Source organism: Haemorhous mexicanus, chromosome Z (assembly GCF_027477595.1).
Source record: "Haemorhous mexicanus isolate bHaeMex1 chromosome Z, bHaeMex1.pri, whole genome shotgun sequence".
In the NCBI taxonomy this organism is placed as follows: Eukaryota; Metazoa; Chordata; class Aves; order Passeriformes; family Fringillidae; genus Haemorhous; species Haemorhous mexicanus.
In genome coordinates this window covers 30,852,422-30,996,600 of record NC_082381.1, presented here as the reverse complement: position 1 = coordinate 30,996,600, position 144,179 = coordinate 30,852,422, and the positions used below count along the sequence as shown (strand labels likewise).

General features: G+C 38.2%; 1 protein-coding gene across 2 annotated transcripts; it reads right to left on the bottom strand.

The window, feature by feature from the left end:
• Positions 1-36,103: 36,103 nt before the first annotated feature.
• On the bottom strand, positions 36,104-142,844 carry COMMD10 (COMM domain containing 10). 2 transcript variants are annotated; one of them, XM_059874043.1, is made up of 7 exons: positions 142,755-142,844; positions 142,520-142,610; positions 139,621-139,731; positions 137,726-137,881; positions 119,311-119,421; positions 37,298-37,357; positions 36,104-36,669 (listed from the first exon to the last, which is right to left on the bottom strand). In XM_059874043.1, the coding sequence occupies exons 1-7, from the start codon at positions 142,784-142,786 to the stop codon at positions 36,631-36,633; spliced, it is 600 nt and encodes a 199-aa protein (XP_059730026.1). In that variant the 5' UTR covers positions 142,787-142,844; the 3' UTR covers positions 36,104-36,630. The 2 variants fall into 2 exon arrangements, with proteins under 2 accessions (XP_059730026.1, XP_059730027.1); XM_059874044.1 differs by lacking the exons at positions 36,104-36,669; positions 37,298-37,357 and adding an exon at positions 112,196-112,214.
• Positions 142,845-144,179: the final 1,335 nt, after the last annotated feature.

Sequence of the window (144,179 nt, the reverse complement as noted above, 5' to 3'; positions counted from 1 at the left end):
GAACCACAATCCTGCAAAGGTGTTCCTCAGCAGCAGAAATGTGCCTGCTTTTGCTTTGCTGCCTGCCTGCTAATACATCCTCCCACTTCATAAAATATGGAACTGTGACTGCATTGGCGTCTGCCAAGATTATGTGATTACACTAACTACCTAATAAATGTATTTCTTTACATAACAGCTAAGCAGATGCTTCACACCCCAGCAAACATTCAGCAGAGAAGAGGATCTTAACATCAGCACAGATTAAAACCAGAGTACCATGGAAAAACCTCTCACAATTTGTGCAACTCAGTCAGTTTCAAGAGAAATTATCTCTGGCCCATAAGATAGAGAGAATTTGTGAAATTATTAGCAGAGACAAGGGAGAGGAGGCACAAAAAGAGAAAGAGGAACAAACAACAGTGCTGACTAAACTGGGCAGGAGAGCTGAGACACAGCACAGATGTGTTTTCAAGGGTGCTGAGTGTGCTCCAGCAGCAGTCCTTGCCTTTTCCCACAACGAGCTGCTATCTGCAGGGAAAAACATAACACAACAAAGCAGGCACAAGTGTACAGCTCCTATTCAGTGCCAAAGCTGGTTATCAGCAAGGAGGCCCCATATCCCACTGAGCACTTGTAAATTTACTGTCGGCTTTTTGTGATGTGCAGATAGGTTCATTGTGTGTTTATCTCTGTGGTAAGGACTGCCAGGGATTTGGGGGCTTTATGGTATTGGCTAAGGCCATGAAAATAAAATAAAAATAAGGGCTTGGGACTGAAAATATTAACTCTTTGTTAACCAGGGGGACCACTTTGTCTTTCTGAGTAGGTTCCAGTGCAGGAGAAAAACAACATGATCCGTTAAGAGGAATTAATTTGAGTAATGCAGACAAAGGCCTGAGCCTGGGACACGATGGGGACCTGGATGCTTCCCAGCCTGGATGGTGAGATGTGTTACCACATGCCATTGGCAGTGGCTGTGCAATGGACAGGATCAGGGCCACAGTGATCCAAACCTGCGGCAGATGCGGCTTCCTCGCTGTCCAAGCACGCCAGTCCCTTAGTCTGAAAGCACCAGAGGTAATAAACAAGAGACAGAGGCATCAAATGCTGCAAAACTCATCCTAAAGACCCGATGGCTCATAAGAGACCCACCACCTCCTCTGCTCCTTCCCTCATCCAGGAGCACTGAGGGAGCCAGCAGTGAGGTGAAGCTCCAAAACTCCTATACCATGCCAGGACTGGGCAGTCCCTGAGCCCCTGAGCCAGCCTGCCTTCTCCAGGGTGCCCAGCCACCCTGGGAGCTGCTTCTATCTCCACCTCACAGCACTGGGAAATGCTAAAATAGGACCGTGGGGAATTACTGGAAGAGATGATAGGCAGGCAGGGACACCCCAGTACAATCTTCAAAATGGAAAATGGACTTTGCTTAGCTTCAGAAGGAGTGTTTGCATAAAATTTAGCAGGAAAGAGGAGAAAGCATTGAAATATATTCTTCCAACAAGCAAACCCCAGGCGATCAACTGCCTCTGGAAAATTAAAACATCCACAGTTATTCCCCTCAGAGTAATAATTTTAATTAAATAGATCACATCCTAATAAAAATATGTATGTTAAAATACAATGGAGAATATCATGTGATGTGGACATCTGCAAATGGTATGATCCCACAGGCCTCTTAAAGAGGATATGCACCAAAGTTGAGGGAGGGTTCTAAAATCAGGCTCTTTGTACAAACATTCCTTTATCTCCATACTCTTTCCTAGGAAAAGAAGTACCATTCAAAAGAGGAAAGCTCGAAGAAATCTACCTCAGCTAATAAGAAAGTTTTCTTTAATGTCTAGATTTGCATTTCATTTCAGCATTTTTGTAGTACCAGCATAAGCTCTTTGATAATACAATTTGGTGTTAGAGGAATGACAGCTCTCTCTGAAAACACCTCCCTGAGAAGCATCTGGACACTGGAAAAAAAAAAAAAAAAGTGTTACAAAAAAGGCAGGGAAAAAAGTGATTTTCCTATTGATCTGAAGTTAATGATCTGCCACAGGGGGTTGCAACTTTTCAGGTGCCTGCAGTCACATACAGCAGCTCTACCTTTGTAAGTCTGGATACTTAATCAATTGGGAAAATGTTATCTGCCAGCCACAGAAAATGAATGTAAAACTACAAAGCATGTATAAAATCTAGCTGCTAAACAAAATAAAAATGCCTAGCAGAAGAAACTGAAAATTTGGGTGAGTTGGAAGACTGACATCTCAGAATTACAAAGCACTGTACAGGGAATGTGGGGTGAGGGCTCCCATGTGCTTTAGCATGTGGGAGGGAGCAGGATTGTTTGGGCAGTGGGGCAGGGACATCCACAGCTTGGTAAGAGGCTGTGGGGGGCACCTAATGCAACTCTGACCATGCCAAGCCCTCCAGTCTTCAAACAGGGAATGAACACTTCCAGCTCTCACCAGGAAAATTTGATGCAGATAATCCCTTTGGGAACTGTCTCCTTGAAAGCAAAAAACTATCAGTCCTGCCACTCCAGTGGAAGGCTTGCAGCCCATTTACAAACCTTTTCTGCTCTAAGGAAGGAAAACAGCACATAAAGGCTGACTTGCTAAAACAGTCCTTATCAGTGGTGCAGAAAGTGATAAATACAGGCAAGTGGAACCTAACCACTCATAACGGAGGATAGCAAGACATTTTCCTATTCTCTTTTCAAATTTCCCAAGAAGAGACACTAGCCAGCAGGCCCCAGCTCCCTGCAAGTCAGCCTGCAGGAAAATGGATCAGCCACATCTTCCTCGGCAGTGCCAGAATCAGCGCAGGTCCCCTGGGATCACTCTCCAGCCTGTTTGCAGTTTGATCCCACTTAACTCAAGCAAAAATCAGAATATTTTGCTGCTAAACAGAAGACTGAAGGCTGTTATGCAAATCATTCTTATCCTAATGCACAGGCAAATGACTGAATTAGAGCAATAGGATTACATGCTAAATTGTCAATACAACAGCTCAACTTAGAATATAGTAAAATAAAAAAAAAGCTGACAGTGGAGTTTTTGGTCTACCAGTCAAACATTTCAAGGAGTGACATCTTCTCTTTCTGTGAAAAATTGCCTAATTAAGGCAATTAAGGGTGAAGGCATCAGGAGCTTCTCTACAAATCACAGGAAAGAAGTCGCCAAGGCACCCAGCCTGTGCTTCCCCGAGCCCACGTTGCCTGCAGCGTGAGGGGAGCCACACTCAGACCTCCTCTGCCTGCTGGGTCCCATCTTCCCCCAGCTGGGTGGATGGAGCTGTCACCTCCTGTCTTGCAAGGAGATGGCCAGCCCCAGGCTCCATGCCGTGCCAGAGCGGCGCCAGTGCAGGAGGCATCTGGGGCACTTGGGACTGCAGGTCCAGTGAGGAGCCCTCTCTCACTCTTCTAGCCCTACAGAGGAAAGGAAAACATTTTTCTGTGGTATTACAAGCTCAGGACCATAAAACCTGTTCTTCTCCCCAGCTCATCATGCAGTCCTTTCTTTCACTTTCTGTTCCCCCTGGCTGCAGAGCAAGCCCAGCCCGCCTGTTTCACCTTCAAGCAAAGGAAGATCAGGGGAACTGCCTGATTGTTAAAGTACAGTACAAGTAGCACTAAGCTCTGATATGGCAATTTCTGTCTGAGACAATTTAGCTTTTGATCTCTGGAAGCAGTTAATTGCTAGCTATGCAGACATTTGTGGAGGAAAAAACAATCACAAGCAATTTCAGAAGCGAGATTCTTGATGCTTAATCTTGCACCTGTCCTAAGAACTGAAATGAGCTTTTCTTAGTCTGGATCATGCTGCACAGAGCTGCAGATCAGCCAAAGGCAGAACACTTCAAATGTCAAATAGATGCAAATCTACTGCTCTCCCACATGATAAAATGAGAAAGTCACCATAATAAAAACAATAAGGTCTTCCATTCAATATATTCACATTAACAGCATTCTTTGTGTCTTGAAAATAAAGCAATAAATCATATACAGAATAATTGGGAAAAACAGCTACATTCATTGTTCATTTTGGTCTTTATTTTTTCTTCTTGTGGGCAATTCTAGGGCAGCAGAGAGCCAAGTCTTACTTCTCCAGGGGAAAAAAAACAGTGTTACTTTCAGACAGGGAAGGGAGTAAGATAAAACAGGACAACTTTGAGTATACCTAATCAAGGGTCAAATACCAGCACATAAAACAAGTCCTGGCAAAAAAAGAAATCTCTGACTAGTAGCTGGCTAGGCATGTCTCAACTGTAACAGCCCAGCTACAAATGTAAGCTGTGACAGGCATCCTGCTACCCACCACCACCTTGCTTCTGTTCTCCTGGGTGTAATAACTCATCTCAAACCCTTGAGAGCCTCAAACTTGGGATTGCCTTCAGAAATGCTGCACCAAAGTCCCATTTAGCCCAAAAAGCAGAGACATCCAAGGCTTGCAGCGTGGGTTTCAGAGGGGCTGTGTGAAACAGGGCAAGTGCCTCTGCCTTACTCCTGTGCTGCTGCCAGTCTGGGACTCCAGAAGGTGCAGCCATGCTGCCCAGTTTCACTTGCTCCCCACAGTCTTCTTCCTTCAGATTACCCACTCCCCCACACCCCACTGGTACTCTGGCATCCCCAGTATGCAGAAGCAAAAGTGCAATTCTGCACCACAGGAAAAAGCACTTCCCTGCCTCCGCTCCAAATCCAACAGCCAGCTTGCCCACTGAGAAGTGCTTGGATGCTTTTAGCAAACATTCCACAATGACTCAAGCTGTCTTTCACTTTTTCCTGAGCTAAGAGATCATGATTTTACATAAGTAGTCACTTTTCTCCCAACACAGTATTTTGTTTTAGTGCAGTGTATAATTTCAGAGGTTTTTCAGAGTCAAGACTACCTTTGGTTATCCTGAATAATATCTCATCAGTTGTAAACACTGTCACAATTTGCTTGCACCACCTTCTCCAGGCCTCTTAGGAAGATGCTGAACACCAGATCCAGGTTTTGGGTCTATTTGACCTCCTCTTGATGCATGAGGTGCCTGTTTCTTCCAATCCTCCCTTTTCTGGGAGCTGGTCCATAAGTAACTTCTCCTGCTCCATAGCAAGTGTCATTTGCTACGAGCCATTGCTTCCCAAAGGTTCTGTTGAAATCCACAGAGCCTGAACAAACAAAATACATATGCTCATGGTATCCTTCTGAGAGTTCTTGTGGCTTTCAAGCCTGACCTTCCTCTCCACACCCATGTTCTTCTCAAACCTCCAACCAAATCTGACCACCACAAGTGAAATCTTTGACTGACCATTACTCCCCAGGATCACTCCTGAAGCCCTGCTGAAAACTTGGCATCATGTTCCCACTTGCATCCCTCTAAACCCAGAGCTGATAGTAGTGCCAGATCACACATAGTTAGCAATTCAGAAAATTCTTATTTGTGGTGTGTGTTTTTTCAGGACTCCTGTGTAAACACCATCTGGTGCTGAGAATTTGTTAATGTTTAGTTTATCAATTTGTCCTAACATGCTTTTTCCCACCACCTCCATTTGAGGTGGTTCCTCTGACTCCCTCCCCATTCACGGCGTCACCATCACAGTGAATGCCAATGCATGCAAAAATTTGTTCAGCTTTTTGACAATGCTATTGCTGTCTGCCAGTGGATCTTTTTACACAGGGGTCATTTATTGGTCCCAGTAGTTCCTCATCATCTCCATGAATCATGGACAAGTCCTGCACAGACAAACTGATCACATTAATATTTATAAATCAGATAAACTTTAAATGCATCTATATTTCAAATACATGCTGCTAAGTTTACTATGAAAATTTCAGATAGAAAACACCAAATGTGATCTTGGTACACATCCAAATATAAATGTGAATTCTTTTGAGTATTTCCCAAACAGGAGCAATTTTTATCTTAGGGATCTTCCAAAACTAACTGCTGCACAAGCACACTGTGTAGCCTCCAGTCATGTCAAACATTTGTTATCAACAGAGATGAATGAAGCCTGGAACAACACCTTTCTTTGTGTTAAATGTTCCATTGAATCCCTGAAAGTACTCTTCTGGAGGGAGAGAAACCAAATACAAGATGACCCTTGTGCCTGGCCAGCACAGTGCTTTTGAAGCCTCTCTTCATGTGGAGAGTAGTTAACAAGGTTTATGTGAAGTTGCTCATGAAAATTCATAACTAGTGTTTCAGCAGTGGAAGGTAAAATATTTATTAAAAGCAGTGGATTTAAGAGAAAAGCCTTGCAATCAGTTTACCATACATAAAATAAGCAATAAAGGTGACTGTTTAACATTTACTTAACAATCCCAGCTGAAGCCCTTAGAAAAAGTGAAGCTGGCAATAAGGGGTAGCAGCTTCTACAGCACTGAAAGGCAAGAGAGCACCTTCAGTGCAAGTGAGAGGGAGATGAGGAGAATGATTTATAAGGGCAATGATTAATCTTTCACTTTATGTGGGAACAGACTTGGGCATTTGATTAAATATTCACAGTAGAAGAGCAACATCTAATAACACAAAACCTTGTTTTGCAACAGCTTCCAAGGTCTCACTTTTCCTTCTGTGAAGGTGGATTGAATTTCAGATTATTGAGGCTTTGATTTTGGGTTGGGTTTTAGTTTGTTGGTTATTTTTATTTTTCCCGAATTAAAGATGACATAAATACATTTGAGCATAGAGGTGCAGAAAGGACAGAAAGAGTTTTATTTGGTTACTAGCACAGTTTTTTCATCTCCTGCTCTTCACCTTATCCAGGAGGTAAGGAAAGCAATCAAAACAATGAGGAAACGTTCTTGGTCCCACAGCAAATTTGCCTCTTGTAGCAGGCAAATTAATTGGGTGCTGTTTAGAGCTGAAATATATCACTGTGTATTTCATCAGCGCTGGGCATGGCAACACATAAAGAACATTACTCACATAGACACAGTACGGATAATAAACCAGCAACACATGTCTGGGAACAAAAAAGCAACACTTTCAAGCTCATCTGTCAGACTTCTCATGTACTTGAGGTGAGGAGATGGGGGAAGGAAACCAGGGGAACCTGAAATAGCATAGTGTCATGTGGGAAGGTAATATCATCACAGAGCTCTGAGCAACGGAGACAGATATTTAAAATTCTTTTTCATTAAAGAACATTTTTAGATGCTTGGCTATTGCCCTCCTTCTTTCTGTTTTCCGGGTATCATTTTAATGAATATGTATATTCCTGAATATTTTATTTATATATGTTCTCTCCTTCTTCATCATAATTCTACCTTGTTACTAAGTGACAAGGCTGTGCTGTTGCTATGTTTTTTCCCTCAATAATCCTGCTCGTTTGATGCTGCCATTCTTCTCCCTGTACAAGCAGGCCTCAGCCAACAATGGGGAGAAACTGCTGGCTTTGTTTCAAGGTCCCAGATTTTACTGCTGTTGGCAATGGCACAAGTTATGCTGAGTTCACAGATGAGTGGCCCTCTGAAAATTTCTTACTATTGCTACAGCACAAGCTGCAGCCTCCTGGAGTTCCACTCTGCCAAGGGCAACCAAACTGAACAAGCCAAACCAAAGAGATGAGTGACCTGCTAGATTGCTAGGAGAGCTCACCTGCAAGTACATCCATGGGCAGGCACTCAGCAGCACGAGTCACGAGACCCTGCCTGAATTCAGACATCCCACCCGAGCCCTCCTGAGGTCTCACGCAGGGAATTTAAATGAACCAAGAGATTACTCATCCACAAACAAGCCAGCCACAGATATCTATTGTGCTGGAAAAACAAGTGCATTTCGATAGGGGCATTTGGCCCAGGTGCAGTAATGCAGTAATGCACAGCAGGGGCTGTAATGCCAGCTGGGCAGCACTCCACACTGATCCCGCCTCACTGCCCAGCCCAGTGCATGCTCAGGGAAAGACAATATCAGTGACATGGACCTCCTGAGGGGCACATCCAGCCCCTTTGGTGATGCAGGGATGCTGGGGCCACGGGGCTCTCTGCAAGAGAAGGCAAACTTCAGAGAATGTGCATTTAAAGGCCAGAGAGACCATCATTAAATACAGTGTGATCTTCCAAACACCCCGGGAATATTGCTTTACCCACCAATTCCTGCTCCAAATCTACTTGGATGTTTTCAAATTATGTTGACCTTGATACCATATTCCAATCTGGCTACCACATCAAAATATAGCTCCGCATTTATAAAAGCTACACTGTAGTATTAATCAGTTTATTTTTTACTAAATACATTCACACTTCTTTCTCACACATCTCAAATTTTAGTTAACAACAACCAATGGTTTAATTTAAAATATAAAAGATATCCTGTGTTATGCAACCACAACTAGGGAAATATGAAAAAAAACCAAAAAACAACTAACAGAAAATAGGACCACTTGTTTGCCCTCCTGCTGCGATTTGAAAAGCAGATGATCTGGGTTTTATTTACAATTGCTTTAAGACCATAGCTTTGTCAGCCAGGCTCCTGATCTGAGCCAATTTTTCCAGTTGATTTGCAGACCCCTTGAAAAGGGTGTTTCTAATCCTGTTGTAAACACAGACATGACAGATACCATCCTGGCAGATACCTCTCGAGCTACAACGTCCATCGCAGCTGCGAGAAACGTGCTGGGGCAAGGCTCCTCTCCCTCATCCCACTGCATAATCCCAGGTTTTCACACAGTAAACTTTTGTATCCGAGCCCAACAGTCTGTTCACTAAAAGACCAGACCTCATTTTCCCAAGCTCTCTTGCATTCCTGTTATTTTTCTACCCCTGATGAAGGCTGGTTTGCCGCTAGTTACCCTTCCCTCCCCTGTCCCTCTCCCCAGTTCCCTCACCAAGAACCACTGTGTCAGAGCTTTCAGGCCTAATTGCTCTATTTTAGCATGGTTAGCAATTAATTTAAGTAGGAAAAACAGGGAGCCAAAATTCACTGATGCAGAGAGAGATTTCCAGTGTGGAAACAACAAACTCGCCTTGTTTCCCCTTGAAGTCTGATTCTTGGCGTGCTTAATTTTAAACGAATATATGTCATGCTGAGTGGATAGTCGGCTTGAATCTGAACTGGTGTCAAGAGGCTCAATGGCAATAAGAGGTGGCACATTTTCCTCAGCTTCCTTCAAAAAAGTAATTCTTTTTGGTCTGAGAAGTTTAGACTTAATTTGGCTGCTCATCCAATGAGACCTCACTCATGCAAAGGTTTGTTTCTGCTTGAAAACCACATTGAATATAGATACTTATGAATGAAGAAGCAGTGGAGCATGGTCAATATAGTACTGAGCATGGTCAGTATAGTAAATTATGCAGCCTTTCACTTTTCTATCAAGCTGAAGAATGATTCAAGTTTTTAAGTTTTCCTCTCAAAAACACCCTATACTCTATTTCTTCACAAAGTGATCCCATACTGGGTTCAGCTAGCACTGTTTTTAAGAAGAATACCAACTATTGTCCAGGACAAAGCAACAGCAAAGGAGAAGTTTAATTAGCTAATTCTCAGATTCAGTCTGGACAATACGTACGTGACCCGTTTGTGCCATATTTGCCAGGCTTTCTCACCAGGCTCATTATCAAGGTACAACAGCATCTGGCAGTCCCAGGCACACCTACAGGGTGGGTGGAGAAGTAATTGAGAGCAGTCCCGCAGACAAGGACTTGGGGTTGCCAGTGGATGAGGGCCTGGGGGGAAGCCCAGAGAGCTGGAAAGCCAGACGTGTCCTGGGCTGCACCAAGAGCAGCGTGGTCAGCAGGGTGAGAGAGGGGATTCTGCCCTTCTGCTCTGCTCTGCTCTGGTGAGACCCCACTGCAGTGCTGTGTCCAGATCTGGTGTCCCCAGTGTAAGGAGGACATGGAACTGTAGGAGCAAGTCCAGAGGAGGGACATGAAGTTGACAAAGGGACTGGAGCACGTCCCCTACAACGCCAGGCTGAGACAGCTGGGGCTGTTCAGCCTGGAGAAGGGAAGCTTGTGTGGAGACCTCCTGGCAACCTTGCAGGATCTGAAGGGGCCTGCAGGGAAGCTGGAGAGGGACCCTTCATCAGGAACTGCAGTGGCATGACAAGGAGTAATGGGTACAAACTAAAAGGGGGTAAATTTAGGTTAGATGTTAAGATGGAATTCTTTACTGTGAGGGTGGTAGGGCACTGGCACAGGTCACCCAGGGAAGCTGTGGATGCCCCATCCCTGGCAGTGTTCAAGGCTGGGCTGGAAGGGGCTGTGAGCAACCTGGTCTACTGGGAGGTTGGAACATGGCAGAGGGGTTGGAACAAAGTGATCTTTAAGGTCCCTTCCAACCATCTCATGATTCTATGAAGAATGATAAGAACAAATATAAAGACTGGTCAATTCAGATGCAATATTCAGCACTATAGAGATGCCTTAAATAAACTACAAGCAAAATAACAATTAAGTTTTGACAGAAGCATTTGCATAGAATAGTTAATAAAAAATCACTTACTAAACCTTAACTTTTTTAATGATGACAAAATGACAATTAAGAATGATCTAATATGAATATTTAATTAGGCCTAATAAAATGTAAAGTCAAGAATAATTCCAATAACTAATTCCAAGGACTAACTTATTTTTTGACCACTTTACTTGATTGTCAGGGGGAAAACCCCTACAACCGTTTTACAATCCATTGCTGAAAATAAATTGGAGCTAACTGCTTCTTTTCAGGAAAGCCACGGTGCCAGATTAGCATACAAAACATATTTTTAAGGAATATTACTTTTTTTTTTCCTGAGGAATAGTCAAATAACTTGGATGAATATAATTACTATCCAAGAGGCAGCACTTTGAGCTACACATACAGGCACAAAAGAACAGGGTTGGTTTTTTTCCAGTTGTCATTGCCAGCAGCCCTACCCAATCCAGCTTTGAAGTCTGATTTGGAAATTTTTCCCAGGGCACCAGCCTATGATTTCTTTTTTCCTGGAGCATCCCATGGCTCTATGGAAACAGTGATACATTTGTGCTCCCCAGGGATCACCACTGCTGCAGAATGGATGTGAGCAGGGGAAATGACACCTCAGTTGTGAGAAGGAGGGAGCCCACATTGCTGAAGTCCCCGAGGACTAAACAGGGTGTTGGCAGATCAGAGCGTGAGCCCAGTGCTGGTGTCACATCTCCACCTCTGCCTGTAGGTCTCGTGTGTTTTGGAGGCAGAGTGACCCCTGAAAAGCAGAGGTTGCCATTAAATGTATTGCTGTCTTTTGTTTCAACTTCTGATTCAGGCTTATTACAGCTGCTCTCACCCAAGACTGACCCTGCCCACTCTTTCTGGCTGTCCCAAATTCATAAAGACTATCTTGGGGTTTCCCTCTTTGAAAACTGAGTAATTCCATAATGCAAGCAAATTCCTATTTGAGACAAAACATGCAAGGAAGATGGAGGGCCTTCTTACTGATCAGGGGCATGCAGGGATGGGTCACAATGGGGAAGAGGTTGCACTGTTCTGGTGGCATCTCACTTACAGCTTTCAGGGAATGCTCCTACCAGAGACAGCGTCTGGCCAGCCAAGTCTGGGGACTGAGTTCCAGTTTGGGAGGGTTAGCCAGCAGTAATGGTCCTTACTTAAAAAACACCAGAGACCAGCAGTCAGGTCCTTGGCAGTTACCTCCCTGTGTCTGGGCAGCTGTTACTCCTGGAGAAGAAAATTAATGTCTTTCTTCCAAATCGCCATGTGTTCTCACTCTCATGTGAGTGAGAAATCATGGTGAAATTCCACATTGAAAACTGACTGCAAATGCAGCACCTTCTCACATAACCAACCTGCTCACTCTGTGAATTCTCACTTTTGCTGATCTCAGGTGACTGAAATAGATTTTTACTACCTTTTGCTTTCTAGCTGCATAAAACTGACACCATTGAGAACAAGAGAAAGAGAAAAAGGTTTTCTCTGTTTCATCAGCTTTCAAATTTCCTTTACCAGCGACAGTGCAGAACGATGCAGAAGACATGGCTTCATGTACGGATCCCAACCAGTTATGAAAAAACAATAAATACAGACCTCTATACCACACTTTTTCCTGGGTTATTTTTCAGGGCAGAGCCACTCTAATGCTCTATAAAATTACTTCCTGAAGACTGCATTTCTGCAGCAGCACAGCTATTTTTAGCCACCAAAACAGACTCTGGAACCACCAACTTACAAAACAAGCTGTGAGGTACATCAATACCAGCTCACCTGACATCCTCAGCTCTGACTCTGCCCCTCTGCTACCAAAGGGTCTTTTAGTATATCTGATCTGTCAGAGAATATCCCAAACAATGAATTTCTAGTGGAATGGTTCCTCCAACACCATTCAGCAGTCTTGGCACTGAGCTAACATAGAAGGGCAGAGCTACTTAGTGAATACAAACCACCAGAGCCGACAGGTTTTCAGTAAGAGGTGAAGGAATGAAGTCTGGGGAAGGAAGGTCTGACAATGTCTTTGTCATCATGCAGCCATGTCATGTCACTGACTTGGCCCAAGCAGATGCTCCAGGCTCTGTGCATATGCCCTGGCAGCAGAAATGGAACTGGTTCTCTTTGCTTATTTTTAGTGCAGAGTTTTTTGCATGGCATCGACAGATCTTCAGGTATAACAAGGGAAGGAGCAAGCAGAGAACAGATGACAATTTTGTGCTGTGCAGGAAACACGGTGAACAAAGACCAGTGAGCACATAAATCCCCACCTGGTAAATTATGAAGTTGCTCCTTTATCTATCATTGTTACCCAGAGTAGGGAAATGCCTAGATCTCGGTCAGTTTTGCTGCAGCACCAGCTGAAAGACATGCCAATGGCTCTAATTGCTGAGAACCTTGTTGTGGTAATGAAATTGATGCTTTATCTTGTTGTGGTGATGAAACTGATGCTTTATCTTCACTCTCAGTAACAGCCAGGGATACTGACTTGAAGCCAGAGTCTTTCCTCATGGAGACACATACCCCTGCAGTAACTGGCTTAATCTGCCCTCTGATATACATGGCCACAGATCAAGTCCCCTCTAACTCTTTACAAACCCAACACTCAAAATGCAAATGTCTGTCATTTGAAGGCCTAAAAAAATTTTTTTGCAAGATTCCTCATCTGGGGGAAATTATTTCCAAATCCCTAAACTAGGAACCAGAAGAGCTGCTGCTGGCACCAGTGTTAGTATTTCAAGCCATGGCCACTGCTCTCAGCCTTGTGCCAAACTGCAGCAGCTGCGCCTGAGAGCAGTGGTGCCAGTCCATCCATGCCCTCCCCAGCATACTTGGAGAGGTGGTGAGGGAGAAAGAGAAAGAAATAATTTCCTCTTACTTCTTGTCTTCCCCTCAAAATGGGGTGAGGCCCCCCCCTAGACACCTGAAGGAGCTGCTCCTCTTCTCAGCGGGTTCAAAGGGAGCTTCAAGAAGTTCATGGAGAGGGAGAGGGATCTTGCTACCCATTTTGGGCTAGGAAGACATATTCAGCTTCCAAAGCTGATGGATGTCCTCTGTGGTGTCGGGTGGAACAGCTGACACCTCCACAGTGCAGCCTGGCCTCGCCACCAGCAGGACAATGTGCCTCCTGCACAAATCCCAGGTCAAAGCACCCTGGACATCACTTCCCAGGAGCACTTCCCAAACACAACCAGTAACAAGCTATGTTTCTGCAGCAGCAAACTCCTGGTTTGGATATTGTGGGATGGACTGCAAAGCCATGAGCAGCCAAGCTGACACCTGCTTTTCAGGATTTGAACAAGAGCTGTCTCCATACCGTTTCTTCTGATCAACACCTTGTGGGTTGAATTTTTACTGGGAAGATTGACTCTTACCAAATACTCTATGATGTTTGTGAACTAATTTGGGATAAGGAAGGCCATATTCCAAGGACAGTATTTAGTCCACTTTCCTTTCATCCAGGTACAGAGACAGGAGGGATAGGTAAGGTGCAGATCTTAAAGAAAGGGGTAATAGGTGGCAGTGGAGAAATAATTAGCAGTGATGTCACAAATGAGTACTTTAGGGTCACTCAAGCAATCACCACCAAAGGTATTGGCAAAAATAGATTTAATTTCTCTTTATAAAAATGTGCATTAACAAACTGAGTGGCAAGGTTCTCTATTACCTACCACATGGATGAAACATACAAAGGTAAGTCAAGTCAGAATCCATTTAGAGTGACAGAGACCAAAGATCCAACAGGGTAGGAGGGGTTCTCCCCTTGAGTCATGAGGCTCAGAGTGAACCCCCTTGCTTTCTAAACTCATGATGAAGCCTAGCTGCACCTAGGGCCAATCTTAGTCTCAGACTTGGACAACTGTTTGTATCAAAGCAATCAATTTGTTCACAAAAGAATCAATTACATGATTTCATTAGTATTAATTTAGCATGCTGTCAGCCAGTTCCAGAGGATTTGTTGCAAAGAATGTATCTCTCTGCCTTAGGTAAGGAAGGATGTCTTGATCTCAGGTAAAGAATCTCAAACTTCGAGAGGCATTCCAGCTCCAGTGGAGATCACACTTAGGCAGCCACACTGCCTAGCAGGGAGAGCTCAATTAGGCTGTCATATTTACGGCATAAAGCAGCAGGCTCACAGTTCAAGTGCATACAGCGAGAAAGGTAAGCATGAGACTCCTCATACCCAGCACACGAGCAAAACCGCCTGCTCTCCTTGCATTAACAGCTCGCTTGGTGTTCCAAGCCCACGTGCACCTATGCTCCCTGGGTCACTGCCCCTTTGTGGCTTCCCTGGGGAGATTTTGCCTTGCCTATGCCCAGGCCTTTACCTTCTTTGGAGTTTGTACCAGACTGCTGCTAGTTTGGTTGAGGAGGTTGAGTGCATCCATCACAGGTGAATGCTCTGTCAGTCAATTTCTCAAATCTGTCTAGTTTGTCAATTTGTGCAAATCAACATCAGTGAAAGTGAGTAAGCTTCATCCCCTGGGGAGCTGACCCTTTACTGCAGACATTTCTTGGTTCTCAGCTGCCAGGAGGATGAAACAGCAGGCTGGCTCTATACCCATCTGAGTGACTGCATTCAAATATTTCCAAATATTTTTAATGTTCCTTTCTTGCTTGTCAGGGTTACATATCCTTGGATAGGGTTTCTATAACAGGTTTCTAACATCCTTTCACATACCCTTAAAATTGCCTATAATATTAGAGAGGGCTCTAATTTTGCATAGTTTAAACCAGTCCTAACTGCAGAGCTGTTATATCCTGTGCATCTTGCCTCAAGGCACAATGTAAATGAAAGTGAAGCTAAGAATAGGGCCTTGTGTCTCAGCTGAGGAGAGAAGCATGTGCCTGCCTACATAAGGAGAAGTAGGTTATGTTTCTAATAACAAGCACCTTTTTTCTTTTTCTTTTTTCAGGAAAAAAAAAAGTCAAAAGTATCAACAAATTTGAGCTGATCTATTCTCCTTTCCTCATTCCTAAGCAGATAAACTATATATATAAGAAAAACAGACAGACAGAAAATTCCCAAAGGAGAATCTTGTCTTGTTTAAAATATAATGAATTCAGTCTTCAGAGACCATGAAGTCTGAGAGTTTTTAAGCTCTGTAATGTCAGTCGAATAATTATCTCACAAAATGCATTTGCGTAGGGGAAGTCCCTCTGGCTTAGTTGTTTTCCTGCTATGAAATGGAAAGCTGCTAGCCCCTTGGAAAAAGAAAAAAAAAGCACAGGGAAACCAAAGAACATCAATTTTTTGTAAACACTTCTTTCCACTTGTATTCTTCATCTAAGTTTTGGTGATGAAACACCTTAGAAATAAGGCTTCTCTGTGACACAGAGTTCTCTCCCAGTTGCATGTGCAGACAACCAGAGTGAAACATTAAAATAAGGAAAATTAAACCTCTTGCCAAACAATTGAGTGTTAAACATGTCATTAACTGAAAACCTTGGACTAGGATGAAATACAGACATTTCAGAAAAACACCCTTATCAAACACTTTTTTTTTTTTCATTAAGTTCATTTAAAAAAGAGTATTACTTGAATTGCAAAGTGACTGTGACATTAACTTGATTAGTTTTTTTCAGAGGTAGAATATTTTACATTTAGGAGATAAAATCTGGCAGCGTGGCCCAATGGATATGGAACTGGATTAAGGATTAAACTGTTAATTGGCCAGGCAATTGGGCAAAGTACATAATCCCTCTGCATGATTCATATTTCTTCATCTTTAATACAGTTTTCATGCACTTCAGCTTTCCCAAAGTGTTTTGATTTACACAGATAAAAGGCTTATATTAATTACTATAGATGAATACTGAAATGCCATAAAAGCATTGCTTAATGAAATATTGATTTAAAAAATATCAAGTAGGACTAAGCCCTTGCTTCAGATGTTGAGGAAATGCCTGTGAAATGGGGGTCTCAGATCAGTCTCCTCAGAGATGATTCCTGGCTCTGAAGAGAGGAGCAGACAGGATACTGAGAAGTCCTGAGTTGTTCAGTGGAAAAGCCAAGCCCTGGGTCTCCTAAATGACCATCGGGGATTGCCATTGACAGTCCAACCACAGGCACCTAAGATGCCACCACTGCTCACAGCAAGATCCCTGGTGACACCAGTGTCTTCAGGCTGTTTTGTTTCTTAAGTGGAAATGAAACCTATGGGAGTTGAGGGTATAATTTCATCTCTTGCAAAAAGCTTCAAATTGTATGCTCTCTGTCTTTTAGTGGAGAGTGGCCTGGACCTGGAGGGGTGGGGGGAGCATTTAAAGGTTAGTAACTAATGAGGCAGTGTGGAATCAGAGAGACCAGAGACAGGGGGAGGAGAAGGCAGTGGTTTCTGAATTGGGGAATCAAAAGAGAGCTATTTTCACCTACATCTGCAGAGACATTTACAGTAACCCACAAACACCTACAGTTTTTAATGCACTGTGAGTATTTTAGGTGACAGTGGTATGCTGAAACATTTCAATAATACAGTCAGAAAGTTTAAATATGAAGGCAATTTGACAACAGCCTTGTAATTGATGTTTTATCATTAGAAGTGTTTGAAAAGAGGTTGAAAAGCAATTTGAAGCATCTGAGAGGTGGAAAATCATGTGAGGAGTATGCAATGGGTTAAACTAAATAATTTCACCTTTTATCCTCACAGTGATGAACTGTGACATCTTTATTTTTATGTTCCTATACTACTATTACAGTCCTTCTCTGAATTCTGCCCTTTTTTGTGTTACTACCTTTTCCTCTTATGATTCCACATTTTTGTCCTTTCCTTATGCTATTTCATGTACTGGATGGCACTGAGATAAAACTGACTACAACCATGTTTCCTGAAGCTACGATGAATGCTGCCTAAAAGTTTATCAATCTAGCTAGCTTTTCTTCCCTGCCAGAAAATCACTGGGAAGAGTGGCAAGGGACAGGCATGGCTAACTCAGATCTGAAGCCCTGAGGCTGCATCTGCCAGCACATCACAGGCCACAGAGCCAGCAACTCTGGCAGTGCTGCTCATTCACCAGAAAAAGAGGAGAGACACGTGCAAAGCAGTGCTCTCTCCTCTGCCTACTTCCCAGCCTAGACCTGTGGTTTCTGAAATGAAATTTGGCTGCTGGGGAGGCCAATGGCACAGCATGGCTGTTAGCATTTGCACCACACTGGGGCTGCAGATGTGCCCCTGGAAAGCACCCAGGGCTTTGGGCTGCAGAAAGGCAGGTGCAGCTCTGAGAAACCCTTTACTAGACTTCAGTGCATCCAGGTATTTTATCAGAGGTATAATTATAATTGTATCCATAATCCCACTGAAGTCTGTATGGCTATTCACATCTCTGCATTTAGGCACTTTCTGTAAGTACTTTGCTGAATCTGTCCCTGGAAACTTAGAGATTTTTTTTTTTTTTTTAAACCATGTGTAGACCTCTTACCCCACAGAATAGTTTGACAAGTTTAATTAACAACCTGAGAGCCACTTAAGTGACCCAGAAGCACAGTTTAAAGCACAGACCGAAGTCAAGACAGATCAAGTAAAGGAAGATAAAAACTCCAATAGAGTGAAACTCTAACCTTGTATCCCAGTGCCTATGCCACAAGTATCCCACCCAGCTTCCTAGAGACCCTTGCAGGGGTGAGGTGACATTCAGCAGGAGCCTAAGGTACTGAGGTTGGGCACATAATAGCAGAGAGAGCAGACTGAGACATGAGCAGAAAAGGAAGAAAACAATAAACATGCAGTGAATGGTCAGCCTGCAGAGGCCACCCACAATGTGTTTGAGGGAAGCCTGTGGAAGCTTGTAGCCCCCTGCTCAGGGCATGTGAGCCCTCAGCCCTCTGCAGTTCTGTGCATGGAACATTAAGAGGAGCCATTCAATACCACAGAAATGATAGAAACCAACAGTAAAACCCTCACTGCATTTCCTGGCTTATGGTGTGGGGAGTGGGGAAATCTCTCATTCATCTCATCTGCAGCAAGGCATTTCTGGGATTTTGTTGGTGTCAGTGAGAGAGCGGCAGGCACAGAGACTCAAGGCACACTAACTCATGTATTCTCTCAGGATCATCTCTGCCATGTACAAGAGGCACTGATAAAAAGAAATCAAACCCAACAGAGAGCAGCTTAGGGTTCAGTTTTGCCTTTTCTGCTGGTATCCAGAATACAGTCCTCCATCTCTGTCACTGTCCTGTTCCAGCTATTTCCTTGAGTTAGCCTGGTCTGTGATCCTACAACTGAGGACAATACAGAAGCATAAATAAAAAATATCTGCACAGAAATAATTTAAAGGGATGATCTAGAAATAGACTGAGATCTCACCCAGGGTTTCAGTTTTGGTAGTGATGGTGGCTTTGATGTGCCTTATTCAGACTCCATGCTAAATTCATACATCCATCTCATTTTAAAGAGTGGGAGAATTAGTCTTGATTTTAGCTCTGTCACTTCAGGGAATGAAGAAGGAAACAGCCCACTAAAATAGATCTGAACTCAACTCATGAGGTGAAAGTCTAACTCTTTATGAGTATCCATTTAGTATCTAGTAAAAGTACAGAATATTCTAGACTGTATCCATATGATTTTATAGTTCTCTGAACAATGGAGACAAATCTGAAAAGTGGATCTATTAAACTCTTCACATAAAAAACAAAAGCTTGTAATCAGAAAAAAAAGAAAGCGTGAAAAGTTTCACTTAAATTCCTTTTTTTCCTCCACTGTAACTTCTCTCCCACTATCACTTCAGTGATTCAAATTCTACTCCACCATCTGTTCTGAGAAGAAACAAATGGAATCTGTCTAATTTCTGGAAATTCTGAAACAATCTGCGTAATCTCATTCCAACAAAGAATCCGAGTACGAGTCAGCTTTCTGATCTTTATATTTTACAAGAAAATGCAGCTGAGACTGATCAAAAGAACGCTTATAGAACAGAAATCAAACATCCCAACAGAGTAAATATAGACCAAAATATGCATATATAGAGTCCTTCATTGCTCTGCCTAATGTACTCATGACCTCAAGTGACAGTGTCCCACTCAAGCTGCCAGACTGTGTAACAAGTGTGAAGGATGTTCACAGCAAAGTTACTGAAGAAAGTTCTCTGAAAACTCTGGATTAAAAGTTAAAAGTGAGTATTGAATCTGTAATCTAACCTGGCAGATTTGAAACCATGTTTCTAACCTTGTCAGCTGCCCATGAGTTACACAGCATGAAAATCATCCCTTCCCTTTGATGGCCAAGGCAAGAGTATATCATCTTTTCACAGTGATGTTTGGGGGACATGACAGATGAGCCTCCTCCATGTTCCTGTTCAGTGCTGAGAGGTGCAATTTTACTGACAAAGCCCCCCTCCAGGAAAAAAAAGAGTTTTCAAAAAATAGATTGAGAGGGGGAAAAAAAGCATTTTGGAAGAACTCCTGAACTTTTTCACCTGCATTCCCAACTTAGCTTCTTTCTACATATTAGATTTACACAGAGATAACAGGTAAGAGTGAGAAGAAATAGAGCTGTTATTCCTCTCATTGAAGATAAGCATAAGCAGTTATGCAAGCACCTTACAGATTGCTGGTTAAATGTACAGTGACTAACCAGCTATTACAGCAAGGAGTCTTTACTTCCAGACATCTGCTGAACATTGCAGACTTATCTTATACTGGTCTATAAAACAGGTAACTGCCTTTCAGATTCCCTTTGAGGAAGGGCACTTTCCATCAGCCCAGGCACCTGTAAGTAAAGCCTGGTGGGGACTTCAGTCACTTCTGCTGGAGATTTCTCTTTTGCCTTAGAGGCTTCAAATAGGTGGTTTCTAAGTCACTGTCTAGTATGGGCAAAATCTGGCACGCAGATATATAAACACAGCCAGTGGAAGTCTGAAACATCTGAAAGTTTTCTTCTTTAAGTACATTTTAGAGATATTCTTAAAAGTCTTCTGACAGCTGACACACACCTTATTCTTTGCCATGTGTATGGTCCAGACAGAAATGATGAGAGTGCTAGTTTTGGAAATAATGGGTATAGGAGTCACCTAAAGAGTGAGCTCTGTGGCAGTTCTTAGCATGACATGATCCTGATGAATAGCACCCAGCTGAAGTTTAGCAGTCAGAGCATTTGCTTCTGCCACTTCCCTCCTGGAAGCTTGACAAGTAAGTAAGCAGTCTCAGTGCAAACCAGAATTATTTCAGTCCATAGGAGAGTAGTACCCACAGGTCCCTTTCAGAATCTGGACTGCCTTACTATGTCATTGTACAAGCAATCCTATTCCAAAAGTTAAAGAAAATATAAAAAGTCAGACACAAGTCAGATAAAATCAAGTGCATATAAAAACTGCTTCACACAGAATCCTGAATCCTGCATGAGTGACCAGCTACATAAGAAAAGAAAATGGAAATTGTTTTAAAATTACTTACAAAGTACTAGAAGATGAGGTCAGTAGAGGAGAAGGGGAAGAGTACAAACGATTCTTTCAAAGTTTTAAATTAATCATTTGTCACCACTGGTCTCCAAAAATTTGTGATCTTAAACCATTATTTTAGCTAAAACAATATTCTTGTTTCAACATCTTACAGACTGCCAAGACTAAGTGAACCCTAGAACAACAGAGTAGAGGAAATCAGAAAAGGGTTCTTATTACATTGCAATAATGAGAAACATCCTCGTGGCTCACTGCGGGCCTGTTCAGAGCTACTTTCACCTGCTTCTGCTTCTGTCTACACAACTCCACTGAGAAACAAAATATTTTATCCTGTGTAGTGAGTTGATCTCCTGCAGCTACTTCAGCACCCCACCTAGCCCAGATATCTGTGCATACCACTGCTTTGACCTGCCTGTGTTCCCGTTTTTTATTTTTGCTTGCTGTGGAACTGACATTGGATATCCCTTCCTCAAGAAATCTAAATGACAGCACCTCAGGTTCCCTAAAGAGGACAAAACTGGATTCAAAAGACATAACAAACACAATTAAAAATAGACGCTACATAACAAATCTGGATCCCAACTGAATTTAAGGGCCACAGTCTTATTATTCATATTGTAACAATGTAAATTCTTACACAATTATTTATTTTTACTATCACAATTAGCTACATCTTTAGTATTCAAGGAGGGGTATGATTATTAAACAGAAGTCTTGGGACGTGAGTGCTATTCCTTTCAGACATCCACTCTCCAAAAGGCAGCCTGCTTGGCTGATTTCCCTTGAATAGACTATCTGTATTAAAAGATGTACCAAAACACACCAACACTTTGTTTCCTTTTCAATTTAGGCTCCGTTTTAGCTAATGAGGCAGACACTGAAGCTGTACTTTGAATACCTGGCTTTTATAGATCAAAGAATAAAAACTGCCTGGTATGTGAATTTTATTACTGTCAGAAAACAGATCTTCTTCTTCTTTTTTAGTTAAATTACTAGACACCACTGTCACATACTGACTTTTTAAGGTTTCTACAATGGGTTAAGATAACTCCACAGATGAAGGTTGGTGGAATTCAAAGAAGCAAATGATTTTTCATCTGCCTCCTGCCTCTGCTGACCATTTAAATTTCTAGACCCAACAGGGGATGTGAGCAAGTACTCCCTCTGTTTAAGCTGATGTAATGCCTTTAGAATGGATCTTAGCAGAGGCAGCAGACAGGATTCTGTAATAGTTTAGCTCCCTGTCCAATTTACTACCTTTCTGTCACCCTCTTAGATATTGCCAGATCCCTGAAACACTACAGTTCTTTTCACTTCATATATGTGACACTTGATAAATAATTTGATAGCACTTTGAGGTGAAATGAATTCCACTCAAATAAAATTTCTCTGTCCTCCCACCTCTGACCCTGGTCCCCGTTCCAAATCAGCAACAGACCCCAAGGACTAAGGTTATGAATTCATATCAATTTAAAAAGATATACAAAACAATTTAGGTGAGCACAAGAAACTATCTGTCCTTCAGAAAAAGACAGAAGTGCCAAAGTACTTTCAGACATTCCTGAAGCAAAAATGCTATCCCTCTTGGACATTGCATCAGAAGGATGCTTCTTGGCTATCTTCAAACTTCACCAGCAAGGCCATATGCTGTAGTTGTGTCTGCATAATGTGAGTAACCATGTGTCTATAAATTCAAGATTCAGTTTCATCCTTTGACTACATTTCAGGTCTTTGCAAGGAGAGGCAAAAAATCTTTGGGACTGAAATGCCATGTTGCTTTGCTTTAGTTCAAGCAGCCTTCGGCCTCTCTTTTATGAGAAACTCCCGATCATTTTAGATCTCTATAACAGTTTTCACAGCCTGAAGATGCCTCTCGGGAAAATGGTGAATTAAGAGCTATCTTTATCTTTAGTGGGCAGCACATTTAAAGCAACTCTTCCGCCATGGATCGTCACTGTAACAGGACAGTACTAGAGGATAAGTACAGGCAAACATCTGATGCTTGGGTTCCTGCAAAAATAGAGCAAACTTCCTAACAATCAGATCAAAATTAAGAATAAAGTTTGTATAAATAGTAACATCAGAAACTAGTAAAAAAGCCCCAAACAAACAGGGAAGAAAAAAAAAAAAAAAAAAGCCACACACAGAAACAAGAACCCACACCACAGAACAAAACAAAAGCACAACAAAGAGAAATGAAAATAGGAAAAAACTCCAGTTATACTGTCTGGATGCTAAAAACACCAGATAAGAGAAATAGTAAAGGAGGACATACTCACCCACTTCATACTTTCCTCACAAAGCAAGAAATCAGTGCCCAAGAGCTGAGATTAACATGGAGCTAAGAAAAAATCAGATTTGCATGTTGATCCTTATCTACAATAGAGAATTGGGAAACCAGGAAACCTTGGAAGACTACCTAGGAATTTAATCCTCAGAGATCTGTCACACTATGTGTTCCTGAAAAATAATTCTGATAGAAAGTAAGAACTATCTCTGTTACTGAGTAATGTGAGAACAAGACAAAGCAAAGACAATAAACTCAGGGCTGCTCTAAAGAATGTACTAAATTATATGCCTTGACTGAGAGAAATTTAGTATCAGAAGCTCTCCATGGGGAAGAACAAGTAGGTGTCAGAGAGCAACCAGAGAAATGGTGACTTGGAAAAGGAATTTACCTTCAGAATAAACACAGGCTCTTAGTAGGGGGTTAAGCAGGAGTCACAGTACTGCAGTCCACGTGGCAGAATGATGACAGAAGGCGCTGAGCCCCACCTGCTTGCTCAGCTCTCCCCTTTCCAGAGCCACCAAGTCCTAAATCTAGCTCCTGAAGTGCCACCAACAGCTCATTTGCCACACAGAATGGAGCAGCATTGACCCTTTGAAACCCAAGCAACACCTACACATATGGTGAATATGGATATGGGTAGCTATGGGTGAAGTCTGGGGGAAAAAAAAAATGAACTGTGAAAAGTGGAGGGAGCAAAGATGCAAAGAATGATAAAGTTAGAGCTGATGGGGGGGGGGGGGAACAAGCTGCTTAAGTGCCCTTAAAAATTTATTGTAAATGAGTCATCCATTTCCAAATGCCAAAATGACTGTGTACAAAAAAACGGTTCATTAAGTGTCAGGTAAACCCTGAGATCATTGAGCTTTTCCAGTATTTTCCTAGGAACAAACTGACCATAAAAGTGCTAAATACTTCTGCAAATGGTTAATTCAATACAGATGTATCCCTCTGCAGCAGGATGATGAACCAAGACACATCTGTGTATGTGGATGTACACAGCCCTGAGTTCACATGTCTCTGATATTAAGGAAATGGAAGGAAACAAGGAGAGAACAAACTTTGCCTGGGTGGCATTCATATCCCAAGGAACACGTTCACTTCAAGCTTTGAGTGGTAGGACAGCATCTGATTTTGTGACCTTAGAATACAACTGCACTCAATACGTCAAAAATGAGTTTCATATAACCAATCTTCTGCCTTTCTAAGCACAGAAATGGGATGTGACTTAAGTTGAGAGTTGACATCCTGATGACAGGTAAGAGTAGACAAAATTTGAAATAACTTCTGCAAAACACTTCCATCCAGCCTAGCCACAAAACTAGGCTCTGTTACACTGAAGGGAACCTCTGTGCTCAGCTCCCATCCAGAGAAGATGCTGCTCCAACTAGGGATTTGCTGAAACTGAGAAAGGCAATAGAAGCGCTGGCCTAACTTAGCACACACAAAAGTGGAACCAAAAGTTTCAATGGAGGCATTTTAGGTCTGAAGTACTGGGGGTGGTGGAAAAGCATCCGTAGGACATGTTTCCCATTAGAAATTGGAGACAGACTGGATGAAAGACAGTCTTGAGCTCTTGGATTAACACCTTAAGTGACACACACCAAGGGAAACTACTGAGGGACTAAATGCAACTTTGTGCCCTCTACAGTCACACCAGTAGTTTGTAAATATGCACAGGGAGCCAGATCAGGGTTCAATAATGCAGGCAAGCACAGTGACAAGGTGATAATCCATGTAGGCTTTAGATAGTTTTATTTGGCAGTGTTTCCAAGGACCTCTGCAGTTTTTGAGCTCATCCTTTTTGTTGCCTAAGTTTCTGCGTGCCACTCTTTCTTTCACTTAGAGCAACAGATATTTTCAGATTTTAAATGTGAGTACACACAGACCAGGAATATGGTGGTCTGATGAGATGCTATTAGAACCTTTGCAGCCTAGTCCATTAGAATATTTCAATCCACTTCCACATGCTTTACTTCAGAGTTGTTTGTATCATAAAACCAAAGATGTTCTGTGTTCTTATCATTTGCTGATAAGAAAACTATCAGTCTTACAAGCTGAGCAGCTAGTATTTATGTATACCTTGGTTTTGATCATGAACCATATCTTTTAGCAGGAAATTAAAATCTCCTGTGGAAGAGTATCAAACCCATGCTTACAAAACCCATCAATGGAAAACATAGCTGATGTCTCTTCAGAGGATTTAACTTGACCGTGTCACATTAATCACCTCTGAAGTAAAGGAATGACTCATAATTGTTTTCCATTCCCTCGTGTTTGCTTTTTCAGCATTGCAGAAATGCATGGGCCAGGACCATGGATCATAAATCTCACCAGACTTGTAGACAAGACTCTGAGTGGATTTTGCCATGCAATGTTTCATGCTGCCCTTTTTCTTCTGATTATAAAAATGTGTTTCAAATACTGGTATTTCTGAAGCATCAATATTTTCAACCTTCTGTACATAACATTCTGAACACAATGCTCCCATCATTCCTTATGGATACTAAAATGAATTTATAAGGCTATTCCACGTTGTCTCAGACATTCTCAGACCTATTTACTCCTCAATAAAGTGACGGAAAACCACTGTGTACTCAAATAAACAGAGTGTACTTACAGATAACAGAAAGATCTTCTGGCTAATCCAGCAAAACTTCTGTAGAATAAACGTTTACACAATCACTTAAAGAAGCAAGGGAAACATTTGTTTTGTAGCAGGACTGATTATCTAATAAAAGTGGATTAGGAATGTGCCCCATGTGTCCAAATATCCTGCAGTCTTTTTCCTTTCCTTTTCCCTTCACTTTTCCCTTCCCCCTTCCCTTCCCTTCCCCCTTCCCTTCCCTTCCCTTCCCTTCCCTTCCCTTCCCTTCCCTTCCCTTCCCTTCCCTTCCCTTCCCTTCCCTTCCCTTCCCTTCCCTTCCCTTCCCTTCCCTTCCCTTCCCGAAACCTTCCCTTCCCGAAACCTTCCCTTCCCGAAACCTTCCCGAAACCTTCCCTTCCCGAAACCTTCCCGAAACCTTCCCGAAACCTTCCCTTCCCGAAACCTTCCCTTCCCTTCCCGAAACCTTCCCTTCCCGAAACCTTCCCTTCCCTTCCCTTCCCTTCCCTTCCCTTCCCTTCCCTTCCCTTCCCTTCCCTTCCCTTCCCTTCCCTTCCCTTCCCTTCCCTTCCCTTCCCTTCCCTTCCCTTCCCTTCCCTTCCCTTCCCGAAACCTTCCCGAAACCTTCCCGAAACCTTCCCGAAACCTTCCCTTCCCTTCCCTTCCCAAAACCTTCCCGAAACCTTCCCGAAACCTTCCCGAAACCTTCCCTTCCCTTCCCGAAACCTTCCCTTCCCTTCCCGAAACCTTCCCTTCCCGAAGCCTTCCCTTCCCGAAACCTTCCCTTCCCTTCCCGAAACCTTCCTTTCCTGAAACCTTCCCTTGCCGAAACCTTCCCTTCCCTTGCCGAAACCTTCCCTTCCCTTCCCTTCCCTTCCCTTCCCGAAACCTTCCCTTCCCTTCCCTTCCCGAAACCTTCCCTTCCTGAAACCTTCCCTTGCCGAAACCTTCCCTTCCCTTCCCTTCCCTTCCCTTCCCTTCCCTTCCCTTCCCTTCCCTTCCCTTCCCTTCCCTTCCCTTCCCTTCCCTTCCCTTCCCTTCCCTTCCCTTCCCTTCCCTTCCCTTCCCTTCCCTTCCCTTCCCTTCCCTTCCCGAAACCTTCCCTTCCCGAAACCTTCCCTTCCCGAAACCTTCCCTTCCCGAAACCTTCCCTTCCCGAAACCTTCCCTTCCCTTCCCGAAACCTTCCCTTCCCTTCCCGAAACCTTCCCTTCCCTTCCCTTCCCTTCCCTTCCCTTCCCTTCCCTTCCCTTCCCTTCCCTTCCCTTCCCTTCCCTTCCCTTCCCTTCCCTTCCCTTCCCTTCCCTTCCCTTCCCTTCCCTTCCCTTCCCTTCCCTTCCCTTCCCGAAACCTTCCCTTCCCGAAACCTTCCCTTCCCTTCCCTTCCCAAAACCTTCCCGAAACCTTCCCGAAACCTTCCCGAAACCTTCCCTTCCCTTCCCGAAACCTTCCCTTCCCTTCCCGAAACCTTCCCTTCCCGAAGCCTTCCCTTCCCGAAACCTTCCCTTCCCTTCCCGAAACCTTCCTTTCCTGAAACCTTCCCTTGCCGAAACCTTCCCTTCCCTTGCCGAAACCTTCCCTTCCCTTCCCTTCCCTTCCCTTCCCGAAACCTTCCCTTCCCTTCCCTTCCCGAAACCTTCCCTTCCTGAAACCTTCCCTTGCCGAAACCTTCCCTTCCCTTCCCTTCCCTTCCCTTCCCTTCCCTTCCCTTCCCTTCCCTTCCCTTCCCTTCCCTTCCCTTCCCTTCCCTTCCCTTCCCTTCCCTTCCCTTCCCTTCCCTTCCCTTCCCTTCCCTTCCCGAAACCTTCCCTTCCCGAAACCTTCCCTTCCCGAAACCTTCCCTTCCCTTCCCGAAACCTTCCCTTCCCTTCCCGAAACCTTCCCTTCCCTTCCCTTCCCTTCCCTTCCCTTCCCTTCCCTTCCCTTCCCTTCCCTTCCCTTCCCTTCCCTTCCCGAAACCTTCCCTTCCCGAAACCTTCCCTTCCCTTCCCGAAACCTTCCCTTCCCGAAACCTTCCCTTCCCAAAACCTTCCCTTCCCAAAACCTTCCCGAAACCTTCCCGAAACCTTCCCTTCCCTTCCCGAAACCTTCCCTTCCCGAAACCTTCCCAAAACCTTCCCTTTCCGAAACCTTCCCTTCCCTTCCCGAAACCTTCCCTTCCCGAAACCTTCCCTTCCCGAAACCTTCCCTTCCCTTCTTTCCTCTTTTCTGTATTAGCATTTTCTGATCTTCTCTGTTGTTTAGCTGGTTTGTTTCACCACTCCCCTGTATCACCAGTAGTGACCTTGAGTGTCACTGTGATGAATAGTGCAATTTTATACAGTATAATCTATTTGTGAATGATTTTTTACTGACTTTAAGATTTGTACTGAGTCCTTCAGAAGTGCACACCAGCAGAGGAATGTTGACAGAAAAATGGCAACTCCTGACCCTTCTTTTGAAAAGTCAACAGAGTACATATACAGCAAAAAGGGAAAGAACATGGCAAAACATTAATTTCAATTTACAGAGTGTAGGAAAAGTTGTGAGCACAACCAGTTAGCTCAGTAAGCTAAGGTAAAATCAGTAAAAGATAGAATCCATCAGCAAAAAGGTCAAGGAAGAAACTGGTGAGTTTGGAGAAAGGTTTTCACAAAATCCAAAGGAGAACCAGAATTCCAGCTCATGATTTCATGGGATGCATAATTTTAATACTGGGGCTTATAACCGTCCTCAGAGATCATGTTCATGAAATTTGATGGATTAAAAACTAGAGACTACAGATAGGTACCTGGATTTTTCAGATAATGTGCTGTTAGCATGATGCATAACAGTGGGATTTCAGCTAACTTTAACTTGTAGCTGGAGAGAGGGATGAACAACCACTCCATTTATAATAAACTAACCTAAATCTATGAAAATTAACCCCCTTTTTTTTTTTTTTTCCTTCCAAGCAGGCTCTTTCTGAAAGACAAAGTTTCTTACAAGCTGGCATAGTAGTGTTTTCCTGTTCTTTCTCATCCTTATGTCCATATACCTGGGGATTACTGCTGCGCTGTATTCCCAGACTGGGTAAAAAAATCCCAACTTTTAAAAACAGGAGAAATATAAGCAGAAAGGGAGAAATAAGAAGAAAAGATTATGCAAAGAAAACTGTAGCACATTTGACTGGTCACCAAGTCATCAGAAATACACAAACACACACACACACACACACACACACACACACACACACACACACACACACACACACACACTTCTTAGTCAAGAGGTGGAGTAGATCTTCATACAAGTGATAAGAAGATCCCTTGTATCTTTTTATGCATGAGATATGGTTGCTGTATCTGGAGGTTAACAGAACACCAAAGGGCTGAATTTTCAAGGATTAATACCTTGGATGCAGAAGTGGGTTAATGTGGCAGCTGAATGCTCTGATTTGAAACCACCGAAATCACTTGACTGAAGATAGTTATGACAACGGGGCTACTCTGGCAAGTAAAAAGTACAGTCATGTCTGCAGCCCAGGTTTGATTTAGGCAGGCCTATGAAATGCAGAATAAGGTACCAAGTTCATGCTTTGTGACCTTGCACACTGGAATAAGGTTGATTAATAGGAGATTTCCTTTCTTCCAACATGCTGAAATCATTATACCACAGGGAAACGACCTTTTGCTCAGATAATTTTACACATTCATATCCAGGCCCATCTGGAAGGAACTCAGGGGTAGATTTTATTCATCTAACATAGTAGTTGAAGCATGAACTTTGCTCCAGGCAGCAGAATAAGCTCCACCTTTGGCTTCTCTTTCATACTGAGTATCTCAACTAAACATTAATTTAAAACTTCTCTGTTCTCAGACAGAAGATGGATCTTAAAATTTACCAACTTCAGTGCTGAGAGAGACACCCACCCAAAACCTTGTCTATCAACCCTAGCAAACATAGCTCATTCAAACAGAAACACACTAAAATTACTTGAGACACTTTGCATTCCCATTTGGCTGCTGTTTGCAGAAGCAGTTAAGAGCACTACTGCCCAGCAGTGCTTGAGGTAATTCAGAACCTGGTGTCTTCTGTCCTGACATGCAGAAGAGCACCCAGACTGTGCTTCCTCCTACTACAGACCCAAAGGAATCAATCAGTAGGCTGCCAAACAGATTTTAAGGGGTAGATGCAGGGGTGACATTTGACAGGATATGGGGAGATGCAGCTCAGTTGCAGGAGGACATTAAAAGCCCTCCAAGTCACTTACTGGGTACTGCAATGAGGATTACACACAGTCTGTGCTGTCCCAAGCAAGACCCGAGAAAACTTCTCACTTCAAGCATCCTCAGTGACATACTACGTTCTCTTGCTTAAAGGAGACTCTGCTTAGCTTGTGTCCTTTCTGGCTCTTCATATCTATTTTAACTAGGACGGCTTTTCTATTATATCTAGTATCAGATTATCCAAGAAACTGGGATCACTGCCATTCATCCTGTCAGACAGTGAGTGAACACAGCTCTGAAGGTATCAGTTCACACTTATAGGCTTATTTTTTCCACATTTATCTGATGCACTTCACTTCTATTGCTGTAAATCCAATTCCAAGGATATTTTAGCTTGCTGCAATTCATAAGGATGATGTGGGGAAACAATAATAATTTTATTCAAGTAGGCAGTTTGGCTGCAAAGAACAAATTTTATCATTGATTAGTTGAACACAGAGTTTGTTCCACAAATGACCAAATAGTGACTAATACCCCTGAAAGGGAATATCCTGAAAGACTGGTCTTGTTTGACTTCTCATACGGATCATTTCTAGACCTTTCTCAAAGTGAGTCTCAGATTTGGGGTGATGAGAAAACCTCAACAAAAGCTAGCAGGTGGGATACTACCTGGAACTGTACTGAACACTAGCCTGAGAGAGGAGTAGGGATCCTCTTGGGAGCAGAGATGAAGGAAGAGAAAGATCATTTTCTGTTCTTGAGGCCTGTGGTGCCTCTCTCCAGGCTGTGTATGAGCTAGAAGTAGCAAAAATTTGCTAGGAATTAGAAGAGCAGAAGATGGTGGAGATCTACCATCACAAGGCATGGCTCCTGACAGAGGTATCAGGGACTCATCTGATGTGCAAAGCACTACCCTGACCTCATTCCTTACAGGGAGGAGACCTGGGCAGAACTGCAGCTTTCATGAAGAAAATATTCTCATCCCTTCCAGAATAAAGAGCTAAGCTAACAACACATAGTCTGACTTAAGTTTTTTTCCAATGCAGTCAGCATCTCTGACCTTTTTCTGATGCACTGTTATAAAGGAAAGAGGTAGCAACTGCTCAACTGGCAGTCTGAGGTGAAAACAAAGGAAAAGCCTGAGCTGCCCCACAGGGCTCAACATGGAGGAGTGCAAAGAACAGGAGACAGGTCCTTTCCTCAGTCCCTGGGCTTCACTGACCTCACTGAGATTCATTCTCTGCCACCAGCAAAGGTACTGGCTATGGCAAACACTTTGAAATTAGAAACAAAAACAAAAATGCAAACATTATTTAAAATGCTACTACATACTTAACTGCATAATTTCTCAAATCAAATTGATTTTTTCTTTTCTTAACAAAGAAACATTTTTTAACCCCGGAAGCAGAAAAACAGACAAGTGCATGACAGAAAAAGCAGTGTTCTCGTGCTGTCCATGAAATGCAATTTATGCAAAGAGCTGCCCTACCTACTGAAACCATGGATGGGAACTAAATGAAATAAAGGCAGCTCACCTGTATGCAGAGCTCTTCATTTTAACCCTCATGGCATGATCCTTCCAACACAGTGCAGATGTGAGGAATCTTGTTAGCACGGTCCAGGGAGTGCTGCTTCCTCCTCCCTTCCCCTGAATGACCAGAGGGTGAATTCCAAAAGAGCTCATCTGCCACTCCAATGTGTCCAGTCCCAGAAGTAGTACTCCACAGCTGCCTGTGCTAGCCTCTGTAGATCTGCACAGCCATCTCAGAGACAAGTACTACATGCATCCATATTTTCTTGAATGCATGTTTTATATTACCATAAGGGGGTAATTAATATTCAACATCAATGACAAGAAGTTAAAAGGGCTCTAAAAATGCCATCATCTTATTAGAACAGCTGGTCAAGACAGTTATGCTTCCAGCATGTGTAAAACTCCAAAATGCCTTTCTATGACTTCAATAATCAGAGAAAACGTTGGATAACTATGAAATATATTTTAACCTCAATGGAAAAAAGACTAATTCATCTAAATGAGAGGGGCAAGTGCTTCCTGGATGCATAGCTGAACACAGATAAAGACTATCTGATTTGTAACAGACCAGTAGTTTTTATCTTTTGAGAAACAAAATAATGAGGGGATGAAGGGATGGTCTAAACACTTTATTTCAGTTATGTTTCAGCATATAATTTGGTCTGATCAACAATTAAGGAGGCCAAGGGAAGATCCAACAAAACTGATTAATTTCTATGGAAATTAGAAATCAACTTATGCAATTGCAGATAAAAGCATCTTATTAATTTATCTTAATGAGACACCATCAATAGTGTACCAGTCAGCAGCAATGTGGTTCACACACCTACTCAAAATCACTGTTATTCATATCTGCTCCACAGAAAAGGAACTTCCACATAGTAGCTCAAAACGTTACTCATTTTCATTGGTCAAATAAGCTATAAAAGCTTATAACACAAAATGCTACTATATTTATTCACTGGTCAGCAGATATTACTAAGCTTTGTCATTATTTTACCATAATGCATTATGGTAAAGAGAGAATTCATAATCTTTGAAGATATGATATGCCAATACAGCCAAGCAATGAAATGTTACTGATGATGCTGGAATCAAGAATATGAGAATATGAACAAGTGTGAAGGGGCGCTTATGGTATTTTATGACAATAACCACTCTTCTTCCTTTGACAAAAGTTACAAATTACCATGTCAGTAAATTCTTCTTGCTTTGAAAGAACAAGACTTCAGAGCCCTTAAAATCAGGTTATAGAAAGGAAGCTGCAGATCATTACTCAAAATTTATGTGTCAGCAAACTCAGAAATTAAAGGAGAATCTGAATGCCTCCTCTGAGGAGCCAAAATAGGCTTCGCAGTTAGTCAAAATTTGAGACAGCAAAGCTATATTTGTCTAACTATGCATTTAATTTCAACAAAAATAAAATGCAAAAATTTACAGATATTTTGTATTTGCTAAAAAACAGAAATTACATCTCCAAGTCTGAACTGGACAAAGATAATCTAATGCATTTGTACTCAAAAAGCATTAGTGCGCCGTTAGTGTTGGTTTTTCTCAGTGATGTAAAAGTGGTTGCTCTTCACCAGTAATTTGGTGATTTTGAGGCAGTTTGAGAACTGGCTTTCCCTTAGGTTCAGAACTCCAAATCTTCATGTCAAAATGTTACTGATGCTTGTTATGCCAGAATCAAAAGATTTCCTTCTTTTGCCAACAGTCCATTTGAGGCAGATTTTGACATTATAGTTTTGAAAGAAGTACAGTCACAGAAAATACTGTCTTTAATGTCTGAACAAAGATGAATCAAATGTTTTTTAAATTCACTGAAAGATCTGAAAGAAGATTTAGTAATTCTTTCTCATTCCAATTTCCAGTTTTAGAGTTAATAAATCTCTGCAAATATCTTCCTTCAACACTATATGAAGCCTTGGTAATTTCAAATCTGGATCATGTCCAAGAGATATTACAGGCCAGTATGCCAGGATCCTGAACATGGAAAAAGCATCCCTTTTGTTTTCTGCAATAAAAAATTTCAAAATTCTTCTCAGGGCTATTCAAAATAGCCCGGAGACTCACTGTTCTGTTTTTCACCAGGACCCATAACCAAAGCTTGAACACCTTCAGAATGCACACACCTGTCTAGGCTCTCACACCAGCCTGGTGTGGTCATTCTTGTAGTCTACATGCCGCCTTCCTCCCACAAGTGTTTTCCTTTCTGCCACCCCTAAGGCACTGGGTTGAGTTCCTGCTTCAGGCAGATCTACACACGTCGTATGACCCAGCCTGTGCCAATGCTTGTTTTTCCTCTTGTTCACTGATGCTTGTGTGACACCAGGACTCTACACAAACCAAGCAGAGACAGCTTCTCTCAGGAGAAGAATAATCTTCCCTTCTCCAGGTTCACTCATGCCCAGAGAGAAACAACCAGCATAAAAGCCTTCTTTTCTGTAAGACCTAACAAAACCCCCAAAGTCTTCTGCTCTTTCTCAGTTAGCCAATTTTCTCTCCTTAGTCAGTAGCACTTAAATTTAAGTGGCAGTTTTCTTTAAGATGGTACAGGTTATGTCCTTGCTCTATAACAATGTACAACCCCAAAGCTTCCCATTACACACAGAAAAGTCTTTTCAAACTAAATGTTTATTTCTCAGCAGTCCTTGACTAAAAGTAACCACTGTACTTCTTACAATAAAGCTTTTGACACTAAGAATTCAGTAGAGTTAGTAAAAAATAAAAGACAGCCACTGTAAAGAAACTGTAAATATTTTCAGTCATCTGCAAACAAGGATAAACATTAAATGTATTTTACAAAATTATTGCAGTCTTAGGCTTTTTCTTCCCTTTCAACATAATTTTCTAATTTTTTAAATACTTACTATTAAAACTGCATTTAAAATGTGTATTTCATTATCCCATATTTTGATCTTGGTCAACTTTGCACCAAGGTTGGCACTTCTGGGTTAGTTTGAAATACTAGATGCAGTTATACAACTGGCTAGTTTCCAGAGCTAATTCTGGTTTACTCTGATTCCCCTATTCTCACTCTTCTATAAGGTTATCTCCCCCTCTGCTTCATATTTTCTTTGTATATACACCTTTGTCATCTTTTCCAGTGTTTCTGCTCTCTTCCCGGTGTTTTCCAACACCCAAATTCCATCCTTGGGAATATCCATTTCTCTACCCCCTCCTTTGTTTCTCTTGTGCCCCATTTCTTCCGACTCTGACTTCTTTTTCTAAGATGTGCCTGCTGATTTGTCCATGGGTCTTGCTCTCCAAACTAGTCCAGCCTTCACATCCTCCTCCAGGATTCACCAGTCACTGTCTACATTCACAAAGATAACTTAAACCCCTCACACAACTGCCTTAGTATGCCCTGTATCTACATAGGAAGGTCTGAACTCACTTCAGACCTGACCTCCAGAACATAAGCTCTGAAAACTCAGTGAAAAGGCTGAAGGGCAGTGTTCTTGCACAAAGCATACTGTGCCACAGGACTGGTAGAGAATACACATCATACAGAAGGGGATTCCCTCAGCTGCACTAACTACAAGGCACTGCTACTGTCAGCAAGCAGAGGGAATGGTGGGCATGTGTCCACCTGCAGACTCACACCAGTCCATGCAGGGTGAGATGAGCAAGCTGCCAAGCTCTTGTTGAACAGCCAGACTGTGGAGGTGACATCTGTATCTCCAGACAATACAGCACGTGTGGCAGGGGCTTATGACAAGACGTGATTTTGGCAGCCAGCCTCACAAGCCATAGTGGATAGCTGAGGATATTCTGCCAGGCAATGGTGATTCATTTCTTCTTCCAGGTGACTTTCCTCTTCTTTGACAGTAACAGTGTTACTGTCCTAGAGCAGTAAAGTATCATTTGGCACTTCCTTAAAGAGCAATATACTATGGTAAGTGTGCGCTCTCTCTCCGTGCCCTTTACTCATACATAGGCTGTTATCATCTGAATCTAATAATTTTCAGCTTGGACAACTTGCGCAAACCTCACAGTATTATAGAATTGACAGCACAACCCTGAAGAACAAAGCAAAAAAGGCACAAAAAAGCAACAAATTGGGAAATCTGGCACAGGAGGACCTAAACTATTCAAAACATGCATTTTGGTAATACTCATATCTACAGTCATAAGCAAACAAGCTACAGAAGGAAACTGTCCGGTTGGGTATTACCCATCCCTGATGGTTAATTAATTATTAACTTCCCTGATCAGGAGGAAAAAGTTCTTAAATCTCTGAACAGATAAATTTCCTCTTGCCTTCCATAAGCCCAGAGCCCAGAGTTGTATACCGTGCAGGAAGCAGTTGCCTGTTAACAAACATAAACGAACATGAACTAAGATGATTTTCACCTTTCTCCTGCTGCTCATGAATCATCTGGAACTACTGGGTGAAAGTATGACTAAGTTGGCCTTTAACCACTATACTTCAATTTTTCCTGCTCAATGTAAAAATGCTGGTGGTAAAAAGAGTATGAGGAAGGATCAACACAGCTTTCAGAAATCTGTCAGATCATTTCACTATTTTTTTGTTTTATACTCTGAGATTTCTCCCCTCAGTTATACAACACACTTCTTAGATTCTTTAGTGGGCATGCAGTGCTAAGAAGCCATGTTTATTTTCAGTGCCAAGAGTAAACACTGAAATCAGAGACATTGTTGATTATTTCAAACTAAGATAAAATAAAGATAGCAAAATTAAGTTTGACTAGCCCCAAAACAAACTTTAAAAATTCTGAATTTATTTTGACTTATTTTATTTTATTTTATTTTAAATCTGCAAGAAGCATTATCAATTGCGTGAATATTATTTTAAAAGGATAGAGATTTTATTAGCTGTGTATTTTTTTATAACTTCTACATTTATGTCCACAAAAAAGGGCTTTTTTCCTGGTCTCTCAATAACATGCAAATTTCTACCAGAATCAGGTAACACGCATAACAGAATGAAAAAAAAAATCTCTGAAGCAGAGTAGCATTCTTTGGTGGGGGGGGGGGGGTGGGTAGGGTGGGCAGGGTGTTTCCTCACTGTAAGTAAAGAAGACATTTTTCACAGCTGCTAAGCAAAAAAGAGAAAGTCCATTAGAATCTTCAGACCCTCGACAAAGACTCTTGGCTAATGGTACTGGTCCGAAAAGCAGATAAGCCATATAATTTTACAAGATGCAACCCGCTGAATCCTTCAGGAAATGCAGCTTGGCAATCTATCTTCAATTCAAAATAATGAGGTGGCAGGAGCATGATGGAGAAATAAGTCTTCAAAAACATCACGTAAGGGAATCCAGCTGTGCTTGTATAGTTTCGAGCTATTTAAAGGAAAGAAAAAAAGAGGAAAAAACCTCCACTCATAAAGGGTTGTTTAGAAACATGCAAACAGAAATAACCAGTATCTTCAACTATGCATACCAAATATATTTGCATACCAATATAAAAATCTTGTACTCATGAATATTTGTTTTTACATGAAGCTATTAGAATTCATTGCTGCAGTTTAAATATTCAAATTTTAAAGAAATAGTTGTCTAAATACTACCTCTTTAGCATGCACAGATGTTTTCCTCTGAATTCCAATGCATAATAACAAGGAAAAAAAATAATAGAGTTCATTTTGACTGGATTACGAACCTAGCATCTTGACTGAAGATGTAACATGAAGATGCTGTTTCCAGAGAGATTCCCACTGTCAATCATCAGCTACCCCTCCTGATCTAACTGTCAGGTATGCTTACAGTGACTCAAGCCCTGCCTATTCCAAAGGTGAATGCACAAGCTCTTGTGGGAAATAGTTTATGTGATCAAAGGAATCCAACAGCCTTAATTTAAGTTGGATCCCTTCTTTCCAGTTTTATTAGATTTAATTCATATAGGCAACACTTCCTGCTGAGCAGCATAAGGTGTTTACAAAGAAACGATAGTATTGTAAAATCTACATACCTTGTTGTAGAACTCAAATAGCTCCTGATGGCTAAATTCTACAAACACCTTCTTCAGGTTCTGTAAAGAAGAAAGAAAAAACGAATTAAAAAAATTAAGGAACAAGCATACTCCTTTTCTCTCTTTTCTCTTTTCATTCTCTTTTTCTTTTCATTCTCCTTCTCTTCTCTTCTCTTCTCTTCTCTTCTCTTCTCTTCTCTTCTCTTCTCTTCTCTTCTCTTCTCTTCTCTTCTCTTCTCTTCTCTTCTCTTCTCTTCTCTTCTCTTCTCTTCTCTTCTCTTCTCTTCTCTTCTCTTCTCTTCTCTTCTCTTCTCTCTTTTCAACATTAACTCCAGTAAATCAGAATATGAGATTAAGCTATATGAAAGATAATGGTTGGTTTCCTTCTATCCTCTACAATGTTCCTCATACATGTAAATTTCATTTAGGTGAAGAATTCAAATCTACCACTATATCTACTCCCCTCCTGTGAAGAACAGTAATGAAATATATGTGAAGAATTTAGTTACCTTATTTTCAAGTCAGACTAAAATGAAAGATTACATTCACCTTTCTCAGCAGTCCATCTAAGATCTGGTAAATACCATTTCACAGTGACAAAGTCAGTAGTGTATTTGATTGAACTGGCACAGCTATTAATGTACTGCACAGGCACAGAGCTGAAACTTCCATTCATTAATCTAACAGTTCCAATCTTAGCATGCCGACACTGCTATAGGCATCCATGCAGATTCAGCCCAAGTTAACAATTAACACAACAGCTTCAAAGCAGTGCTTAAGCACTTAACCCACAAAATAACACAACTGATGAAAACTGCTGTATATAAAACAGATGGTGGTAATAATCCTCTGCATGCATGTGCTGATGTCTGTGAAGATGGGGGTTAAATTAAAACTTCTGTCCTGCTTAACTTGCTTGGAGCCTGCTACCTTCAATCACACTGCAGATCCATCCACACAGTTCTAGCCTTATTCTTTCTACTTCACTTTGTGACTTTATTTATTTAAAACTAAATTTCTATTTCTGCACATTCTCTTTGTTTTTCTTATACTTTTCAAGGCTTTGAGGCATTCCTGAGGATAAAAGCTGCACTACCATGAACAATAACGAGGCTCTGTGAAAGCTGAATCTCTGGACGCCTCTATTCACAAAATATTATCAGCTGAAATAATGTACACACACCACGTTTCTTTAACTGGTAGCAACTTCATGTACCACTTGGGTCAACAGAAAAACATTTGTTTATCCGCTCAGCTTAAATGAGCAAGGACACTTTTGCATACAGACAAGGCTGAGAGCCAGATTCTGTGTACTCAAAGCAATGCAAGTCTCAAGTTATGCCAAATAATGTCACTGAATTTGGCGCACCAAGTGCACAAGACCAGCAGAAGCCCTGGGAACGCAGTATAGGTACTGCCTGGTGCCTGCTCCTCAAAAGAAGCTGTAAGAGACACAGGAAAGAGATAAAATAACTGGGGCCAGCCTGTCTGGTGCAATTCCTCCTTCTCGCCCTGCAGAAAGAAGGATCCCTTCCAACAATTTCAGGACGGCTACAAAAGCCTAAAAAAGGACCAGTGATTTGCATGAGAGACCAATCTTCCCCCTCTGGGAAGGAACAATGCAATACTGTGAATCGTATGGTGAATACAAAATAAAACTACGAGGACAGCAGTTTTCTTTGCCATGACTCCAGCTGATCCTCCCTCCAAAGAGCATAATGCCATGACAGGGGAAGTAAAAGCATTTTTAAAGGCTTTCTAACAGCTAAGAAACTAAAAAGAAAGCAAACAAGGCTTTTTTTCAGAAGAGAAAGTGGGTAGAGGAAAGAAGAAAGATACGTTAATAGCAAAGGCATCTACCATTTCAGCTGGGATGTTTGATTGCCATTTGCCTTCCTAGAAGGATTTTGGTGACTGAATGGAAGGAATCAGAGCTGCAAATAGGAGGTTCAGCAAAAGGAAGATATCTTGTATCTTAAAAGTTTACCAGTGACAATTAATAGCTAGAATCATTTCTTGAATGATTTCTGGAAGGGGAGTCTGCTGCATTTTGATGTGATAGTTTTGCAATGCCTCCAGAGAGGAGCAGAGAAAGACCTCTGACCATCAGATCTCACTCCTCCAATCTCTGTGTCTCATTCAAGATGGGCATCTTCTGGTACCTCTTCAGATCAGCAAGGACAATGAATTCTCCTTCTCTTTCTCACTGCTTGTCTTTCGTATTTTTTACCTACATTAGTTACTGATAGTTAGAAGATAAAGTATGCAAGTGAAAAAAAGTGCAGACCTTTTAATTCATATACTCTTTACACTTTATAAAAAAAAAACAAAAAACACTCTGCTTTATGAACAGGATGAGATCTCTCTTCCCATTATTATTTAACAGCCATACTCTGATCACTAGGAAAAAAATGTATGTTGGATTGTGGCAGGCAAATGTCTGTGGAGATCTAAAAGAAAGCATGTCATGCTAGGGCATGTTTCTGATTGGGGTGGGAGTAGGAGTGCCAGTGGGAGAGAGGTGTAACAATCTTGTATGAAATATGTTGTTTATCTGCACTTAATTGTCTGCTAAAACACATTTGTTCCTAAGCATAAAAACCTGGTACATCTACTACACCACTTCAACAGAGAGTGGCGTACAAAAAAACACATGCAGAAGTATGGTACCAGTTAAAAATGTTACATTACTATATTAAATTTTTAACTAGCATGAGTCTGTTAAGGATGGTGACAAATTATCATTACTATGTGGTCAGGAGTTCCTATACAAAATAACAAAAATGTTGCATCATAACTAGATCCCCACAAAAAAACCCTACTTCTCAGGTGGCTGATGATGCCCCATTTTTAGCTGAGATATCCATTATTTACTTATTTGCTTTATTCTGTGTGAATATAAACAAGTGCAATAAAAACTGTGCACCACAAGACTAGGATACCACCCAGTTCTTCAATTACTCAGTAAAATTGTCTTAAAAATTACTATATAGATAGATTATTGCTAAACCCCTCAGAACAGGCAAATCCCTAATACACTTAATGGAATTTTACTCAGATAAGCTTCAAAATAACAAACCCCAATAATATTTCAACTGTAACTAAAACACAGGATGAAAAAAAAAAATCACTTTCAGCTTACTTACTTAATTAAATGTCACTGTGTGCAGACAAAGCCTCAACCTATTTATGAAAAGTACAGCTAAGCTGACTTCTTTTATCTGCACATACAAGTTTTCAGATGTTGCCTCTGATCTAGTATGTGTTTCCCAGATGTAAATAAGAAAACAGCAATTTGCTGGATGTCTAACTTCTTCTTCTTTTCATCAAATGTATCATTCTTTTTCCTCTTTCCTTATGAATATCTTCCCATCCCTCACTTTCACACTACTCTCCCCCTCATTTCTGGCATCTCATTTTCTCTTTCTTTTTATCATCTTCATGTGAAAGAAAACTAAATTGAGCAACCAGAAAACTAAACTGAATTTATTCCCATTGTTCAGTCCAACAGTTTTGCTAATTACATCCCAAATTTTTCTGCTGTGCCAGTGTTAACTCCTAGCTCCTACTTTTAAGAGTTTTAGCCTTGAATGTGACAGTTTCATAGCATCAGATAAACATAGGTGAACATTCTATTCTTATGAAGACAAAGAAATTTCTCAAGTACCAAATGTTCATTCTTTGGGATGCTTTCAAAACAAGAGAGAGGCTTTTTGTCTGACACAATATCCATGAAGGGTGGCAGGGACTGCACTGGAGCAATATGCTCAATAAGTGTAGCTAAAGAGTATGTGCAGCACATTAGCTAAATAAAGTTGCTATTCAGTGCGTTCATCTACTGTAGAACATGACAAAGCACTGCATTTACTACTGGAAAGGTATGTGTGAATTGCAGGTGTCACCGAGAAAAATCTTTATATCATTCTGAATTGACTGCAAGGAATATGGTAATAAGATTTCTGAAATGTGTGGTTTAACATGTTTGGACATGTATCACTAGTGAATGCATTTTAAGTGTAAAAATTAGATCTTGGTGCCATTTTGCCTTCATACATCTAGATGAAATCTGATTTCATTCCACCTCTTCTGTCACCCCAGGGCTGTATCAATTTACAACTCACAGCCTCCTGAGAACCGTGAAATTCTAATAAGCTTAACTGATTAGGGTTGTTTTCTCCCCTTAAGTATCTTCTCACTTACTGTCTGCTATCATTTTAAAAAGCATAACATCTTCATCAGTCTCTAAAACCAAATTTCCTCTGGGGGTGGAAGGGGGGCAGGAAAGAGGAAAGAGAATTGAGAGGAAAATGAAGATAAAACCTTTGTGTTCCCAGTCAATATGTTATCCTAACAAAAACAGCCATTCTGAATGTCTGGTTAATTCTACAAAACAGCCACAGTCTTGTAATATACACTTAGCCTACAACCACCACCGAACAGGCAAAATTTTAGCTGAACATGATCATCAGAATAAAATGATGAAGATACAAATATACAGGATATGTAAGAGTCTTCAACTTCCCATTATCTTGGCTAACTATTTTAAACACTAATACCTTCTTGCTGCAAAAGGTTTCTGTAGAAACCAAGAAAAAACTGTCGTCTCCTTAAAATACTTCAGAAAGCAGAGACAAATTTCAAGTTATAAACAAAGGATTGGGTTTTGCTTTTAGGGGATTGGTTGGTTGGTTTTACAGTGGGGATGTTTGTGTGTTTGTTTGTAGTTTGTTTGTAGATGTTTATGTGTTTGTTACATTGTTTGTAGTGGTTTGTTGGGTGTTTTTAATACAGTGCTCTAGATATTCATAATGTGCTACTGAAAAAGCCCTATAATAATGACAGAGTTTTGCAACCTTACATACTACATGGTGATTCCACACTTTTAAGTCCCCAACCCCATGTGTAAGCATAAAGTAATGCACTAAAAGTTATAAATTAAAGCTAAACCTCTGGTTTAAAGCTCACTTGAATAAAAAAACATGGATACTGCTGTTCTCAACTGCAAAGCTATAACTACTTCAAAGATGTTGAAAAATAAATGCCAACTATTTTGAAGCAAATGGAGGGATAAGCTGAATTATATAATATATTTAATAGCTAAATGTCTGCTGATAATGATAATGTTATGTCACTGAGCATGTGTAAAAAAATACAGTATATTCAGCAAAGTTTTTTAATAGTAACTAAGCGAAATAACACACATCCCAGTCTTCATATTCTAATATTACCTTTAATACTATCTTGAGCCACATCTCCATTAGGTTTGAGAGAAGACTATTTTCACATCTGCTATCCATTCTCCAATTTATTCCTATTAGATATCCTTAAAATCTCAGATATAAGAGAATTATATGGATAACTAAGCTAATCAGTTTATGGACAAATTAAGAATCATTCCTAAACAGACCCCAGTTGATTCTTACTAGCCTGCATTTCCCTCTGGACCTATCAATTTTTGTGCTACATTAATTCAGACTTGCTTCAAACTTGCTTGGTTCCTGGAGAACTGTCCATTCACCTAGGCACCTACAACTTACAGCCCTTTTTCTACTTATATCTCTCAGAATTTATCAAAAAATTGCTGCTACTTGGTCAGGAAGATCAATTTTAAGAAGAGCATATGCATTAAAACAGTCCAGCATTTCTTAGAGGCACACCTGTTTATTTGTTAATTCTCTCCATATAAGAGATGGTAATTAAAACTTCTTCATATTCTTACAGCTGTAGATGGATGTAATTCAGTTCAGGGATTCAGCAAAACACTGGGAGTTAAATACAGACTAATATAGTCCTAATTAAATTTCTTTCACATCATCAAAAAATGTAAACTTCAAACTTCATTCTTTTTCCAAGCTTATCTCCATTTGCTATACCCAATTACTATTTTTGTAGAGAAAAAAATAATGTTTTATTACTGAATTACATGCATTTCAAGTTTCACTGTGTAACTGTTATAAAATGTAAGATACTAACCAATGCTCCTGACCAACATATTAACATCTAGTTCATAAACATACTGTGTTCTACCTTTTAAAGTTGCATTTCTTTTTCCTATAAGCTTAAGAAACTCTAATTCCTTGTGGATTCAGGGAGATCAAGATCTGCATCGTACTAAAGACGGCTTTCCTTCTCTTTGCAACCTATATGTAAGCATCCTAACCAAATCCTGCGTTGATTCCTCAGATCTAACCAATGTGTTACTGGAATTTACGGACATACATACAGATACATCTCGAATCTCACTCCAGCAGATTCAGGGTCGTTTAAACATGTTTGCATGGAATACGGCAAAAATGAATTTATTGTCCGAACTGGTAATAAGGCAACAGATTCTGCAGGCAGCTGAAGACCTACAGAAGACCTGACATACTCCCAAACTGCAGTAAGAATTGTCAGTCAGTACCATTTTCATTACTCCTGTTCCTCTCTATCCTCACAAAAATACCCATTGCTGGCTGAATGAACTGATGCAAAACTGTAGACAGGAAATGGGACACAACTACTAAAAAGACCACATAGGCTGGGAAGATCATAGAGCATTAGAGGCAGACAGGTCCCTTTTTCACAGTAGGTAAGAAAAATGCTTTTAAAACTGTGAGAATTATCAGAGAAAAAAACCCCAAGACTACAGTTCTCACCTCAGTACATTGTGTAAGAGTAAACACCATCTTGCTAAAGAAAAGAGAGATTGAAAAGCCTTGTTTTCCAATAGCTGTATGCAAGCAATGTGTTCCTAGGAATTTACATTCCTATAAGTACCATCATTATATTGGTTGGCCTTTCAATGATACTTTTGCATGGAAAACTTTTAAAAACCAGAAATCCTGAGATGAGAGTTGACACTTGTGTGCAGATTATGTTAAATATACTTTTAGAAAAACATCACAGTGAACAAACATGCTTTTTGGATAAGTGGGTGGTAGATGTGTAGCAGCTTATGCCTATCACTAAAAAGCATGTCTTTTATATTGATACTTCCCTGTATGTTGCAGGTACAGCAAATGGCTCATAGAAGATCTACTGAAAGGCTGACTTGCTTTATGTCAGTTCTGTATTTGTATTTACCTTCACATGCCCTTTCCTTATTTGAAGATAACTATACACACTGCACATGCTTTTATGATTGATTCCTCACTAGACTCCACATGGATTCAGTCACTATGAGCAACAAGCCTCCAACCACATGAATGTTACTGTATTTTCAGGATTCAATAGCAAAACATGCATAATTTACAAAAATAGTATATTCAACAAAATGTGTTTAAAAATCAGTTCATTCACTGAAAGGCTGCTACAATTACTAAGAATGTCACAGATTAATCTGAGGAACACAGGTCCTAAGTGCCGCAGCGGCGACGACAACAGGAGCGCGCAGATCCCCCTCGCAAGCTCCTCCGCAAATCCCAGCTACCAGCAGTGATTCAGCGCAGGAACAAAAGGCAGCAGCACGGGTCTTGGGGGTCAAACAGGGATGGCTCTATTTACCCATGATGAGGACCAAAGAACTTAAGGCCCTAAGACCCAAGACCACGACTTGGGGCAAACACGGGCTTTTATAACTTCACGCAGAAGGAGGGGTTTAGGGTAACGAGCCAATAGGGGTATGGTTGGGGAGGGGTTGAAGGCAGGACATTTTACACATAAACCAATAAGGGAGCAATAGGGAGGAACCTAACTTGGGTAAACCAATAGGATGCTAAAAGACACAGGATAGACAGGGAGTTTTCCAGAAGGGAAGGCAGTTTCCAGGGGAGATTGACACTCTGGGGGAGGAAGGGACAAGAGGGATTGACAACTGGGGAGACTGGGGATTAACACTTGATAGGGAGTGGCTGGGTGGCAAACAAAGAGATTGATATCTAACTGAACTGAATAACAATAAGGGAGCAGGTCTAATTTTAGAAACACAAGATACAAAATGAGGAGCCTGTGCCACTCTGCAGGCAGGGGAAGGACAATACAGGGGGATAACAAAACCCACAGATCAAACAATGAACAAAACCACAAATTAAGAAGTGAACCTGTCAAACAAAGAAAACACACTACAACACCTAAGAATTATTATCTTCCTGTTTCATCTCCACCTAATTTTGCAAATTCTACTGTACTCCAAATACTGCAGAAAGCTCTCTGAAGAAGCAGTCTTACTAAAAATTTAAAAATGAAACAAAACAAAACAAAAACAAAACAAACAAAACCAAACAAACAAAAAAACCCAAACAAACCAACCCCCCCCAAAAAACAACAACAAAAAAAAACCCAACTCCCAACACCAAAACCCACCCAAACAGTCTTTCTTCCTATTAAATTTCACTGTATCAATCATATACACTCTAATTGTGGCATACTGCTTATACTGTCTGTAACTATCAAAATACAACTTTCTTCTTTAATCAGAGTTATACTGCGATAAGTGGTTTTATTCCTCAGAAGAAATTAAATTCTTATCTTTCCCATTTTGGTACACCTCACTTGTCACAGAACTTATGACATTTAAAAAATTAAGTTCAGGAACTCTGCAAGGAAAACCAGGCAGTTGTGATTCTGTGTTTCTTTTATTTCCACTGGGGCTAGGATGTATAAATTTTCAAAGCCATGAAGACCAGTGAGTTCACATTTCCATTCTAAAGATAGCTCACATCAAAACTGACACAACAGTCTTACATTCACCTCAAATGATAAGGAATTCATTTTTCTTCTTATTATTGTATTCACAGATAACCTCTGCTGAAGAAACAGAAAGCCTGGGCATACTGGCACCAGAAATGCTTTCAAGCTTTTCTGACCTCACATGTTCACCAGATTTGACCACAGCTGATGCCATTATGATTTGATGCCACATTAAAAAGATGTCACATAGCTATAGTTGTGAAATATTTTCATTATTGTGATCAGAAAATGATCAAATTCTAGGAAACTAACAGAACAAAGTATAAATATCAAGTGCCTAGTTTTATCATCCACCAATTTAAGATTATGAGCTTAAATGGCAAACAATGCACCTTGGGTGTCTTGGAACAGCGAAGCTCAGCTTTGAAACTCTTTGCATCTCGATATATAATGGTCAAAACCCCCTATTAGGAAGAAGAGCAGCTCAACACCATGCACTGAGTGTTTTAAAGAACTTCTCACAGACCTTGCCACCAGCTGATGTAATTAACCCAGAGTTACAAGTACTTTATGTTCTAATCAGTTACACATCTAATGCTGGGTCTGAAGCTGGATTTAGAGGAAGCTCAAACTGTCATCGAAACCACTCAGGAAACCACCCCTTTGTTCTTGTCAAAAAGCCAGATCAAACCTCCTCTGTCCAGAGAAGAAACCTGGGATTGTTATCATCTTTGTCCATATCTAGAGCTACAGATCTGACAGAAATATTATATGGTGATGTCATGCAGATGACTAACATTTTAAGAAGGATTTATTCCTCCATTTAGGAATGAGGAAGCTGGCAACCTTTTGAATTTTTACCTTCAGAGCCTACCTGGTTCAGTAAGAAACTGCAATGCTGTATTGTTTTACCACAAAGAACCTTCATCACCGGAATACCTGAAGGTATCTATTGTTTCTACTGAGGCACAAGAAAAGCAGCTGGATAAAAGATGCCAGCAGGGAAAGATCTAAGGAAGCTCAGATTCACATGAAATCAATGTAACTGATGTGAAAACACCTTTCAAAAATCTGTTTAAATATTCACAAAATGTTGAGATTAGATAATCTGTAAATTAGGTTTTTTTGTTTGAAATGGGTCACTCAGAGTATCACAAATTTGGATTTTGTTAGGCAGATCAGCAAAGATAAAATGTTTGGGGCTGTTTTTTTCTGTGCTAAAGGGATGCTAGTGGCTGTCAGCAAGTATGTTTTTGATCTCCAGTGGGCAAATCGTTCCAGCAGCTAGCAGCTGGGGACTTGCACACAAATCTCAGCTGCTGAAAGATGGGGAAGTCATGCAGGAATGAGGGATGTTAACTAGCAGTCTAGTCCCCAGCAGGATCAAAGGCAAAACTCCCAGGGAATAAGGTTGTTTGTAAAGTAATACACGTTTTATCCTTTTTAAAATTCACTTAATTTTATGAGGAAGTCACCTACTTACTATTTTTATGGTATTCTAAGGGTTATAATATATCTGCGTCTTTTGCTACAATGCTCATAATCTACAAATAAGTGCTGGTATCTCTTCCTTGTCATAAGCAACCCAGCAAAGCCTTGAACCAGAGCTACCTGTTTGTATCAAGGACACACTGATGTCAGATGTGTCACTGATGGGAACAAAATTACATTGCATCACTAGCCTGACCAAGAAACACCAACATTTCTCAGACAACAGGCCACAATGCAAAACTGGAAGAGGTTATTAAAACCAAATTTTCCTCAAATTAGACAAAAAAGCTTTGCCTTTTTACAAGAATTACAAATAGATTATGTGGTCTTCTCATAATGACTCCACAAAATTAGTAAGAATGTGGAAACAACCACTCCACTACAAAACAATCAAGCAACAAGTTTCTCATTTGTCACTGAAAGTCACACACATTCTAATGACACAAAATTAGCTATTTTGGATTTCAGGCAATGGAATGTCAGTGATTTTGCTTTACTGCTTTTGGTGACAAATTATTTAAACCTTGATGCAGCGGAGTGGTGTGAATTCTCACTGCTTGCTGAAAACTGGACAAAGTGCTCAGGACTGAAAGTACAAGTTCTGTGGGTTTTCACATACACCAAAGATAAAATGAGATCGCTCACCCCCAATTTCCTTCAAAGCCAGACTATGAACATAAGTGTGCAAGTAATATCCTCTCAGGAAAGAAAAAAACCAATTTTTGGCCAACATAAGCAACTCAAAAGAGGGTATCAAAGCCCTTTTTATTTTCTTCAAGTCTGTGTGCTATTGAACCACAATTTATACAGGTTGCTTTAAAGTAAGTAACATGAAGAAAGATAGTACTAGATTCAGTTTATTTTACAGATGGCAGGAGCACAATCCAGTACTCAGGCTGGCTGCAATGGTTTCAGTAAGTATCAAAACCAAGATACTTTTTATGCTTCTCTCTCAAAATGAACCCGTTTAGCTCTCAATTAATTACATTTTTCTCTTTCAAGACCGCACTGCATGATGTAAAACTAAAATGGTAGAGCAAACAATAAAAAGTGTATGTCAAGTAATCTTTTCACAAAGATAGACTCAAAATTAATATTTAAACTAAACTTAATGTATTTTTTGTCTTTTTAACATAGGAGTTCTTCAAAGGGAAAATGGAATAGCAAGACATTACAGGTCAGTTTGCAAATACTATTTTCTTATCACACATCATAAAGGTTGGAAAAGGCCCCCCAAGATCATTGAGCCCACCCACCCTTTGACCAAACACCACCATGCCAACTAAACCACAGCACTAAATGCCACACCCAGTCATTTCTTGAACACTTTCTCTACCACCTTCCTGGGCAGTCCATTCCAATGTTTAACAACCCCTTCCAGGAAGAATTTCTTCCTGTTGTCCAGCATGAACTCCCCCGAAGAGCAGGTCAAGGCCATTCCCTCTTGTCCTGCTGCTTATTTCTACCTTTTCACAACCTCCTTTGAGGTAGCTGCTACTACCAAGGTAGTGCTCAGTTGCATTCAAGGTGCAAAACTGGTCTCTGAGCAGCAGAAAAATGAACTAGAAGAATGAAAAGGTGACAGCTGAACCGCTGAACTGGAAAGATAGCCTGATGATCCTAGTCAGAATAAGGGTGACAGCACAGTAGTCTTTGTAAAACAGCATATTACGAGTATCTGTGCTTTCTTACTGGTGTGACAGAATTAACAGTGGAACACACACTAAAGGGAGACACCACTGGATTCCAGGCATAAGAAATGTTTTGAATCTGTTGAAGGAAGTAATTCCAAAACCCTGCACATAAGACTGAATTGCCCAAATTGCAAACCAATTTCTTTAATGAGAACAACAGTCTAAGATACTTGGGAGCATTATTTTGAAAGGATTAAAACACTATTAAAAGACCATTGTGAAAGAGAAGTAATGCTATTTGGACTATTTTTTTTTTATTTTGGACATAAACAGGTTGACTGGTTTACAACCATAAGCTAGGCAGGACTCCATGGTCAGGCAATGGCTCTGTGGGATAAGAGGCTACCTAAGGAATACACAGATCTAATAGCTGACTTGCCAGTAGGCAATCTACTTCTCAAAATGATAAGTACAGTACTTGGGGTTTTGTAGCACTGGTGATACCCTCTAAATCCTTCTATATAATATCCTTCTAAAGCTGAAGCCTACAGAGATATGAAATTCTAGAACGCAGTAACAAAGCCTGATATTACAAGAGAAAGGGCCAACTAAATAAACTGCATGCCTGTATCAGCAAGAACTTTGATAAATACTCATAATGAGGTTTTGTATTTGAACTAAAATGTTTCTCCAATAGTTGTTTATATTTTCTGTGTATTGAAAATACTGAAATTTGAGAATAAACATATGGGAGGTCAAAAGCTACAAGCCATTTAACAATAGCTATCCTTGGTACAACAGTGAATGACAATTCAGAATACTGAAGATCCAGAAGGACTTTCCATTCCTTTTTTCTTCTGGGAACTAAAACTTTCCTTTCTGAAATACACCCTTCAAGATTAATACATGAATGACAAGAAATTCTTATCTTAAAGCATATTCCATTGTAACAAGAGAAGAGAGTGTTTATCTCCACTAGTAAAAATACAGCCATCAGCCACAGTGCAGTGATCCTCCTCTGTTCAGCAGTTGTAAGTCTTCATCTGAGACACTGCATCTAGTCGCACACAGCCCCAGTACAGGACAGATATTTGGAAACTGGGGTGAGTTGATAACTGAAGGGTTATCATCCAGATAATACCAGATGTGAAGAGATACTAGAAGAAGTATCTCTTCACACCTGGTATATCCAGATATACTGGATTTCTAACAGGGTTAAGAATTGGGAATCTACCTACAGTCCTATTGTCCTGATATAATCCTTAATGTTATTGTATTCCATATCTATCTGTGCACAAAAATTCTCACCATATCTTTAAGACCCTACAAACGAGAACCCTGGTGGGGAGTGCTATCGCAGGTACTTTTACAATCATCTCTTGCATGCGGTTTCCTAGTTTTTGCCTCCTGGTATTTGCTTCACTGGCTCTTTAGTCCTTGCTTAAGCAGAGATTTTTTCCCTTTTGGGTTCTCCTTCCATTTTTTATTCCTTCTTCCTCATCTCGGAAGGGCTGCAGCAGGGGTTTTGGGCTGCCCTGGGGAGGATTCCGCAGGTGCCTGTCCACAGCTGAGGCTCTGTCCCGCAGTGCCGCAGTGGCCCCACTCTGGCCAAGCCGTCGGTGGCTCAGCGGCAGCACCTGGCCGGGGACAGGGAACACTTGAGTGTCCCGGGACAGAGGGGACAGGGAACACCGAGTGTCCCCCGCCCTGCTGGGCCTCTGGGGGAGGTGCCGGCCCTGGCGAGCCGTCAGGTCTCCAGGTGCTGCTGCACCTGCCCCATGAGCCCTGGCAGGGATCTGTTGCCTCTTGTCCCTCAGTCCCACAAGCCCAAGGTCATCCCTGCTGGGCGCGGTCTCAGGAAGGGCATTTCCAGCAGATCCTGAGTTTGCAGCAGTTGGCTATCTAGCCGTTATTTACTGTCACCTTTTTTATTGTTGCCTGTTGCCATTTTGTTTGTCACTAAACGGTTATTTTTTCACTTACATCAGTACATATTTCATTCATTACTGATGGGAAGGGATTAGTTGGGATCAATGAGGAAGTTAATCATTTCAGACCGCTCACCTCTTTAAACTGTCTCAAATCCATACACCTATATGTAACGATTGTAGCATTAAAATGTATCTCTGTGACAGGAGATTTTAGTTTCTTTAGATCTTTAAAACCCTAGATTAAATACTAGAGATCTTACCTGCTTAGGGAGTTCACCTCATAACAAAAAATCATGTTTGGCAACAAACAATAACCATCACTTACATGAAGAATTGACATGGAATACAATTTCAATCCATTCATGACCATTCAATTTCTCCAAATAATTCTCACAGGAAGCTGATCCAAACAAAATACCTAAAAGTTGGCAACTACATCTTTTAGATGGCCACTATTCTTCACTCTTAAAAGACGTAGATCTGGATGCACAAGTAATTTCAATACATACTGACTGATAAGCAGTGAGAGTAGCCAGAAAGATGATAACTTGGCAGGAGGCCACTGAAGTTCACAAGAGACACAGCTGTTGAATAGTCAAGTCCTGGGATCTAAAGACTTATTGACCTCCTGTTTGTTTAGCACCAGCAGTTTGAAACTGCTGCAACTGGAGTCTGATTAAAGAATTCCAGCACAAACTTCAATAACTTTGAAACTTTAAAGACAGTGTAAAACATCCATAATGAGCAAGTATAAGAGTGAATACCCAAAGGGTCCACAGCTCTTGAATAAAAAATTGCCGCTATTAGTCAGCTACACCTCTCTAGACACTACCATTCAGAGTACCACTGGGCCACAGGGCTCTTGGTGTAGAGGTAAAATGTTATGGTCAGATAATACAAGGAGCTAGATAACATGCAACCACTAAAATGTACTTAATAGAAAGTCAATACGTTAATTTTGCATTAGTGGTTGCACAGCCCATTCTCTCACAATCTAAGACAGCACAAAAACGCAAGGCTGGCATAAACTCTGTATTAGCTGCATATATTCCAGTTAATGTGACAGAATGGCTATCTTGTACCCGACATTACAATTCTACTGTGAGCAATCCAGCAGTGCAGAGATATAGTATTAATGATTGTGAAATCATGCCTTGACTCCGTGGCGCTAACCTAATTGTGAAATTAGACTTTGTTTATTTCACAGCTGGGTACTGACTGGCTATGAATTGAACTGAAAATGCTATTTACAGGCCAGTATGTGGCAATACTTCCAAGCAAACAAGAGACTGAAGAGGTGAAGACAGATATCAAAATGGGGCTGTAAATTACCTTGCTGAATGCTCTTACTCAAAGGTTGCCTGGAATATTTCACTACTCTGAAGCCATACCAGAACAAATTAGGCCATTATTCATATGATAATAATAACAATGGCTACTAGAAAATGCTGTATTTTCTACACCACTCTCTAATGCAGGATGGCATCATCTCCCTAGTGTTGCAGTTTCCAGTATAATACGTTTTTCTAACGCTGTTTTATGGAAACCAAGAAACACTGACAGAGACTCACAATCAAAACCTACACAAATTAGTGAAATTTTAAGGTAATTTGCTTCAGTTACTTCATATAATCCCAGCATCCCACTGCTTCTAGTTGCTGACTACAAAAAGCTACAAAATCTTCTCTAGTTGAATGGCTACAGTTGAAAGTACAAAATCATGCAAGAATTTTAAAACTAAATATAACTTTGTCACAAATAATGTTTTCCACCCTGACCATGGTGGTTTAAATAGCTTCACAATCAAGAAAATGTGTGAAATCAGTTGTGATTGGGGATTACAAAGAAAGTAATTAGTTCATGGAGATCAATCTAGAAATCAACACACACCTTGGGAAAGACAGACCTCAAGATCAAGACTCTGCAAGAGTGGCTTCTGTCCAGCCCTGCCGTCATTCTGTGTTCTAGGAGTGAGGAGGGAAATACAGTCCTTCTTTTGCCATCCCTGTAATGTCTACCTAATTAGAAGATACCTGGGCTTCAGTAACAGTCTGTTCCTGTACTTCCATGGCAAAAAGCAATTTCCAGGGACCACAGTTACAGAGCAAAGTCCATCTATTTAAAAAATGTATCTACAATCAACTTGTTTCTATTGAAAAACGATTTGACTAGAGTGCTTCACTAGTAACAGAAAATCTTTTTTTAAATATATTTTTTAAAAAGTCAAGTAAAATTCTTAAGTTTTGCAGTGATAAAAATTTTCTGCTCCAGCAGTATAATAATTTTTTGATACCTTTAATTAAGCAATTTTAAGAATCTTTCATTCACTTGATGTTAAAGTCTCAAAGTATGCCCAGTATTTTTGCCAGTATAGCTACTTCTCAGTGAACTGTAGTAAATGCTTTATTATTTAATTTGTTTGGGTTTTTTTGGTTTTGTTTTTTTATAGCTGCTTTCCAGTGAACTGCCATGAACATGCTATTTGAGCCTTTTAATTTTTTCTTTGCCCCCCCCCCCTTTTAATTGTTTCTTTGAGCCTTTTAATTTTTTCTTTTATCACAAAGCCTATCCATGCTAGATCAGAAATAGTTTCTTCTGCACTACCCTTATCTAGTATAAGAATCTTGCCCTAAAACTGTGGGAAAATATTAGGCGTATATATATGCAACATTCATTACTTAAAATCTTGTATTCTGTTCTTTAAAACATTTTTTTTCACATCAAGCTTTTTTTAATAATAGGGAGGGGAAATGCACCTGAAATAAATAAACCCATTTTACAGATAATTTCTAATGAAAATGAAATATGCTCAAGGGCATCCTCATCTTACATAAATGCTTAGCATGAAATAATTTTATTATAGTTGAGATAAATATCAGTGGACAAAAGGGGTGAACAGGGTAAAAGTACCAGCTTTTATTGTGTTCATTGAATTAATTCTATACCAGTGTAGAGTAAAAAACTGCAACAGTGTACACTAGTGTATAAAAATGTACACAAGTGAGCCCTCCAGCATCCCTGAGAACTTACCAGAGATATACTCCATTTGTTCACAGGTTTGTGTGTGATCTGCAGCACAGCATGAGATTAGACTGGATATACAGTCTAATGCTTTCTTGATAAGTTTACCTAGCCACAGCTCTGATGTTCAGCTCTTGCTTTTGCAGAAAGATGAAATGACTTGCAAACACTTCTGCTGACTTCATTTTCTTCTTGATCCTCAACCCTAACAGCTGAAGTTTTAAAAGTGGCACTTCTGAAAAAGCTTAGGAGACTCTAAGAGTGGTAACTTGTTTCATACATCATTTCCTACTAGCAGTTTATATTTTTTACTAAGAGTAAAGTGCAGATCTGTATAAATCAGTAAATTCAGTTTCCTCATGTTGTAATGAAGAGCTGTAAGACCTTGACTCTTCAGTTATTTTTATTTATTTTCAATCCAGGTTTGGACATCTTTTGCATGAGTGATGATCTGAACTCCTATCTTACCTAGATTCTACTTTCACAATCCAATAGAAAATGTTACATCACACAATGTACTTTTTAAAAAAACCCTCATGCCAACAATATGAAAAAGTCTCTATCAAAAAATTGAGATTCAAACCTCATTTGAAAATTACTTATTTTTCAAAAAATCCAATTAATTAACGAGAAGGTTTAAGGCAAAACCATCTGTCCATTTCAAAAGACAATTAATATCTTTGCCCAGAACATTAAGTCTTACATGGCCATAGAAATAACAACACTTAATTTAATACTGTACCATCTTGCTAGAGGGAAAATGTAGAATAGCTCTTTTGTAAACTCTGTTAAAAATGTATGAGATATTTTTTGTTTTGGAAAATTAAATTTTTTAAATCCATAACCCTTAAATGTCACACACTGAAAACCCACATGCATTCTAAGCAGAACAGATCAGAAGCAGGCAGCATATATTAATAACAATGGGCCTATTAGCATGGAATCAGAATGCCAGTCTTAACATGAGCAGGTCACATGTCTGTACAGCAAGGAGACTGACAATACAAATTTTCTCAATATGCAAAACTTTTGTCCCAAATTACTTTTTTGAAAATTGTGACACATGCATTTTATACAGCGAGGATAAACCAAGTGTCATTATTTTTAAAATGCATAGCTGTATTTATTTTTGCCCAAGTAGAACTGGCAGAGGACAGAAAAAATAAATGAAGAAAAATTACCGTTAAACAAAACTAAGATAGAAAATGCATTTTTTCCTGTGTTGGAAATTATTTCAACAAGAGACTTTGAAGCATACTACAGGAATATCTAGTAATACCATGGAAGACAGAGACTCAATCTTCGAGAAGGAAGCTATTTTCATTGTAGAATCACAGACTGGCTTGTGTTGGAAGGGTCCTTCAGGACCATCTAGTTCCAACCTTTCCACAGTGGACAAGGATGCTATTGACTAGATCAGTTTGCTCAGGAATCCATCAAATCTTGAACACTTCCAGGGATGGAAAGTGCAACAGATTTTATTTTGCAAGATCAGAAAATCAAAGAATACTGAAAATCAAAGGCATATTCAATGCTTGACTCCATCCCTAATCCAAGTTGATCCTAAAGCCCTCTACAAACTTTTCAAACTTGAAATGAATTCAATGGTCCAGAAAGAAACACATTCTGTCACACTCTGCTAACCAGAACTGCAACACCATTTAAATACCACCAATTTCAATTGGTAAAGGCTCTTCAGAATTTCTCTTCTCCCTTCATGCATTTGCAGGGTAAATATTTCAAACATTTTGGTATTGCTGTCAAAGCTTCTTGAAACTAACTCTTGAAACAATGTGTCTCATCCTCAAAAGTCATCAAATGCTAATTTATTTTCCACAAATCTACTTACATTATCAAAATAACCCTTCTGTGCATGTATTTAATTGACAAAATTAACTTGGAAATATTCTTGGTCATTAAAATTTTTGTTTAGTGTTACAGACTCAGACCAAATGGCACATCAATTTAATTCTACCTCAGAACACAAAACTTGACAAATTCCCAGGCAAGTCACCCCATGGACCAAAAGGCCAGAAATTATGGAACAAAGATTTTGAATAAAAAAGATAAAGGAAATGTGCAGGCCGAGCTTCCTTTAAAAGAGAATCAGCTTTCCAGATTAAAAAATCTGTAATATTTTCAAGGTTTCTTCTCAGTCACTGTGCACACTTTGAAATCAATGGCATTAAAGGCAGTATCCGTGCACACCCATCAGACACCCTTTCAGAATACAGCTGGATTTCTTCAGTCTCATGTTAATTTATTTGTCTAATAACCTTCAACCTTTATTCGTAGACTTGTTCTATCCTTACTGAAACTCACATAAAAAGTTTGCAACCACATTTTTGAGCAGTTTTCCAAAGGATTATTACTTCCGTGACCGTACCAACACCTTCACTTCAATTAAAAACACTTCCTGATATATCAGCCCAGTTTATAAAGTTAGCATGAGTCAATGACAGTCGTACTGCTAATCTCAGTAAATGCCTTCCCTTCAGCTGTTAATTGTCATGCCGTTGTTAAAATGAGGAGAATATACTAAGTCGCTGCTTAAAAGTTATACTGCATTTTATCCACTCAGTTTTAGAAAGATATATTTTATAACGCAATATGAAGGAATTTGCTTTAAATCCCAAAGCACCTGAAGTCTCAGTTCCATTTTTTTCCCACCTTTTTTCCAGTTTCTCTTTCCTGAGAATCTAGTTTTCTCTCTATTCACAGAACTCACAGTTTGTGAGGTCTTCACATCCTTTTCAGGAAAAAAAAAAAAAACATGCTTAACTCCAGGAATAGGCCAAATATGAATTTGAAATGTGAATGAACTTCACAAAAACCTGATGTCCTGCTTTCAGTTCTATTTTTAAAAGTAAGAATCCATATAGATTCTGAAAAAATATAGTAGTAGTATTATTATGAAATTACATTGGTAATGAAACAGAATTATTGCTCACCATCAACCATCATGCAAACATGCATTTTTTTTCCACAGCATTTTTTTCAACACCTGGATAATTCCTTCAATTTTGCATTCCCATTCCTAAAGCCCCCTTTTTTTATAAAATGGTTGTTGTCCTTTAGAATTAGGAATACCGGAATATTATATACTTTTTTTAAGTAAACAAAAAGTACAGTAATTGATTTATTGTTGCTTCTACAGATTTCGCATATATTGTTTCCTCTACACTCACACTTTTCAAATTTAAGAACCCAATGACTCCTCTTTCTATCAAATATTGGATAAAAATATTAACTATTAATGAAAATTAAATTCATAGTAAAAATACTAAGAAGCTTATTCAGACTACAAAAAGTATGTAATTGATTAATTTTTTTCCTATCAAAGGATCTACTGCATCTCTAGATGGTAAAATATTTTTCTTTCCTTGTGCAATCCCCCTATGCAAGGCCATCACTTCAATTCATCTACTCATTGCCTTTATTTCATTAAAATGTAGTCTGCTGCTCTAGTGCAGAAATTCCTAGCTTGCTGCTGAACACTAGACTCTGCCTAAACATGTCTAAATACGCTTCAAGATTTCATACAGCTTTAGGTGACAGCACATTAACGTAAAAAAAGGATTTCCACACAGACAAATCTGATAATGACTTGCTATACTTGTCAACTGTTTATCAGCTTATGTTAAAAGACAGATGATTTCTATGCATATGCAACCAGTTTAAGCAGCACAGTTCAGGAGAGTTCAGCTGACATACTTATATCCATAAGGAGCAAACTGAGTAATGTGAGTCAACTTATCAAATCCACGAGAACTTTTAGGCAGAAGAATGAAGTTACATTCCCATAATAACTTAGCCACTGCAAGCCATTGCAAAGCTGCTATGCAGCCACATGGTAAGAAGCACGAGCCACCCCAAAACTGAACGTGCAGCCGATTTCCCTTCTTCTACCAAGATTTCAGAGGGTTTCAATAGTAAAGCAACAACTTGTCTGAATTTAGTAAGTAAAACAATTCATATTTCTTGAGAAGTATTTAATCCCAAATACCCTTTATAACATAGGAAATACTTTTTAGAGCATTAGTACCCATTACATTATTTTGTATTTTTATAATAATCAAGAACGCTTTATTACTGGATTGGGGGTTGTTTTGTTTGTTTTTGGGGTTCCTTTTGTTTGTTTGTTTGATTCTTTGTTTTAGGACCTAAGCAGTTAAAAGTTTTATCTAAAGGACATATGGGTAGACCTTTCAAATTTCTAAGTCTTAGTTGGAGTTTACTGTAAGCTAAATAAGAATAAAATTGTAGCATTCACATATGTCAACATTCAAACTATTTATTTGCTTTCTAAGGTTGTATCATTTTCTCCTCCATAAGAATGTGATGTCTTTCATCAAGGCTTCTGCTTATCATCTAAAACTTCTAATAAGAACAAAGAAACATTTTCATCACCTTTAACAGAATTCTGTGATTTTTGTAGGCAATTGTATTAACATAACTCTAATTAACACTAAGGTTTTTAATAGACACATATACTTATGCCCACTGTTTTTTTTACAGAAGTAAACAATAAGCAAGCTTATTATTCTCATAATACAAGAAAAAAAAAAGACAAGAACACTGTAAAGCCATTATTTACCGTAATGACTTGATGAATCTTGAGTCATAAAGTAACACTCAATACTTAATGTTCTGCAGGAAAGCAGAGAAAATAGATCTAAAGGAGAAAAAAAAGTCTACAAGACATGTACTCTACAAATAGGGAAATATTTAAAGATGCTGAAAGTGATTTTCTCTCTTGGAGTATGTGTCACAGAATTTTTCAGGAACAGTATCTACACCTAAGCAATTGTTAAGATTAGCCTAACAGTTATTTAAATTAATTTCTGATCAAGCCTGTTGTGCTTATAAAATTCAGCACAACAGCAGTACAATTCTGGCTGAAGATCTTGCTGTGTCTCCTCAGCTCCCTTTGTAAGAATCTCAAACACAGGCTGCAGAGACCATCTCTGCTCTTCATTTAGCCAGTTTCCTTGCTGACAACATTTTGATCTTTGTCTTTACAGCAATGAAGAAAACAAAGAACTTGTTGAATGCAAATTAGTGCCTTGGTCCTTCTGTACAGAAGTAGTTTAGTATTTGATAACTCTGCAAATTTATTGGCACTTGTGCAACAAAAAGCAGCCTAACATTTGGACAGCTTATGATTTCACAGCGCATCTGCAGAGGTCATACATAATAGATACTTTTCTGAGGTCCATCCAAATAAAAGGAACTGAACAAAAGCAATCTGTGCTGATGGCACTGACGTAATCATAGCTGGAAAATAAAATGCTGCACAGAATATCATGTCAAAATTATATTGCAAGAGCTAGTTTGAATATTGAGAAAATTCAGCAAATCTAGTGCCAATATATGCAGGAAGTATTCTACATCATCAAGCATGAAGTGTACAGGGCATCTGGAAAGAGAAAGGGAATAGAGATCCTAAGGAGTACTGAAAACTTTGCATTTTACTTTGCACTAAATGTAGAGAAGAGTGACCAGTATAAAGGCAGGAAGAAAATTAGAAGTAATTAATTAGTGAAATGCTTGAAGAGAGTTTACCTCAGCTCCCTCAAATTCTTTCACAATGCAGGATTCCTTAAGTTTATTACAGGGCATAAATAGAACAGAGAGAAAGAAGAGGGTAAAAGAACATTGGAATGAAAACAAATGGACATAAATTAGGCAAATATTCGCTTCAGATTGAAATGAAGGTTCCTAAACACTGTGACAGATAAGCCTGGAAGAGTCTTGGCATTAAATTAATGGGGAAAAAATCTGAATTAATTTTCTAATGAAGATCAGAGAACTTACAAGGTGCTATATGACAGAGCAATCTAATGAAAGCAGTGAAATAATAGCAGATTTTTAGCTCCAGATTCTTAAATTCTCATCTAAAGAGTGATGCACCCTACATCAGAAGGTATCTATACCACTAAATATATTGCAACAAAGTAAATTCAGAGGTATTACAGAATATTAGTTTCTCAAAGCATGCTAAATATTAATCCACATTAAAAATAAACAAAAAATCCACTGGATATTGACAGCTAAGATCAGCTAGTGCCACAGGCCTCCACTGAACCTTAAAATCACGAAGCTCAAAACAAATAAGCAGCCACCCACATACCTTACTCTCTGCCCATAGATTGCAATGCTGTTATGACTCAACATGACAAAAAGCTTTCAGTTCTACAAAAATGTCATCAACAGCAAGATGTACCTTAACTTTGTCATACCTACAAAATCTCAGAAGCAGGCCTTCTACCACTGTGAAGTGACAGAACAGCGTATCAGATTGTCAGTCCACTTGTTTATTTTGTTTCAGTATATGTGACAGCTTGCAAGATAAAGATCCACTCTGCCCAGACCCTCAGTTTTGTGTACCATCCCTGAGATACTGGGTACTCTAACCAGCATCTCTCCCACAGCTAATTTTCCATCAAACATCCTAAACCATGTTAGACTCAGTGATGTCAGAAATAGCTTCAGGGAATATTGTATATTGTCACTGTGAAACAGGCACAGCAGGTTACTTCAGAGAATAATCTCTTTCATTAAAATTTTAAGAAGCGGAGTATCATTAGATGGTTCATTCCCTGCAATCTGTATTGTTTTCTAAAATAATTGAAAAAGGAGCTAATTGATCCATGTTTTACTTCTTTTTCCCTTTAATTCTCTTGGGTACAGAGGAAAGAAAGTCTTCAAAACTCTCAGAAGCAGTTTGTTTTACTCCTGTATTTGAGATGAGTCCCGAAAGGGGCAATCTGTAGCTAAATGAACACATGCAGAATATTTAATTTTGCTACCATCATAGCACTGATTTCCACACAACAGAAAGAAAACATTCTCAGTCAGCTCTTGTCCAAATTGAAAATCTCCAATCTTCCTATCTGTTTCTATATCATCTCATCTCCTACAGCCAACTGCTTCTGCACCAAAATACCCTGAAGCTTTCTTTATTCAAATTTGTCTTTAAATGCAGTCTTCTGATGCTTTTTTCAGATACACAACAGGCACTAATTTTAATTTTCTTCTTGTGCTTTCATTCAGCTAATGGATATAAAAAGAACATTTAAACTACAAAGCTGAATTTAGGAGATTTTATAGAAGGATTATATACACTTCAATAATTGTATATAACTAAACAATCTGCACTTGAGTGGAAACAAGTTTAATGTTTTTAATGAAAGTTCCCTCAAATAGTAAGAAAAGTTTCCCATTCCTCAAAAATTGCTTTGAAAACTGAGGATATGTGTGAGGCACATGCTGATTTCTAAAAGCAAATTTGTAAAAAAAGTAACATGTATGGGTATCTTTTGCATCATTAGGGGGTTTTTAATTTAGAAGAAAGAGAAGCTATAAACAAAAGAAGGACAAAGCAAGCAAATTCCTTGTCACGCGTATGTCTGTATGAACAGAGTAAATAGTAAATTCACATATCAGAGACCATAAGAACTAAGAAAAATTTAATAAAAGACCATGCAAATTCAAGCTAAGTGGTCCATAGAAGCCATAGTGTAGGATCATGTCTGAATAACTTATTTCATGATGGTGAAAAGGAAAAGGAAGATTATGCTTTTTATTCAAAATATTAGAAAAAGAGCAGTGTTTCTCAGCGCAAGTCAATAGCTACCGCAATATAAAGCTGCTAAACACAATGCCTGTCTTTACATGCTACTTTCAAGGATCTCTCTGTTGAGAACAGGAGATAAAAAAGAGGCAATATGTGTAAAATATACATTATAGATTTGATACAGAAGTAAGGAGCTGCTCCAGCATGTGAGAACACCACAAAATTTAAAAAAACTGATCATGTCTTGAAATGGTCAGTCTTTACAAGAAGTTGGTGGCGAAGGATTTACAAAATTTTATTCTGTTATTATTTTTACTTTTCTATAACTGACATTTCAACATTGTCCTTCATTCTAAATTAAAATTTACCCTACTGCTAAATGTGGATGTTTGCATAACTACCATAATCCCAGGACAATGCACGGTGTAGTATTACAGTCTTAGTACTAAAGTACTGAATTTGCACAGAGAAAGACAAGAATGAAGCACAACAGAAAAGGGGCCTCTGGCAACCTGCTTTTCCTGCCTCCTCTCAGCTATCTTTCCTTCTCTTAAATGATAAATCTGCTCTGCCACATTAACAGCAGTAACTTTCCAAAACATCCACTTTAAGATCTAGCATTTCCAAATAGAAATATCAATTCTAGGCAGACAAGGGAAGAGAAATAAAAGAAGATAATCTAATGAGAGAAGCAATCCACCTGGGTTTTTATTTGTTCATTCTTGATGTGCTTTGGGATATATTGTTTAATTAATATTACACAAAGATAACAATTGTACTCAAGGTAATCTTTGTAAAAATTCAGTCAGGAACATGCACATTGATCATGCTCTGATTGCCAGTAAGTCTCATCAAGCAATGTATTTGGAAACAGGACAAACTGTTCTCCTCCTTCTCTGGTATGCTAGTAATTAAAATAAAAATATTTAATTGATATCAAATGTTTGCTATTAAGCTGTGTAGTTTTTAAAAAAAAACAGGAGCTTAAAAGTTGAACAAATACTCAAGGATAGGAATACAAGCATGAAAATGTTTTGAGGTTTTAACCATTAAATATAGGGAAACTTGGGTGGCACACTGCCTTGCAAACTGTTGATGGTGATCTGTCACAGGGTAAATCAGGATAAAAGTGTGAGAAGAATTAGAAATTATTTACAACCTCTTTCTTATGCCCATTATCTTTCTCCTCCCTCAAATGTTAAAAAAATTTCTAAATTAACTGCAAAACATTTTATACTCTTTCAAGCTCCTTCATGGAAACCAAACATACAAATCCCTATCTCTTCTGGATATTTTAGTTTCCTGACCTGACTTCATAAACAGTATTATTGTAGACCCACATATGCAAGATACCACCAACTTCCAACCTCCTAACTTTTTTTCTTTTTCAGGCTGAAAGTATTTAAGGTTTCAACACAGCCAGTTAAGAATGTTTTAGTATAATAACTTTTGGATAGAAAATGCTGAATTTGACATATCCCTGAAAAAAATTCAATTTCTAACAAAAGACTAGCTAGAAACACGCCTGCTCTTCTGTCTGCTTCTCTGCCTGCTTCCCTGGGCCTAAAGACTGGGAAGGACACAAGGGCTCCCACCTTTTCTATCAGTCTGTCCAGAGGCTGCTGCAGAGCAAAGAACACTGAGACAGCCAAAGGCTGGGATTTCCAGACCAGTGCCAGCCCTGGCTTGTGGACAACAAAGATGCTGGGGTTTCTGAGCTCCAGATCTGAAGGCAGCACCTCCGGGATCTGCTGGAAGCCCTGGCCAATAGGCTGTCTGGTGGCCAGCTGGATCCTCAAGGCTACCAGCGCTTCTGGGTGGCAGCTGGCCAGACACCTGCTAGTCTGTCATACCGGGTAGCCTACAAAGTCATCAGGGTTATCTTGGCAACTGATAAGTTCCTTTGTAAGAAACCAAGATCCCTATCTGTATATGACTTTCCCACACCTACTGTTATGCGTGGGAAGGCTTTGTAGTTATTACAGCCTCAGCCTGCTTGATAAAGGCAATGGCTTTTTTGTTGCTAAGGACAAAACACGGTAAGTATCTGGTTTTCATTTGTGTTGCTAGTGGAGTTTCAAACGATATAAAAACAATATAAAAGAAAATGCAATAAATAATCTTTTCTTTCCCTTGCGCCTTCACTAGGACTTAATTTTGTACTCTGTAAGGCTACTGATTTAAACACATTTGTGGTATCATCCAAGAGAACCAGTCTGCCCCTTAAAATTTCTATTTGGACACAGGCTGTTTTCACTTATATGTCAGCTAAAACATTTGAATTGCAAAAGACTACATATACCATGACACCTTGGATCCAGAAATCCTGACCTGTTCTGAATGAAATATCTACCAGCCAAATCTGAATGGTAAAATCAAATAAACAACTGTTCATTAAATAACAGATTACTTTATACATTATCATATAAACTGGTCCAAATAAGCATGAAAAAAGCATTACAGTCAAGCATTGTATCTGTTGCAATGTGAGCAACACATAAACAGTTTAAAAAGAGTAGTAAAATTATAAGTTTCTGAGCAAAGCCTGTAAATCAGAAAAAATAGAGTGGTTTCTTAAGCAAAATAAGCTTTGACATGAAGTAGAAGTACACTGTGCTGAAAATGGATGAGAAGCTGGTGAGGTGTCCAGTAATGATGCATTTAAATAAGCAATTTGGCTAGAATTTGCAGTCATCTGTGAATAATTTATCAAATTGAGCAAAGCAGCTCAAAAGAGTACACTGGCTAAAAACTGCTGAATATTTTTGCAATGATAATATTCAAAGTCTCCCTCAGTTTCAGTTCCTTTATTTCTAAATCCACAAAATCCGTGAGAACATTCCAGTATACTGCCTAGGTGACAGCTGATCAGAGACTAAATTTTCCCTCAAAATATTCCTTAATAAAGACTGTAAAAACGGTAAAAAGCTTTTTTCTTTCTCTGAGAAAACACAACAAACACAACGCACAACTACTAAAGCATCACACATGTTCACATTGAGACTGTACGTTCTCCAGACATGCTGCGAATTACAATCAGGGCCTGACATCAGGCACACTTGCTTATCCCACAAGTCATACATCCTGTCCTCAGCAGCCTATGCCACAGCCTGCATCATAACACAGTCTTAATATATAACCCATCCAGAATAAAAAAAAAAAACAACCAAACAGCAATGGTCCCTTCATTCCTTCTCCTACCCTACACTCTACAGATGCTGAACAGGGATTCCTGGCTTCTTTTGGATGAAATTCCTATACTGTAGTCAGACTGGTTGGGTTTGATTTTTAAATATTTTCAACTCTAGCCTTACTGATGAGAAGAAATCATAGAATTATGACATGGTTTGTGATGGAAGGGAGTTTCAAGCATCATCTAAGTCCAAGCCCCTGGAAATTAGCATGGACATCTCCAACTTGATCAGGTTACTCAGAGACCCATTCAATGATGCAGAAGAACAATAAATTCCAGCTAGTTATAAAAGAACTTGCTCTGTAAGGAAAGTGTGAGTAGCTTTTACACCTTACAACTGTTCTGTGATCAGGAAAAGCACATTTATTGCTACCAACTGTAGAGTCCAAAGCCCCTACTGCATCTCTAATTACAATACACTTTCATTTATATTGCAGGGGTTATTGTCCTTAGCAAGCAAGTTTACCTGGAACAGATGGTAAAAAGAAATTTGTTTCAAGCATTTCAAAACTGGGTCCCTTCTTTTCAATCTACAGCCTAGCCCTCACAAATATGCTTTCACCCAAATACAAAAACCTCAAATTTCTGGCACCCTTTCTCTAATATGACGCAACCTTTCACTATCCCTTAGTAATGCAGCTCAGCAAAAAAATCTTAATCTCCCATTCCCAACATAAGCAATCTTGGCTCAAATTTATAGAGTTCCCATCTTTCCACTAGATTGCTCAAATCCAGCTTCCAGAAAGGGAATACCGCCATCCTTTTACTGTATATCCAGCTCATGTAAAAATTCATTTTAAAAAACCCAAAATTTAACCCTCAAAATTAAAGCATTCCAAATGCTTAAACCAAAATCTTGATGCCTTACCCAGCATGGAAAAGTCTGAAAAAAACTGTCTCTACTTTTTGAAATCCATATATGCCTTAGTTGCTGAACCTTTCAAAATACAGAACATCAAGGAGAACAAATCAAAGTATTTCAAATATTTCAAAGTATTTAGTTTAACAAAGCCAAATCACACAAGAAAATTCTAGAATACTTCATATATCAGCAGAACAAAATGGCATTGCTCAGTATGTCATGGATAAAGTACGTTGTAAGATAAAGACAGAATTCATTTTCTTTTTTAAAAAATCCCAATAAAAACCTTCCACTTTACAACTCTGAGGACAGAATACTGAAAAGGCCCTAAAGACTATTAATTAAAAGTCTTTGATTTGTTTTGCTAAAGAAAGCACTTAGATTGCTGAATCCATATAAAACTGATAAAAGAATACTGAGGTGAAATAGAACTCACATTTGCACTAAGAAATAGTTTCCTGATCCAGAAAAAAAATAAATCATTAATTAATTTTTCTTCCTAGACCAAATTTGAAAAAACTTTTACCGACTTAATCTGGTTTGACAGTAGTGAACATTGCAATGATTTAAAAGGAAAGTAAAAATATATGTGTATTTATGAAAATATGCATTCTGAAACATATATATGCTACTATAGATTTTCAGACACAATTTCAAATAACATAAATTCTACTAATGCAACCTATATTGCAGCATATATGCAGGACAAAAGAAGGAGAGTGTGATGTAGGACCCCTCAACAGCTAATTTTTAGAAGTTGTATTTGAAATACTGCAAATATAAGAAGTGGAAATTGATACAATCTTAATGCATGATCAACAGATCATGAGCTAATTCTATTAAAACGTGACTACTATTGTGTCAAAATGAACAAACTTCCTTCATCATTCTGGTTAAGTAAATTAAACTTTTCTTGATACATTCTCACTTGAGGCTCAAGTATCCATTACAAATGTCTAAACCAAGACTGGATAACAGATGTCTTGTGGCTTTTTCATATTATCATTTTAATTTTAAAAATATCTCAAGAGGTAAAAAAGCAGTGAAGATGAAAGTATTTCTATTAAAAGAAAAAAGAAAGAAACCCTGCACAATTTAATTAGCTGAGAAACCAGAGCTTTGTTAAAAGTTGTAAATATAATAAAGATTATCGCTCAGCCACGGAAAAAAAAATCTCCCAGCATGCCTTTGAAGAAGGATATTTAAATTCACCAAAAGATCAATTACTGTTTGCAAGGATAACTATGAAAGTTAATAGAGAGCATTGGCAAGCATTATTCTCATAATAAGCCGGCAAAGTATCATGGATAAATTAATACAAAGTGTTAAGGCTTTAGAGACTGTGACTCTCCCAAAACACAGCTCAATCACATACAGAAAATTAACAGAGGAAGAGCATAGCCAAGACTCTAAAAAAACACAGTCCAGAAGTTAATATGCAAACCCTTGTTACGTTTTGGTGTTAGTGAGTACTCAAAACTCAAGTTCAACAAAAGTATTTCTTCTCAGCTGGCTCCTCTTAAGATCTCCCCTTAAGGCAACTCATGTGCTAACTCCTCTTCATCTGAACTACAGCCTGTGTGGACTAGCTGAGCCATGTACACAGGAATAAAGCAGGAGAACTTCAGCAATCTTAAACCTGGACCTAAAAGATTTACTGTATTTTAAGAAGCCCAGTGCTCTCTTCCACATTTTCGTATGAAAAGTTGAAAAGTTAAGATGGTAAGAAACATGACAAAAAACACTCTTTAACTCTGTATGTTTTGAATTTTCACAAAATTAGTTACTTAGCTACTGCAGTTCAAATGTGCCACTGGTGCCTCAGATGCTTTTAGACGGTGCCTTAGGCCATGAAAACTAATCTACTTATCACCTCAGCAGTAGGATCTTGGTTACGAAGTCAGGGAGCTGCCAACAGTCTCTTGGAATGGTTCAGTGACAAGTGTTCATGGATAGGAAAACCTCTGCAATTAGTAGAGGTTGTTCATCTTTTGATTTCTTTGGAGCTCGAAGATGAACTCCTGAAGAAAGCTACTGTCTGAGAAATCCATACAGAAAGGATAGCCAAGGGGCCAGACTAGATGATGGTTCTCAGGGGCCTGAAAATTGCTACAAGATACATGAATAGAAATGTGAATGAACTAGAACAATGTGTTATTGTTTATGCTGTATTCACACATTTACATTCCAGCACATATTTGCAAACACTCCAGCTGCATTCACTGTGTTAACACTCAGTGTGGCAACCAGTGGAGTTGTTAGTGAGAGCAGCCTGGAGGAGCTGCATCTTGTGATTTGAAAAGAGTATATATTTATCCCAAGGAATCAAGAATGCCTCCTTTCAGGGCTGAACTGAATTGATTGTGTGGGAAAAGTTCCCTAGAGATGAACAAAAATGCCTCCGTGTCATGGAATTACTAATAGCCTACTGGCATATATGACAATGAATCCTGAAAGTATAGCAATGGGTAAATGAAAGAAGCATCTCAGAATGAAACCCCAGGCAAGTCGGGTATAATTTGTGAAGAGTAACCTCAGTGCTGGGAAAAGCCCCTACTTACCATACCTTTTTAAAAATCCAAATTTTGCCAGGCAAAGAGCCTAGGTGTTCTGTGCCCAGAGCTGTTAGAGCACCTGCAGAGGCTGTGTAGAGCATGTAAAGATATAGCAAGGCATGATTCCAGAAATTCAGAATTAAAATCCTGTTGTGGAAGCCGAACACATTAAATCATGCACTTTCTGGTTTCCAGAGTCTTTGTGTTAGCTATTCTCTACATCCTCAAAAACTACAGAGCACCAATGAATAATCTTAACCCCATGTTAGTGAAGCTTTTATTCATTTATTTCCTTGGTCTTCAAAGGAACAGATTTCCTGGCAGACCCTTAATTCAGAGGCCTAATCCTTCTTTCAATTTATGTGAATTCTTTGAGGAGATACTTCTGAATAGAGAATGCTCTGATTACCCTTTTCTTTGCCCTTACATCATCCTCCCATTCCTCTGCTGTTCAGCGCAGCCTGGTTCACACTCTTGAGGTATTCTCCCAGAAAGACAGATCTTAGTAAAGGTATGGAGAACTGAAAAGCAGAGGATGCAAGAATAGCAAAGGACCAGCTTGCAAAAAGGCTGTATTTAAAAGATTGTAAAAGAGCAGGGATCAGCAGTACAAGAGGAAGATGGATAAAGGCAGGGCTTATGTCTTATGAAATCTAGACTTCATATTCTGCTCTTACAAGTTCATTATGCACTTTGGGGCAAAATGCTTAAAACTTACCCATGCTCAAAATTATCCTGTGATTTACCTATGTTTAAGCTGCTATTGTTGCAGTTCACAAGCACCTACAGAAATAATCCAATCACCTCATCAAGCTTTGGAGAAGGTCCAAACTACTCCTGCACTCCTCAGATCTGGGAAATCTTTATATTGACCAATGTAACATTATCACTGATATCTTCCTTCTTTAAACCAAGAATTACACCAGTAAAAATAAAGGATATGTTATGTGGGACCTAAGGTTATAACAGGCAATGACTTCAGATGCTCTTCTTCGGATGTAACAGATGTGACTGAGTGTATGTGAAAACCAGAGGCTGAGTGCACAATTGTAAAATGCTGTTATAGCCAAAACACTGAGCATCACATGGGAACCCACCTCTCCCTCCCAGTATGGGGATCACACAACCAGCAAAAGCCAAGCTTTCTGCGTTCCAGGAGGAAGGTGCACATTGATGGTGATGGCTTCAGCCTCTGTTACTTGTCCCTGCCCTTCAGAGAAATCACAAGCATGTATGAGCGGAAAAAATGAATCAAGTCTCTTAAGAGCACAAAAATAAATCCTACCGGATGATTTCCACCAGACTTGTTAATGTCTGTGCAGGAAATCTGGCAGACTGTTGATCATTCATAGGACATGACAAGCTATGTGGAACCATCAAATCCCAGAACCTAAAACCTCCTGAGAGGAACCAAACAGGTGCTTTGGGGATTTTTTTTTTTGTCTGAAAAAAGGGGAAGTATTTGGTACCCATATATATTAGAAGCAGAAGACACTAATACTGTTCCTGCATTTTGCAACTTATTTTTGAAGTAAAAATACTGCAAGCATTCTCACTAAAAAAAAACAAAACAAAACAAAACCCACACGTAAATGTGAACTGCCAACACTATTTCACAACTAAAATTCTATCCAGGTTGTGTATTTTAGAATATTCAGCGTAAAGGAAACAAAAAGTACCCTAATTACAGCAAGTTGGTGTTCCACAATATTAATTATTATAATGACATTCAAATGACTAGATCAAACAGTGATAACACAGACACAAGGAAAATTATTATTTCATCAGTAATTTGGTATTGTTAGACTTCACCACTTCTGACCTGCAAATTGTGTCTTCCTACATTTAGAAAAGATATTAAAAGAAAGTACATCCGTTACTTTTCTTCCACAGCAGATAATGCTTGCACTTGAACAATAACAAGAAACAGCTGGAATGAGTTCAAGCAGTAGCTTGGGTTGCAAACAAAGAAAATGCAGCTTCTTGTTACACTGAGCAATTCCTGTTGCAATTTTAATAAATACTTTAATTAGGGAAAAAAACCACCAACATCTCAGTTGCCGTATGAGGCTATTACATTCTTCCTGTTTTGTACACTATAAAAGTATTTGGAAATCAATATGACTCAAGCAGCACACAAAGTACTGAAAATAGAAACACCAGTGGCTTAGCAGGATACAGCATCCTTGAACTTTCAAATGAGCGTACTTAAGAAAGAATAATTCCTGTAAAATTTGGCACTTTCATCCAAATGATAACTTCTTTTCTACAGTTTCCATAAAACTTTCATAATTACCATTATATGGCATTAAGGAAAGCAGTATTCCACTTGGTCAGCATAAGGGGCACAATTCTAGAAAAAGATTACACATAATGGCACCCACCAAATGAACCTCATCTCCTGTAAAGATCTGTCCTTTTGTTAGTCACATGAGACACATTATACAAATGCAAAACCTTCAATCAAAATGCAATTCATTAAGGAAATGTTCATCAGTTTTCTCACTCCCTTATTCTTTCATTTAATTTGGAAAATTGGAGAAATTTTGCTGCTCCCAGAAACTTTTCTTCTACTTCACAATAGAAACTCTTTAGGTAAAGTCATCTTTTTAGGGCCATCCCTTCTGTCCTCGCTACATTTCTGTGTCACTCAGTCTTACCCGATTCTCAGATTTGGTCACTACATTTCAGCATGTCAGTAACAGTCTAAAATTCACATTTATTAAAAAGCTTACATCAAGAAGATTTGATTCATCATTTATAGCACCATAAAGCAACATATGACTTGGAAGAAGATAGAAATCCCAGAGCCTGAGTTTACTCAGCGGAGGCTTGAGAGCTGCTGGGTGGCTAAGAAAAAGTAAAGAACCTCACAGAAGGGGACACTCAGGCTTGCTGAGACAGGAACAGCACTGTACTTACTAAATACTGCTCCTACTCCTTTATCCCATGAACTTGGATGCTTTCCTTGGCATCCGGACTGCAGCCAAAGGCTGCTGCCATCAGCCATGCACCTCTCCAGCTACTTGGGGGAACCACAATAGGGACTCCAAAGGAATTCAGAAACAGAAATTTTTTCACACTTAGGCAAGGGACACTAAAAGTAGCATTTCTTGGCTCTCCATTTTCATTTTATCACATTACTTATAGCACTTCTCATAAAACATTCTTAGAAGGGTGGTCAGTGTCTACGGAAAAGTTAAATGATAACAGACAACAATCATTCATTCCACACAGGTGAGTTTCTCTGGATTTGCACCTTGCTGCATCTTTTATATTCAAAACTAAAGAGGTATCCTTTTCAAGAACAAGTAGCAACAGTACTTAATCTACTCAGTCTGCTTCAGCTTCTTAAAGATTACCCCATAAAGTTAAATAATAGTTTTGCCCTCTAGCCTCTGTTCAGACTTAAAACAAAAACATCACGAGAATCATGGAACCTAAAGCATGATGAAGTGCACAGTGAAAGCTAATTTAAGTGCTAGAAATTAGGTGAAAAAAGTGATGTTGAGTTTTATGGATATTAAAGAAAGGCCTTCTTTTGGAACATAACAGCTTCCTACAGGTAAATTTTTGTTTCTTAACAATCCAGCTCTTAGTATCAATAATATCATGTCAATATACAAAATGCCAAGAATAAAGAATACAAAGAAATACTTAAAATAAAAAAAAGGAAACAATTCAGAGGATATTTGATATATTTTTAAAACTAAAATAACTGGGCTATATTTGTTGTCCAATTTCCTCTCTGTAAGATGGTAGAGCAGATCTGAAACACTGACTGTACGCTTATAATAAAGCATTCCCTAAACATGATGATATCCATGAGATACATATGTGCTAACATGTCTTTATCTTGTAAGAGGATTTCTTGTAACTCTATTATTCACAAATGTCACTTCCATAAAATTGCCAGCCTCACATACAGCCTGTATTTCTGAGTCCAAAACCAACTTCTTTCATCTATACTTGAGTAAGGAGTTACAATTACATTTCAGTTAAGTAGCTTGACTTCTTTATTTAGACTGTCTTTTCAATATATTTCAAGTGGACTTTACATACTGATGCATTTACTAAAGATGAAAAAAACCCTAAACAACAACAGTTACCTATTACTGTTCACTTAATCAGTAATTTCAGAGAGAATAACTGAGTCTCTGTATATGTCCAATGAGTTGATATAGGCTCACACACAACTAGAATTTTATCAAGAGAGATGTTACTCCAAGACAATTTTTTTTCTTAAAATATAGCAAATCCATAGTTTCAGAAAAACATTTTAAAAGGTGACAAAATGTGCAAAAAACTCAACGGATGCAGTTTCTGTTGCTGCAGTATTATTGTATATTGACTACACATTTCAATATTCCAACACTTCTAACAGATAATAAACCACTTTTATCAAAGTATGTATCTATTTAATATTGCCATTTGTTTAAACTAACCATTCAGGTGACCCTAGAATACTGTGAAGTATATGCATTTAGCATCCAAGACTACCTTGCTTTCAGTCATGGAAGTAATCTCGCCATCCAACAAGAATACAAAAAAAAGAATCAACCAACAAATCAAAACAAAACCACAAGCAAAACAAAACTTAACAACCCAGAAAGCATACGTCATTTTTCTCAGTACTCAACTGAAGTGATGAATGCATGAACCTTGTTTAAGAAAATACGAACATAAATCCCCCATGCAATTTTGAGGCAGATGAAGATGACCCTGGTTGCTCCAACTCAACAGAATATACAAATCTAATAGTTTTCAAATAGCTGAGTAGTCCAATGAAAGGAAATAGAAGTATCACAGGTGCAACTTGTACCACATGTAAATGGTCTGTTGGATTAGAGCTCCCACACAGTAACATGTAAGAACAACAGTGAAATCTTATTGAATAGTTCAGGAGTTGAAATGCAAGACCTTGACATTTTTCAAAAATATACCAGGAAAACAACCAAAAAATCTGAGAACTTGTAAGGCAATGAAAGGAAACAGATCTTTCATATTGCTAAGTGAGTATGTAATTTTCTTGGAGAAGTAAAGAAAACAAAACAAAACTTGGAAAGCCAATGAACCGATAACAGTTAAGTGCAGTCCTTAATAGGCTATGCACCTGTGTGAGCACACAACTTGTGTGGTCCAAGTAAGATGAGGCATTTATGACTTCTCTTTCTTGCATAGGCTCTCTTTGCCAGATGGTATGCAAACTCATTCTGTAGCTTTTCATCTAGTCAAGGATTTACAGAATGCTCTACCTCCTGCTCTCAAGATTAGCAGGGAAGAAGTCATATTTGATACCTCTGCCCTTTTCTCCAAAGTTGGAAGGAAAAAAATAAGAAGTTCACATTGCTAGGGGATGAGAACACAAACACTGACTGCAGAAATGACACAAGGTTTACTATCTTGTAAAGCACAGGACAAGAGCAGGAACCCAGCCATTAAATTGCTGGAACACTCTCCAAACCACAGCACAGGGTACCAGTAAGACCTCATCAGAACTGAGACAGGCAAATCCGGTGATCCATTTGCAAAAAATATGATTCAAGTTGGCAGAAGAACAGGAAAAGGATGCTAGGAATTTCTGGGAATGGAAAGCTTATTTACATTAGCAACAAAAGCAGCCTGGCTTGCATAGGATTGCAATACAATGGCAATTAAGGAATAAAATTGCCCTTTAAATGTCAGAGGAAGCATTAGAAGAAGAAGAAAAGTCGTAGGATAAAAGATAACTCTTAGATACACACAAAAATAAGAAGGGAAGACTTGGAAAGGAGACCAAATAAAAAAATCTCATTGTTCTCAGAGCATAGATACTGGTCAAAATCTTAGTTGCAACAGCAAAGATAAAACACCCAAGTACAAAAAAGCTATATATAAGAATCACACAGCTCCAGATGTTTTTCATTCTCAACCTATTAATTTTTCCCTTTAGATGACACTTTGTTTTCAATATCAAATCCTAAAACGGTACAGCTTGAAAGGGACCCTAAAGATTATCTAGTTCCAAGTCCCCTGCCATGGGAAGGAAGCCTCCACCAGCCCAGGCTGCTCAAAGACGCACCCAACCTGACCCTGGACATATCCAGAGATGGGCCTTCCACCTATGCCAGCGCCTCATCACCCTCACAGTACAGAATGTCTTTACAATATCTTACATAAATTTACCCTCATTCCATTTAAAACCATCCCCACTCATCCCATCACTACATGCCTTTGTCAAAAGTCCTTCTCTGGCCTTCTAATAGGCCCAGTTTGAACAGTGGAAGGCTACAATAAAGTCTCCCTGGAGCCTGCTCTTTTCAAGGCTGAACATCCCCAGCTTTCTCAGCGTTTTTTCATAGGAGAAATGCTCCAGCCCTATGACAATTTTTGTGACCCTCCTCTGCACTCACTCCAACAGTTCCCTGTCCTTTCTGTACTGGGGACCCCAGAGCTGGATGCAGCACTGCAGGTGGGGTCTCACCAGAGCAGAGCAGAACAGAGGGACAGAATCCCCTCTCTTGCCTGGCTGACGACATTGATTTTGATGCAGCTCAGGACACAGCAGGTTTTCTGGACTGCATCCAGCTTCTCATCCACCAGCACTCCCAAATCCTTCATCTCTGGGCTGCTTTCAATCCATCCTCTGCCCAGCCTGTATTTGCACTGAAGTACTTATATGCCAAAGTATTTATCTGCCAAAATAGATTCACGTAATCAGCATAAACATTCGCAGCCATACCAGCTGCAGCAGTAAATGCACTAAAGTACCATGGCCTTAATTATTAGAGTATTTTATTTTACTATGAAAATAATTAAATGCTATGCTAGTAGCCCCTAAGATGAAAAGATCTTATTTCACCATATGATTTAGTAACTCTTGAATCTGATTACAAAAGCAGAATAACAGGAACAAAAATTACAGGTCTTGAATAACTGGGGGCAGAAGAGAAAAACCTGACTTTGGTAATGAATTTTAAAATATGAACTTTTAAAATTTTAAACATAGAAAATGGGAAAAGGTTAGAGAGGTCTACTCAGAAACCCCTAAATCTATGCCAAAGACTCCAGAAGATTCCCTTTCAGACTAGGTGTCAGGACAGATATCCATTAGCAATGAGAAGTGCTATTCCAACATCTGAACTTATTTTAGATCTAATTAATCAGCAGGAGAAATACATACGGTGTTGATATACCAGCCAACACTTCTCCTCCAGGAATGGCACAGTTCATACAAAAAGCTGAACAACTCCTTAAATATCCACTGTTGAGTAAAACTTCCAGAACTAAAATATAAAGTGTTGTTCAAAATAGCAAGGCTTCATAAAATGAAACCACAAGTGTAGCTGCTGTCATAATAGAAACTCATATGAAATCTCTTTGCTGTCAGTTTCTGTGAAGAAATACAAACTTTCAAGACCAAGATTTGGATAATAACCTTGTGGACTCTCTCAGCCATTCCTGTCTCTCCAATTCCTGTGTGTATTCCGCTATTCTGTAACAATGGTATTACTCTTTCTCTCACACTTGTGCCCACAGTAGCTGGTAATGCAAATAATTTCCAGAAACCAAAGATCTGAGCTGCCACATGAATCATTCCATTATTGAACTATTATATACGTTCTGAATTATAAAATTCAGCAGTTCTAAAAAGGAGCATATTTCAACTTTCTTCTGAAAGAGGTAAAAAATCTTTGCAACAGAAACCCCTGCAGCTTCTGCAGGGGTTTATTTCCAGTAGAGTATTTAATCTACGTGCTGCTACAGGAGGAGACACAAGGCACTGTGACACCAACCTCTGTAGATGAGAGCAAGGGCTCCTGTTTGCCAGCAGCAGCCAGCTCCTCCTCGTCCAGCAGTAGCCTTCAGCTGGCCGGCCTTGGCACATTAAACAGCAAGGTCATGATAACCCCCATGCCTGCAGCAACAGGCAGCAGCACCGGGTGTGACAGCCCCTCCTGACGTACGAGGCTGATTTACTACAGAAGTTGTGTTTTCAGAAACAGCAATAAAAGCTCTTGTGACAGCAGAATCACAGTTTAAGATGTGACAATGGACTCAAGTTGAAAAAGAGGAATTCAGGACAATACTGTTCTTCAGTTATTTTGAAGACAAATGTGTAGAATCTAAAGACTCAAGGAAAACAGAAAAAAAAACCCTCCCAAAACAATGGAGGACTGATTACTCCAAAAGTGGAAATTCTAGTCTGTTTCAGAATTAGCCTAAACTGTTGAGTAAGATTGGTCCATAAATATTTACCATAAAATATACTTCAATAAAGAAAGATAGTATTTGTCTTCATCTGTCAGGAAAGTGTTTAACTCCATCCTGATGGGATGTCCAACAGCAATGCATAATAAAAGACAGTCAGAAATTAAAACGACAAAGATCTGATTTTTAAAACAGATACTGCTCTGAGAGACAGACTAGTGAGACTACATTAAGCAAATTAAACATGCAGAATAGTAGCATGAGGATATGTGTGTTCGCCACTGTTTTCAATGTTTCATATGGCCTTTCAGGCCAGTGTTTTCATTGCCTTTAATGAAAGAACATGAAGATTGAAGAGAATAACACCTCCTATTAACCTTCAAAAAAACACAATTGCACTATTCATGGTATTCAGGGCTTATGAAAATTCAGAACCTAGCAGCTGTTACAAATGATAAATTATAAGTTATAAACCAGCGTACCTAAATATTTTCTGGGAAAGAAATTGTATTCAATCTCAAATTTCAGAACTCATTTGAAACTAAAAGTGGGCCAGAGGCATATGTCAGTTTGTTTGCTTGCTTTATATTTTAATTCATTTACTTACTTAAAATCTGTTTTGCATGTCAACAAAAGCTTGAGGGGTGGAGGAAGAATTTCCAGTAACTGAGTTTATTTTTGCAATAAATACCATCCTTATTCTTAACACAATTTTACTCATATAACAATGCCATTGTTTTTTATCCTCCCCTCAATAATAGTCTCTAAAGTGATTATAGCTAGATAACGAGCTTTAAAGGATAGGAAATTCAAAGAATTGTAAAAGGGGAAGAAAAATAAGGCTATTTGGTTTTTCAGTAAAAGGATGGTATTGACAGATTTTTTTTCCATTAAAAAAAAAAGGAGCAATTTTATATCCTCACACAATCCTGTGCTCATGGCCACAGACAAGGCAACATGATAACTATCAGGCAATGCAGCATCTTACTGTAATTATAATGAAAACCCCAAATAGAATCACATTTTGTTTTTCTCTGGACCAAGTTAACCTGTACTTAACAGTGTGCCTTACCCACCCACAGAGGATGCTGAAGTGATCTTTTTCAACAGAAGTTACTGATGAGGACTCAGAATAATATTTACACTGACATGTCTCAGACATTTGACTGATACAAACATGAGTGGCTAAAAATGACATGTGCCTTGTAACCACTGTTTCATGAATATCACTTTTCCATGGAAAAACATCTTGTAAAGTTAATACAGTGCCACACACAGTGAAGTCAATTGCATATTAATTTTACTGTGACTAACAAATCTGTATCACTGTTTTTGCTTTAGACTTACATTATATTTGAAGTGCAATCCAGACAAGATACTTACACAAACAATTTCCATCCTCCCTGCTCTTTCCCACATTCATGCAGTATCCATATAACATTTCATCACTTTTATTTTTTCCTGCCATAGAGCATCATTTAGTCACAGTGGATAAGACCTGCAGAGGATGCAGAAAACACTAGATGCTCTGGAAACTGTTGGGTTGACTCTGCTTATTTTTTTAAGTGACAATTTAGAATAGTAGAGTTACATGTAAATATATTCATTCTTCTTCATATGTTTCTTTGGGAAATGGGATCTGAAATAGAACCCAAGGAGTAGATTCTAATGTGCCTAGGAAAAAAAAAAAAAAAAAGCTGTATTCTTCTCCATAAGCTCTGGCCCCAAGACTAAAGAGCCATGCTTGCTCCCATAAAAATGAATGAATAATTCTCTGATCTTCCTAAGCCAGCTTTTGTTCTTTTCAGAGACTTTCCAATGGAAAGATTTGCATTACGGCCTTCTTTCCTGAAACTTTTTCATTTTCTCCTTGGGAAAAAAAAAAAAAAAGTCTTAGATTGTTTTCTCTATAGAAGAGTGACCTCTGCAGTCAGTCTCTGCAGAGTCTTTAATGCTGTTCTTTAATCTCTTTTTCAGTGTGACAGATTTTGGGAGGTAGGGGCAAGGGGGATGGAGAAGAGTGGAAACAGGAAGAAAAATGTAAAAAAGGCAATCAATCTCTCAGAACTCTGATATCAAGTGTTTCAAATGCAGATAGCTCCCCTTTTCTTTTACTACAGAACGAAAAATGGTTAAAGATTTGGAGGAAACAGAAAACAAAGCCATTGCCAACAAAGGAACCATGCCACCATTACTGAAAGAAATTTAATGCTGAAATGTTCAGAGGTGACCCCTTTCTGCCGAAAAGGATTCTGAACCTACTTCAGACCATAAACTAAATCAACAGTGGGAGGATGCTGCCCTCTCTACTGCTTTAAGAGAACTGCTACATACAAGACACAGAGGTTTTTTTGTTTAAGGTTTTCAGCTGCGTCCGATTTCAGTTACTTCACTTCAAATGTGCACAAACTGAAATGAATTCAGGGAAAAGCACTAGCATGAAGTAACATTCAGAGAACAGGATGAACTAAAAAACTGAAAAAATAATCTGTTTATAACAAAAGAATTTATCAAGGGCATATATTTCACAATTTGATACATTCAGAAGACTGTTACAAGAGAGATCTGTGCTCCATGGCTTTTTTTGTGGTAAAATTACTAAACAGACCAAATTGCAGTCAGGGAGATTTAATGTTAATATCCATAGAGCTAGAAACATAATTTGCCCCAGTAGAATGCATAGAAGAAAATTAAGAATCTCTGCCATTGGGAAATGCAAACAAAAGTTAAGAATTATTTTCCGAAAAAGGCTTAAGCATGAATTTCCATGAATTTGCTTTTGCTTTCCAACAAATACTTCCCACCTGCCACTTCCTCCATTTCACTGAGAGAAGTGTGCAAATGTAGGGTAGTTTCCAGAACAACCTGGGCAGTTAACATCAGTATTTTTACATGCAGCCCAAAGACTATATCTTGTTGCTTTGTACTTCAGGCCAGACCACTAAATGTGGCACCCAAAACATGTGCAGCCAGTTACTCCTGTATCTAGAGAAATTTCAAACTTTCTGCAGTAAGGAAGAATTAATGCAAATCCAGCAACATTGAGCAGGGTCCTGTTTTCCATCTCCTCCCTTACACTTTTTCATCTAACCAGGCAATACAAGAAGCCTTTCCAGATTCAGAGAGTGGGTGAAGATGAAAGGGATTTTGGAGAACATACAGTTCAAATTCCCTGCACAAGTCTTCACACTGTCAAAGATGGCTTGATCTGTGTGTTCAACAAGTTTGGTCACTCCCAATCCCACTGAAAATCTGGATCTGCCATAAGGGAACAGTAAATAAAAGTTTGCTGAATAAATTAAGGATTCAGTTAATAAATTAGAAATTATTTATTAATATGCCTTATGAAGAATTGAGTCATTATGAGAAATTTATTTTCCCCAAATCAGTATACATTTTCATATGTATCACAATTTCAGGCTGCATTTGATTAAATGAATGACCAGTAGCTAAAAGAAAGAAGAATATACTATACTGTTGTAACTACATAGTGAAAGAAAACAATTGAACAATACGTTTCTTTTACGTCCCAACAAAACACAGTGAAAAAGCAGCACAACAAACAGTTGTTTTCACAGACTGTTTTTTAACATCAAGATCATTCCAATATGGTAATAACCATCTGAGCTTATGCAGCCCATCCTGCAAGTACAGGAAGGTGCAATGTATGAATTGATCATGAAATAAATGTGCTAACTAGATATTTGTTCATGATTGTGTTTCCCACGCATAGTACACAGGCCACAAAAAAAAACCCACTACAAAATTAAAAATAAAAAAATATTCTAAAGGTTTTTCTAGTTGTAACTGAGTGGAAGTTGAAGAGCTGTCTTGCACCTTCACTATTTCTTGAACAGCAAGTGTTCTGTCTTTCTGGTTAGGACAGCATTTTAGTCGTGTCTTTCTGTCTTAGGACAGCATTTTGTCCTAAGAAAATCTCTGCTCCTAGAAAGAAAAATCTTGGGTTTGCAATTACTGGTTACAACTGTATAATGAAGGAAGTCTAAAGATAATGTTTTGTAAATCTACCCAGGACCACAATGTACTGTAAGCACAATGGACTGCATAAATCAGAACTTAGAGATAAAAAATATGACTTGGATTTCTATCAAATCACCATGCAATTTGGAATCCAGCTGAGCTGCTTCTTCATTCACTGAGCTTCTATTTTTTGCTCTCCTGTAATACTCTTCTACCTAGGCATGTCCCTGCATGTTTTGCTCTCTTTCCTATAACATGTCTTTCTATATCCCACGGTCTAGCTGCTGAAATTGTTAAATTTTTAGTCCAAATTACCATTCAATTTACACATTCTGTTTTAAGTGATTTAAACATCTAAACAGTGCCTCTAGACAGGTAAGAGCTGTCCAGTCACATCAATGAGACCACAGCAGTCAGGCATCACTAGAAATTCCATCAGATATTTAAGAAAGCCAGGGAGTTTTTTTATCCAACAGTATAAACTTGTATTGTGTTTGGTTAGCCAACTTATATTTTAGGTACCTCTATCAGTGCAATATAATTGCAAAACTATGATAAGTAATGTCATGCAATTTAACTGTAAGCACTGGTCTCAAATCAAAAATAAAGACAGGGCAATGTCAGAAAATGCTAATGCACAGATTATAAAGGAGTCACTAATTCTGTTCTGTATAAAATGCTAGCTGTAATTTATTTGGGGTTTCAATTCTGCAGGGAGAGACTTTCACTTTTTATTAAATTTAGTATTTTTTTTTAAATAATGTAACAAATGGTGCAGTCAAAAAAGTATTTCAAGATGCACGTGACAAGAACAACAATTAAATTATCTTAAAATGTGCAGAGAGAGTTTAAGAGGAAGATTTGACTTCAGTGATAAACTTTTTGCAATTTATTGTCGCATAAAAGTCATAAAAATGAATGATGCAATAGTTATGAAATAAAAAATGAAAGGCAACTATATTTATAGGTACATATCTGTTAAAAAGCGTCTATTAAGAAGTGCTTTAACAATAGGCAGTATTTTATCACTATCGGCCTCAAATCCACTTTAGGCTTGTATTTAAAATGTTTAGTCCACAACTACCACATTAAAATCCCAGATCCCCTAAATCACAACACAAACTAAAATCTCGTCTACTAAGTTAAATTTACAAAATTTACTTGTGACCCTGTTTAGTGCTTAGCACTCTTTTTGTGTAGGCAAAAAAAAAATACAATCAGATTTTTTTAAAAGTCCTGCCTTTTCAAAAATAAGATAAAATAAAACTTGATCCCAGTTTCAAACTGTCTTGTGCCCTTTTAAAAAACATGTCTGGAGTAATAAAAATAGGATGTAATTATTTCTGAAACTTTTTGTGAACAAATTCAGAAGTGCCTTAAATTTAGTCACTAGCTACAAGCAACCAAATCTCAGCAGAATATGCTGTATTGGCCCCAACACGTAACAGCTGCTCTCTCTAAACTGCATATTTTGTCAAATCACAGTAAGCCTTGGAGAAGTATCCAAAAAGTTCTGCAAGAAAGCTTTTGCCTTGCGGGGTACACAGATCAGTGTCAGTTATGGGGCAGGAAGCTTGCTGAGTTTGCACTGAGAACAGAAAAAGTTCATTAAATTTTTCATATTTCCCTGCCTTTGTCTCTAGGGTTTGGTGGTTCAAAAAACTGATTTATTGTCTAGAAATGATGTTCATTGTTAGACTGCAGATTTTATTTTACTGGTAAATTTTGAAAAAGGTATTAAAAAAAAAACCAATAAAAAAGGATAGTTTCCAAAAAGACAGCTGTACTTAAAAGTCAGCTATATATGTTTAAGATAGAGAGAGAGAGACAAATTTGTGTGATTTTCAGATAACAACTTACTAACATCTATGCAAAGGTAATTCCTTTAGTAGATGTATTAAGATAATAAATGACACAAAAATTGTCAGAGTAACACAGAGTAAACTTAGGAGAAGTGGACCAGAATGTTGTTTTAACTAAGATTTAAGGCCTTATACACAACTTAAAATAAACTTCCAAGGTATGAGGAATTCATTAACAATTACTACAGATCTACTGACCTTTGAAAGAAATAAGTCAACTCTCTTTAAGACTATGTACATACATTCAAGCTACCTAATGTCTTCATATACACTACGCTACTTCATCCAACCTCAGCTTGCATAAGAATATATATAGGATTTTGGAGTTTTTCAAGGAGAGTTTTGGCAACATTGCCAAAGCAATTCTTAGACCAAAATTTTCCATGCAGTTGTCTGCCTCAGACTGTGCTTTTACATTCACTTAATTAATTTTTGGTGATCACTCATTCAGCTTTTCCAAGAATTCTCAAGGAATGTCTTAATTTCTTTGTCTCATGTATGTTATTCTTCCTCCTGATCACTTTGCCTACATCATTATACACCTTCTACAAAAGAGAGAAATGCTATGAAAAAACAGTGCATGTCTTGTAGTCAAAGAATGTTACACAGACATGTTACCCTCTAATGTCTGTGCCTGAATCTGCAGCCTTAAACTCCACAATGCTGTTCAAGTAATTAACTCAGGATCATTTATGAAACATCCATCAATTCTACAGACTGCTCCCCCATCAATCCACAATTAGATATTCAATGAAATGACAGCTCAATCTTCCTTCTCACAAACAGCAACACTTCAAACAAGTGCACTGACTCTCAAGGCTGAGCATCTGTGGTGAAAAAACTGCAGTCAGTGTTATTTGCAGCAGCTTTTCATATATGTGCATCTTGCATGTGGCATTTTACTTTGTCCTTTGTTTTGGTGACATTTATAGAAGATCAAATTAGCATGGTGAAAAAGGACATTGAGTTTCATATGTGAATTTGGCCAAGCATAATGTCTGGTTCCTACTGGTGTGCAAATAATGATGAATCTGGATTATAACAGACTAAGCTTTACTTCTTATGTATATGTGTTATATGTGGATAAAGGTATGGCAGCAAAGAAATCCAATTCTGCAAAACTAAAAATCAATTTTTCTGAACTGAAAACTGGTAGCAGTGAGCCTAAACACAGATCAGGTTATCGAACATTTGCTATCATGCTATAAAAATATACAAAGCGCTGCGACAAACGTCACAGACGAAATCACAAAATACAGGACAAATTCATGTCGGTTAAAAATGTTAAGTCTCTTTCAGCATTAGACCATTCACACCTTCGGCTGATAGTCAGTCTACTATTCTTCAACCTTGACTCCATTTTGGCTGTACATCTATTTACCTAGAGATGTAGTTAAGAATAGAAGGCTGCCGGTGCTCTCTAAGAGATAGTTTACCAATATTTTTGTACTGAGAAGTGGAAAAAAAAAAGAAAAGATAAATAAATTATAACCATAAAAAATCCCCACTGTTTCTCTTATTCCAGTGTCAAATACAGGCAATGAACAAAGTTATTTAGCTTATTCATGAATAACGTAGAGACAACTTAAAATTTAGAAGCAGTTTTTAAAGCCTTGAAGGCTTAAAGCAAATCCTTCATATTGATTTTTAAAAGGAATACTTAAAAAAGCTAGGAAGCAAGAAGTACCAGAGCAGTACTTCTGCAAATCATGGGTTAGGTGACACAAGTTTAATGAAGAAACCACATCAGTGTGGTCAGATTCAAGTAACTAACACAGAAACTTTCTATTTACTGCAGTAAAATAAACTGTTAGAACGTAGGTATTTTCCTGCAATCAAACTAGGAGCTCTTTTCAGCTATACTGAGAAAAAACCCTGCAATTTAAGTAAGTAGTTGCATCCGATTCCACAACACAAAGATGAAATTACATCACTGCTAGCAGCTCCAACCTAATGGCAGGCAATAATCATGACACGTACTTTACAGTACAATGCAGGATCAGCAAGCAGCACATAGCTAGATTAATATCAATAATTTAGTGAGCAACTTGGAAGCTAGTCTTTTTTTTTTCCATCTACAATTACACTAAGAATGTTTATATAGGAATGTTTAACAGTGCCTACAAGTACCAAGTGTTTAAATATATAAAATACTAATGAATACTTTAACCATATGGTCAGCCCAGAATGCATACGCAAGTACACCTGTAACACTTATCTGAAAATTAATACATTGCTGTTAGACTAATTAAATCTACTGTATAAGTAAGGATTTCTTTTATCTGCATATTAGATTTACAATGAATTCCATTTAGATTAAGCCAAAACCAAATAAACCTCCAATTATAACCTATTTTTACATCTCAACTCTAAATGCTATATTTCCACAATTTAACTGAAATGTATTTCTAGTTACCAATATATATTGGTAACTAGAATATTTCTGAAAATAATATCCTAAATATCAACTGCAAGGTTGACTGGACACCAAGACCAAGGACAATACTGATCCTGGGACCTGCCAAACGAGGAATAAAAACATAAGTATGTGTTGTACTTCTTTTTTAAGTGGATTTTACAAATACAGTTATGATAGTCAATATTTTAAATGCTATATTCTGCTATGTTATAGGATTAGACAGAAACATAATCCTACCTTCCCTAGATACATGAAGAGTGACAACACTTCAGAGTTTCTAACCAGCCCTTCCTTTCAGAGACAAATACAACTGGCCTGTTCTGAGCTACAACAGCCTGACAACAGTAATTCTAGTATGTTAGTTGTAATCTAGAATAAGAAGATTTTGGGAAACTAAAATACAGTTCACATTTCTTAGATGTCCACACTAACTGAATTTTGCAGGTTACCCCCTTTGAGTTAGTTTCTTCCAAAGCACACGGGGTTTCAGAAGCAAATCTTGGAGTTCTGGTACACCTATTTCCTTCCTACTCATCAGACTTATCCTCCACACATCCACCTCTTTTATTCCTCTCTTTTGTAATTTCCTTTTTCTTCATTATGTGTGATTCTCACAAGTTTCATTTTATGACCTAGGTGTAATGTAGAAGGATTCAAGATGCTTCTGTATTAAAAAAGGGATATACAGTCACTTCTGGTTCTAACTGCAAACAGCGGTAACTGCGAAATGGGATGAACTAAGCTCTTGTTGGTCAAGCATATCTGAATAACAATAGTGATAATTATTCATTATAAAAATAACAGTCTTCAAGCATACCACAACACAGAAGAAAGACTCTCTTAATATAAGAGACCTTTGAAAATTAGGTTAAATATTACTCTTTTTTTAAGGTGGAAAAAAGAAGTAAAGGGACAAACTTCAAGTTTCACATGTTAAGAAAAATCCCAAGCCCAGATAAATAAACAAACAGAAGCCCATATTGATCTTTGTGCATCAACTTCCTATGCCTTTAGAAATCCTTTAAAAAAAAGCCCTAGTTTATACAAGACAGAGGCAACTCACTGCTAATATGGTTTCAAGAAATTCTCTTTTTTATTTTGTGTTTCTGACAACACAAGGATATTCCTGTAGAGCAGGACTGCCTTATTACTTAAATGTCTACGACAGTCTGAAACCTAGGTTTACAGGGCTTAAATACATCACTTTCAGATGGCTATTAAGCTGCAGCATCTGCAAAAATTTATCAGAATAAATATTTTCAGTCATATTATAGTTATGTATTTTTTCTCTTAGATGAAGTTTCAGGTTGAGTAAGCTCCCGAATTAATCTATTAACATTCAATTCCAGTGGCTAAACCAAACTTGCCTGAAGAGAAAGTTGGTCATGCTCCCTCCCTGCTACACTTGGGAGCATTTTCACAGAAGCAGGGTTACTAGAGGAAATAAATTGAGCTTGAATGCTCCAGAAGTTTGTTTGGCATCACTGTAATGCCTCTTCCATTGTGCCCTGGGTCCTCCTGTCTCTCATGAGAAAATGTACCAAGTTCTCTTCTTTTATCTTCTCCCTCCTTGGCCTGCATTTCATAATTGCCAACACAGCACTGAAGGATCACAACCTGCCCCTGGGTAGGATAATTTTCAACTCAGAGATGTAGCAATACACAGCTACTTAAAGGCCCTCTGCTGGCAAAAGAAAAAAGCATATTTGGTTGAGGGAGGAGATGAATATCTATAGATTGTATTTCTATATATAGCTTGAAGTGACACATTCACATTTTCTTAGTCTTTCTTTCTCATAACTGTCTCGTTTTTAAACACGTTGCCCCCCACGTTCCCCGAGCTGCACAAAATCCCCAGACTCACCCTAGTACATTTGAACTCATCTGTTGCTGTCAAAGTGAAAACATGTATTTTTAAACATCTTCAGTTACCAAAAAGACAAAACCCTGAATTTCATTTTTGCAATATAGACAACTCAAAATATATTAATGAGGTTTATCTGTAAATGTATCTGGTTTTTTTCTTTGTGCATATTATACTACTCATATTATGTAAATAAGAGGGCTCTTCTTGCAAAAAATTATGGAATCATAAAAAAAATTAATTACATCAAATAATTACAATAATGTTGACTAGAGCCAGACAGAGACTAATGACAAGGGCCATTTCCAGTGTTAAAATAATTTTGAGGAATCATGAGAAAGAACTAACACACATTTTGTTTTCTTTGGATAGGACCTATGCATTATAAGGAAGGAAGAGATATTTTCATGACCCTAAAGAAGTTCTATTCCTTTTCCCTTGAACAGTATTCAGTCCAAACACAGTCTCTCTCACTGTCACACCTAGCACAAAACCTATCCTATAAATTTCTATTGTATAACCACTGAAACAGCTTTTTCATAGATGCATGTACAATAAAGTTTTCTTTGCTGCTGCTTAGCATCACACATTGTTGATGGTGTCAGTGTCACTGAACACTAAAATAAAAACAGGAGAAAGACCACTCACAGTCATCAACAGACAGTAACTTTTCATTCCATCACTGCCCATGATAGACAAAAAACAAACTGTACTACATATACCTGACCTCCCCTTGAATTATTTAAATCATCGTGGTGAGAAAAGACTGCAAGCACATTAACAAAAACACAGTTCACACATAAATGAGTTTAGAAAGCCTACATGACAGGAAGGTGAGCACCCATTGCCCTGCTGCAGCTTTTGCGGTGTCCTGAGCACAGCCTTAAGCATCTCCCGGTGTTTCTTACAGCACCAGCTGCTGAAAGGCTGGGTTCCTTCTCCATTCCCTACCCTGTCAGCACAACAGTCTTAATCTTCCACACCAGCACAATTGACAAACAATAGAAAGAACTGAAATTGAAGACTTTCATGTGACTGTGACAAAAGACGCAGCAATTGCTCCTGGAATAACAATGCATCTTAAGCACATGCAGAATGGGAGCCTCAACCCTTCAATTTAGCTTTTCCCTCAAGTGTCTCATACCTTCAGCTATGAACTAATCAAGCTAAAAAGGCAGAGGGAGAGAAATTGTCATATCTATTTTTAAATACAAAGGAGACAGTCAGGTACCATCAAGATGAAGGCTAGCAAGATTGACATAGACAGGATCTAACAATCATGTCTAACAGTCATGTTGGTTAAGGCAGGCATACACTAATACAGGCCTTTTTCAGCAGATTTGCATAGTATGCTTCCGTTCAAGAAAGATAGGCTTGAATAGTGTATTTCATTAACATGTTCTGTAATATTGTGGCTGGGCTGCCAGTGGAATATTCATGGATTATTTCTTTTAATATTCTTGATATTCCTTTTCATCATAAAAAAGAAAACTTAGTATCTTACAAATTTTTTTTTAAATGCTCTGCCTCTTTCTTACAGCATGATGCAAGCAGGAACTCGATGTATTTCTGAGCCTACATTAATTTTATAATCCAAAAATGAAATGTCACCAGGGTTCCCACTTACCTAATACACTTTTGAAAAGTACGCCTAGACAGTCTTATAACTAAAGGTCTCATAAAGAGGCATAGACAAGCTTATAAATAAGCCCATTTTATATTCAGAAAACTTCATAAGAAATTCAGAAAGACTGCTAAGAGTCACTAATGGTTCTTCAGACACTGAAGAACCTCATTTTCTTCATTTAGCATTTTCATCAACTTCATATTGCATTTTAATGAACAGATTCTCACCCAACAAAAATGGGTGGACTTAGTTATGCTCACACACAGAAGCACAATAGCCCAGGGTAACTTGTTGTGGAGCTAACTAATATTTTAGATGACTGAAATCAATGTGTCTTACAAAAACAGGTACTTCACTAAATCTTAAAATACCAAATTGTAGGCACACTAGTAAGGAAGATACAAAAAACCCAACTGAATGCAAAACAGCAAGGATTTTACCAAAAAAAAGTGAGACTACAATGTGGAAGGAAACCATTGAACTAAAAACGAGATTAAGAGTAGAGTCCCTTACAAACCATTGTGAGAAATGACCTTGTAGCAAAAATAAAGAAAAAGCCCTGGATCATAAATATAATACTTGATGATGGTTAAAAAATAATAAAATTGGAACTACTATCAATACAGAGTAAAATCAGAATACATATTGCAAGATCTGAATAGCCTTCAAGGACCAAAGTGATTGTAATGACAAAATACAATAGCACAAAGACAAGGTCAAGCATTCTGGGAACAGGACAAATTTCTACTGTAATCCTACTAGCAAATCAAGTCAAAATAATAGACCAGGAGAATGACTTGGATGTATTAATCAATTGGGATGAATGCAACCTGTCAAAGAGCTACAGCTGTCAAAAAGACATATGGAATCTGGCTATATCAAGGGATAAATTTTCAGAAGAGATAGGGATGTTTTACAAGAAACTGGTAAGATCTCATCTGGAACTCTGTGAATAGTTCTGGTCACCTGTCTTAGAAAATTCATGATTTAAGCTCCAGCATGTGCAGGGGAAAGCTACAAGAATAACCACAGAAGCAAAGATAGGACAGTATAAAGAGAATACCAATGGAGGCTTGTTTAATTAGACGAGTAAAATGAAAGCTGAAAGGCAATTAGTACACTCTGTAAACAAACCAAGGATGTAAGAAAAGGGAAGAAGAAAAACTCTTAAGCTATAGGCAACACTGGCACACAAGTAGTGGGTATTAACAAGCAGCGCTGAGAACTAGAAGCCTTCATCACCAGGTGAACAATATGCTGAATGGTTTTTGCTAGCAGTAGCCAAGGCAAGAAACATCACAGGAGCAAGATGCTTTTTTGGTTTGGTTATAAACAGTACTACTGTTGCTGAATGCCAGAAGATCTCAGAAGTCCTTTTTCAATAGGCCTGTGCCTTACTCATATTCCAAGCTCACATACCACTTTTCTGACTGCTTTTTCTTTCATATCTTTTCATATACAAAGTGTGGAAAACCATTTGCACACACTTGCCCACAAAACCTCCTTACTCTGAGGTATTCCTCAGCCTGAAGACTCTAGCTGAAAGGCCAAAATACCAACCTTTTCTGACCTCAGCGCTAGCGCACCTAAAGGTGCAGAGGCAGTTTTGTCATGTTCTCCTGTAAACAAAAACTTAGGGTATTTTTGATGTTTGCAAGACATCCCAATGCAGCACCACCAGACAACAACTTTATAGCTCATGCTGTTTTGCATAATTAACCAATTTGCCAATTCCAGCTTCTTCTCCCCATCCTTATATTGTAATCCCATAGAAAGCCGGTAATAAACTAACAGCTGCTCTGTACTGCAATGTAGAACTAAGTAAATCAACAAGCCAAACACTCTAACCACACTATTTAATATAAGCAAGCTCCTGACATTGTGAGCACCTTATGTAAGGATTTCAATCTTTCAAGAAACCTAACTTTGTCATGCAGCATATCATTACATACAACGACTGTATCATACTGATAATAAATTTCATAATTTAAATGCTAAAAAGATAATGGGTTTTAAAAATAAGGTCCCAATTTAAAGATAAAAAAATAAATGAGAGTGCACAAAAGTTGTAACACGTAAAAAGACTGTACTAGCTGTTTGGTAACTTTTCATAATTAGAAATAGCTGAGATCATGCAACCCAACAATTACAGGGACCTGACAAAAGCTTGAAATGTGCTTTTGCAATCTGTATCGTGCCTATGTATGTTCAATTTAGTCCATATGCTAAATCTGTAATACTTATTTGAACCTACACATAGCAACCTAGCAGGGCAACTATTTTTTTCAAAGAGGGGGGCAGCAGACTGTAAAAACACTGCTTGTTCTACCAAAAAGTTGCACATTATACTAATGAAGAGTATTCTGCTATGAAAAGACACATGTCCAGAAATCCAAGCAGACCAGCAATGATCTTCCTCTAATATTACCTTGATTCATCTAGCACATTAGTTATTTTCATTAGTCTGGCTAGTTTATGAACATGCATCCAGCAAGACAGATGTGCAGGCAAATCCTGAATCCCTGGTGTTCACATCCTTCAAAATTCTCTACCAAGTCAGCAGTAAAAAAAGCAATATATTCTAGAACTGTGCAGACACAGGTGGAAGACTACACTACTTAAACCTGTGCAGATTGCACCATCAAACTAGCTTTTTTTTTTGCATTTTAAAAGTGGATAGCAACAGAATTGAACATAACTAAACATAGAAGTGTATGCTTAGTTACAAATGGGAACTGTATGAAACACTGATACAAACACAATCCTCTATATGTGCTGCCTAGGGCTAGCAGGAAAGGTGATGAGCTCTTTACCTAGCAATGGGGTGGTATTTTCATTCAGTATGAAAATAGGATAAATTATTTAATGTCTAATCCTGTATTAGGCCTAAACATCACTTAAATTGTGCAACTTGTTATCTAGCCAAATTCCCACCACTGTTACATTATTGTTATATTACTCATTTACTTTCCCTTCCAGTTCGCTAGAGCTTGTGCTTGCAGATAGTGTGCTAACACATTAATCTTAATTACTGCTGTTATTGAAAGCTCACTGCCAGTTTCTGTAGGCACTTGAAGATAATTTTAGCTTGGGCAACTATGGTTTTTGTATATTATTTCCTTGCTAGCTTGGTTTACTCCCTTTCAGCTAAATTCAGTCTCTGCATCACCATACTCTTCCTTCTAATGAAAAAATCCTAACCAGGGTATACATCATCCATTTTTAATTAAGGATAACTGTCTCCATCTAATATGTGGTTCAGCCTGATTCATGCATACAATTAAAAGAAAACCATGTTAAAGAAGGTAGCATGGTATTTAGGGAGGGAAAATCAAATGTAAATACCAAGTCAGCACAACCAATAAGATAACTTGGAAGGGAAGGTCTTCCTTGCTGCTTCAAATGCTACATTCCTGGGGAAAAATAGCAAGCGGCAGCTCTTTCAGGATCAGGTATACACTTAGAAGTCTCTCTGCATGGATGATATTGATTTGGAGGCATTCCTTATGTAATGGCCATCTGTAATGTTATAATTAGACTGAGCAGCATACATGCTGGATTCCTTTTCCACTCTGCCAGCATGCAGCCCTTCACCTATAACCAGAATATTAGGTATCTTTGGCATTTGTCCTTTCAGGCAAAACATCCTTCTCTGCTTAAACATATTTAGTCTTCTTTGGAAGTACACAATAATCTCAGTAGACACCAGCATTTCCAATGGTTCTCTAAAAATCACTCATTTGACAAGAAACATTTGATTACTGAAGTTACTTGATTCATTAACATTATGAAGGATTCCATGACAACAAACAAAGAAGATATAATAATAATAATTTAAATGAAAATGTTTTCCTTAGAAATTGTCACTTAAAGTTACCTTTCAAAAGTAACACCATCACTTATTTTCTTTTTCATCGTCATTTTTCCTTCTGCTGCTAATCTGAGGAAGACATTCCTGTTAGTGTAAGAGCTACAAAAAGACAACATGTGATTTTCCTATTGTATCGTTTGTTCATCAGTTTTGAAACAGAGCAAGAAGAGGGATTTTATTTTAATGGTACAGTCTTTCAAAAGAGATGATGATTGAGGAAAATGGCTAAAATAATATAGCAAACTTCTAAATCAAATGTGACATTGAAAATCTAATCATTCTTTGTGTAGCTCGTTCCCCAAATTCCTAAAGCATATCTGGAATCTGTGGGTAGAAAGCATGAAAATAGCAATACAAGATAATACAACTAAAAAGATTAGTATTTACAAAATATGAAGAACCACAAGGTTAAAAATACAGGCTATATGTGGGCTCTGTCCTATGGCAATCCAGCTAGGCACTTACAATTATTTAAATCACAGTATGGATCTGTAGGGTATCAGGAGCTGTGATATTCACCCTCTGGTGGCTTCTTCCATGTGCTTCAATTTCTCAGTGACATAAAAACTGTGTAATACAACCGCAAGACAGCTTTATCTGATCACAGCATCTGTTAAAACTGTCCAAGTTATTAATATCCACTACCTACTGGTTGCTATATACAGGAAAATCTCAGACCAGCTGCCTAAAAATATGTATCTGCACCCCAAGATGACAGCCTTACAACAGACTGCCTTTTTTTGTTCTCTTTTCTAAGTGCAATTTTTTCTGTCCAAAACTCATATTTGAAACACTCCAACAAAATGTTCTGAAACTGGCCACATATCCACCGCAATTTTCAAGTCTCAGTGCTTTCCTCAAGGTACCCGAATATGTACTACCTTATGTATACCACTTCAATACTCAGTTGAAATAAAATATATTGCTTTTAGATGAAGTTATGGTGCAGGCAAAATGACAATTTGTTACAAACAAAACAAACACCCAGCAAAGTGCCCTGATCTACTGCTATTCTACCCAAAGCAATTGTTCAATAACTTAGCACAAGCCCATGACCAGAAAAAATTCATAATGTCCTTCCTCTGCAAGACCAACATCACTACCTGTGGTAGAGTTCAACTTGCAATCAACTACATAGATCATGGTTCAATACTTAGCCTGAAGTAAAACATATATTAATTCCACTCTTCCTTTGTAATACTCCTTTTCTTCAAGATAGAATATAAAAGGACAAAATCTCATCACAGGAAAGCTACTCCAAACAGCACTGGCTCAAAGCACAGAAAACCACTAGGCAGAGTAGGTCCCCACGAGATCACCTGGAAGCACAGGAAGCACCAGTACACCTCCCTCACTGGGATGAGGCCATTGCATAGACAGCATGATGCCTCCTACAGTGACTGACCAGGACTGTCTCTCTGAGGTAAAGACTGGTGTGATACTTTTGAGATAGCAGAGAATGGAGATGAACAATATGTTGCTAACAGCATCCAGACCAGTAACCTTAAATCACAGCCCTTGATGGAGATTACTGCCATGTGATAACAAATGCCAAAACAAAGGTATACTGCACAATACAAAACAAGTGAATTCAATACTCCCTGCTTTCTGGATGCTACTTAGAAAGGCTTCCCTCCCAGGATTCTTCCTTTTGAAAACATAAGCATCATAATGATCTTTCCTCCCTACATTTCATATGAAATTTAACTTGTAAGCCATGAAATTTGACTAGGAGCACCAAACTGTTCCTTGGAGAGAAAGAAAAACTAACTAAACAAAAAAACCTCTAAAATCAAAACCATGTGCCAGGGTATTAAATTCCAACAAATACATCATTACTAAGAAGATAGACTAGAATAAGATGCATGATAAGAACACTATATAATTAAAATCAATATTATATTGAACATTGGATGTCCTTGCTGTATTTCAGAAATCTATTTAATAGTTTATTATACATTCTTAATAACACTGTTAATAGCAGCATTGTGGAAGTTAAAGCTACAATTCTAAAATGTACCCATGAAAGTAAAAATAAAACCAGAAAAAAAATCCTTTTTACTATGATTATTAAGCTTATGAAGTATTTACAATATTTTATTCTTGTTGCAAAATTTCATCAAGTATTTCCTTTCCCAGTCTTTACAGACACTGTGAAAACTTCAAAGAAATATGAAAGCTTCAATGGACATGAAAAATACCTGCGTTCTTTCAAACAGAGTTCTGAAACTAATTAAGCTGAAATACTGTAAAAGATGCTACAATAGGAAAAATGAACCTATAACTGCATTTCAGCTGCGTTTGCTGTGAGTGAATATTTTTTCCCACAGAGCAGCCACTGCTTGCAGGCATTTAGAAATTTGTTAAAATAATTGGAAGAATTAAGTAGGCCACTGTATGAGTTTGTGAAAGGCAGACTCCAAGATAAGAAGCTTAGGTGTGTGTTGCTAAACCTGCCTGAAAGTAGCATTGCTTCATATATTGCTCCTTTGCTTCTGGAGTCAGTCCAGGCACTGAAGCCTTGCACTTTGATAAGAAACCAAATTTTAATTCTGCTTTACATATCTTAAATAGGAGCATTTTAAATGCATCATTCTCTCTTTTTCCTATATTTAGTGGTTCTAGATGACAAAAGTTCACTTTCTACTGCTTTACCACCTGTGGGATAGTGACAGCAATGGCTGAAACAAGAAGAAAAAACATTTGTCTAAAACAGGCATTAATGAAAGAGCAGACAGTTCTTCACTGCACAGAGGTGAAAGCATGAATACCAGTTTTCCAGACGAAAACTGCCCTTTTTATCTGCAAATAATTAGGTGAACTAAAGTAAATGGCTTGTACATGCATCTTTCTGTATGTATTGTTCAGTACTTCCCATGTGCAGTTCAGAATTACAGTATGTAAGAAATCCCTCATACCTAAACCAGTTTTACATTTTACAACATTAAACCCAATTAAATGCAAATACAAGAAAGTAGAAGAAACGAGACAATGGATGCTTGTTGGGTTTATGACAGCCATATGCGCCACAAATGCCCCTTCGATCTGAATGTTAGCATTGCTAAAGATTTGTTTTCACTTTTTAAAAAATAGTAATACTGAGTGATTTATTACTTATTTTTCAGGGAAGGTGGCTGGGGTCTATTTTCTCAATACTGTCTTGACACATTACTAAAAATTTATTTATTTTTTAAAAACTACATTATTCCACAGGAACAGATTATTTGCACTTAAATATCATCACTTCAAATTGTAAATAAAAAATAAAGAATGGTTGCATAGTTATCCAGCTATGTTTCAGTATTTTATCCAACTTCCAAACATTACAATGCTCAATTGATCAAATGTTTATTAATAGATGTTATAAAGACATTATTTCCTTCTTGAGAAATAATAACTCAGAGACAAGATGCAAATAGAATCTCTGATCTGAAAGTTTCAACCTTTTAAAAAGCTGGAATAAATACTCATCTCAATTTTACCATTTTTTACCCACCATTCTCTTCATAAAAGAAAAGATTCTATATTTTCCAGCAAATAATTACTCCTTATGAGTAACCCAGTTACAGCTATGTGGATGTCAACACTAAAAGAAACACTGCAAACAAATATGCAGGTTGTCATCTTTCTGTCTGGCAGCCATGGTAAAAGCTCTTCTTTTGAACAAGAAAAGGCACTTAGGTTTCAGTTCAAAAAGAGCTCACCCTTTTTCAGACGAAATGAAATCTAAGATTTTCATATGAAACCTGTGAGAATAAAGGCAAATTGAAAAATTCATGTTAAAAACACCAAAGCTTGCAGCACTACAAGCACTTACACGAAGTATTGCATGGTGTCCCAAAATCGTGTCTTCTCACATTGAGCTGTATAATGCAAGCACTGAACAAATATCAGATTAGGGCAAAACATTCCAGGAATCTCAGATATGGTGTTTTTAAGAAGTGTTTCCAAACCCAAATATAGCAAAAGGAAGTAAAAGACAAGTGACGCAAATGTTACTTAATCCTCAATGTCCCATCACCTTTCATAGGGTTAGGGTTTTTTTAAAAAAAGTTCTTCAATAATGCAATATTCCAGCAAATGTGGGGAAAAAAAACCCCACTTTCATCATGTAAAAACATGTAGTACTTCAAGCTCAGCATAACAAATTTCTAAGAAAGACCAAGTCTGAGCATGAAGACCCTTACTGCCTTCATTTTTAGGCTTTGCTTTATAATCAGTCTGTGAGTTTATATAAAAGCAAGCTTTAGCACTTAGAGAAAAACTTGGCAACTGTGAGGAGCCACTTGTATACTTGTTCCTCTTACCTTACAGCTCTTTCCCTACAGGCTGAGTGAATCAAAGCCAAGACACTTCTAACATACTCAATGGATACACTTGAACTTTACAACAAACGAAACTGACTGGTAGTGTGTTCATAGTATCCTATGAACTACTAAGTTTGTCTTTAATAGTGAATGGGGTTCTACAACTTCTCCTTGGTGCTTCCAGATTTGTCAACCACCACAGTAACACTAATAAGGTATCAGCTCATACTTTTTCTTGAAAACCTCTAGTGGTAATTAAAACAACCCCTGATCTTCAGTCTAATTAAGAAGATGTGGGATATTAAAAGTTCTATTTAAAAAGCTTAACATTTTCAGTCTGATCTCTCATGTTACTTAACAGACTGCACTGACAACCCTTATTATTAGCTCTTGCACAATTGTTTCTATAGGTTCCTTTCCTGGTGCAGAGGTAGCTGATTTTCTTTAACCTCCTGAAGCAAGAAAATAAAAATAAACCAAGAAGCTCAGTGGTAGGTCTGGTTCTGGTTTAGCATCTTTCAGTTTTCTTAAGAAGCATGACTGAGTATTTTGCAGTGGATTAACACACAGTAGGCAAATGACACCCAGTATTTTAACAGCAGAAGCTTTGCAGGTCATCTGTCAAAAAAACTTGCTCCCTTTTGCTCTCCATAGCTTTTGTCTTCCTCCACTCTATTCACCACAGATCTGGAACACTGCACGAGTACTGCAAGGTGTCACTGGGTCTGTCAGCACAAATGATAGACTTGTACAGACCTGTATGCTTTATGAAGTACCATCCTAATGAGGAGTTGGCATCTGTAATGCCTTTATTACAGTAACAGAAATGAGTTTTTGCACTTCCATATTTTCTTCAAAATCACATTAAAAAAATCTCCTGGTTTTGCTTGTTGCAGCAGAGGAATACCATCAGCCTCTTTGCAGTTTCATTAGCTTAAACGCAGAAGGAGAATTTATGTCTACTCAACTAATTGCATTAACCCATTACTCAACAAAGTGATCTCTGTGGACTCCTTACAGAAAATCATGCAGGGAAAATCCTAAAATATAGCAGAAGAGAATTCCCAGTGGTTTCCTCTACCATCAATTCAATGCAGAATTAGCAAAATTGATTACTTATCAAGTCATGGCTCACCTTGCATCACAAAGCTCAATTTCTACATTTTCAATTCAAATAATTTAGTATTTTCATAATTTTAGGTTTGTGTTGGAAAAATAAGCTGAAAAGGCCAGAGGATCAGGGTAAAATTTATGAAGCCAGAACAAGTAACAGAATCTCAGACAATGAAATGTCATATTTATAGAGCTAAAATTATTTTATCAAAATAACTGCATCTGACAGCCTAACACTACTTTAGAAATCATCACCTAAATATAAAGTGATAAGCAGGTTAAAATAACAAACACACATAAAGAAATAGTGGAAATTTGGGACAACAATTCAAAATTGCTTTCTGTAAGAATCATTTCTCCTATTTTGTCTTTGTCCTGCTTTGTCAGAAGGACAGAAACAATCAGAATTGTAGAGCTCTAATTTTCAAGTGCAAGATTAATTCAGTGTGTTCTATCCCACGGCAGTGTGTTCTGGACTATTTTCAGGTAGTATTACCAAAGTAATCTGCATAGTACTGATTTAAGTCTGAAAGCAGCTGATGGGAGGTTCCATCAATATGTAAATTAAGTAGTAACACAAGTGTTCAACCAATGAAAAATTATAAAGATAAAGCTCCAGAACCTACTCTCCTTATAGGACACAAGACCAAATTAAAAGAAAAGCCATTATATATTTATCCTCTGCTGTAACAATCTATCTATCCTCAATGCAATTAAACATTAAAAACATTAAACAATAGCAGTCTAGCTCCCAGCCCTCCCGAAGTCCTGTCCACATTTTGTCACACTGTAAGCCCATTGAAGTGGCAATTTTTCTTCTGCAAATGCATCATCACAATGATTGCCCAATTCCCAGTGAAATCTGAACTCACAAATAAAGTAAGTCCTCAGCAAGACACAACCCCAGTTAACACCACCACCACAGTCTAGCCACTGTGATCTGCCCACCTCCAACAGAAAAAACACTTTTGAAACACATATATGTACTAACGATTTATCGCATCCTGCAGAGATCAAATTTCATTCTAACTGACTTGCAGGCTTCTCCCAAGGCCACAGACGTGTTTCAACTGGATACAGTGGTCTGCACACAGAGCACTTTTTTACTGTCCACTCTTCACCTTCTCTTCTTGAACATTTTGTCTGATCTGCTGCTTCAAGGGAAAAAACCCTGAAGGCAGGCTAACACAAGCACTGAGTCTATTTCCCGATTAACAAACAAAACATCATGTGCCAAAACCACTATTACAGGTTAATGGGGGGCCAATTTTTTGTTGTTGGAGAGAAGACAGGGACAAAGACGGAAATATGTTTCTTTTTTTTTAATACAGCTCTTGAAAACCAAAATACACATATGAATACACATATCACAAACTCCATAACCACTAGTAAACAATTCATATTGCAAGCCATTTTGGTATCTGAAGAGGATTATCAGACTACTATTGTCCTACCCTTAGAGCATCACAGATGCAGGTTGGTCAGACAGTTACTAAAGAATTTTTGATACAGTCATGTTCTTTGCAAAATAGCACACAGATTATTTTAAGTGTCACTACAGTTCAAATGTTGCCACTAGGGAAAGAAGAAACCCTTAGCTCCATTTTGTTCCTTCAGTGAGGTTTTGCTGAAAAAAAAAAAGTTTAAATTTTATTTCTAATATAATATACTATGATAAGCATAGCTTAACCTTTTCTCACCATTTTCAACTCACACTTCACTCATCTGAAAAAGCTCAATTTTTTTAACCTAGGTCTCTGCACTTTTTCTCCCCTTAGACCTATTTGGAGTTGTGAAGATGTCCATCTCCCATTTAAGCCTTTTATTTTATGGTACTGCTCTATTTCAAAAATTCAAATGTTTCAGTCAAAGGGACACATTATGGTAGAAAATAATTGCTGTGATCTGTTCCTCTGTGTTGCTTACTGAAGTAAAAAGGAAAGTTGTATAGCTGTTTGGCAGCCTTGCTGGCTGTGAAATGTCATTAAGTAGGAGACAGCAAGTTTTATCCACGCACCTCTGACTACTAAATTCACAAAACAAACAGAAGGTTTACCATGGGAGGTAGAGAGAAACCAGGCAATATCCTCAAGTTGCTCTTCCAGTTAAACAGCGCGTGGTTACTAAAATTGCTATGGGAACACGGGAGTTCATCAGAAACACAATTTTAGATGTAAAATGTTCCTTAACCTTTTACATTACCACTACTACTACAAAAAAAGAAGAAAACAAAACCAATGTCTAGAGTCTTACACTCATACATCAGAAAAAGCTAAAATATAAGTCTGAAACAATGTAATGCTAAAATCTTTTATGCAACCCTGGTTTGCATAAACTATGCTAAGCTGTAGTATCTGATTTAGGAAAGAAAGTCTTCACATGTGCCCTACAGTGATACACTTCACTTGGTTTTAACACACTCTCTAATTGCTACCGAAAAAAAGAGGCCACAGCAAAAAGATAAACAAGAGACAACTGGGTTTTTTTGAGTCAGTGCTGGATGCAATTATTCTGTTCAACGGACTAATCCTATGATTTTGGTGACAGCAGTAACATTTTATTTATGTATCTTCAGAGTGCACAACAATTCTGCTCCAGCTTCCATCTATGTTTTATGATTCATTGATTATCAAATTGTATTATTAAAAAAAAAAATCCTTTAGGCAAAAATACCCACTAGACCAGAATTTATATTAGTGCCTGCCACATTATTCACAGTTCCACTAAACCACAGTGTCCTGTTTACAGCTCTTGAAATTTGAAAAACAAGGGCTTATTCCTTTTAAATGCCAATTTAAAAATATCTTTCAGGACAAACCATACAGTATTCCTCAACAGACAGCTAAAAAACCACTTCCACAAATATATTTAGATTGTGTACCATGCTCATAGTAACTGTTGCACTGAGTTCTCTGATTACTGCAAAGAGGCTGAAATGCAATCCAGAAATGAATATAAATGTCAATTAATAAAACCAAAATTCCAAAAGGAGAATTCCAATTACTTAAATTATTTGGATTATAAAAACCTGGGCTCTCAAAATACAAATAAGGTATTACAACATAAATATAGAAGCAAGAAAGAAAAAGGTATTTTTATTTCGGGTAGCATGTTTCTTTCTGCTTGCTGCAATTTACCCTATTAGGACTGTCCTTTAAAGTGACATGGGCAAACAGGAGAGGTCATTTGAAATTTTTATGGCTTTTCCAAGGTCATGGGTATCATGGACATAATGTAATAAACTAAATCAGTTGGACTGACAAAGCATAAGGAATTAATTAATTCCTTGCTCATAAAAAATTTAATCAAGAAAAAGTAAATAACATGCTTCTTACTTTCAACAAGCAAGCTATCCATCAATTATGATGTCAAAAAAATTACTAGAATAATACATAACATATCCTGGTAAAAGTGTCTGTAATAAATTATTGAAATAATAATATGTCTACTAGTCAAAGACCTGAAAGACAAGACTATTAGGTTAAATCTAGTTTTAAAATTATGCCTAGTTTTCACTTTTGTCAGAAGTTACCACAACTCACATGCCACAAGAAGCTGTAAATAAGCTCTTGCTCTGAGGTAGGCACAAATGGCCACTGTAAATGCAAATCTCAGAGAAAGCAAGGCAACACACCCCAGTGATTTTAAGATTTCTTCAGATTATCCACTTCTATAAAACCTTACCTACAACATACAGCCCCAGTGAGATGCAAATCTAAAGTTTCATTTACACTATTTTAACTGTGCCATAAACATCATGACTGTCAAAATCCACTCCTCTACTCCCCCACCATTTGCTCTGCATGTCATATTTGCACTGCTAAAAGTAAAACAAAGGAGTAAGCTGCAATAATACAGTCCAGACCTACAAAATGGTTACAGCACAGGATTAAAGACAACAAAAGCATGTGTGAATTTCTTATTTTATGTGGCTAAGCCTCAGATATACTTATTAGTTCTGAGAATCTGACAGTGTAAGAATAATTCAGAGTCCATCAACTGTTACAAAACACATGACAAATATCCTTGTTCCCTTCTGTCCACAAGAAGTAGAATTAAGATACCCTGCCCCCCAGAAGAAAGAGCTTGGATTCTATTCCTGAACTTACCACCAAACTGAAGCATGACCTTTTGCTAATATTTTACCTCTGTGCATTGGTCTGTTTCAGATTACAGAATTCTGGTTGGTTATTCTGGTTTGGAATTTTTGTAAAACTTTTAACCATTTACAAATAGGAATAATATAGAAAATTTAACTTTAGAACCTATGACTTTATAAGAAAATACATTTTCCGAAAAAAGTGCTTGCATTACTAATTCACAAGAGCATTAAGAGAGAAAAAAAAAGTAAAACCTCAACTTCTCCTTCATTGCAAAGGTTGTTTCATATGATAAAGAAAGAAAGGATTAATTTTGCATTTCCAAAACTTTCCAAAAGTCTAATTTTAGAATTTAATCAATAAAATAAACAACAATAAATATCCCTTACAAAAGGCATGTAGGGCACATATTTCAGTGTGTGATTCTTTTTTACTTTAAATAAAAAAAACCCAATTTTTATTAGGATAAGTAAGTGAGGAAGGCAACAGCATTACTCACTTCCCACCATGTATTATAACAAAACATACACTTACCACCAGCAAGCATTGCATGTTAGGATGAGCACCTTCCACTGGCAGATTACAACAGTTAAAAGAAAAAAACCAAAAAAAAACAAGAAAAATCCTGCTTCCAAGCTTAGCCTAATAACAACCAATTTTTTTTTTTATAATACGCTTTCTAAAAACTTTTTTTATTTATTAACTACAGCAACTTAACATTTTACTACTATCTTTCTGTTTCTTATACTCAGTGAAAACTAAATGTGAATTCAGTCCAACAACTGCATTGTACATTTTTTGTTTTTAAACAGTAGGTTTAAAAAGTGATCCTACATACACCACTCAGCAATGCCATAGAAATGCAGCCATGCACTATTCCACATTTCCTAGCAAGCTGACCAGTTTCTCTGCCCTCACTCACCACCCTCAAGCTGGCGGTGTTTGCAGTGGACTGAAAGAAGTGACGTGTTTTGGCTGCACCCCTAAGGGAAACTCATCAGCACACTCAGACACCTGAGTTGCTTGTGGAGGCACTGCGGACACCCAGGTGCAGTGCAAGGTGCCAGGGGATGCTCTGGGACTGCCAATGGCTTCAGCAGCCAGACATGTTTGCCGAGCAGCCCGGAGCTGGCAGCGCAGCACAGGCGTGTGCCCGCCCCATGGCACACGCCAGCTTGGGCGCAGGTGTTAACTGGGTGTGCAGCTTGTCACACTGAAGTACAGTCAGGATGCAATTTTAGCAGCCAGTGGATTAAAATAAGGAACATTGCTGCTTGTTGCTTGTGAAAAAGAGAGGCAAAGCTATGCAGAATCCAAAACTTCCACAGCATTTCCACAATTTTTCTAGAGAGCATTAGCACCATATTAAAATTAGCATCTAAAGAAAGCAGCAGAGAGAATTCAAGCTGTAACAGTAAACAGGTTAGAACACTGATATGAGGAAATATGAAAGTGCTGGACTAAAATCAATAACTGCCTTTAGCAGTAGTCTGAAGAACATGTTCCAATTGTGGCAAAAATCTGCTATTTTTAAGTACAACAAAAATGGATCATGGCTGCAAGGAATTTACAAATGCTTATTTTATTTACACACAAAGTAACAAGTTAAAACAAATCTACCACTAATTTAAGAACTTCCATGGGAAATTAATCATGTTAGTTACCAATTACAAAAACGTATTTTCTCCAGAACACTGCAGAGTTTAGAAAGAAATATGCAGCAAAATTAAGGTCAACATTTCAAATACTGAAGATTTTCAGGGATAAAAAATAAATTAATTTTTATATTTAACCTTTATGCCTCACTCACCGTAAAATGCAGAATCAGATTACAGGCTCATAGAGGAAATAGGAAAAAGTTTCCACAAAATTCTACTCTGCTTATTGGTACAAAACAAACTTAAATCCCTAGTATCACTCTAGTAAAAATAAACTAAATACATAATCATAAAGAGTCACAAGAGATCAGAATCCAGGTCTCAAGCTGTTTGTTTTTTAAATGACAAGCCATGCCCAGAGTAACTGGAACCATAAATATATACCCAAATGCTATTTTCACATAACATTAAATATGGGATACCACAGAATTTGCACTCTAGGCACAGAACAAGTATTGCCTTTGGTCCTTTATCCTAAAAATAGCTTTTAACTCATTTTGGTGCTCATTCTTGTCAAACTGCTACTTATTGTGCATATTTCACATAATTACTATAATGCCAGGCAATGCTAACTATCATACTACTGATTAATGTTTCACATAGGTCCCAAGTCTGCCAGGTTATGAGCTACTTGTTATTCTCCATTATATAATAGAGACTGAGTGATTTTTAATGAGAATCAATTTCATTGAAGAACTCATCTGCAATACTACAGGTTGTTTTTCTTTTTTTTACATCTCCCATTAAGCAGCATTTCTAATGATAATTCAGCTGGACACCTTAACATGGGACTCAAAATGGAAAATGTGACCAACTGACTAGTACAGCATAGTTTTTATGAAGAGTCAAAACAAATTAGGCACCTTCCATAAAAGGTTCATCTTTGGAACCCACACACTCTATCTCTCTATTCTTGTTTAAGCAAAACAGAGCAGATTAAATACAAAATTAGCATTAATCTCTTCAGCCTCTTTTTCAGGGTTCTTTAGAAGGTCCTATTAACATTTTCATAAATGAAATCCCTGCATAACTGCAGAAAAATTTACCTTGAAAATAGGCCTCAGGAAGCCATCTGGCCCAACCATCCCCAGATTCCCCGCTTAAAGCAGGGATACCTCTGCAAGTCCAAGTACTTTGCTTCACAGAGAATTTTCAACATATACCCCACAAATGTCTACTTCTCACATCTTAGTTGAGGACATCTGAGTTGAGTGTGAAAATTTCAAATTTCAAACTTTTCAAAGTTTGAAACCATTTCTTCCAAACCATATTTAGCCATTTCCAGTGATGTTCTCACTTTTTTCCCCTCCTTGAAAATGTTACTTAAAATACTAAAGGAATACATTGAAATCCTTTTGATAATAATCACCATAATCATGGACAAGAATCTTTTCATTTCAGTTGCAGTTGCCCTGATCACTTTTTTGGCTTTTCTTGGGCACTTTTATAAGTTTTTTGGGTTTTTTTAAATCACTGGATATATTGCCAGCAATATCCCTCCCATCCATTACTTCCTTTGCTCCCTTAGATACACAACAATTATTAGCTGCAAAAACAAAGTGGTAGGCTAATTCCTGCAGCTCAAAGAGGAGTGTGATTCTCAGCCATTCATTTCCTGCCTTGATCAATTTCATACATTTCATGTCACTCTTAATCCTTTAACCAAAGTATTTTGGCTTCATTTTATCTTATCTATTACTAATTTGCCCAATATTTACTCTAAATGTGGTCCACATTGACTTTTTCTTAATTCCCATTCTTCTTCCTCTCCTAATTTCTCTTTCATAATGCATGCTGTTTAAAACCACAAAGCTTTTCTTTCTTATCATTGCTATTTCACACCTGTATCTTTTAGTTCTATGTACTTCACTTACATATCAAATTCTTCTTATTGTGCTCTTTGGCTCATGTTTGGACACAATGGAAAATTATTTTAAAACAGCTATTATTTTAAAGCAGCACAGAATATGTTCATCTCTAAAAGTTTATACAGACAGCTCTTTTAAAGTGAATCATTTGGAGTAAAAATTATGTCATTTTAAGGTTGAGCGTATGAACAACACTACTAAAAGCAGAAAAACAATCTAATCAAGTAGCACTTCAGACAAACAAGGACAAAATTGATTACAAAAAAAAAAGGTGGTAAGCAATTTCCTGCTTTTTTAATTTGTGGGAATTTTAAAAATATTTTGTTTTCTCTCCTTCTAACTGATTTCATTTAAAAAAAATGCCAATGCACCAACTTTAACAAATTCCATGCAAGTAATTTATCTTTCCTGCCTCCAAAAAGAATAAGTTTTAATCATCCTAATCTTTGCATTAGTAGCAATACTAAAGGGACAAACAAACATATTTAAGAGCCTCACTTTTATCTACATCTGTAAAGCAGAATGATAGTCTTTAAATGCCTACTAAAATATGGAAGATGACTGCTATTTTGTGAAAAAGTGTTTAACAGTTAAAAACAGGGCACAGCATAAAGCTGTATTTTCTTTGTATATCACACCCCTCTCCATGCTAACAACTCACAACCACCTGCAAATCAGTCTATTCCTTTCAGTGCCAGTACAATTTTTCTGTAGATCCCACCAGAAACATAAGGTTTCATAATTTCTAAAAACCTTCAGGCCATCAATTTAGTTTCATTTTTTAATTCATTTCAGGGCTCCATTTTGCAGCACGGCTTTACAAACACACAGGCGTGACTATGAGAATGAGAACTTCATTCACCCTCTACAGAAAAAAACCCACACACTTGGGGGTTTGATGAATTTACAGGGCGAATCAACACAAATCTCAACTGCCAGAAGGAGAAAAGGGTTTGGCTTTGTTTTTATGTCCAAGGTTTCTATCTACAATCACAGTTTGCTCTACTGCTTTTGTGTTAGCCTTGAAGGATACTTGACAATTGCTGACAAAGGTATCTACTTTCAACACAAAAAAATACCACTAAAGTTAAGCATCATTAAGGATTAAAAACATCTCCAACATTCTAACAAGAATAGTCAAGGAAACTGAACCCCCCACAACAGGCTATTGTCCTTGTGCCCGTTCCAGAGGTAATCTTCTTGGTCTAGAATTTCCTTCCTCATTTTGAACTTGTTTCCAGGCGCCATGCAGGCCACAGACAGAGGAAGAGAATTGAGAGCACACAGATTTTACTGTCACTAGCACACATGCAGTTGCTGACTACTTTCATATATATATATATATATATATATATATATAAAAATTTTATGTTAAGAAATTATTTTATTACAATCAAAAAATTACAGGGAGAATCCTTTTTGTCACCTCCCCCATCTTTCTGCTAGTATGGGTGCGTCCTATTTTATATATAGTATATTTTGTATTTTATACTCCCTGGAAATGTTGGAATTTTTTATTTTCTGCAGAGCATTCACCTATATTTCCATCTGTGGGAATATCAGCCATCATCTTCTACATTATTTTACATACCAACTTCAGAGAGCACAGCGAAGGCAGCTGATTCCCTGTACTAAGATTCAAGGCAGGAAGGAAGCAGCACCAAGCCCTCTTCTGCTCCAAGGTGCATTATCTCCAGCGCCTGGACTACATACTCCCACAGCGCCCAAGAGTGTGGTGTTTAATGACATCAAAGCCTGACCTAAATTCAGAATGCTCATAATGACTTAGTGTTTGGGTAAAAATCCAGGAGTTTTATGATAAACAACTGGCAGAAATGGAATGGTAATTTTTATACAGTTTAGGTCAATTAAACTTGAAAGTCATTTTGTAGCACAAACTACAAGAGACTTTTCTAGCCACAAAGGCTTTCTTCTCAACACTTTTACATTAAGGACACTAGTACTCTTTAAGAAAAAAAAAAACCAAACACAAACCCAAACTTCCCCCACGAAAAGGTCTAAAAAACAAACAAACAAAACACCAAAAAAAACCTCACACAAGAAACCTCAAATCCATAACTGAAGAGAGTATTCTACCGAAGCTTAGGAATCAGACGCAAATAAGGAAACAGTGATTCCATATAAACAGATACTTTTCTTAAAAAAACTTTGCCTCCACATAGCCGAAGAATAATTTAATTTTTCAAGCTCTGAAGTGATATGAAGATATTAACACATGTACAAATACAATGGCAGAATACTTTTGCACTTTTTCCAGACCTGTTGCTAGAACAGTGCACTACTGGATGTTGTTTCCAGTGGTAATAATGTGCAGTCTTCCTGACACTCAAACTCAGTCTGCTCCTGCAACCTTTTTTGACAGAATTAAACACATATCAATTTCACTAAGTCTGCAAATGGGACTTATCTGCATATAAAGACACATACTAAAATAATAGCTCTTTGGTTTTGATATGCAAAGCTATTTTTGCACTTTTATAGGTTGATCCATGTTTGGTCTACAGTTTTTATTTCCATGTCTACTACAAAAAAAAAAAAAAAAAAAAAAAAAGAAAGAAAAAAAATGGGAAAAGAAAAAAGGCTAATGATGAAAGAACATCACTGAACTGCTTCATAAAATAGTGGGAAGAACAGAATTCCCTATTTTATTTATTTTTCCAGCATCTAAAGCCTCATCACTGTAAAAAACGAGCAGTCTGTCAAATTGGATTAGAATATTTTGAAAACACATTATTTTACTGAAAAGAAGGAAAGAAGGAATTTAGAACAAGCATCCGCAGTCTGATGCCTCACTGCAATCCTTAAGTTACAGTACTGCACATCACAGGCTCTACATTAACAAATATATTTCATCTGTCTATCCATAATAAACAGATATATTAGATTCCTTTTTTGGTAATTTGGGGAGATTTTTGGAGTTTTTTTTGTTGTCTTATCCTTCTTCTGCCTTACTATTTCCACACTTCCTCAAAAGATCTGCTGTTCATCTGTGGCTCACCCTTGGAATGCAGTCCCTCAGAGAAAAATGTTCTTCTCTTCCAAAAGCAGCAAACACAACTTACTTATACATCATCTTAGACAAGCATCAAAGGCCTCAATGTCAAAGTCAAGGATAGTTTCAAGTGCTTTCTGACTTCCTGAAGGCCACAAAAGCATACAATTGCAGTTTGAAATGGTAATGTGAATTTTAAAGCAATTTCACTAAAAAAGTAAAATCAAATTATGATTGAGTTGAATTTTCAAGAGCTTTTCAGAATGACTGTTCAGTGCTTTAAAAAAAAGCACTGCATCACATTGCATAACCCTTCTCAGAGTTTTCCTCCATGATAATCATCTTCAGTTTTACTACAAAAAACTTCTTCAGGCTCAACTCAATTTCAGGTAGCTCTCAATGAACACTACTTTCTTACATTTCTGTGCTCTTCACTGCCCTTACTGCCTCCACCTACCCATATCTGTTTCATGCACTTCTGCTCTGTGTTACTTACACCATTTTCAAACATCACTGTGCCAGCTCACCTGAATCTGCCTGGCTACAGTACCCTCGGCAATTTAATGCACTCCAACAGAGCAGCTCCTTGCTGCTACAGCAAAGTAGCTCTCCTGAAAAGATTTACCTTTTCCTCCTGTATGGTGTCTCAAATAGATCCACACTTGGAAAGAAATCAAAGAAATCAATTTCAATACTAAAACCTGGCTTCTCTTCGTTTCATCGATATTATTACCAACACATTTTGGTCCTCACAAGAAAGACTTTCATTTTCACTAAACAGAATAGAAATTCAGAAAGAGGAAACTAAAATGCTCACTCAAGAACCTGGATTCAAAAATACAGACAGGAATATACTGCCACCCAGGAACTCTGAAACTGTGTAAAAACTGCCTAAACATCTTGTGTTTATATAATACTGAGCTTTACATCCTTTAGGAGCAAAAGATACCCTACAGCATAAGAAGGGCTCTAAGGCCTCAACAACAAAGGAAGCCAATCTAATAAAGCATTATAATGATAATGCTTTATTAGACACGTGACGGATTGTGTACTTAATCAACCATTGCTCAACTCTAAAAGAAACAGAAACAACCATAAAAAAGTTACTAGTTATATGTGGCAGCCCTTGAGAGCTTGTATAGAATTTACTAGACATAGCATCAAACTGAGGAATTCTGTCCCACTTGAATGGCAACTCTGATGTTTGAGGAATTTCAAAAATGTTTTGGAATCTGTTGCATTTCATTGATAGGAGAACAATGCATCTGTTCCTATGAAGATGAGATGACAAAAAAGAAGAAGGAATGGGAATGTGAAGAGGCAAAGTGACCTAGAAATAACAACAAGGAAGAAAACAGCTCAAGAATTGTTTATCTGTAGTCAAAAGGGCCTTCCTGAATCTACAGAAGGTTTTCTTCCTGCCTCTAACTGCATTTTCAAATAAACCTTCTCCTCCTGACTATTCTTAAGATCTTCTAATAAAAGGCACTTACTTTCTAGTAGTAAGTTCAGGTATTTTCAGGCAGTGTTTGCCTGAAAAAGTACTTGTTCCTGAACAAAATATGTATTTGCTTTCACGTGTCTAGATTTTTAAATTCCTTTATTTAGGATTCAGAACAGAGGAGTAAAGATGACATGAATTTGAACTCCTCTGTTCAGTTACTGAATCCTATACTCAGTTCCAGCCTGCAAAACTTCCAGAACTACTAGGTATGATGGCACATCTAAATTGCCTGTTGGCAGCCCCTAAGGAACTGTGTCTGTCCTCCAGAAAGCTTAAGCCTGTGGCTCTCCTAAAAATATCAGAAAAAATTTCTTCACTGACATGATCAGGCATCAGAATGGGCTGCCTACAGAAAGGGTGGAATCACCATTCCCAAAATGTTCAAATAGCATGTGGATGTGGCATTGGGGATACAGTTTAGAAATGCTAAGTCACTGGCTGGATTTGATGGTCTTGAAGGTCTTTTCCTGCCTTAAGGATTCTATGAATCTTTAATACATTACTCCATGTCATGAAGCAGACAAGTCAACCCTTTAGTGCTGAAGCACCTAATCAAAGAACTGTACACCAACTGGAGAGAAGTAGTAGTAGTAGTATAGCTCCATAATAATCTAGATATTGGCAAGTTATTTTGCTGTCAAATTCCCAGTCTCATAACATGACTTATTTTCAAGCATAGGTATCTCCCAATTTCTTGTTCTGTTGACAGTGCAAAAGAGGACAGAGAAATAATCTAGTATTTTTAAACCTGTTAAAAGTCTGCTGCCTGCTTCTATGCACCAGAGGTAATATAAAAAGCTACAAATTAGGCATTACTAAAAAAGACAGACAGGCATTTTCAGTAACTTTGGCTCTCTCTTGCCTTTTGTATCATCTACTCATTACTCTAAGGCTTCCAAATATATTCTTAGTAACAGGATCTGTCTCAATATGGAAAAAAAATGTTTTTCTTCTCTCCCTTGAAATGCCTTTCTCTTACTATCTTGCCACTGACCATGCACTTCTAGAAATATGTTTTATTTCATTAGTTGTAATTTTATACAATCATACCGAACAAGATTTTCTCAGAGGCTGTAGGCCATGCTGTGGGTTGTGGTTTTCCTATGAAAGAGGTCATATTTCATGCATTTCAACCAGTGAAAAAGGTCACTTGTCATAACAGCTTTTAAAGTTTGTTAAACATTCATACAAAGCCAAGTGGCAGAAACTGAGATGCCACACAGTTTCAGATACCAGACTCCTGTCATTGGTAAACAACAGGAAACAACACAAGTGAAAATTGTCTCCTCTGCATATGATTGAGGTGATGACCTACCTTCTTCCACCTGAAGAGGGACTGGAAAGGGTGTCACAACATTGTTAGACACCTGTTCTATGTCAAATGCTTGGTGTTGATACTGTTTGACAGCATGAACTGCATATTTACTGCCTTGAGCAGGACAGATGTTAGCAGCACCAGAGATACTAACTTTCTACTCTTTCAAGAACAGACATACTATTTCTCGAGACAGACAGATTTGGCAATTACATTAGTTACAAACTGAAAAAAAATTAGCAAAAGTAACAGGAATGCAAGTCCAGCAATTTGACAAAGTGGGCAATAAAACTGCTTTTAAATTCAAACCATGCTATTAACCCCCAAAGATGCTAGGTTTGAAACTCATTACCACATTACTTCTCCTTGACAGTACCATTTTGTACCAAAACTCACAAAACAATGAATTTAAAGAACTGAAAAAGAAAAAGTAAAGCACAGGAGAGAATTACAATGGTGAACATAAATGTAAACTGAATGCAAATGAAGAAGTGTGGGCTCTTTCTACACTGCTCTGAGCAGACCCAGTGAGATGCCTTCACATAAAACACCTAATTAGTTTGTAATAGTCTAAGCAAGACAGAACTGCTGGCAAGGTATGAACCAACAGAGTAACTGGAAATGGTCCTCCTCACCATAATGTTTTTAAAGGTACTTGACATAAAAGCAAGGTGTGATCTGCACAGTATTGAATTGGTTTGGCAGCTGCTCCTTGCCACCCATTCATCTGTTTTCACAGCCTCTTCTGATATGAAGAGTATTGACATTATCAGGAAGAAAAGACAAGCACATATCTTTCCACAACACACGTGACAGATTGTGTACAGAGGAGAAAACATGACTAGGTACAGGATGCACAGCCCCAAAGTGGTCCCAAAGTAAACTGTGGGGCCTGACTCTGCCAAGATGCAAATGCTCTGCCACAGAGCAGCTTTTCTCCTTTGGGCTGCACAGTATTTTTACTTTACGTATTTTACACAGTAATAGAATCTGTAATTTCTTAACCCAAATTAAGCAGTTTTATATGCAATGTGAACTACCCTTTAAGTGAAGGTATTATTCCTAGTACCCAGTCTAAATCTCCCCTGGTACAAACTGAGACCATTTTGTCTTGTCCTGTCTTGCCTGGAAGAAGAGACTGACCCCCACCTGGCTATGACCTTTCAGGCAGTTGTAGAGAGCCATCAAGTCTCCCCTTGACATCCTTTCCTCCAGGCTGAACATCTGCAGATCCCTCAGCCCCTTCTCATCAGACTCCAGACCTTTCATAGCTCTGTTGCCCTTCTTTTTGTTATATCTTGTCCACTTCTGCCTCTGCCTTCAATTCTCAAAGGCAACAGTCAAAATCACTGTGACAGAGGAAAAGGCAGAAGAACAATATTGTTAACCTTAGATTTTCTGTTAGAGCAAGTCTAACTTTTATATTCATCTCTTCCTAACCTCACCCATTTCTTAGACTACCTTATCTTTCTACCATAGAGCTGGTAAGAAACAAACAAGGGAGAGATGATGATTTTTTACATATTTGTGAAGGTACCACAGGGCTTGTTGTCTCAGTAAAAGCAGAGGGAAAAATAATGTGAAGAAGTTCTGCAAAAGCACAGCAAAGGTACTGTATCAAAGGTACTCTAGCAAAGGTATCTTCCATTGCTACATACAAACAAAAGCAACAGTTCATCTGTTAGGGCACTGCATAGCTTCTGAGAATAACAGGCAAGAAAATACATAAATGCCTCAGAATTTGCCATGAATCCCAGGGATTTGTCTTCTTCATCTGAAAAGACTGAAGCACCAAGACTTCAAAAAAAGTTTGGGGCAAACAGGAAACAAATTTTCTAAGAAAAAAGATGTTATGAACAACTGCATTAAATGAGAAAAGCTCACTGGATCTTTCTGGTTTTTAAACTCCCTCAAGGCCCGAAAATTTAACTCTGCCTGGCAATGAAATGGGTCACCAAGTTTAAACTTCAGTATTTGAACTACTTTTCTGCTGTTTAATGGGACTGACAACAGTACAGCTACATATTACAGACAATTAAATTTACTCCTGCACGAAACAAAAGATTAATTTCTAACTGCAGGCTGAGGTTGCCCAAGGCTGCAACCAACTATAAACAGTCAGCTGGCATCATCTTCTTCTTTAGTTCCAAGACACAAAGAGACAGGGAGAAAGTCCTAAGAATGTTCTGCCATGAGCAGAGCATGTGTAGAGGCTGTAACCAGTTACAGGGTTTGTAAACTTATGTGATATTGTCTGTATTCATAAATTTCGCATACAGCCAGATGAAAGAAATGTGATCCTTACTATAAGCTGGATAATTAAATTATGTAAAATCACAAATGAAGTCAGATAATTAAGTACATGCTCCAGTAGAATTGCCAGAGGTGAGTGCATACTCCTGGAGCCACACCATCTGACAAATGGTTACTAAGAAAAATGTCAAACTACTCCAGACTTACAGAACATAGGTTACACGGGCATCCATTTCTATGCTGATAAGAAAACAAAAAAGCCCTCTCAGCATTTGAAAAATTCTGGACCACAGCTTCATTTTTTTCCTCTATTTAAATGGATTTAATCAGAGGTAATAGCTATGATAGATCAAAACCAAACAGTCTAATTCAGGATTTGCTCTTCATAGTAAGTGTGGAATTTCCATCACTCATGGTGGAGCAATTAAATTTCTATCATCTGTACGTAGCAATTTGACTGCTGGAATCAAGTTATAAATTTCAGGCTCATTTTTCTGAGTTTTTCCACACACTCAAGATTATACTGTCATTCTTACTACCACTCGTACAAATATGAGGACCTTTCTCATATTCTGAAACCTCCTCTTAGGGAACTTTCTTCTTTCCTAACAGCAGCACTACTTAATAGGGTTTAATACTCAGAACAAAACTCATTTAATGATGTACACCTTGCCAAAAGCAGCAATATTGCCTGTTCAGAAGCACAGAAAAACCTTGAACCAGGACTGCTGTCTGGCTATCCAGGTCTTCAATTAACTCCTCCAAACAGGAATTAAGAAACCCTTTTCTCTCAATCTAATCCTTAAATATTTTTGCATTCATCAATGGCCTGTCCTGCTTTCTTTTTGCAATTGTTAGAGACTTACAAATACGCTTGATGAGAAAACTAAGGTCAGTTCCAGGGTGTACATACAAGGCTGTTTGTGCTCTGAGAAGGAAAAGGGTGATGTTCTCATCAGAAAAGAAAGTGGTTGAGAGGGAACTGATGAATGTTGGAAGCAATTTACAATTGTTTCATCTTTGGACCTCATCATAGCTCTTTCAGCATTATTACTTTCAAGTGTCCTCTTTTTTGAAAGCCCTACAGATAAAAATTACTCTGCTGTTTTGGAAAAAAAAAAAAAAAAGGCCACATAAATGCATCACCCCCAAAGGCAAGGACTGACATGACAAATGAAAGAAGAACGTGCTCAATTCCACCACCTCCTACATCTCAGAAGTGGGATCATATTACTAACATCCACCAACTCTCCCTGTTGTGCCACTCCACAAACACAAATTCTTTTCCGAGAAAAAACAAAGGGCTAAACTGAGGTAGAAGGGGAAGTACCACCATATTTCCTTACACATTGATCAATGTGCAGGTCCTGCCTGCATGCCATACAGGCTGCAGAGAATCTATAGTGTGAACTAAGTAACTGATGTAGCTCTGATAGAAGATTGCTTGTTTACTTTGCTTTGGGTTTTTTTTGTAAGAGATGGGAAAAGTAACCACAAGGGCAAACTCAGAAAGCAGAATGGTGTACTTATTGAACAGAGCAAAAAGGTATAAATTTTGTTCACTGTCCAGAAATATATAGAAAGTCTGTAAAAAAACAGAAGAAAAAATAGCCCAACACATATGCTGTTATTTTAACAAGTAAAAGATAATAATTCCAGATTTCTACTTACTCTGTAGAATTATGAATATGTAGTATCACCTCAGTTTCAAATGTAATCAGACTGCAGTTTGATTTTCATAGAATCATAGAATATCCTGAGCTGGAAGGGACCCACAAGGATTATCACAGTCCAACTCCAATTTCTGCCCCTTCAGAGCCCCAGGAGTCAGACCATGTGCCTGAGAACACTGTCCAAAAGCTTCTTCAGCTCTGTCAGGCTTGGTGCTGTGACCATTCCCTGGGCAGCCTGTTTCAGGGCCCAGAAACCCCCTGGGTGAACAACCTTTTACTAATATCCAGCCAAAATCTCCCTCGACACAGCTTCATGATGTTCACTCAGATTCTGTCACAGCCACCACAGAGAAGAGACCACTGTCTGCCCCTCCTCTCCCCTCACAAGGAAGCTCTGGACTCCTTTGAGATGTCTCCTCAGTCTGTCCTTCTCCAGGCTGAACAGAGCAAGCAACTTCAGCTGCAGCTCATGGCACTTCACCTCTAGACCCTTCACCATCTTTGCTGCACTCCCAGGGACACTCTCTAATAACTTAGTATCTATTTTATGTGGTGGCACTCAAAACTGCCTCTGACTGGAACAATCCCCTTCCTTGCCTGGCTGGCCAGGCTGCCCCTGATGCTGGACACGCCTGGGCCTCCTGGCTACCAGGACACTGCTGGCTCAGATTCAACTTTCATCAATCCCCACATCACTTTTCACAGAGCTGCTATCTAGCACCTCATTCCCCAGTCTGTCCATATATCCAGGGTTTCCCCAGCCCAGGTGCAGAATCTGGCATTTGTCCTGATTAAAATACATTTGGTTAGTGATTGCCTATCTCTCTTAATTTGTTGCAGTCTCTCATGCATTACATTCCCCTGTTAAAGCATTTTGATGTTAGAGGAAATTATTTAAAAGGAAATAAAAAGTAAATCAGGATAATATTATCTGTCTTTCACTGAAAGTATTACACTAGCAGGTTCAACAAACCAGCACAATTATCAGTTACTTTTTGTCTTGCATTAGCAGGCAAAATCCTGTAAAAATTCTTCATATGAATCTATAAAGAAGGAACAAAAGAAGCAAAATATTGATTTTTCACAAGGAATATCTACATAGTATTTATATTGAAAAATAGAGCTTCTCCAATAAGTTCTTTATGGTTAAGAATAAATTCACAGATTAAATAAGGAGAAGGAAAACAAGAAAAGAGCAAAGCCTTCCATAGGACAAATTGCAATTAGATAACTGAATCTAATAAAATCTGTGGAGTGGATTTACAGAAGAAAATTGGACAACACTGGGCAAGAATAATTTATTTATCCTAACGATTTTCAAGCATAAATGGTAACTACAGATCATGTGTGAAAATACACAGTAACAAATACCTTATATAGTAATGTGCCTTACTGTATCTTCTTAATGATGAGTAATAGCAACAACTCTTTAAGAACACACTCCTACTTCCCATATTCCTCTGTGAAGATATTCAGCACCAATTGTGTGACATTTCCAAAGCCCTTCAATCTTTCTAAACACTTCAATATTATTTATTTATTTATTTATGTGGCTTCTCCTACAGTTATAGAAATTTATCACAGTTGTTTTAAAAAGTCTGGACTAGATAGACTAAGGAATTACTGATATTAACAGTGGGAAGGAATGTGAGAGTGTGTGTCTATGTAGGTAGTTACCAAATAGATTACTGGAGGAAAGAAATACTAAAAAAACCACAGCAGTTTTTGGCATCAGACTCTGTTAGCAAATCAAAAATTTAAATTAACAACACAGATTGTCAGGATCGCTAATTTGTGCTCCTTCTACTGGTCAATTGAACCTATAGCCGTAAAAGTAATGATACCCTGTACAGAATCTCCAGACTGTTATGTTGCAATAAACAGTCCAAAAATCTGAAGCCAAATTTACTACTAAAAAACCCCTTATACACAGCTGATAAGTTCCACATTAGTTCTCAAATGCCACCTAAACTCATCAAAATGTCATAAGGGAAGCAAAGAGATCTTGCAGATCAAAAATACGTTTCCTATTATATCAGCTCGTTTCATGTGTCTAGTTCATCGACATTTTACTTCTCTCAGATTCTGAGACGAATTAAACATTTGAAAAAATTAATCGTTGTAATAAAAAACTGTTGATTGGATTTTTAATTGGAAGTTCATATTTTCTCTCATACAAAACATCAGCAGCAACCAAAGCAGCCTAGATCACAGGACAACTTGGGCTGGAAGGCTGTGTCTGGCAGCCCACCTGATCCACCTCCCTGCTCATACTGGGCCTAACAAAAGCCTAATTCCATGTCTGAATATAAGCAAACAGCAAATCCGTAACAAAACCCAGTAAAAACAGTTTAGCAAAAATCATGAGCTCTGATAACAACTCTTGCTAGTCAAAAGCAGTTTATTTTCTGGGAAATGCAAATGTCACTAGCAGCTTGAACCACCTGAAAGAAATAAAGAACACCTTACTTTTGCATTACGATGGATTTATTCCTCTGGGACTCTGCATTTCATCTGAAGCTGACAAAATGTACTCTATAAATATTTATACAGCATATAGCAGATTTCTTTTTATTTCTCAACACACAAGTAACATCCATATAGCCACAGGTTTTATGATTACCTCTTATGAAGAGATAATTTAAATAGTAATTTTAAATGTCATCTTGCAAATAAGAACAGTTAAAATCTTCTTTAAGTAGTGTGATTTGTAGTAAATGTATTGGTATAATTAATTTTAGTTAGCAAAAGTGAAAATAATAGCCCATTTCATTTGCCTTCCTCAGCAAGGTTTTTTTATTAATAGGCTTTATTTTTTTCTATACACAAGAGAAACTTCTATTGTCATATACAGATTAGAAATGTAAACACTTAAACACTTCCCACGATGACTGACTTCAGAATTGATTCTGAGTATTATCTCAAAAAAAGCAAAGAAGCAGGGTGACAAAGAGCACTACTGCCCCCTAATGAGCCAGACTACAAAAGCTCCTCTGTAACAGCATTTTGTGTCTTTCCTGAAAAAAAATCAAGTCACTATATCCATGAATTATGAAAAAAATGAAAAAATAATCCAATCATTAAGAATATACATTTTAAATTTACACCACATTTCTGCACAAAAGGCACATACATAATTTCATAGAGGAAAAGAAGAGGTATCCAGTAGGTACAATTTTCAGATACAATACTTAATGCACCAAGAGAACACAAATATGCAAAATACAGCAGAAAAATTACTCACACTAAGAAAATATTAGTCAATCTTATGTACTAGGAAGTAATCATGTAGTGATCTTCACACCAACCCAGATTTTTAAATTTTAATGTCTGTACTGTGAGAGCATCGGGTTTTTTGTTGCATTGTTTCATCTAAATGCCCACCACAGTTTATTCTAGGCTTGTAATTATTTTAAAGTAATTCTGATCTTGGTATCTGTACATAACTACAAAAAGAAGAAAGAGAGGAAACAGTAGAAAAGGTACACTACATGAATTCTGTTTGTACAAGAAACAGAACTTTCTGTCTTACACAAAAGTGACATTTTTCCATCTACATTTTTTAATAGTTTTGCCATAAGAACTGAATCTGTATTCAATGCTCACCAATATAGCTTGGGTATAAAATTTTGTCCAGTTCCTGTATCTGCAGCAATGAACTGCTGGAAAAAAGACAATTGCTGCAACTCCTAGCGAGAAGCACAAATTTAAGCTGTGTATTCTCTTTTATTTCACCATAAGTCAGAAATTCCACTCACATTAGTAAAACTACTGAATTAAATGCAATGCTAAAGCAGCATTGGGTTCTGATTTCACCCCTCAAACTCCTTATACTGAATTTTTCATAGGTAAATATTCTGACACTCCGTCAGACACCATAGAAATAAATTCCAATTTCATTAGCAAAAAAAAGCAAACCACGTGTCTAATTTGAAACATGCTGGCTAACCAAAGACACAGATTTTATTAATAAAAAATCATGTTCTTTAGTGAGTTTCGATTCTGATATGCCACCAACTCACTAAAATCCTTGAACTTAACACTCTCCCTTAAAACCTCCAAATATTGGGTTTCTGTGGCCTCACACAGTGTCATCATTCAAATATATACATCATCAGCACAGAAAAGTTGCAAGTGATGAGCAATGTCTTGCATAACTACACACATGGTAGAAGGCTGCAACCTACTATGTATTAAAAGCATAAGAACTACAATCACATGCTATGTGATAAAAATAAACTATATACAAAATCTTTAGAGACCTAAAATAACCATATTCCTTATTTCTCCTGTTACAGCCCAAAGAGCTGGTAACACAGCTCTCAGTTTGATGAATATTTATGCTATTGTATCAGTATTTTACAATTCCAAGTGTTTACTATAACCTATATGAAATATAAAAACAAAAATAATGACAAGAATAACAGCAATTAAGAGTTCCAATGGATGCCTTTAACAGAACTTTAACATAAGGCCATCATGACAACTCATTCCAGCTCTGCTGACTTATATTTCTTACCTTTGAATCTTCATTGCTCACTCCCAGCTCTAGCACAGCTTGAGGAGACTTCAGCTTTGCTTGCATGGACTCAGCCATTTGAAGATTAAGCTGCCATCCAACTGTTTCAAGCTACAAAACACAAGTTTAGATGACAATCAGATGATACAGATGCACTGACATCAACTCTCAGACCTGCCAGTGGTTTGTGTCAGTGAACACAGTGTCACACTCTACAAATGTTAACTATTTGTATACAATGCATTTCTCCCAAATTTTCCTGAACTCCAGGACAGATGTGCTTTTCTCTTGTCAAAATTACCATTCAAACTACCTACAACCATTCAAACAGAGCAACTTCCTGTCTCTCAAATCTGATGGACCCAATCCACAGGACACAACTACAGATCCAGAATACAGTAGCTTCCTCTTCTTGTGGAAGTTTATCAACAAAGTTGCAGATTCAATTTCATTTCATATTTATTTTACTTTCAGGAAAAAGAAAAAAACCCAATCAATAGTAAACCACCTAAAATGGTGATTTCTTAATACACAGATCGACTCATGTGTGTTGTACCATATGCAGATCTTAATGACAAAAATAATTTTGCTTTTTGAATCATTAATGCTGAAAGGACAAAACCCAGGTAAGCATGTGAGCAATAGAATTTTTAAGAGAAAATTATTTTTAAAATACAGTTCAAATTCTTTTTTCATCTGAAGTTATATTCAAGCATTATTAAGGTACAGCTTATGCACAAATGAAGTACACAACAACACAACCACAAGGTTTCCAAAAAATTATCTTCCTGGCCTTAGTGAATAATAAGTGAATAATAAGAAGTGGAAATACAAAGCCTTACCATCTGCCAAGATAATTTACACACAAATTCTTTTTAATCTTGGGTCTCCCCTCTTCTAGTAAATATTGTTGCTGACTTGGAAAAATGAAAGAGCGCCACATCTTCGTTAATCTCTTACCAACTATCAGATCAATTCAGCTAAAATCGTTAACAGAATAAAGCCATGCCAAAGGCCTTGTACAGTGAGCAGCAACACACGCCCTGCATCCTACAGTGACAGTAATCTCTACATGAAAGAGGAAAGGGTGGCAAAAGCTTCTCCCATGGACACACCTCAAGGACAGAGCTTCCAAAATTTCTTGCAGCTATACAATTTACACTTGCAAACTAATATATGTTATACTGCATTTATCTGTATGCAGGATGAATAGCAAAACTAGGTAACAAGCCCTGGCCACCCCAGAACTAAGCACACCAGAAGGAAAACTATGTATCATGACATATCTTAACCACCAAGGCCAGTACAAGATGGTTAGGGGGTTTAGTCAAGAGGACAGTTAAGGGAAAGACACTATCTCAGACTGACGTTGTGTGCAGCTATAGGAACAGAACAGCAGGAAGAACTTCAGCAGGTCAGCTTGCAGTCTGTAAGCTGCTCCGCAATCAATGCACCATTCAAACTTCAATTTCTCACAAAAATAAGGAATTTTATGTTTAATAAAATCCATGAAAGCAAGAAGACCATATAAAGGGACCCAGTGAAGAGGTTTTAAGTCTGGTCCACCTCATTTTGAGCATAGCTTTATAACTGTAGGCCCACAGCTTATGAATTAGAAGATGCTTTAAAGTTATATAACTTATAAAAGCAGATGAATTTTTAATCATAATTCTGCTTTGATTTTCTCTAACTTGATAACATTTTGGTTAGTGAAAATAAGTGCATAGCCCATCCCACCCAAAAGCACAGAACAATCTAGAGTGGATTCTGTGTACATGCTCAAGTCAATCACACCAATGGACAACTCTGCTAAGTCCATATTTTCCAGGAAATTATACCAGAATGATACAGGTAGAAAACATTTTTCTCTCCACAAACTTCAATGAAAAACTAACTCTGACTCTTCCAGGAGCATAAAGATAATAACTTAAAAATAAAAAAACAAACTAAATAACTTTTGGCTTTTTACCAAGAAAAAAAGTATTATTCAGTTAAGAAAACTGACAATGGTCAACAGAAAAGGACTCAGATCCTAAGTTATGGTTACAGGGGTGGAAGGAGGCCAAAGCAGACAACTGGCAACATAATACCACCTATTGATAGAACACCTAATCACTAAGGACAAAACCAGAGACAATGAGCTCTGGAATGTGACAGCTCTTCACACTACATTCACTATGGTTCAAGCCCTCTGCTCCTCATGTTAGAAAGGACTTTCTATCAGCTACTTAAACAGTTTATTACAGTAGTACAGAAACCAAGCCTTAGGCAGGATAGCAGTTTACCCAGGATCATAAGACAATGCCACTAGAGACAAAAACAATATACAAAGACACCTGACTTTTCAGACTTTTCTGAAGATGTAAAATACTGTGTATTCTGTGCAGACTGAAGAATAAGCCAACAAAAAAAAAATCAAGTTTATGTTTTCTATTTCACTTGTAATACACATCTATCCAGGAATACTGTAGAGAGCTCAGAAAAAATACAATACATGTGGCAGCACACTGGCCTGAGTTTATAGCTGAGGAGCAGCTGTAACTATTGTTTTATACTGCTTTACATTAAAAATTACTTTGTTTTCCCGTACAAGTCATGTCTGTTTTCTGTTTTAAACATAGTTGTATGAGAATAAGTTTTAATTAATAAACAGCATGCTGCCTGAGGCATCAAAATGGTCATGCAACAAGTGTCTGGCAATTGTTGTGTTTGTTTACTTAGAAGACATTCAACACCTTGAAATGTTAATTAACCTTTTGAGAGTAGTGACACATTTCTGCATGGCATTTGTGTCGAGGCAAAGTATTTGTTAGCCACAAGGTGGTACATACTTTAGGGCAATTTTTTTCAAATAAGAAAGGACTATAAAATTATTTTTACTTCTGGTATAAAACTTGGTACAGAAAAAAGAGTGATGAAAGAACAGTGCCAGAATCTGTGATATACTAACTGAAAAGCACTTACTGGGGCAGAGAAGTATTTCTCCATGCCTAGCATGAAAACAAAGCCGTCATTTTAGCTAGTTAGATCTTCAGCTTCTTCTCAGAATTTCTTATCAGCAGGTTAGAAATATGCAAGCTACCTTGCCACTGCAACACTAAACACTGTTGAAAATATACTGTTTATTGCTGTAAATTCCCACTGATCTCTCTGGCACTTATTTAACTTCAAGGTTATGTTTAGAAAAAAAACACAACAAAAAGTAAACAGGTGCAAGCTGGAAAAAAGGAACAGAAATAGACATAAGTACTAAACCAAACCAATAGTAAGAATGTATGAAAATGCTTCAGATCTCTTTTATGAACCATCTGGCAATAAGTCAGGGCAATAAAGATATGAGAAAGCTTTCAACAACCCCTGTAAATCCTCAGTTGTTCTGTCCATTTTGTTTCACTCAGGGTTCTGAAGAGATTACCATGGCACTCAGGACTCACAGACAAGGAAGAACTTCAGCACCTCCCCCCTCCAGCACCCACTCTGTACTGCCTGTAGAAGTAAGGCGCCATTGCATGCTGAACCAGCTCTGTACCCCCTCACCCACAGGGCTTCTCAGTGGACACCCACAGCTGTCCCAGGGCAGATAGTTCCCTGACTATAAAAAGATCTGACCCTTCAACTGCAGATGAGCAGCACCTTTATAGGTGTGTAAAAACATCACCTGGTCTGCCCGTGATGGCCACAGTAATTTTCCTCCAGTGTAAAACACAGGATTTTCCAACTCAAGCCCTATCCAGCAGACATGCTAAATAGTAGAGCATAGCATTTTACATAGTAAGACAAGACCATCACCAATCTAACATAACTATGGTAAAACATTTGTGTGAAAGTCACTCTCTTGAAAAAGCCCAGTGCATTAAATGTCAAGGCAGCCTTTACAGCTGATATAAACCTCAAGCACAATCTCCAGCTAAATCAAGGTTCACACAGACAAAATTAACGCCCACAGAATCCACCACTTCTCTCATAACCCATTGTGTTTTGACATACTCTATTGTCTCTTCCCAGTATACCTTCAATACAGTTCCTTAATTCCACTTTTTGCTGCCCATAAATATAATTACAAATTAAACCTAAACTGAGAAAAAATTCAAGAAGTCTGTCAAATAGGACAAGTTTCTATATTAATTGTCAAAAAACACTTCTCTCAACTATACAGATATATTTATTTTACACTCTTCAATGAAAAATCAAATAAATGTTCATTGGCAAAGAAATTCAGACTAATAATTTTAACTCTACAAGAACCAGGCTGTCAGACTCAAAATGAAGGACTACGATTTTGAGAAGGAAAGCAGAACAAATGTCAATAATGGGCTTGTTGCAGGGCTTCAACCTGAAACAGCAAGAACAGAGCCCAAGTGAACAAGAAACTGACACTAAAAAATGGTTGGCAAGGGCCTAATTTGAAGGAACAAAATAAGGGGAAGTATTGTGAAAGAGGGACAATGAAGTAGAACAGAATTTCAGAAAACATGTATTCACCTAAAATTTCTTACCTAATACCTCCAACTTCAGCCAAACTTCTGGAGCAGGGTCCAGTATTTTTAAAGGACAACAGAAAAAAGGGACTTAAATACTCAGTCAGCACCAGAGGAGGAAAAGAGGATATTTTTCAGTGCTCTTGGCTGATAAACTGAGATCACACCTCCTGTCTGTCTCTACACTCATAAAGACTGGAAGTTTCTTTTAATTTTAAAGCAGAAAACTGCAATTTTCATGTAATATACCCCTGGAAACCCAGGGCACTGGGAATATTTCTTTGTCTGCTCTGGGGTGCCCTGACCCCCAGGGGAGCACTGACTTTGACCCTCATTCACAGAGAAAGCTTCCTAGACTTCAAGATAGACTAGAATCCACAAAAGTGGGAAATAGATTATAGAGAGTAGTGTAGGTGTATCACTAGGTGAGAAATTTAGGTTTTGGCATTTTTTAGTATGTTGTGGATGGAAGCAAGATGGAAGGCACAGGGTGCTGTCCTGGGTTTCCTCTTCATGCTTCTTCTTCCTTCTTCTTCATGGATTTGGGTGGCATTTTGTAATGCAGAAAAGTCCACATTGCAGGCTCTTTGGGATCAGTTATTGGGTTAAAAGGGAAAATAATCCAGGTGTTAGTTCTTAATTGGATAGTTTAGTCTTAAAAGACCTTCTAACAAGAGATAGTTAGCCATTTTGGGCCTTGCTAATGAAAAGCTGCCAAACTCATGGTTGTGAGACTGTTTTGCTGATAAGAAACAAACACTTAAGTCCAAACATGAACTACCATCTCAAGCGCCATCAATCCAGACCCAGAGAAACCGATAATTACCTGATTCTAGAAGGGCTGTAACATATCATTACAGAAACTACAGAAAACCAAGATTATATGGCTCTCAGAACTCACTGATATGTGCCACAGTGCCAGCAGGATGCACCAATACCATGCAAACCACTGTTTCTCATCCATGATTTGGCACCTGTTTGTCCCTTAGAAAGCGCTTTAAGCACAGACTCACGGACAGTAAGAGCAACGATGAGTTGCTCAACACTACACTATAGAAATACTGCTTGGACACACAAAATCAACAGTACTGAGGTTTTTGTAACCACCAGGCATTTAGACAGTTATGAAACAACCAATTACTTTACAGATCAAATTTTAGCCGTTATGAAGATCTAATTTTTTTGTTCAGGTTCTTGCCCTCTCTTTTCTTGGCAAGATTTGCTGCTTTCAGAACACCCAGCTTTCACAAAATAGAATAAAATGTTTTATTCAGAAAACATACTTGATTCAAAACATGTGGACAATTATTCAGTGTTACAGGTTAAATGTTACTTAACAATCCACTACAGATAACCTGGATACAGGAAAACGGTATAAAGGTCCTGTCATATCCAGAATTAGCCTTTCTGGCAAGCAAATGATCAGGAGCATTTCTACCGGCAGAGCAAAAATAAATGCTGATTAGCAGTTAGCAAAGAGCAAGAAGAATGCTCAAAAACAGTGTTTCATCTCAAAACCTAAAAAGGGAGAAAAACACAATTCTGGGCTGAACTGCTCAACAAGCCTGGTGGGGAGAGAATGCAGAAGGAATTTTAAACTGGCAGCAAGTGTCCCATAGTTTTATGCTTCTGAAGGACAAAAGGTTATGAAAAGATAGGAAAGGAACATATAGCATAGGCAAACTAACATATCCAATTTGTAGAAGTCTACTACTAGTACCACAACAAATGTTTTCAGTATAGCTTCAAGATAATTGGTAAATAAATGTAACATTACCATATAATAGTAATCTTTGAAAACCAGCTGTATAATGCAGTTTTTCAACAGTATTATTTCTATTCAGTATCTCTTCCACAGTCAATGGGCTGCAGTTTAGTTTGTCTGCTTGAACTTTTTTAAAGCAACAAAATTCCCCAACATGTGCCTTTTCAGGCAGCAAAAGATTTTCGTTATAACAAAGTTGCTAAGGAACTGCTAAAGCCTTCTAATATGACTGAGGAGAATTTTAAAGCAAACTGAGCTTGTAGCCCACAGTCAGAATTATAAGCCAGTAACCTGAGCACAAATGAAAATAAATCCTACCATTCCTTCTGCAAATTCAAATCTTGGCAGAACTAAGTGCTTCTAATCATAGAATGGTTTGTGTTGGAAGGAATCTTAAAAATCACCTAGTTCCAACTCCCCTCTCCTCCACACACATGGATACCTTCCACTAGACCAGGTTACACAGAGCCACATCCAGCCTGGCCTCAAACACTTCCAGGGACAGGGCTTCCACAGCTCCTCTGGGCCACATATTGCTGTGCCTCACCAGCCCCACAGTAAAGAATTTCTTTCTAACATCTAAACTAAACCCGCCCTTTTCCTGAGTTTTTAGCCGTTTCCCTTCATTCTATCATTACATGCCCATGTAAAAAGTTCTTCTCCAGCTCTCTTGTAGGCTCTCCTTGTGCAGTCAACCCCTCTGGGTACTGGCGGTTCTGAAAGACTTGATTAACATGAACACCCCTGTTCTTGGTTGCCAGCAGCTTTCTACAGCACAGAATGCTTCTGTAGGCTTGCATAGCTAAGAAATAATATCCAGGTCTCCTGACTTTATGTGCATTCTCAAAGACCGACCTCAGGGTAGTTTAAGTGCATCTATAGCTACTTGCATTCTCAGGCAGTCTGATTAATTTGAGGACATGCCGAAGTAGTGAAATTGACTTCATTTTTTCTGAGATTTTTAAAAACTGCATAAAGGAAACAGAATGCCAATAACTTCTTACGGGCTCATTTTTTTACAGGTACCACAGAACACAGTTTTCCATTAGGCTCAAGTCTAATGAACTACTGCAGACAAAATAGGTCAGTTACAGCAATACAGAAATTAGTGTCATGCTCCACTGGTATATAGATTCACCCATTTATTTTCAAATAATTTAATACTTATTTTGAGAGACCATTTAGTTCAAAATGATATGGTATTTGTAATAACTTCGGTGTGACTGAACATCAGATTAAGCTTTTCATAGCCTGAGAAAGAAATTGACACGCTTGAAGCTCTTTCTATTACAAACACCATAATAATGCATAAGTGTACAGCACTATTTTTCAAAGTTACAGTCTTCCCCATCTATTTCTACTAAATGTGGTGCATCTTCAGTTTACACACAGCAGCTACTCTGGAGGTAAGTTCAGCTTCACTACATCAAGGCTCCCTACTTAACAGGTTACCTTAATTCATAGTTAAAAGTAAATATTGACATCTTAAGATTGCAAAGTCTAAACACCTACTATTTTAGTGTTAAGAATGAGTAACTAACACTGTCAAAGACTGCATAAAAGGGGGATGAAAACCCAACCTTCAGCCTATTCTTGAGGAAGTAGATTTCTCACAGCTGAAGAAAAAAGGAACTATCCTTGAATAGCCCCAGTGTGAGCAGAAAATATACCTTAAAAATGAAGCCTGACAAACTGAAAAAGTGCACTACATAATTTTGCTGCTTGCAGTAATGGGGAAACTAAACAACTTAATGTCTCTGCCCAATGTACCTCAGCAAGGGACTTTAATGTTCCAAATACAACAATTACAAAAAGAGAGAAATTACATCTTATTTTAACAAATGAAATCAGAATTTTGTCTTTTTGTCTCAGATATCAACTCATTCACTTCAGTTATTTTTCCCCCTAATTTCAGAGGAATAGTCCAACTTGAAAAATGAAACATTTCCTGGAATAATTGAAAGAGGTGTTTAGGAAATTTAAGCCATGGATACTATCCTAACTGGAACTGTTATGAACAGTGAAGAGACAATGGGATATGAAAGACATCTTCAGAAAATCTTTTTCTCATATTATTACAGTAGTATATACCCCACTGACAATAAAACATTTTAAAATGTTTTCCACTCAACAAAATATTTTGAGGAAATAAATACTCCACAATGTAAGAAATTTTCTAATGCAGTTCTTTCACTTTTATTTTTTTGGTTGTTCTAAGCAAATAACTGTAGCAGACACAGGGCCAGCTACAGCCCTGTGAAGAACAAATGCTTAGAGATAAGGAAATGCCAAGTCATAGGAATTGAACCAGAAGTCTTCACTCCGGTCCTCCAGGCCTGTTTATCTTTCTATGACCCATAGGCTAGTTTCCCTAACCCTTACAATTGGTCAGTTTCCAAGCCCCCCTAACCCTATAAAAGGGGCTGTCTTGGCCCATTTTGTTAGAAGAGCTGCATTCGGACCCTTCGCGAATCCCTTAAAATAAACCATGGTGGAACACTCCAACCGGCCTTCCCATCTCTCTTCAGTCTGCTCTTCTGAAAGCCACGACTAGCCAGAGCCCCTTGGAAGCTAAGAGCTGAAACCATAAAAGAGCTGATATCACTAAGAGCTGACAATCACTGAGCTTGCTAAGGTGGCCATGGCTGTGCAGCAGTTCGGGCTCGGGCAACCAGCCCCCAAAGGGCTCAGATATCTGGCCCTAATACTGCTTGCCTGAGGTGCTCTGACCCTATGGGGAATCAGCTGTCCAGCTAAGGAGCAAGCCCCTGTGGCTTTTTTACAAATAACCTAGAAGAAAATGAGTATGGCCATCCTTTCACTCAGTTTAATTCTTGAAAGAGTAACTGCCATACGTAGTTTCTGCACTGAAGACAAAATATTCCTCAATTCATTGTAAAAAATGAAAACCAAAATACTCACGTTTAAAGTTTGCGGATTGCTTCCCGTCATCTTTCAATAATCAACTAGACAAAATACACTAGTAACAGTTACATAAATGAATAATTTTCACTTAAAGAAGGTATTGCAACATGTATGTATAGTTTTAATATATTAACTATCATTTTTATATGATGGGAAAGGACTAAAAAAAAAAAAACCCATTAGTCTACAATGCATTACTCTAACTTCATACCTGTGTAATCACACCAGCATAAAACCAGAGGAAACCATTAATTCTTCTCTCTAAAATTTGCAGCTGGAGGTGCCAATCCCACTTTTCATCAGCAAACACAGCCCTCCAGAATCAAAAATCAAAATAAGACATGAAAATATCAATTTTGCCTGCTGTGGTGATGGAAATCATTTAGGAATGATTTAAGGGTGACAAAACATGCCTGACTATTAACTCCTTCAAAAACTCTCTCCATCTCAAGAAAAGAGTATTACTGCAGAGGAGACAGCAGCAGGATGTAGCCAAAAGTGTACTCAATATAGCAAATGAATATTAAAACAGACAAAAAGGGGCACATTTTTAAGAGAAGGCAATGACTGACAGGCAAAATTTGCCAATCACCCAGGCAGGTCTTCATCACAGAAGTAATTTGTAATCAGGAAGAGAGTGTTTCCTTTAAGATAAGCCCCAGATCAAACACCAATTTTCTCCTGATGGGAAACTGGAGCATTTGTGAGCGTGGGAGATGACTGCACAAACACACTGATTTCTATTCTCCATTGTTGTTACTGACATCAGTTGAACTTAGGGGGTATGAATCAGTTGAACTTAGGGGGTATGAATATCTTTGAAGAAGTTCTGGATGCTGCAGCTTCTTTTCAGCAGGTCTCGCTGTAACAATTGCTCCACAGGTGAGCAATCCTACAGTGAAACAGCTGGATTTTCATATGGTTGGATGAAATTTCTGGCTGCAGTCCTTTACTACATTTTTAACAGCCATAGAAAAAGATTTCTATTTTTTAATAGAAAATAGAAAATTAAGTATACAGTAGTTAAAAAACTGTCCCTCTACTGGAAAAACACAGTCAATAAAATTCAGCATCCCCATTTCATAAATAGGTTACTAAGGCATTTTGTAGTTTAAGTGATAAGTACTCTTTCATGGCAGGTTTAAAATTTGTAACATTCATATTTTAGCTGTATATATGAATTACAAAATGAGTGACTAGCATCTTCAGCTGACAGTATTACACAAATCTTCAAAATAAATACAAGAGTAGTCCCCATAAAAATGGTATGTAGCTGCCAACAAAACCATAGGTACAATTACTCAGCCACATAACAGATTCAGTACAATAGGTTGGAGACTTTTATGAACTACAAGTCTGTATTTACAGTCAGCCATAACACATATGCACAGCCAAGTTAAGCAGAAGTGGCATAGTCAACTACAGTGACTCACACTAAATTTCTAAGACTGGACTTCGAAACTTCAATGATATTTTGGCAACGTTTCTCAGTCATGAAGGCAAAAGAAAGTAAGAATTACTGGATGGATCCTATCTACCTAGACACAACACTAGAATGCAATGTTAAACCAGATTCTGCCTTAATCTTGTTGATAGTGTAAGACCATCAGCAAACAGACAAACTAAAAAAAAAAGCAAGAAAGGAGGAACTATATTTTTCACCAGTAGACAAGAATAACTAAAAATAAAAGTAGCTGTAGTATAAGGCAAGGAAAGAGTTGGATTGGGCTAGGCAGACAGAAAGTAAATTTACAGAATCATGTAAAATATTGATCAAATGGAGCACAGTTCCCAGGGGGGAAGAAAAGTATCTTGGCCTCAAAAGAAGGCACTGTTATGATCAAGAGACTGAAAACAATTTAGGTCAAAGACTCTGTCAAGTGATTAAACCAAGTGACATAGAGGCACTGAATGTGAAGAATCTTCACTAATATGAACTAACACATCATGTTTGCGGTGCAGCTCTTGGACCCCTCAGCTTAACTTTCCCAAAGAACATCAGTAACTTAAGAAGGCAGCAAAAAAAAAAAAAAATTTAAAATGAAGAGCAGTAAGCTTTTTATCCCTATAAACTGTTAGTTTCAGCTTGTAATTAATGTTAGAAAAAGCAAAAGAGCAAAACAAAGAGCCAGCACCTCACTTACCTCTCAGAGAATATATTAAGAGCATATTTAAAATAGAAGAGACTCGGATTTAACTCTAAAAGGAAAATATGCATAAATTATGCACTCAAATCCACCTTATTTAAGTTTAACTAGATTCCTTATCTGAGACTAGCTGGAGGTTTCTTTCTTCCAATTTCCCTTTTTTGTCTTCAAGGATAAAATAATTTTTCTCTTCACCAAACTTTACTTAGCATGTATACCAAGAAAAGTGGTATTTTCAGACTTCTTTGTTCAATATTCAAATCAAACTCCCTCACCTCTTTAACCTTGGAAATCAGAAAAAAGACATACTCCAAAAAAGAACCAATATGCTTCAAAAGGAAGGATACAAAAGAAATAACATGACATGACATTGGTGGAGTAAAACTAGTGCTAAGCTGGAACAACTTCAAAAGACTTTCCCCTAACTGAAGGTACTGCAAGTTTTCATCTTTCACTGATTTTTACTAATAAACAGCTAGCTTGAAAGCAAACAGAAAGAGACTCTATGACAAAAATTAGAAACATCATTTCAATTTCAGAAACCATAGCATTTAGTGCAAAAGGCAAGTGTGCTGTTGTACTCCGTTGATGGCAAATTTGTGGGCACAGTTGCAACAAAAATGTACACCAGTCTGTAACCATTTCTATTAAGTAATGGCTGACTGGTGTTTTTATCTAGCAGAAAATATAACAAGATCCAATGGAGGAAAGATTAAGTTGGACAGTTTTAAATTAGAGATAAGGCAAACATTTTTAGTAACCATTAAAAAACCCTCAGAAGTTACCTGTCATTTCAAGCCTTGAAATCACAACCAGACTCCTGCTCCAAAAGCTCTTTTACATATTGAGGAAAAATTATGGTTTGTATTACACAAGAAGTTCTACAAGACAAGGACAGTACTCATTTTTAACCTCTTAAAATGGTATTTTGCATGTAGGAACAGAACAAAAATTACAGATCTTCCTAAACATTCTCAAAATGTACCTTCTTCCAACCTTCATAATTTATACTTTCTTGGCAGAAGACAGAAGAGGGCAAGGATAGGAATCAACTCATTAAAAAATCCTTAAGAAGTAGTACCTAAAAACAGTAAACAATTAAAATTCCTACTAACAAAGCTGAGTGAGTGAAAGAATAAGACTCACTTGTGCTGTAGCAGGTGATTAAAATAATCACATTAGGTATAAAACTGTGCTTTTACTTGTATTTTATCATTTTCAGTCTCTTTATGAGTGCACTGACATCACATAATGCAAGCTGGTTCACAATTCACTGTGACAACGCCCATAGGTACAACACTGGTTTTGTGACCTCAGCTTGTCACTGTAAGAATGATTAGTTAATCAGATACTAACAAGAAACTGTAAAAGTATTTCTTATAGTTTGAGCTGTATTCCTCCGTATTTTGCATTCTTCTGCTATCAGAAAAAAAATTTCTGCCATGACATACACACACAGAGCACACCAATTCTCTTCTCTTTTTTTGGCATAACCACAGGATGCATGTGTTTCAGAGTATTTCTGTAGATATGCCAGCATTTAGCAGAGGGAATTTAGCACATTAACATTACATATACACCCATTAGCAAGAAGGCCAGTTTCTGAGAAAATTACTTTCAGAGTTTTTCCCATATGGCTTCAGATAGGCACTCAAGATACAGAACTGACAGCTCTGTCAAGAATTTTAGGTACATAATTTCACTAGTTGCATTCCCACGCATCATTATATTAAGCAATGCTGTCTGAAAGCTATAAAAAACTCCTCTTGCTTGGCAACATAGGACTTTTATCTTTTTCACTATATGTACTTTAACAAATACTTAAAGTATATCTAATGAAAAAAAACTAAACAATTTTCCAAAACTAGAAAGCTATGAGGCACTCAGCTTGATCAGCCTTTAAAACAAAGATTCGTGCAAAATACCAAAACACATTACAGAGAACATAATATTAGGGGGAGGAAAAGTGGAGAAAAGCAACAAAACTGATGTAAAACTGCCATGAGAATTCTTAGTAAACCCTATCAAAAATCCAGCTCTTCTTTGCAGGGAGGAAAAAATACATTTCAATCTGATCAGCGTGCCCTCATTTCCAAACTTGTACATCACCAAGAAAAGACTTAAAAACTGGATCAGATTGATATCAAACTATTATCATCACCCTATCATCTTAAAGGCCAAAATAAGAATGCATCCAACAAAAAACATTATACAAATACCATCATTTTAATTGACTAGGATTGTATTATCATCAGCAGAAATAATATAATAAAGGCACTGCCATATGAGTAAGGACTAAAGAACCAATTAACACAACAGCAGAATACACAAAATTAATAATTTTGTGCAGCTGAAGACTGCCAATAATTCAGCAAAGAAAAATGAAAAGATGAAGTGAGAAACAGTATTGAACAGTACAGCTTCATTTTAACTCCACGGTTTTTATTAATTTCTCAAGTCAATAACATCCCTATCTACTAAGCCATCTGCACAAAAAATTTCAAAAACCTCTGCTCAAAAAAGAATGGTTTTTCTCAAACAATTAGAAATAGTGTTTAATATGCCACAAAAAACTTCATCTAATTAGTATTCTAGGAAATACTTGTTCTGTTGCTCTAATAAATACAATTTGACTTCTCATCCTAATGAAGGTCTAAACCAGCACATTACCACCTACACCTCTTGCTCAGAACTGACAGACCCAGAACTCAGAGTACTACTTAACAACTTGTAGTTTGCAGGCAAGAAAAGAATCTGATTTAAGAGAAATAACATATGAATAAAAAAATAGCACATCAATAAATTATGAAATTATTTCTCATAATAACTAGTGGTTTTGAGTCCAAACCTGAACACTTCTGCAAGCCAAAAGATGCACTAGCCTACTCTCAAAAATGGCAGAAGTCTAATTTTTTGCTTTATGAAACAACAAACTCAGACTCAGTTACACACTAGTTTTTGACCATAAGCTAATCAATCACACAGGCTCCAATGTTCTCTTAATATGTAAACCATATCCCTAATAAAAAAAATTAAACTGTCTGCCATTTTTATTGTTTGGTATGAAACAGAAATCGAATACAGCCAAGTCTCTTGTGTACTTGACAGAAAATACTGTACTGTCAGCATTTCAATATTTTTGAAACAGGCAACCTCTAAATACCTTGTGTCAGGAAAGACTTAGAATTATTTTGCCACACAGATTTTACTAAAACACACTATAAAATTCCAAACAGATCTTAGTTATTTCATAAACTCTGTCTTGTGAATGTGTGCAGGGGAACTGTGTAGGTGCTGGAACAGAACTATCAAGACCTCAGTAAAGTTAATCATGACCCTGATTCTGCACTTGGATCGACATAAGCAAACCCTTTAAACACCCACTAAAGCATCTAATAGAGAAAATTCATAGTAACTAATGTGCAGGAAGCACATGGTAAGCAAAAGTACAAAAGAATCACATGTGAACTAAATTCTGAATTCATATGTAGTGCTGCACACCACCCCAACAGGTCAGCAATAGTCCATACCAAATAAGCAATGATAACTAAAAAGCTGGTATGTGTTTTTAAAAGAACATGAAAGAGAAAAGAAAAACCAACCAACAACTAGCACTCATAAACTCATAGAAAGGTTTGGATTGGAAGAGACGTCTGAAAATCATCTAGTCCCATGGGCTGGGAACATGTTGATCACTAAATCATGTTGATCAATGCCCTATCCAACCTTCTGAACACTTCCAATGACAGGGCATCCACAACCTCTCTGGGCAACCTGCTCCAGTGTCTCATCACCCTCATCAAGAATTTCTCTCTTAAATCCAGTCTAAATCCATAATCTTTCCATTTAAAACCATTGCCCCTTGTTCTGCCACAACATGCCCTGGTAAAATATCTCTCTTCATCTTTCTTGTAAGCCCCCTTTAAGTACTGAATAGCTACAATAATGTTTCTCTGGAGCCTTCTCTTCTGCAGGCTGGACAACTCCTACTGTCTCAGTCTGCCTTCACAGCAAAGGTCCTCCTGCCCTTGAATCACTTCAATGGCCCTCCTGTGGACCCATTTAAACAGATCTGAGTCTGTCTCATGCTGGGGGCTCCTCAGCCAGCCCTTCATGCAATATTCCAGGTGAGGTCTGAGAAGAGCTGAGAGGAGTGGTTGGTACACTAAAGGGTTGTGTTGCAATCCAGAGGGACTTGGACAGGCTGGAGATATGGTCTGACAGGAACCTCATGAAGTTCAACAAGAGGAAGTGAAATGTCCTGCACTGGAGAGGACAAGCACCAGTACTGGATGCTGTCCAGCTGGAAAAAAGCCTTGTGAAAAAGAACCTGAGGCTCCTGGTGGACACTAAGTCAATTGTGAGCCATCCTGGGCTACTCTAGAAGTACTGTCCACAGGCTGAGGAAAATGATCCTTCCCCTGTATTCAAACAAGGGTGAGGCCTCACCTAGAGTAGCATAATCAGTGCTGGGCTCCACAGTATAAGAGTCATATAGGTACTGTAAAGAATACAGCAAAGGCCACCAAGATGATGAAAGGACAGGAAGGGCAGGGAAGGGATAGAGAAGGGCACCTCACATATGAGGAAGCCACAAGAGAGCTTTTAAATTCCTCATGTGAAGGAAAGCTGTGTAAATTGGGAATTCATAATGGCCACGTATATAAATACTGATATAGAGGGCATATTTGCAGGATCAATTATTTAATACGTTACACCTGTATTTACATGTTGAACAGGATATTAATAATTTACTACACATCTCTTTCTATAAAGAAGTAAATTAATATAATCTCTTAATCAATATAAATACCTAAATTGTGTATCTTGTAATCTAAAATTGTAAATTTTAGATTGTATATTATTGTAATCGAAAAAGCCATCACCCTTCTCTAAGTACTTGTCAGGATTATAACTTTTTTCTAACTTCAGTTGAAGAGATGATGATGTACATTACAGAAAACTGGCTAGTACAGCAATGTACAAGTAGGAGAATATTTTGCCCACTATTTTTCAAGGAACAGAAAGATAATATAGAAAATACATGCAGATATGCAATTACCCACAATATTGAAGGAAACAATGCAGTCACCCACTGCACTTGTAAGATATTATAAAGAGGTTCTGAAGATTATAAGGACATGCCAAGTTGTTCTTCCATTACAATGCAATTTTTGAAATATTTTACTTCTTGCTAGCAGAATTAATTCTTTATTCAGCAATTAGTTTTGTGAACTTAATCTTTAAGGAAAACTCTCATAAACTTTAAGTCAACAGGAGTAAAACTTCAGAGACTTTCAAAACAAACTGAGAAAGCAAATTCAAGTTCCAACTCAAATTACACTTAAGCTGAAACTCAACCTGTTATCCGGGCAAAAAGGCAAGTGAGAAAATGATGGTTTAAGCGTATGTAATGGCACACACCTGTATTTAAACCTGCTTTCACACTAAAAAACAAGTTAATGTCACTACAATATTTTTGCAGTTGCTTACCTGCAAGTTCAATTAAAGAGACAGTTTAAATCTTCCTTATATGGGATGCAATATAGTAGGAAAACACCATTCCCTTAGCAGATGGTGTTGAAGCCAGAAAGAACCTCCAAAACTCTAACATACACCAGAAACATTGTATGTTTGCAGGGCTGACAAAACTTGAGACAAGTAACAGAGCAAGGTCATTCTCAAACCAGGTCACAGAAGGACCTCGGGTATGTATGGTACAAGCTAGAAATGAAAGAGGATGAAAGGTGTTTTTATTAGTTTCTCAAACATGTAGGAGCCAGCAGTAAAACATGTATTAATGCATAGTCTGCCTGAAGAAAATTTTTAAAGACATCGGATTTGTAGGCTATATTGAGAATTGCCTTCCATTCTGCACATATATTTTGTATGTTGAAAAGTTTACCTTATAACCTTTCATTATTTCACTTCAATTTTAAGGAGGTAAGTATTCAAATTACTTACCTCCTTCAATGGACAGTCATACTTGCCTCTACACTTACCATCCTACTGACCATTTAAACTCTGGGACTTGTACACTTGGCATTGGTAACATTATTTCAAAAAAACCCAGAGACACAAAATATCTTTTTTTTTTTTTTTTTGTATACTTATACTTTCAGTCATTTACTCTGTTAGATTCATGAGTTATTATAATTTTGCATATCAGAATCCTGTAAGTTGTGTATCTAAAATTACCTGGTTTTACAAAAGATCAAGTTAAATACTTTGAAAAAAATCAACTGTGATGCAATTCAGAGTATCTTCAGTCTGTTCCATAGATATACCTCATCTTCTCAAAGTTCTCAAAATGTGAATTTTACACCTAAGTTTATCATGTATACTTAATATATACAATTTATTTTCTGTTTATTCTACTCACCAAATAATTAATTAACAAACTGAATCTTATCCCAACACGATATAAAGCTATGCTAAAAGTAAAGTAAGAATAACTGCATCATGCTTCACAATTCTTTCTAAAAATTTGATCCTGGCTGACACTGATGCATTCTATATACAATTCCTTATGCATTTGAGGGGTTATTATGAATCAACAAAATTATGTTATTATATCTTGTCATAGATATAGATGGCTCTGTCTAAAGATACAATGAGACTTTCAAAGCTTGTAGCAAGTTTTAAGTAGCATTAGGCACATAGGAAGCAAGATTACATGCCATCATAGAGAAACACCACAAAATTCTAATAAGCATCTTGCAAAATTCACTATGCAACCAGCTTAAAAAATTTAAGATGGCAGGACTCAGATACAAGCACAGAGAATGACCAACCTGATGAGCTCAATCACCACAAATGCTCATGAACACACCGTCCCCGGGCATGTTGTAAAGCCTGTTCACAAACAGTATGCAGGTTGCTAACAGTGCCTATTTAGCTGGGTTCCAACAGTAACAGCAGCTCAGCTAACATGTAACATCTCTTTAAGACAACAGAATTCAACTGTCTCAATCAAATTTATCTAGTACCTGTAAGTGACCTGGCTTGTCACAAACTTAGCACCTTAGTTTAAAACTCTTTGCTTTAAACTGAACTAATACAACTTTATTCTCTCCCAGAAGAAAAACCACACACTTTACCTTCTGAGGGGTCAAAACCCTCTGCCTGAACTTTTCAATCGTCTCTTGACCTGCAGTCGCCCATGCACTAGCAAACGCTTCGGCTTTGTCTTGATCCAGGTGAATGCTTTGTAGCTGCTGTTGCAGTGAAGCAGGCTTCAAATTGTGGTAGACTGCCTGTTAAAGGAAAAATAACTGCTGTTGCCAAGTGCTGCTCTACAGGTCATAGCAGGTATGTTCTAGCATAAATGGCCACTGTGTTCACACAGATTTTTACTAGCAACTCTGCTAGGGGAACTATCTGCATCCTTTTCATCTTAACCCTCTTACTAGGTAGATGGAAAACTGTAACTGTCTCAAAATGCAGTGTAGCAAATTACTCTTCTCAAGACAGACACACTACAAAAAAAAAAAGTAGACAAAAGTTAGATCTGAGTTTATGTAGAGGTTTCCACTGTACATAATGGCAAAGCAGCTATCAATGAAAAACAGATGGGCTTTGAAGCTAATTGTGACCATCAAGAAAGGAGAATTTTCCAAATTCACACTATTCAAGCAAAACGAAACTACAAGGTAATACTCTGAAAAACCAAGAACAGTTTGCCTAAACTGAATGGGTCAGATATTACCTCCCTACTAGGGTCAATTTTTTTGTGGAAAACACTCTGTATGGTTCTTCACTTTCAAAACAGGATTGTGTCACCACCAGGTCAGGTTAAAAAAAGATGCAACATACACAGCAAAGACTGTATGGCAGTCTTTTAATCTATAATGCCTCAACAGACCAAAGTGCTGTTAAAACAGTTATTATCTGACAGAACAAGAAGCTGCTCAAAGAAGCACAGATATCAGCAGGAAAACAAAGAATTCTCATACAACATTTAGTCCATCTTGGACTCTTTTTTTTGGCAGATATCAATATTCTTCCCTCCTTTTTTTTTTTTTTTTAATGCAAAAGAATCATGAAGAGAATTAAATGGTTTTTTTGCTCATCTTCAATAATTATAATATAAATTAAGCAGTCTAAGGAAATTAGGACAAGGCAGTAAACAGGTAATTTTGCTGTTTTGCTGAGATGAAAATTAAAAATTCCAGTCTGGAAGTGACTTCAGGTTTTATTTTGATTTTTTGGTGGATGGCAGCCATGAGGAGGACTGTTTGTTTTATTTCTAATGCAGTGGAATGTGTTAAGTGAACTGATCATAAATTGACACGTGTAAGAAAGGACTAGATTTAAATCCACCAAAAGACCATCGTTATGCATGCCCTCTGTACAAGACTCCACTTTCCATATTTACATGAAATGCATGGATAACAGCATAGGCTTAACAATTTAAAGCAGATCCCATATTTACTAGGTAATACAACAGCTTCCTAGCTTTAACAGAGGTAGACCAGAGAATCAGAAAACCTCCTCTGTTTACAAGGTGACCACACCATGCAGTCATCCACTCCTCCAAATTCTTGAGCTACATTAGTTGTGCCTGTTCACCTCAGAACAGACTGCTTCTATGCATGAAAATTTTCTGACTCCTAACATAAGTCAAGCTGTGCTCAGTAATGTTATCTAAAATTTTCCTACAAGAACTTAAAAAATGCATGGCTGGCTTGATATGATGAATAAGAGAGGACAGTATATCTCATAATTATCAAGAGTTCCCTTGGAGTATTGTAGACCTCACTTATATTATTGATATTTACATTAGCTGAAAAACCACTGCACAAAGGCAACTAGTCCCATCCAAATTAGAAAGGCATGAAACAAAAAGCAGTTAAATCATAACCCGAAAACATACAAAATATACTACAGATACATTTTCACTAATTCCTTTTTAACTTCACTTTCTTAATTTTGAAATCTATAGCTGGAATTAAAAAAATACATTTATTAATGCCTAATAGTGAAAACAAAATACCTGTTCCAAAATGAATGATATAGTTTCAAGAACCAGATGAAGATCCTGTTTTTCCAATGAAAAAGCTATTTGAAGTTTTTCTTCCTCCTCTTCACTGAAGGTACTTTCAGCCTGAAGCACAAAAATGGTTAGCCATGACATCTCATTTATGGACCAAGAACATATTTATCAAAATAAAACCTTTCTCCTCATCCTTATAAACACAGTGTCTATCCAGTTGTTTCTAAACAGAAATTACGAAGCAGATGCAATTCCTCTCACTGAAAATCAAAATTAAAAGCCAACACAGTACCACAGGATTATCTGACATACATCAGAAGAAAAAGCTTTCTCTTTGTACCTCATAGACACTACAGAAATATTATTCTTTCAATTATCAGATCACCTCTAACAAACTTTTATAAATAAAATTAAGGCAAATACAACTGCATTACTTAAATCACACCCCAGAAAACATATAGTTAAGTTAGCTATGCACACATCTTTCATTCCAGACACCCTTCTAAAAATCACCCATGCTGTTGTGAAGGAAATAAAGGCCTAATGCATATTTATTGTGAAAGTCAAATTTGAACCTATAGCCTACTGTGACTGAAGACAATTGAGAATCTGCTGCACTTTTAAAATACAGCAGTTGTATTTACTATACTTCAGCAACTTAAACAGTAATTTAAAATTCAGATATTGCCTTCTTTTAAAACCCAATTACTAACAAACACCACATTTAGACCACTTAGTAATCCAAAATTGCAAAGCTAGCCAAGCAAAACAATTTAGCTGTCTAAATAAAAAAATGAGTCAATTGCACAAAACTTTCAATGATCACGTTTATAACAAAGAGTATCAAAATGGAAACATTATTTGAATCATTAGTTGTTAAAAGGAAACACAGAGTTCCCAGCGTCTGCTTTGTTAAGGCAATGAAGTTCATTTCAAGCTTCCAGCAATTTAACTAGTTACTTGGGTACTTTAGAAAGGAAAACTATTCATGAGATTGAGCGGGCTTAATTACAATAACCACTTCAGCTCACGTAAATGCCAATTAAAACTGTAAAGAGCTACAAAAATGCTATGGAGTAGAGAAAAAACAAACCAAACAAACAAAAAGTTGGTGATGCATTCCTGTTACCTAACAGTTAACATCCATGCAAAACAGAAAACTCATTGCAATAACAGTGGCATCCAAGCTAGTGATGTTAATAGAAAAAAAAAAAAAAAAATCAGCAGCTGAATCAAATGAATCCTTACAATCTCACATGTATAATCTTTAACATACTTGCATTTTTTCCATGCTGCTCCTGTAATATTTTACCATTTAGCCTATATGCATATGTGTATAGAAAACAAATTCTGTGGGTTTTTTTATACTTTTTCTAAAAACAAAACAATGGAATAAACAAAATCTGACACCATAAGACAATGAAACTAACAAAATAATTTCTGGTGTAAGATTCATTTTTCATTACAGTTTCCTCAGCAATATTTAGTACAAAATTTAGAGTCAGCCTGCATTTGACATTTGAGCACTGTGAAATGAAACTGACTACTGATTTACTTTCTCTTTTTTTATTCATTTTATTTCTTTTCATTCTGCAATCAATAATCGTCTTCTGCAAAGATGACAGAAATATTCACTAAAAGCTCTGGATTTGATTTTTATCCTCAATTCCACAGGTGTTTTTAGTTGATGGACATCCACAAATGCAGAAAAATATACAAAACATCCATTCAGTGTTTCCTTTGTGTTGCAAAACACAGAATATGGAACATTTTCTTAAGAAAGGATGTTCTTTGGTGGTTAATCTCTGCATACTTTCAAGCTCAATCAAGAAGAAAGGTGAATTAACCCATGAAACACAGAGCAGCTAACAGGCTCTGAGTGATGTGCAGGATTTAGAAAGACAAAATACTTGTTGGAAGAATTGCCTTGTTAAGGTTTAAGGCCTGACATGCATCAGTGATCTCAGACCTAGGGGAAGGGCAACAAACCATGGGAAGAAGGATGTACCACCAATAGTGACCACAAAGAATGCAGAATTTATGGGCCTCAAGGACACTTGGCAAAACTCCCAAGATAAGGGAGAAACTGATAAAGTTAATTCAGCAACTGTGCTGAAATTAGATTTGACTGGGTAAAAGGTTAATTCCTGCAAAGGACTCTGCAACCACCGCTCACGGACCACAAACCCAAGAAACCCACTCACTCAAGAGAGAAAAAAGAATGAGTAGGCAGACTAATTGGCATGGGCAGCGAGAGAATCATTAACCAGTGGAAGACAGAATAATAACTAACAAGAACTATGTAGTTTGTTGCCAATGAACACTAAAGCCTTTGTTTGCTAAGATGTATAAATGGTAAAAAGTTTTGATGCTTGGGGTGCTTGCCTTGGGGAGTGCCACTGAAAATCGGGCCTGCACAATCCTAAATAAGTAATCAATGTCTCGCTCGAGTGTGTAATCACCGGCTTTCTGCAAACCGGGTATACAATCCGATTTTTGATAACATTCGTGATGGCAGAGGAGGAGTTTGTGCAAAAGGCCAAGCAACTCGCGGGTCCTCTGACAGCGCTCTCGGAGGCACCAGCACCTGGAGAAGGCGGGCTACAACAAGCATCACTCGTTCTTATGCCATTCACCTTCTCACGCCATTCGTTACTGGCTTTTACTTCACCCCCCCGATACAGTTCTGAAAACTAGTGATGAATGAAATCAAGATCTAAAATCCTTGAGAAGGAGCGGGGCGGGGCGGGGCAGGGTTTGTGTTCAGGCTCTGCAGCCTCGCTGCCCAGGCTCCGGCCGGGCCCGGCCCCGCGTCCTCCCACCACCGCCGAGCCCCCACTCCCGCCCCGCCCAGCCCAGCGTCCCACGACCCCCAGCCGGCTCCCCGCGCCCCGCCAACCTTCAGGTGCAGCTTCTGGAGAAGGCGGGAGAGGAGCCGCGGAAACCGGCCTGGGTCCACGGCGTTAAGCAGCGACACGGCCCTGCGGATGCTGGGAGGAAGGAGGAAGGGGTGTCAGAGGGGCCCTGGCCCCGCTGCGCCCCGGCACCGTGGCGGTACCTGCTCCGCCCCGCCCCGCCCAGGTCCGGCGGGGCAGCGCGGCCCGGCGGGAGCGGCGCCGCCGGAGCGCCGGTACCTGTCGCTCTCCGGCAAGATGGGCGCCGCCATGGCTGTGGCGCGGGCCCACCCCCGACGGCGGCCTGGCAGGGCCAAGCATCGCCGCGCCGCTCTCAGCGAAGGCAGCGCGAACCCAGAGGAACATGGAATGAACTTGGCGGAGAAAGGCATCTGGGATCGTCCTGTTCCAGCCCATCATCGGGCACCACCATGTCAGCTAGACTACAGCACTGGAGTGTCACGTCCAATTTTTTCCTTAAACACCCCCAGGGACGGTGACTCTACCACCTGCCGGGCTAATCCATTGTAATGTTTAATCACACTTTCTAAGAAGAAATTCCTCCTTAGGTCCAGCCTTAACCTCGCCGGGCGCAGCCTGAGGCTGTGTCCTCTCGCCCCGTCGCCGGTAGCCTGGGAGAAGGTGCCGAGTCTCCCCTAGCCCCGCTGAGGGCGCTCCCCGCGGCGCTCCGCCGGGCTGCGGCTCAGCCCCCGGCGGGCTCGGGTCCGAGCCGCCCTGGCGCCCACCAGCAGGCAGCGGGGACGAGCGCTCATCCTTGAGTCTCATCCCTGAGCCCTCACTGTGTGGTACTGTTCAGTCCCTCAGGCTCCACAAGGACATTTGTTCTCATGTGGAACCGTCTACCCTAAAATACCTGTCTTCACCGTCCTTGTTTGTAGGCCATGAACTTGTCAAAGTAAGCTGCCGCCCTTACAGCAACAGCGAATTGTTCTGGAGGCCATTGGGATCTGCAGTTCCGGCCTTCCCCAAAACACCTGTGCCCAGGTAATGCTCCCAAAGTCCCACCCCGTCCCACGCCATTGAACTCCCCTGCATAAGACAGAGAGCACACCGTTCTGTGTTTCAGGCCAAGTACAAGCTACATGAACAGAACTGTTAACTTTCAAGCATTTCATTGAGCGTTTCTGCTCCACGTGAATGGATGCAATGTCTGTGAGGCCTCTATTTTCCATCAGGTTTGGCTGAAGTGGAAAAACAGGATCAAAGACAATGGGATGAGAAAACAGAGGAACAGGCGGCATAACTGCATAAGCCTTGTTTTCCTAGGAAGCCAACTAAAAATATTAAAAGTCTTTTGAAGGCTTCTTCAGAATGTGGCTGCATAATGTGTGTCACAAAGGTAATAAATGGTAATAAATTATGGTAACCTCAAGAGACAGGTGGGAAGAGGTTGGAAGTTATTGAGAGTACTGTGAAGAAATGTTTTATAAACATATATGCTGAAGTCTTGCCTCTATTTACTGAGGGGAATTTAGTCAGTAGGGTCAACTTCAATAAGGTCATTGTTGCAGCCAGAACATCTGAAAAGATAATGTCTGATTAAATAGACTTGGCCTTAAGAAGAAACTTTCGCAGATAAAAAAAAAAAAAAAAAAACCAAAACATGACAGACATGGCCATATTCCAACAGGAGTTTGAAAGCAG

Bases quoted from the DNA above. Each gene is read 5' to 3' on its own strand.
- COMMD10 (XM_059874043.1), bottom strand. From the start codon at position 142,786: ATGGCGGCGCCCATCTTGCCGGAGAGCGACAG. The intron at 137,882-139,620 runs GTATTTTGTTTT...TTCCTTTAACAG, and splicing joins TATCATTCATTTTGGAACAG to GCAGTCTACCACAATTTGAA. The intron at 36,670-37,297 runs GTATGTAGATTT...TCCTTTAAATAG, and splicing joins TATTTGAGTTCTACAACAAG to CTCGAAACTATACAAGCACA.